The sequence below is a fragment of the Podarcis raffonei genome, chromosome 10, assembly GCF_027172205.1.
Source record: "Podarcis raffonei isolate rPodRaf1 chromosome 10, rPodRaf1.pri, whole genome shotgun sequence".
Classification (NCBI taxonomy): Eukaryota; Metazoa; Chordata; class Lepidosauria; order Squamata; family Lacertidae; genus Podarcis; species Podarcis raffonei.
Genome location: NC_070611.1, coordinates 10,651,162 through 10,795,340, shown reverse-complemented (window position 1 = coordinate 10,795,340; position 144,179 = coordinate 10,651,162). Strand labels below are relative to the sequence as shown.

At 43.7% G+C, this 144,179-nt stretch overlaps 2 protein-coding genes across 7 annotated transcripts; one reads left to right on the top strand and one right to left on the bottom strand.

Moving 5' to 3' along the window:
* Positions 1 to 55,479: 55,479 nt before the first annotated feature.
* Positions 55,480 to 129,685, bottom strand: ABCD2 (ATP binding cassette subfamily D member 2). 2 transcript variants are annotated; one of them, XM_053406141.1, is made up of 10 exons: positions 129,394 to 129,685; positions 98,105 to 98,285; positions 93,794 to 93,915; positions 83,998 to 84,166; positions 79,660 to 79,754; positions 73,946 to 74,091; positions 61,670 to 61,815; positions 60,330 to 60,414; positions 58,974 to 59,099; positions 55,480 to 55,704 (listed from the first exon to the last, which is right to left on the bottom strand). In XM_053406141.1, the coding sequence occupies exons 2-10, from the start codon at positions 98,277 to 98,279 to the stop codon at positions 55,494 to 55,496; spliced, it is 1,275 nt and encodes a 424-aa protein (XP_053262116.1). In that variant the 5' UTR covers positions 98,280 to 98,285; positions 129,394 to 129,685; the 3' UTR covers positions 55,480 to 55,493. The 2 variants fall into 2 exon arrangements, with proteins under 2 accessions (XP_053262116.1, XP_053262115.1); XM_053406140.1 differs by lacking the exon at positions 129,394 to 129,685 and adding an exon at positions 103,393 to 104,545.
* On the top strand, positions 114,788 to 132,013 carry C10H12orf40 (chromosome 10 C12orf40 homolog). Of its 5 annotated transcripts, none has more exons than XM_053406158.1 (12): positions 114,788 to 115,300; positions 116,794 to 116,833; positions 117,369 to 117,504; positions 117,842 to 117,974; positions 119,501 to 119,567; positions 120,038 to 120,153; positions 121,530 to 122,047; positions 123,386 to 123,452; positions 126,804 to 126,864; positions 130,179 to 130,227; positions 130,620 to 130,702; positions 130,950 to 132,013. In XM_053406158.1, the coding sequence occupies exons 1-12, from the start codon at positions 115,278 to 115,280 to the stop codon at positions 131,400 to 131,402; spliced, it is 1,746 nt and encodes a 581-aa protein (XP_053262133.1). In that variant the 5' UTR covers positions 114,788 to 115,277; the 3' UTR covers positions 131,403 to 132,013. The 5 variants fall into 5 exon arrangements, with proteins under 5 accessions (XP_053262133.1, XP_053262132.1, XP_053262131.1 ...); XM_053406157.1 differs by having other exon boundaries at positions 120,020 to 120,153; positions 126,807 to 126,864; XM_053406156.1 differs by having other exon boundaries at positions 120,020 to 120,153.
* Positions 132,014 to 144,179: the final 12,166 nt, after the last annotated feature.

The window sequence follows — 144,179 nt, the reverse complement described above, 5'->3', positions numbered from 1 at the left end:
CTTCATCCTGGCCCAGATCTCACAACACCAGGGGGTATAGAGGTAGAACTGGGACCCTCACAGGCACCTTTCCCTGGGTGTAAGAAACCAAGCACCTCCCCACGTACCTCACCAGTGTACTAGAGCAGGGAGCACACGCGGCAGAAGATCAGGAAGGACAGAAGAAGCGTCTGTCTGCAGGATTGAGAGTTGGCCCCTTAAGGGCTGTAGTTCTCACAAAAGGTGTGGAGCAGAAGGACAGTGGTCTGGAGGCCTCATTCCATCACTAGCCATTGTTGGGTCAGGTTGCGCACTCTGTGGTGCTAAAGCATGCGACTGCCCACAGACTTATTTGCTAGGACAGGACATTGAAGTTGTAGACCTTTGCTGACAGCCATGACAGAGCTCAGTGGAGGGAGTCTCAGGGGCGGTACTTGCCTGGAGGCAAAGGTTCAGTCCAGTCCTAAGGTCAGTAATATCTCAGTTCACGTAGTCAGACGACCCAGGGTGGGTCAAGAAAGCTGAGGGTCCAAGGGCACAAGCAGCAGAAAGGCCTCGACAGGAATAACAAATGTTTCCAGCAACTGGCTGAGGCTGGAGCCAGCTGGTTCTCATCAGGAGCAAGAAGGCTGATCAGCAGCAGGTAAAGTCACTTCGACTTCTGTTCCTTCAGGCTGCTGCTCAGCAGGTGAAGTCAACTCCTGGCCCATGACAATTTAGGTCTCCTCCACTTAGCCAGGTCAGAAACCAGCCCGAAAAGGGTTGAAGAAGGATCTACCACTCATGAACCCCAGGAGTTGCAGCGTATGTTACCACCCTTCCTTAGAAGAGAAGACCTAACACTAGCTTATTTTATTTTATAAGTGACTGAATCACTGCAGTCTTTAAGGAGGACAGAATTCTCAAACTTTGACTTTTAGGTCAAAGTTGGGCAAAACTCAAAACTAAATGTGATAGCCTTCAAAGTGCGAAATAACTTGTTGACATTTTCAAGAGAGATTAGGCTTCATTGCCACAAGCAATCCCCAAACCTGGTGATTAAATCTTAAATACTTAGGATATTGATGTAAGTTATTGCTGCATGCATTCTGACAGGTCCTACTTGTAAAATAAATCTCCTTATGCAGTTCAATCCAGAGCAGTAGTAGGTGGACGTGTCGATGATTCAAACCTCAATAATGTTAAAACAACTTGGTGACCGAGTATATTGTGGAACACACTAATTTTCAGAATTGAGAAACTTCAGGCTTTGACCTTTGGGAAAGAACAATGCAGCGCTTAAAAGCAACAGAGAAACAGGTGTATCCTGTAGTCTTCATTAGCCATTTCTGAGCAGCAGTTTATATCATATAAATTAGTCATCCTAGTCATCATACAATGACTCAATGTAATCCTTTTAGAGCTGATCACCACAAAACCAGTGCTCGCTCCAGGATATAATAAGAGTTAAAGTTGGCAATGCAAGGCAAATTATTTCAAGCTGGTAAAGTCTCATTTTCAACTATGTAGCATACATATATATAATCTTTAAGATGATAACAATGACAGAAATATGCTACTCAGTAACTTTTCAGCTTTAAGTGAGGATACCATGAATCCCAAGGGCATGATCATGATATTTATAAATAAAATATTTTTTAAAATGTTCCTGAGGAAATGGACTATTACTTCTTTGCATTAAAGAAAAAGTTGAATGACTGAGAATACTTCAAAATGATACTTCCATGCTTAAATCCTGATCTAGTTCCCAATAAATTTGAAATTTATTCCTAATCCTAGCTGTAACCACTAAACTAACAAATTACCTAAATTTACTTTGGATACTGATTCTGAAATCAGAAGGCTGTGGGGGTTTTTTTTACTACGGTTCACATGGAACCGTAAAGTTACTTGTACTTTATAGACTTCTAATTAAATGATTTGAGGGTTTTGATCTATGTTTATTTACCTATAAACCTCTTCTGCATTTTTACAGCTACGGTTACCATCCCTGAGCTCAGCAGCTTTTCTTGGCATGTAAACAAATGGGGAAAGCTTTAGTTCTGTTTTTTTTAAAAAAAAGATATTTATTGAGATTTTCCACCTTAATACATTAAAAAATCAAAAAAGAAAAAACAAAAAGTTAAAAACACATAAAGTTTACAATCCGTATTTTCAATAACATATTTCCCTGACTTCCCCTTCTTATATTCCAATTCAAATTGTTAGTTCAACAAGTTCTTATCCCCAATTTTTGACCTTTTTATATTTAATTCATTTTAGAAAAACCAATTTTAACTTATAAACATCAATATTTGTACATCAGTGCTCATTCTTAAAACTTTTTTCTAAAGTCGACCCAAATTCCCTTCCACGAATTCCCCAATTTTCATACTAATAACAAAACAAAATAAAAAAGCAGATTATAATTATACACCCTTTGGATTCCCAAACCCCACCCCACCTTTTCCCGGTTTCAATCCCCAACAAATGTCCATCAGTCTTAGTCTACTATCAGCCTGGAGACCTCACGTCCGAGGCTCTTAATTCTCTCTCAATTTCTCTCTGCCGGTTTTTTTGGTAGTCCTTAGTATTAAACACCAGATCTCGGAGAAGCTCTGTCCCAATAGGGTCCATGTTTCTTCCAGCCAGACCTCCATACTTAAAAGTGGAGCCCGAATCTTGTTTCTTACACCTTTTAAGTCCAAATGTCCCGAAAGCTCCAACTTCCACCTTAATCAAATTTGTAATCATTCAGTACTTATTTTCCTTTGTAACCATCATGTCAGGCCTCTGGCTCTCCTTTGTCATCTGCAACATTACATCTCCTCCTTCCTTTTCCTCAGAAACAACATGTATCTCTTTCTCCACACTCTCAAATCTCTCAAGTTTCTCTTCTTGTCCAGCTGCATGAACTTCCTGAGTCAAATCCTTATCAAATTCAATGAATTTGTTTACTGTTAAGTCCAGAGTTGCAACATTGGTAGCCAAAACATCAATTTGGCCTTGTAACTTTCCCAAGAGAAGAAAAACTCTGTCCAATTTAGCTTGAATTTTTCCTCCTTCAGCCATTCTTGTAATGTCCCAAAAACCCCTCTAGAGGGATTTTGGTTACTTAATCTTCCTTCCAGTTCAAATCCAAAAATCAAGTTAGTTTATATCAGTTCTTCCTTGTTTTCAACAAAATATAACCAAATTGTAACAAATATATCCAGCAGAGACAGCAGAAACAAAGTTCTCTTTTTCCTTCTTGACAGCTAATTTGACAGCTGTCAAACTCTTCTATATCTCCTCAACAGGCTCTCTCGCGGATCACTCCCGGGTCCGGGGGGGTGGCACTTCAGCTCTCAAAATTAGCTCTTATCCTCCAGTAAAATTACTTATACTGCCAAATCGTGAAATTAATGTCTTTTACCCAATAAAGAAGAAGAAATTCTCTCTACCTTAGTTAACTAGTCCTTGCTTTAAATTATTTACAAGACGGGGAGACGGACTTCCTGTTTGCGCCTTCCCCGATCGTGCCTAATTCAAAAAAAAAATTTCTTTGCAAATCCAATTTCCGTACTACTCACGGGTTGTTGCTTTTAAAGTCCAATTGTTCACAAGAAGAAGTCAGCGCTCTCCGACCATGGCATGCGGCTTCACTCCGCAGGAGAAGCAGTCGACTCTCAGCACCGCGCCGCTCGCCCCGTCCCCCGTTCCAAAGCCTTTAAAAAGGCTCCTTCGCGGGTCGGGGGGGCGCAAATGGTGCCTGCCGAGTCACCAGGTTCACAGGCTTCAGCACCTGTGATTTCTGAGGGTCCCCGCGTCGCCGCAGCGGCAAGACCCAAATCCTGCGGAGCCGATTCCCTCCGGAGCTCGGAGGGAATCCGCCATTAGTCGATGGCGCTAACCCGGAAGTCCGGAAAAGCTTTAGTTCTGATTAAAACCTGCACATTGGGTTGTTAGTTTTTAAAGGCACAGGAGAAAAATCTCGGTTCTCTTTGATTGGTCCTATTCACAGAAGTCAGAGTTGCAGAACATGAATCTAAGCCGTACTATTTTAAGAAGTGTGCGCAAAGGGCGGAGGCCTAATAAATAAGTGTTTGTAAAGCACTGTGAGAACTTCACACAGAAAGCGTTATGTAAGATCTGCAGTACTGAACACATTAACTTTGGCTACAAGCCTAAATGCACTTGTTCCAGCAAAGCCGTACTGACTTAATGTATTTAGGCACTTAAGAGTTTTCTTAAGGACAATATAATACATTGTATTTGGAAAGAATGCATGCCATTATGAAACACCGTTTCTAAACTGGGGAAGAAATTATGAAGTTTGAGGGCTCTTCTATACAGAAAGTAAATTGCACAAATTTCAAATAATCTGTTTTTCACAGGCACCGCATTTGCTTATCACTTGTTGTATGCAGACCGCATATTATCTCAGGCTCAGGTGCATGCCTTTGTTTGCAGAAAAATCACATTTTTAGCACTCAAATGTTTGATGCTGTGAAAAACACATGTGGCAAATCTAAGAACTGGATGTGTTTGTCAGGAACATTTATGCATGACAATATCCCGGCAGTACCAGCTCCCCCTCTGGTGTAATGCAAGTAGGACTTCATATGTTAAATGGAAAAATGCCCATTTTTGCCGCAACAGAATGACCTGGCTACCCTTCTGGAACATGTTTCTGGCTATATTTCTAAACACAAATATTCTTGTGACGCCGTAACAGCAACCACAGAAAGGCCTGAATTAAACAGGGACCATGTCATTGGGGAAAGTGTTCAACTGAGTTTGCTCCCAGATTAGTATGCAAAGAAGATAGAGTCTCAAGAGGAGTTGAAAACATTGGCAGCATTAAGATAAATTCAACAGTGTAAATAAGTTTTGATGGAATACTGAATGGTTTAGTTTATGTAAAATATGCAGGGATTTATGGTATGCAAAATGAACCATGGAAAGAGAAGAAGGGAAGTTTAAATGAGTATTCAAAACTGTAAAACAGAAAACTTAATAATAAAGTGTGTGTGTGTGTGTGTGTGTATGCCTCAAAAGGAGTAATCTTAGGCCTGCAGCCACTTTGAGAGGAGGACTGCAGAAAGCACAGTGATTTGCTTTCATTAAAAATAAAATGATTTTTATAAATTGCTTACTATTTTTTAAATGCATTAAATAGTAAGAAAAAGCATAGAGACAGTATTTTCCCTTGCTCAGTAAAAAAAAAAAGACAAAAAAAAATGGATTGTAAAGTGAACAAAGACATGCATTGGCCCCAAAGACAATTACCACAAAAAATGATGTAATTTTTGAATTGTGGCACAGGTTTCATTATATATTGTTGTGGCACACTTCAAATATACTATGGAATAGTTTTGCAATAACCTTAGCTCTGTGTTATTTCTCATAGGAATTGGCCAGCGGCAGCTGTTACATCCATAATTTTAAAAGGCTGTAAAAATCAGCGCGGTGCTTCTCCAACTTTTTTCATTGCAGAATAACAGTAGTCACACCCTCTGTGATGCTTGTGAAGATATCGGTACACACCATGTTAGGGCTACACATAAACTTAACCTGGACAAGAGAGGAGTCCTGTTAATGAAAAATGTTGATTCTGGGGTAGAGAGATAACATGTTTTGGACAGAGTTGCATTCTCCTTGAAGGCCAACACTTTTACTCTCCAGTAGTCCTTAGTCTTGTTTGCCAACTGGTTTTCTTCCTAGAAAGGTATTACCTCGCCGCAGTAATTCATGCTCAAATCACTAGATTGCTGTAACATGCTTTATTTGGTGCTGCCTTTGAAGTGTTATTCCAATTTACAATTGGTAAAGGACCCCTGGACAGTTAAGTCCAATCAAAGGCGATTATGGGGTTACGGCGCTCATTTTGCTTTTCAGGCCGAGGGAGCCGGCATTTGTCCCCAGACAGCTTTCCGGGTCATGTGGTAGCATGACTAAACCACTTCTGGCACAATGGGACACCGTGACAGAAACCAGAGCGCACAGAAACGCCATTTACCTTCCTGCCACAGCGGTACCTATTTATCTACTTGTACTGGTGTGCTTTCGAACTGCTAGGTTGTCAGGAGCTGAGCAGTGGGAGATCACCCCATTGTGGGCATTCGAACCGCCAACCTTCCAGTTGGCAAGCCCAAGAGGTTCAGTGGTTTAGACCACAGCGCCACCCACTTCCCCTACAACTGGTATACCATGCTGTTTCCTGATGGTTAACTAGGGCGAGAACATACAGCAGCAATCTAAAACAACAACCCCATTGGCGCCCTGTTGGTTTCTAGGCCCAGTTCAGAATGATGGTGTTGACCCATTCCTTGGAGGTATCCAAAAGACTGCTTCCATTCGTATACACCTGCACATTACACCAGACCAGATTTATACCCAACACCTGGGTAATGGAAGATTATACAGCAGGGGTGGGGAATCTGTTTCAGCCTGAAGGCCACATTATGTTCTGGGCAACTTTCCAGGGATAACATGCATTTCTTCCTGTCAATAATCCTGTCCTGTTAAGTCCCTCCCACCGCCTTCCTGCACCAGTGTTGGTTTCATAATATATAGAGTTCCGCCCATGCTCATTAGTAAAATGTGCTGTATTCCTCTCACTATCTCCGTCTAATCTACCTCACAGAGCTGTTCTGCGGATAAAGTTGCAAAGGGTGTCATGAACACAGATGATCTCTTAGAAGGGTGGACTATAAATGTAACGAATAAAATAACAAATTATTCAGTTCCACCTGTAGCCGAGGGACCATCAACACACAGAAATAACTACCTGAGGACCACTCTGTTAACTGTTGAATAACTGAAACTGACCAGAATAACCTCTTTATTTCACCATATTGAATTGCACCATATTGATTTCTGGGTGTCCCAGCAGTTGCACAACCCAAAGTTTGCCTTGAGTGTGCTCTTAACCAACACAGAGAAGTTTTTGCAAAACCCTTGCCTATACCACAAACACCTTTGTTCGTCTCCACCCATTGTAGGGTGTGGTTTTTAAAAAATGGCTGGTAAATTCCATATATTTGCAGAGTACCGGGTGATTCCAGAATGCTAGGCTTCATTAGACTAGCATATAAAATGCCAACCTACTTCTGTACATAGAGCAATCCACTGTATCTTGTGTGATGGAGCCAGCTTTCCCAATATTCTGCTGATTAAACACTTCCAGATTTCTAAAAGTCTTGCCATCAGATAAAAGTAAAAAATGTCTTCATTCCCTGATGTTGTATTTGAAACATCAGTCTGAAATACAGCTGGTAATATCTATAGATTTTTTTCAAAATCCACCTCAACCAAGATGCAAATCCTTGTATTATACAAGGTTAGAAAATTCCCTCACAGTTTGGAATCAAATGAGATATTTTTGTTGAGGTGAGTTCGAACACTTAAGTAGGTCTGGCCCTACCATTGGTCAGAATGAAGTGGAGATCTATCAACTCTAAGCCAATCTGCTGCCCTCATGAGGCCAGTGTTCTGATAAAAAGGTAAAGGTAAAGGACCCCTGACAGTTAAGTCCAGTCGCGAACAACTCTGGGGTTGCGGCGCTCATTTCGCTTTACTGGCCGAGGGAGCAGACGTTTGTCCGCAGTTTTTCCGGGTCATGTGGCCAGCAGACTAAGCTGCTTCTGGTGAAAACAGAGCAGCGCATAGAAATGCCGTTTACCTTCCCACCACCAGAGCGGTACCTATTTATCTACTTGCAGTTTGACGTGCTTTTGAACTGTTAGGTTGGCAGGAGCTGGGACCGAGCAACGGGAGCTCACCCCGTCGTGGGGATTCAAACTGCCAACCTTCCGAATGGCAAGCCCTAGGCTCAGTGGTTTAGATCACAGCGCTACCCGCGTCCCTGAGTGTTCTATTACCAATGTAAAAATAAGATTCAACTGCCAATCTAATCAGCTTCTGCATATGAAATGGGGGGGGGGATTTTGTCCTCTGCCTTGGGCAGCAAGATGTCAAATGTCCATTTGTTTCAGTGCATAAGATTGCAGGCTTAAATGGTTTGCAGCTCAAGTCTGTGCATGTTTACTCTGAAGTCACATTGTGTTCAACAGGATTTATTCCTAATGTAAATATGCAGAGGATTGTGGCCTCTCAGAGCAACTGCAGCAATCAAGCTTTGCCTCACATTCTAGCTGTGAACCGCTTCCAATAAGCTTGGAATCAAAGCCAGAAATGGTTCGCAAGTCCACTGTTTGCTATTGCACGGATACACATCCATTGTTTCACCTATGCTGCAATGCTACAAGATCAGAAACACAATGCTACAAGATCAGAAACACAGAGCAGTGCATAAGTTAGCTGGTAACTCTTAGCTATGAGTTCCCTTCATTGGTGTTTTATCTGTGGCCTTTACAAAATGTTCTTGCCTGTTTCCCATTTGTCTATCTCTAACCTGTCACTCTGCATGTCTATCTTGTCTGGTAAACACTTCGGATGGGTATTGTCTCTGTAGCTGTTCATTAGCCAATTGGTCCCAGTCCCCTGCTTGGAAATCACAGATGTCTCTGCAATATAAACCATTTTCCAAAAGGCACTCTTCTGCAGGTGGGAAACCGCAGTGTAAACAATCAACCATCAGTGATAAGGGAGCCTGGGGCAGGTAAAAATCTGTATCTAGCCAAACAATCCCAACTGCTTTTAAAAATAACATAAACATTTCACAAGGGAATAGCAGAAGCACATGTATTTACAGGCCATGAAGAGCCTAATGACAACTCGCTCCTAAATGTTTGATCAATGTTGTACACATCGGCCCATGAATTAAATACTTTCTGTAGGATCCAAACAATGAAGGGCAGGGATGAGTGAAACAGAGAGGTGTCTACTGGGTGGCCGAAAAGATCAGTCTTCTTTTTATTAAGTGGAGCTATCTATGGTAAGGAGGCATGTGAAAAGCACATGCTACTAAAATGCAGATTGTATTAAACTGGGTGGAGTTGCAATGTTCAATACAAAACAAAGGGGCAATTTGACAGAGTAGCAAGGGGGACTTAGAAAGTGTAAGACATTTGCTATAATAATGCATAGCATCACATTGTTCATTAAGACAGTGTTATGTCACATTTCTTGATGGAATGGAGACTGAAGCCATGGCAGGCAGGTCCTGGGGTGAAGTGGTTGTTATCCTGGCGGGGAGAGTGGGGGGCTTTTTCTTGCAATATAAGAACCAGAGCAGGGACGCGGGTGGTGCTGTGGGTTAAACCACAGAGCCTAGGACTTGCCGAGCAAAAGGTCGGCAGTTCGAATCCCCGCGACGGGGTGAGCTCCCGTTGCTTGGTCCCTGCTCCTGCCAACCTAGCAGTTCGAAAGCACGTCAAAGTGCAAGTAGATAAATAGGTGCCGCTCCGGTGGGAAGGTAAACAGCGTTTCTGTGCGCTGCTCTTGTTTCGCCAGAAGCCGCTTAGTCATGCTGGACACATGACCCGGAAGCTGTATGCTGGCTCCCTCAGCCAGTAAAGCAAGATGAGTGCTGCAACCCCAGAGTCGTCCGCAACTGGACCTAATGGTCAGGGGTCCCTTTACCTAAGAACCAGAGCAATGCCAAGTAAATGGTGGAAAAAACATTTGCAAAAGCACCTCCATCTCCAAGCTGAAAACAAAGCCTCTATCTGCAGCATGCAGGACCTGAGTCATGCCAAGTAAACCATCAGTGATGGGCAGAAATTAAATTCAGTTCACATGAACTTGTCTAATTCACTTTCAGAAATAATATGCAAACCTAAAAACCTGTGCTTTGAAAAACTCACTTCTCTGAATTTTGCAGTGCAGTCCTCCAGCCATGTGTACAAAAATGCGTAGGCTAGGGTAAGATGCACATAAAACGCATGTATTAGTGAAAATAACATACAAAGCTGCATTGTATATGGGGAAATTGCTTTGCAAAAATGTGTATGTTCTAGAGTAAATTGCACTAAAATGCTAACGAATCTTCGTGAGGACATTAAAAAAAAATTCACATACTTATGTGAACTGAACTTAAAACTGGAGAAATTAGAAGCGGATAGAAGCCAAAAACCATCCCTATAAACAATAAGAAGAAAAAGAAGACATTGGCACATAGTTATAAAGTTTACAATGTTACAGCAGAAATGGAAGATGGAAGGAAAACTTAGGAAGACAGGATCAAAACTTAGTTTCAAAATTTAGTTTCAAAGAAAGCACACTTTTCCAAGTTGCTTGATCTTCAAGGCAAATATATGTATTTGCACACATTTAAATAATGTTGGTTTTTTAAATAATAATAATAATTATAATAATGTTGGTTTTTGACAAGTGCAGTGCTTAGTGTAATAATATAATAAGACACATTAAAAAATCTGGAGCATTAGGAAGACTGCAGTACCAAAAGCAAGTGTTATGTTTACCAGAGCAACCTCCTTCCACAACAGCAAAGTTAGCAACACACGTAATCCTGAGCTTTGCAGGAAAACATGCACTGATGTGTTTGGCAGTTAAGGAAGAGAGATATTTCCTCATATTACACCCCCTAGAGCCATTTCCCCAAGATAGCAAATTGGCAAACGTTGGCATCTTCTGTATGTGCTGGATCTGACAGAGACCCAAGATTCTATCTGATTGGGCAGTTTCCCCCCCCCCCCCACCTGTCAATCACCACCCCTTCTGAAACACAACATAAAAATGGGTAGGTTTGAGCTTGTCTTCCTTTCTATTTCCTGAAGCCATTTGCTTGTTCACTCCAACCTCAGTGGGTCCTATGCATCTTATCTGCTATATATTTTAGAAAGCGGCTTGTCTGTCTGGATGCCTCTTAAGGCCTCATAACCAAATTTTGCAGGATGTTTCCTGACACTGAGGAGTAGGTTTTCATTTGGATACAGCATTTTGAATCAAACTTTCACAACTGCACTGATTGTTTTTGGTTTCTTAGAATTCCCAAGCAATTCTGGTGTCAGAAATGAGTTTTTCTCTAGTCAAACATACCAACTTTATCTCCAGTCATTTAATATCCTTAAGGTGTAGGTGTCTGAACTGGGCTCCACATGCTGAAAGGTTAATAACATTTTATTTGTATTTTATTTCTACATTTTTCAACATGTTTTCAGCTCTGCCGTGGCAAACATACCCCCTTTTAAAAATCAATTGTTAGGTGATGCCAAGATCTATCCCTTATGATACATACCAAAAGGAAAAAGAAAAACAAACAAGCGTTCTTAAAACATAAATAAGATTCATTCATATATGAATCAATTAATCAATCTTCCACAAAAGCAAAACAGACTCCCTCACCATAATTATATAATAAATTCATCACATAATCACCATCATCTGGCATCTATAATAACATCAATATCCTAAAGCATTTCCAAAATTAAATTCCTTTCTTTAGGAGGTTGAATACGTACTGTATTTACTCTTTAAAATTATAAATTTCAATGGAAAGCCAGTTAAGAGCATGCACTTTCTAAGCATTTCAGAGGACAGGTCTGATTATATACAGATTGCTGAATTTTACCCTATTCCTAATTTAGATTTTTATCTACTATGGTCCAGTACAGACATAAGGTCCCCTTGCCTGCTCTTTTATTAATGTGTAATACAAAGTGTGACTGGAATGTTCGGTGAATGGTTACAGAAATCAGACAGCGAGAAATATTCTAACATACAATCAGCATCGGAAACCCATGAAATGCTCACAATTGTGTATGGAGATGAGGCTGTAACATTCATTGGGCCAAAGACTTTGGGTATAATATACAGTTGAGTGATTGGATAAAATTATGGAAAGAAGGTTTAAAATATACTGCATGTAATGCGCTAAAAGAAAATGTGATGAAAATGATGTATAGATGGTACATTACACCAGTAAAGTTAGCAAAAATGTATAAAGTAAGTAATAAATGTTGGAAATGTTAGGAAAAAGAGGGAATATTTTATCACATGTGGTGGGAGTGTAAAAAGGCGAAATGCTTCTGGGAGATGATATATAATGAATTGAAAAAAATGTTGAAATATACATTTATAAAAAATCCAGAAGCATTTCTCTTAGGTATTGTTGGAAACGACATAAATAAAAAGGAATGTAAGTTTTTTTTATATGCAGTAACAGCAGCAAGAATATTATTGGCCCAAAAATGGAAGCAAGAAGATTTACCAACAATGGAAGAATGGAGGATGAAATTAATGGACTATGCAGAACTTGATAAACTAACGGGAAGGATCCGAAACTGGCGGGACCAGAAGTTTACCGAGGACTGGAGTAAATTTACGGATTATTTGAAAAGTATTTGCGATGACCAGACGATGTCTGTAGGTTTGCAAGAAGCTCGGTGAGGAATAATATTAGAAATATTGCAAAAATGAAGAAGGAGATGGGATATGTTAAAAATGTAAAGGCAATATTAAGTTAGGAAATGCGTAAGAAGTGAACAAGATGGAGGATTATCAGAGGTGCTGATGGAAGTCCAATAAGAATGTATTTGTGATAAATTGTGTGGTATGTTTTGTAATTTTGTATTTGAAAACTAATTATATATATAAGCTGTGACTCGAAAGACAATGTATGAGTGGTTTAAGAGTTTCCGTGAAGGGTGGCTAACTATCAAAAATGACCCTCAATCTGGCAGGCCGTCAACAAGCAGAACGGCGGCAAATGTTGACAGAGTTTGTGAGTTATTGATGCGGGATCGGCGTTTGTCCAACTGAATGATGGTGGAAGAATTGCCTATTCCACGTGAAATTGTTACTGAGGTTACTGAGTTGTCCCACCCTCCATATTCTCTCTATCTGGCCCCGCCAGATTTCTTTCTTTTTCCAAAACTGAAATCAGCCCTGAAAGGGCACAGATTGTCCAACATTTCGCACGTCCAAGCTGCTGTGACGAGGGAACTGAAAGCAGTGCGAAAAGAGGACTACTCCATAAGTTTCCAGCAGTTCTACGAACGTTGTCAACGGTGCATTGTATCAGAGGGGGCCTACTCTGAAGGCCTGTAAGGTTGTATGTTTGAATATTTCTCTCTGTCCAATTTCTGTGACCATTCACCGAACTTTCCGGTCACACCTTGTAGATTTAGCATGTAGTCGTAGCTGGATCCTAAGAACCGTGAACGGAAGGAAAGGATGTCTTGGCTCTGTTTTTCATTACCTCTTGCTTAAGTGCTGGAAGAAGTCTTTGTACAACTCAGGGCAGCAATGAGTCAGGGGCTGTGTTACAGTATGAAAAGGATGAATAAAAGAAAGTGCAAGCTGTAACACACTGGGCCACATAAAGGTCTTGTGCAAAGCCTCCATCAAGAATCTGCACAAACGGAGGAGCTTTTCTCCCTCCCACAGCACTCTTATCCAAGTAAAAGGGCACTTCTTCTAATGGAAACACATATTTGGACCCAACCCATTGATAACATAAAGAGCTGAAACTACTTCCAATGTACTTCCTCACCGGTAACCCTTTCAACAGTACTGTAGGGCAGATCGATATTATAAGTCTTGCATTTCAAGAGAGGAGACTGCAAAACAGGGGCACAGACGTTGACCTTGCCATTTAAGCAGACGCACTGCAGACATTCTGCAGAGCTGAAAATGATATGGCCTTGAAATGTAATTTGAAAGCTGCATTATAGAAATATCAGTCAATCAAATGTTCATTTAAAGAAGCATCATTAAAGAAAGTGCAAAACATAAAATCATACAAAACTACTGTCTCAGAAGAACCAGCTAGGGAAGGTGACAACTTAGGAATTAACAATTGTAACAGGTCTAAAAGATACTACAGCATTCAGATTATTATTATTATTATTATTATTATTATTATTATTATTATTAGTATACCACCCTATACTTGCAGATTGCAGGGTAGTTCATAACACAAAACTACAATATAAAGAACACAAAAATACATAATAAAAACAACAACAAAACCAAATCAATAATCCCCCTTTCCACAGCACATTTAAAAGGACATTGGATGTCAGTCAGCCAAAGGCCTGGTTAAAGAGGAACATCTTCACTTGGTGCCTGAAGGTGTATAATGAAGGTGCCAGGCGAACTTCCCTGGGAGAGCATTCCACAGACGGGGAGCCACTGCAGAGAAGGCCCGTTCTCATGTTACCACCCTCTGAACCTCTTGTGGAGAAGGCACACAAAGAAAGGCCTCAGAAGATGATCTCAGGATCTAGGTAAGTTCGTGTGGAGTTACATTGCTACCTGCTTAGTACCATATTTATTAGACCCCCTCAAGGAAGATATTTAAAGGGTTCTCTAAGGATCAAACAGGAAACTATCTCATAAGGGGACAAATTATGCATTCTCTAACCCAGGCTTCCTCAACCTTGGCCCTCCAGATGTTTTTGGCCTACAACTCCCATGATCCCTAGCTAGCAGGACCAGTGGTCAGGGATGATAGGAATTGTAGTCTCAAAACATCTGGAGGGCCGAGGTTGAGGAAGCCTGCTCTAACCCCTTGACAAAATATGGAGTCGAAAAACACATGGGAGGCTGTTTCAAGCTCTACATCGGGAGAGAGAGGGCAGACCTGTAGACCTCAAAGTGTTCTTGGACTCCACCTCCCATCTGCCCTGGCCAGTATGGCTAATAGTTAGGGATGGTAGGAGTTGTAGTCCAACAACATAGGGAGAACCAGAGTTTCCCCAATCTTGCTCTTGTTGTTGTTTAGTCGTTCAGTCGTGTCCAACCCTTCGTGACCCCATGGACCAAAGCACGCCAGGCACTTCTGTCTTCCACTGCCTCCCACAGTTTGGTCAAACTCATGCTGGAGGTGATGGGCCCAGCGGCCATGATCTTCGTTTTTTTGATGTTGAGCTTCAAACCATATTTTGCGCTCTCCTCTTTCACCCTCATTAAAAGGTTCTTTAATTCCTCCTCACTTTCTGCCATCAAGGTTGTGTCATCTGCATATCTGAGGTTGTTGATATTTCTTCCAGCAATCTTAATTCCGGCTAGGGATTCATCCAGCCCAGCCTTTCGCATGATGAATTCTGCATATAAGTTAAATAAGCAGGGAGACAATATACAGCCTTGTTGTACTCCTTTCCCAATTTTGAACCAATCAGTTGTTCCATATCCAGTTCTAACTGTAGCTTCTTGTCCCACATAGAGATTCATGGTTCGAGGACCCGTACCCCGTGCAGTGGAATGAAACACAAGGACATGTGATATAAGGTTAATGGGCAAGAAAAGGCCACAACTTTATTGATTACAGCAAGTGAAAAGGTATTGGCTTAGGCATTGGATTACGTCAGCTGACTCCACCCCATCAGAGAGGGGTGAGTCTGAAACAAGGGGGGTTTATTCACCAGTAGGTGGATCCTGTTGATGCTAATCCAATGATGTCACCGGGGGTCGTGCCATGGCCTCCCGCCAAGCAGGCATCGGACAGAATACACGACCGCCAGATTCCTTTAACGGAATACCCAAAAATTGAAGGCATAGGCGATGGCCACACCTAGCCCTTCGACACCACAACACATTATTCCAATGCCTAACCGCCACCCGAGCCCAAAAGGGGCTCGCCGCCAATACCCTCACAGCTGTAACCAATCCCTGATGCTGCTGCTGATGCTAGTTAACCAAATGTCATTCCCTTGGTCTGAAAGATGAACCCCATCATTCCGGTACAAGGCTTGGTCACCAATCCGGATACAGTCATGAGAGATGACTCGGCCATACATAAAGCGCACCCAATGGGCTATTGCACGATTTAAGAGTTTCCTGGATTTTTCAATGGCCATACAGTTCTGCGCACCATGCCACACAATTCTCTTCAGGAAGGAGGACCAGAACACCGTTGTTCCGGGACACAAGGCAGCAATCTCATCCAAATCTCTTTTTATGTGTCACGACAAGTCCACACTTCTTCTGCTAACAAGGTCATTTTCCCCTAATTGATGAGGTGATGAGGCACTCCCATTTCTTTAAGAACTTGCCATAGTTTGCTGTGGTCGACACAGTCAAAGGCTTTTGCATAGTCAATGAAGCAGAAGTAGATGTCTTTCTGGAATTCTCTAGCTTTCTCCATAATCCAGCGCATGTTTGCAATTTGGTCCCTGGTTCCTCTGCCCCTTCGAAATCCAGCTTGCACATCTGGGAGTTCTCGGTCCACATACTGCTTGAGCCTTCCTTGTAGAATTTTAAGCATAACCTTGCTAGCGTGTGAAATGAGTGCTTGCTCTAAATAGTTGCAAAGGCAGCACCTATCATTGTAGAGAACTTCAGCCAATCTGCTGTCTAGGATCTTGTAGGTAAACTACAAACACTTAAAAACCCAACCAAGAATTGTAGACAAAATGGGAACATATCTGAAAGCAAATTACAGGTTCCCTCCTTTTTTTACTTTTTATTTTTAAAGGCTCACAATTCGAGCAATTTTTTATTATTTTTTATGAAGGAGCAGACAGTACTGCGGATAATTTTTAAGGAGCCATATTGCAGTTGCCAAACTCTGCCAGAGAGGTTTGTGAGCCATTTCTCAGGGATGTCTCTTTTTGTACTAAGTTTTATGAAACACTTTATTCATGCCTGAGGAGAAGCCCTATTGACAAACAACAAGGGAGTTCACAGAAGGCCACGAGGGAGGCAACCTTGCAAGGCTGATGAATGGATCAGTCAACAAGCAGACTCGGCAAGGATGATGGATGGTTATGTGGGGGAAGAAAACAAAATCCTAAGTAAACACACATAACTTGGCTAAGAAACAAATTAAGCAGATTGTGACAGATGCCTAGAAATATTTGGATGGTGAAAACAAGGCTGGAGGTAAATTATTTAGGGTGGAGGTTATGGTATAATTATAACTAATAGGACAAAAGGAAAAGGGGGGGTGGAATTACTAAACACCACTAAAAAGATTCTCAATCATGAGTAGCACGTGAAAAGGCTGTCTTTTGGGAGGCATTTAGAGCAATAAGGAAAGTCTGCAGCTAGTTGGCACTTGGGAATAATCAACTAATGCTGGAGTAGGGATAGCAGAGTCACATGCAAGAGAAAACTGTGCTCCTGAACCTTTTATAGTTGTATTGGAAAGGGAGTTTCAGCAAAGGCAGTTTGCATGGCAAATGCCCTCTTCTAGGCAAAATCCCCCAGGCCCCTCTTCTACACATGATGATGATGATGATGATGATAATGATAATAATAATAATAATAATAATAATAATAATAATAATAATAATTTATTATTTGTACCCCGCCCATCTGGCTGGGTTCCCCAGCCACTCTGGGCGGCTTCCAACAAAGATGAAAAATAAACTAAAATGTCACATATTAAAAACTTCCCTGTCAGGTAGTTGTTTATTGCTTTGACATCTGATGGGAGGGCGTTCCACAGGGCGGGCGCCACTACCAAGAAGGCCCTCTGCCTGGTTCCCTGTAACTTGGCCTCTCGCATTGAGGGAACCACCAGAAGGCCCACAGCTTTTAAAGGAGCAGGACTCAATTTGCCATCTAGTTTAGAGATGATTAACCCTAAAAGGGGAGAACAGGAGCCTTGAAGGGACCCATTACCTGGTCAGCAGGCAGGTTACCTGGCCACAAACTATGGTGAGATGTATTGTGCATATACTATGTTTGCATCTATAGCTACAAATTGGCAATCTGTGTCTGCTTTTTTGATGATGCGTTGTTTACATGCATGACGTGGACACGTTGAATGGCGTGCACACATTGCCACGGGATATTGAGGGAGGACAGCCCCCTCCTTGAAAATTTAAGGGGGGGCCACAGCCCCTTGCCCCCATTGGCACCCCTCAACCTGTGGCAGATGAGTTTGACCAAACTGCGGGAGGCAGTGGAAGACAGGAGTGCCTGGCGTGGTCTGGTCCATGGAATCACGAAGAGTCGGATACGACTAGACGACTAAACAACAACAATCTGAAAGACAATAGGGGCAGCAGCAATATCATGATTGCTGTGTTGCATTCAGTGCAGGGCTTTGCAGCAGAGGTCCGGGGCCTTGTTCAGCAAAATGAACAGGTGGACAACCAGTGTAGCAGTGCTGATTTAAACACACACACCCCTAAATAGTGTGGCAATATATATAGGTAACGGTAAAGGGACCCCTGACCGTTAGGTCCAGTCGTGACTGACTCTAGGGTTGCGGCGCTCATCTCGCCTTACTGGCCGAGGGAGCTTGCGTTTGTCCACAGACAGTTTTTCCGGCTCATGTGGCCAGCATGACTAAGGCGCTTCTGGCAAAACCAGAGCAGCGCACAGAAACGCTGTTTACCTTCCTGCCGGAGCGGTACCTATTTATCTACTTGCACTTTGACATGCTTTGGAACTGCTAGGTGGGCAGGAGCAGGGACCGAGCAACGGGAGCTCACCTCGTCGTGGGGATTCGAACCGCCGACCTTCTGATCGGCAAGCCCTAGGCTCTGTGATTTAGACCACAGCAGATGCATAATTACAGCAAAGCCCAGGTATAGGTAAGGAGAAGGATTTATTGGGAAACACAAGGCCATCTAAAGAAACCTCCCTTCCCAAAAGTATGGAGTCTAAAATAGCAACTTGCAGCCTTTTCTGCATATTAAAGACCATGGCAGCTTCCTTCCTTTAGCTGCCCTGTTTATGGAGCATTTTTCCTGACTTGCTTGCATAAAACTGACATCGAGGTTAGACTATGCCCACTCCTTCAACTAGTTATACCATGATAAACATTTACCCCCCATTTCTATGTGCAGTGTTTATACGCCTTCCCATTAATCCTTCCTCTATCCTACACCTTTCAAGACATTTTCCCATCCCTTTTCTAACTGCGAAAGTCCATTTTTAAAAAAACTTTAAAAAGTTGGGTTTTTTTGTGCTAGGGCACCACAGTTCTTTTAACTGCGCAAACCTACATTTCTCAAATGCATTCAAGTCCGTCCCTCAATATACTGACAGTCTGGAGGCAACTTAGGAAACTGGCAACTCTTGTTCACCTAGGACTTTCAGAAATTTTGGTAGGTGTGGACCTCTCCTCTGATAAATAAAGGAGCAGTTAGTGCCTCTGCATGTTTGGAACGCAGCAAGGAGAACTGCAAGTACTCAATTTGGCCATGTGAAATCCCCACAAATTAGGGATTCTGGAGAATTTATGGGAAACTATTTTGCTTGGAGAAATCCTTCTACTGTCAACTGACCAGAATTTCATGCCATTCGGCACCTCTCTCCAGAGAAGCTCCACCATTGCCCGGTAAAGCAAGAAATTGTGCCGCAAGCTGGTGTTTCGCAGAATCGTGCATTATCTTCATATTTGTACTCTAACATAGGTTATAAATTGCAGCTCTCTTAACTGAGAGGCATGCAGCCTCTGGTCCCTTGCAATACTAGTTTAAATGCTCTAGGTGAAAAAGGTGCATGGATGGAACATGGGTGTGTCTGCGTGGAAATGGGTGGAAGCAATTTTCCCAGGCAAGCAGGCATTCTCTTCCTGCATCTTACTTTGCCACTGTGTACAAGCAAGCTGGCTTCAATACAGTAGCTCTGTCATTGACTCACATTCCTGCAGAACTCTCTGTTAATATTTCCCATTGGCCTAACAGACATAATAATAATAATAATTTATTATTTGTTTCCCGCCCATCTGGCTGAGTTTCCCCAGCCACTCTGGGCGGCTTGCAATCAAGTGTTAAAAACAATACAGCATTAAATATTAAAAACTTCCCTAAACAGGGCTGCCTTCAGATGTCTTTTAAAAAGAAGATAGCTGCTTATTTCCTTCACATCTGAAGGAATGTGTTCCACAGGGCGGGCGCCACTACCGAGAAGGCCCTCTGGCTGGTTCCCTGTAACCTCACTTCTCGCAATGAGGGAACCGCCAGAAGGCCCTCGGCGCTGGATCTCAGTGTCCGGGCTGAACGATGGGGGCGGAGATGCTCCTTCAGGTATACAGGACCAAGGCCGTTTAGGGCTTTAAAGGTCAGCACCAACACTTTGAATTGTGCTCGGAAACGTACTGGGAGCCAATACAGATCTCTCAGGACCGGTGTTATGTGGTCCCGGCGGCCACTCCCAGTCACCAGTCTAGCTGCCGTATTCTGGATTAGTTGCAGTTTCTGGGTCACCTTCAAAGGTAGCCCCACGGAGAGCGCATTGCAGTAGTCCAAGCAGGAGATAACTAGAGCATGCACCACTCTGGTGAGACAGTCTGCAGGCAGGCAGGGTCTCAGCTTGCGTACCAGATGGAGCTGGTAGACAGCCGCCTTGGACACAGAATTAACCTGCACCTCCATGGACAGCTGTGAGTCTAAAATGACTCCCAGGCTGCGCACCTGGTCCTACTATGCAATATTTTCCCCGCAACTTATTCTTTACCCTTTCAGACCTGTCCATTTTGAATTGTTCCAGCCACCATCCTTTTGTGTGCAGCCTGCTTTCTAGATCCCATCTCAGAATCAAGATTATGTTCATTGCTCTCAGGTTTTCACTGTTTCAGATAGAATTTTCATGTCCTGCTAGCAATATCCAAAGTCCAGCCACGTTACAATGCGCGCAGTCCTCCCGTATCAAGTTGACAATCATGAGAAGCAGTCGCTATCTCCTTTCTAGTAACTTGCATGCATTTTTTAGACGTAGTTGAGAGCACCATCTAGTGCTAACATGAGTTTGTTGAGCCATAAACAAAGTGCATCCACCACATTGTTTATCGTTTTCCTGAAACCTATTTACTTAACCAGACAATCTTTTTTGGGGACAATGAGAACGCATTATTCCATCTGTGCCAGATAATGGTGAACATGATTCTCAAATTGACTCTGACGCATACATCAAGGATGGTGAACATAATACCTTCCAGATGTTGCTGGACTAAAACTCCCATCTACCCCCACCAGGTAGCTATGTTGACCTCAGGAGACAGGAGTTGTAGTCCACAACATCTGGAGGGCACCTAAGCCCGGCAACCCCTGGCTTAAGACTAACCCTGTAAGAACAACAACAAAAAGTGAAGAATATTCAAGACTTTGTTAAAGGATAGAAAATTGTTGGTTTTTTTGAATTTTATTTATGCTTTTCAGGTCTATACATTTCACTAATTTTACAATCATTTTAACATTTCAAAACTTGACTTCTTTCCCCCTCTTTCTGTGGTTCCTTAAGTTTATTTTTAATATCTTCTGCATATACAAATTAACTTAATTTGCTCATTTATCCATCTACTTTAAATATATACTCTTATCAAACTGCAGGTTATTACAATAATCCTGCCAATGTTCTTATTTATCTGTAAATATTCAATAAACCATTTCCATTCTTTTATAAAAAAAGTTTGTTATCTTGATTTCTTATTCTTCCAGTAAGTTTTGCCATTTCTGCATATTCCATAAGTTTTTGTATCCATTCTTCCTTTGCTGGGACTTGTGCTTCTTTCCATTTTGGGGTGAGTAACATTCTTGCCGCTGTAGTGACATACATGAATAAGTTTCTATACAGAGGTTGACGGAAGTCCTAGGCTGTGATAGCCAAAGGTTTATTATATTGTATAAGATGGGATGTTATCTCTGGAAAACATGTGCAAAAGCCAATAAAAAATTTGTGTGTGTGTGTGTGTGTGTGTGTGTGTGTGTGTTTCTCTATACAGTTTTGGTAGTTCTGTCCCTATAATTCCCAAAAGAAAAGCCTCCTCTTTTCTTTTTTTACAAAAGTTATTTTAAACATCCTTTTCAATTCATTACATATCATTTCCGAGTAAGCTTTAACTTTACTACAAGACCACCACATATGGAAAAAAGACCCTTCTTTCTCTTTACATTTCCAACACTTATTTGATTTAGATTTATACATTTTTGCCAAATTTACTCGGTGTTAGGTACCATCCAGATTTCATTTTCATATAATTTTCTCTTAGACCATAACATGCTGAAAATTATTAACGACAAAATTCATTAAATAAACTGAGACCAATACAGGCTAGACGGAGGTGCTGGTAGGTGAGTGATGCTCAACCCATCACACACCCCTGAAAGGAAGGCATTGCACTCCTCCCAAAGGATCAGGTCTGTATCTGTGGTTGCTTATTGATCCAACACTTATCATTACAGGAGCGAGTGGCCTCTGTGGCTTAAAGCCCCTCCATGGCTTGAAGTTGTAACCATACATGAATGGCTATAGCTTGGCTACCATTACTCTTACTCTGGAAACCTACCAGGGATGGGGAATCTGTGGTACTCCCCATGTCGCTGGACCATAAATCCCATTGTCCCTGACCATTGACCATGTTGGCTGGGGCTGCTGGGAGTGGGAGTCCAACCCAATCCGGAGGGGCACCAGTCCTCCACCTCTGGCTTAGACCATTGCACTACATTCTGTGTAGGGTTGCCTTTTAAAAGCAGCCCAGAAATTGCACTTTGTCCACTATTTTGTTGTTGTTTAGTCGTTTAGTTGTGTCCGACTCTTCGTGACCCCCTGGACCAGAGCACGCCAGGCACTCCTGTCTTCCACTGCCTCCCGCAGCTTGGTCAAACTCATGCTGGTAGCTTCGAGAACACTGTCCCACCATCTCGTCCTCTGTCGTCCCCTTCTCCTTGTGCCCTCCAACTTTCCCAACATCAGGGTCTTTTCCAGGGAGTCTTCTCTTCTCATGAGGTGGCCAAAGTATTGGAGCCTCAGCTTCAGGATCTGTCCTTCCAGTGAGCACTCAGGGCTGATTTCCTTCAGAATGGAGAGGTTTGATCTTCTTGCAGTCCATGGGACTCTCAAGAGTCTCCTCCAGCACCATAATTCAAAAGCATCAATTCTTCGGCAATCAGCCTTCTTTATGGTCCAGCTCTCACTTCCATACATCACTACTGGGAAAACCAGAGCTTTGTTGGCAAGGTGATGTCTCTACTTTTTAATATGCTGTCTAGGTTTGTCATTGCTTTTCTCCCAAGAAGCAGGCGTCTTTTAATTTCGTGGCTGCTGTCACCATCTGCAGTGATCATGGAGCCCAAGAAAGTAAAATCTCTCACTGCCTCCATTGTCCACTATAGGGCCAGAAGATTGCTAATTGAGACTGGGCGATTCTTATCACATTACATCTGTGCTTCAAGAGCCACACTGGCTCCCAGTCCATTTCTGGGACCAAATTAAAGTGTTGCTGTTAAACTTTAAAGTCCTTACTGGCTTGAGTTACCCCAAAGCTTGCCTTCTTCCATATGTAGCTTTCTAAGACGTTCTTCAGAAGCCCTGTTCCAAATGCCTCCATGTATTCCATGGGTGTCCATTCAAATTTATCTACCTTTCCTGAATATAAATACTATCCTATTTAGGTCATGTTCTGTTAACGCTTCCTCGTGTGCTTCTATCAGCTCAAACCTGGTGGCCTCAGGTGTTCAGTTGACTGGAGATATAGACTAAAATTTCTTGAGGGCACTGGGTTGGGGAAAGTTGATTTGAATCTACTGAATAAAGAAAATTAGAGAAGTGACAAGTGTTTCTAGCACACTGTTGCTAACTTATTCAGCAGTGCAGTGGCCAGAAGCCAGATATGATGGAAACCATCCTTTGCCTCCTACTGCTTTCCCAGAAAATCTTGTTTATGCTTTGGGAAATCATGCTTTTCTTTCCTTCCTTCATTTCCTTTCATTTTCCTGCTTAGGAAAAAAAAACCTGTAAAAAGCACAGCACGCAGGAAAAAAATGTGGGAAAGTGCTGGATGCCTAACAGCTATTATTGAGTATTCTGTTCTATTATATGCAACTGGATCTTGTGTGAATTCAGGGCTAGGTGTTTTAGAAGGAAGCTGAGGAAATGCTCTGTGCTATTCCTTCTCACCCCCACTTCTAGAGATCTTGGCTGGGAGCTAATTGAAGATAACCAGGGCTGCAACCCTTCACTTTCAGTCCAAATGCTTGCAACATCTGCCCAAAGAACCAATCATAGCAGGCCAAAGGTCTGAACTCTTCTGCACTCAGGTAGCACACCAGTCAAGATACTGGACTTGGGGTAGCAGTCTTTGTATTGCAGGAACTATAAGAAGAACCCTGGTGGATGAGACAAAAGGCCATCAAGTCTATAATTCCTGAAGATGTCTCTGGGGAAGCCATGGTTAGTGTATCTCATGGGTAGGCAAACTAAGGCCCGGGGGCCGGATCTGGCCCAATCACCTTCTAAATCCAGCCTGCGGACAGTCCAGGAATCAGCGTGTTTAATAATAATAATAATAATAATAATAATAATAATAATAATAATAATTTATGATTTATACCCCGCCCATCTGACTGGGTCTCCCCAGCCATCCTGGGCGGCTTCCAACAAAGTATTAAAATACGGTGGACTGTTAAACATTAAAAGCTTCCCTAAACAGGGCTGCCTTCAGATGTCTTCTAAAAGTCTGGTAGTTGTTCTTCTCTTTGACATCTGGTGGGAGCGAGTTCCATAGGGCAGGTGCCACTACCGAGAAGGCCCTCTGCCTGGTTCCCTGTAACTTGGCTTCTTGCAGTGAGGGAACCACCAGAAGGCCCTCAGCGCTGGACCTCAGTGTCTGGGCAGAACGATGGGGGTGGAGACGCTCCTTCAGGTATACTAGACCGAGGCCGCTTAGGGCTTTAAAGGTCAGCATCCACACTTTGAATTGTGCTCAGAAACGTACATGAGTAGAATGTGTGCTTTTATTTAAAATGCATCTCTGGGTTATTTGTGGGGCATAGGAATTCGTTTATTTATTTTTCTTTTCAAAATATAGTCCGGCCCCCCACAAGGTCTGAGGGACAGTGGACCGGCCCCCTGCTGAAAAAGTTCGCTGACCCCTGGTGCATCTACTTGTCTGTATTGTCTGCCTGAAAGGCTTCAAGGGTTTCAGATAGGAGTCTTCCACAGCTGTACTTGGAGATGTCAGTGGCTGAACCTGCAAATTTTCAGCGCAAACCAGATGTTCTACTGCTGAACCCTCCCCAATATGCCTCTCCACAAACATGTGGAAATACGTATTTGGCAATAAACTGAACAGAAAAGCGAAATCTCATGAGAAATCTTTGCTCAAAGATCTTATCAGTCTCCTTTTTCAGGGAGGGGCAGTTGAGAAATCCATAAAGCAGGGGAAACATAAAGCCAACTGTTCTCCTTGTAAAAGGTGGTTTACTGGACACTTAAGATGGGAGAAAATGCATTGAGTGTCCTGGGAAAGGGTTGCTGCTGCTGTTCCCCAAACCATCAGACCCTTTCGTGCCTTTCCATGTGGACCAGCCAGGGCTGGGGAACCTGCGTTCCTCGGCTTAGTTTGTTGGGGATCTCAATCTAATTTTATGTGAAGAGAAGGGAGGTGGGAAGGGAGAAAATAGGAGAAGGGAAAACAGATTGGACAACAGAAAGTAGGGGGAGGAGAGGGGGGTGTCAGGCAGAGAGAGTGAAAAGGGTGTGGCCCGGATAGGGATGGGTGAGTCTGCCAAGTTTGGTTTTTCTCAGTTTCTCATTTTTCTACTCTCTCTCTCTAATTTTTTATTTCCAAAACAGAAAAAAGAAAAATTACAAACATCAAATTCAACATCCGTATTCATTTTCTAACATAAACCTATTACATAATTAATTAAAATATACCGTATTTTTCGCTCTATAACACGCACCCGACCATAACACGCACGTAGTTTTTAGAGGAGGAAAATCCGTAGGCATGCCACCCGTAGGCATTCCCTCCATAACACGCACAGACATTTCCCCTTACTTTCTAGGAGGAAAAAAGTGAGTGTTATGGTGCAAAAAATACGGTACCTAATTACTCTAAACTTCTCTTTGCTGTATACAAATATAACACAGTTAGAAATTTCATATTAAGGCTTTTATATTATAATATTTCAAATTCCCCTATACCGCCCCCCCCGTTCCCCTTCACCCATGTGTGAGCTCTTTTTTCCCCCTTTTCTTCTTCTTCCGTCTTCTTGTGTTGTTATAATTTAACAATTGTTCAGCTGATTCTTTTATTATTTCTTTGCTTACTCCTGCACGTTTTACACACTATTAATATTCCAGTTCTGGAACCATATTTTTTCATATATTCCTTCACTCCCTCCCACTGTTTAATTATTCTCTGATTTGAATGGTCTCTAATAGTTGCCGTCATTTTTGCCATTTTTCTACTCTCAAGTTCACCTTGTGATGTTCGTTTGCATTTTAGCGCAATTTTCTCCTGATATATACATGGTATGTATGCAATTCTGTCTAATATACACATGTTTGCACTAATATGGGCATTTTTATACACACCTGACCATAGTATTTGCATTTTTGTACACACTTGGCTAAAGGTAAAGGTAAAGGTAAAGGTAAAGGTACCCCTGCCCGTACGGGCCAGTCTTGACAGACTCTGGGGTTGTGCGCCCATCTCACTCAAGAGGCCGGGGGCCAGCGCTGTCCGCAGACACTTCCGGGTCACGTGGCCAGCGTGACAAAGCTGCATCTGGCGAGCCAGCGCAGCACACGGAACGCCGTTTACCTTCCCGCTGGTAAGCGGTCCCTATTTATCTACTTGCACCCGGGGGTGCTTTCAAACTGCTAGGTTGGCAGGCGCTGGGACCGAGCAGCGGGAGCGCACCCCGCCGCGGGGATTCAAACCGCCGACCTTTCGATCGGCAAGCCCTAGGTGCTGAGGCTTTTACCCACAACTCCCTTGGGAGTTGGCTAAAGGACTGTACTGTAAATTCTGAGAAGTGAGAATTTAAAAGGATGGCTGGGTTAAGATTTGTCTATTGCTTTAAGAAACTGCAAATTTTGTAGGTTTGCCTTTAAATGCAAACTGAATTTGATGCGCCACCCCATCCCTAGTCCCTGCCCAATTGGGGCTGTGGCCCTCCCCACTGTGGGTACAAACCCCCCAGCTGATTATCCCAGGCAATTATAGACTATAAAGTCATATTGTCAGCACTCTGGGATAAGCCACTTTTGTCCATGCAAGGAAACATATTAATAGATCCAGAGTTTTGGATTGGATTGAAAGGCCAGAAATAATTTCTTTGTTTATTGAGCTAGGCGGGGGGATAAAAATTGTTGTCTTCTCCTCATTTGAGCCACACTACAACCCCTTGTGTGAATCTTAGGTTGTGTCAGTTTGCATTTCTTAGTGCAGAAAGTATTGATCTGGTGTGTAGAGGTCTTTCCTATTCTAATTAATTCAAGAGGGTTCTGGAAGCTTCTGGAAGCTTCTCTGTGTGAGAGAAACAAGCAGAAAGTACATGATGTTTGGGTTATTCCTTCAGAGAAGCTGAGTACAGCTAGTTTAAACCAGTTCTGTTATCTCTTCTTCAAGCTCATGCTGACTATAATAAGAGGCCAGAAGGAGCCTGGGTTTCTCTTTCTATCTCTTTTCCTTCTGGTGTGGTGTTCTGTACATAGCATGCTTAGTGCCAAAGTTTAGACTTATTATAAGTTATTGTAAGTTTAAGTCTGCTGCAACTGGATTTCTTATGGACAGTGCCAATCCTGAATGTATTGGATTTGCGTGGACAGGCAAAGTCCCCCCAGCCCCAGGCGACCCCCAGGTGGAATAATGACTCAGGACACTGTGTTATGGGATTAAAATTGGCCACAACTTTATTAAAACTTCAGATGTAGGGAGACCTTGACTTAGACATTGAGCGTTTATCCCTCCCAGTCCCTGGCCGGGGAGCTGGGGAACATCAGGGTTATCTAGATTGAGTGGGGATTGGGCTGGCTCTGGAGAACATATGTTCAAGCAGAGAGCCCGCCCCCCCCCCGTTTTGCCACCATCACAGGGGAGAGCAATGACAACCTCTCGGCGTATGGCCAATGCCCCCCCTCAAACAACCCCTTTAACAGGGAACCCTGGGATCGCAGCCGTGAAGAGGAGGGGGCGTGGGTCACCGCTTCAGGGCCTGCCCCCCAGTTAGGGAAGATAGACTAAAGGATTCCACCCAAAGCCTGAAACTGCCAAAGTTGTGCCGTTTTGCTACGGGGAAGGCAAAACCTGCCAATGCAGGGGAATTCCTTTCCGGCCCTTCAACAGCGACCGTGACGTAGCAGAACCCTTGTACCTGTGAAGAAGAGGTTCACCTGCATAAGAAAGCTTAACTGAGGGAGGGAAGGGTGGGAGAAGCTCTGGAGCCAACTGAGGATTCCCAGGTAAGTTCCGCCCTCTATTGTGTGGGCAGGTCGGTCCCTCCCCTTACCTGGCCAAATCTCCTGGATAACTGGCAGAGGTAGGCGGAGACCTCCAGGTGTCCGGCTGGGGGGGGCGAAGCCAGGCTGTACTGCCAGAAGCCGCATAGGTCCGGGGGGGGGGAGCTGCGTATGACCACGCAAGGCACCCCCCCATTTGATGTGGGGAGTGGTCATTGTGACCATTGTACTCATTTGCCTTCAGTAGCAGTGAAGCTCTGCTGGATGAAATACAATTGCCTCTGAACTATTTCTGGGGAATTCTGCAACGTGTGGAGCCAGTGTGGTGTAGTGGTTAAGAGCGGTAGTCTCGTAATCTGGGGGACCGGGTTCGCGTCTCCGCCCCTCCACATGCAGCTGCTGGGTGACCTTGGGCTAGTCACACTTCTCTGAAGTCTCTCAGCCTCACTCCCCTCACAGAGTGTTTGTTGTGGGGGAGGAAGGGAAAGGAGAATGTTAGCCACTTTGAGACTCCTTCGGGTAGTGATAAAGCGGGATATCAAATCCAAACTCCTCCTCCTCCTCCTCCTCTTCAAGTTTTTACTCTGTTAACTATGCAATGGAATCTGCTCTGGATCAATATTGAGTAGAATTTCAATGACAGTAAGATAGTGACTGAACCAACAAAACCCAAGAGCTTCATAGCTGAATGTCAGGTCCTAATCACACACTCTGACCACTTGACCACACTGCCTCACATTCCTATAGCAGCAGCAGCACAAACCAAATGACATAGACCAAGCCATATGCCATTCCTCATTCACGCAAAGAAAAGCATCACACGTACCACTGAAGCCTTACCCATTATGATCTGTAGGCAAAGGTCTGCTCTGCTTGCCACAAATACATGAAGTAAAACCCATAATTTATAGAGCTGCAACATTTACTCTGTTAGTTGATTAAGGATTAAAAATCTTTTGATAGAAAGAGGGGGCATGATTATTAAGCATCCAAAATAATGTGATAAGAGAATAAAAGAGGTGTTCATGGTGAGTTCTGGCACCCGTTTTTCTAGAAAAATAGCTCTGCTAATAAATGATAACTATAAAAGGGTGGGGAAGAGTAAAGAAAAAATGAAAGAAAGAAATCAGGGATAAAATGGATAGTAAAAAAACAAACAAAAACCCCCAGGAATAAATATAATTTTAAGAGGGAACTCCACAGAGAATTTGAACAAAAGAAAACATTCACAAATGGGACACAAGGTTTTATGGAGCAAACAAGGAACTAAGGAATGAAGAGATCATAGAAAGATATTTATGCAAAGAGGCCACTTTCATAGGAAAGATATGAGGAAACCACGCAACTGACCGTCTTAAAAGCTAATAAAGCATCTTGAACTAAAGGGTAAGGAATCTGTGAAAATAAATCATGGAAAGAGTCACATGATCAAAAATAATAAATCAATGAGTCAAAGAATGAAAAGGAAAAATAATTGCCCTGGGATGAGAGACGGGAAAACCAATAAGCAAGTAATTAAGATAATCCAAGGGTGGCAGTGAAAGAAAGAAAAGGAGAAGTCTTAGAAGGATAAAGGAGCAAAAGAATCAAAAGTAGCTACTAGAGCAGAATTAAAAGAGAAAGCTGCAGCAACATGAGCAGACATTGCAGAAACAGAAGACAGATATTGCATTAGGTGAGCTGAAAAAAAAGTTTAGATTGATGGCTTTGGTTGGCATTTTTGGAGCTAACGTCTTACTGCTTTATTGAGGTTTTATTTGTTTGAATAATTCATTTTATGATGTTTATACTGTTCTGGTGATTGATTTTATAAAGTAGCTTAATAGACACTCATAAACTCGAAATTATGGCTAGGCTGCAATCACCACAGTAGAAGACAGGGGAATGCATATGGTATACTTCTTGGCAGTGGAGCCCACCCAATGGAACGCCCTCCCATCAGATGTCAAAGAAATAAACAACTATCAGACTTTTAGAAGACATCTGAAGGCAGCCTTGTTTAGGGATGTTTTTAATGTTTGAAGTTTTATTCAGTTTTTAATGCTCCGTTGAAAGCCGCCCAGAGTGGCTGGGGAAATCCAGCCAGATGGGCGGGATATAAATAATAAACTATTTATTATTATTATTATTCCTTCTACTACTACTGGGAACTTCGTTCTACTAGCTCCTACCACATACACAAACTGGTTCCTTAACCAAGAAAGGCACAGAAGCTAGCTAAACAAGTATAGGACAGCAACTACCAACATCACAATTTTGTCCCTGGGATTCTAGGAAACAACGAAGTAGATAACACAAGGCTGGCGTCTTCTAACCGTCGAAACAAAATTAAAAAAATTCCTTCCAGTAGCACCTTAGAGACCAACTAAGTTTGTTATTGGTATGAGCTTTCGTGTGCATGTACACTTCTTCAGATACAGTGGTACCTCGCAAGATGAATGCCTCGCAAGACGAAAAACTCGCAAGACAAAAGGGTTTTTGGTTTTTTGAGTTGCTTCGCAAGACGAATTTCCCTATGGGCTTGCTTCGCAAGACGAAAACGTCTTGCAAGTTTGTTTCCTTTTTCTTAAAACCGTTAATACAGTTGCGACTTGACTTCGAGGAGCAACCCATAGCACGCGGTGTAGTAGCCTTTTTTGATGTTTTTGAAGACTTTGGTGATTTTTGAAGCTTTTCCAAAACTTTTCCGAAACCGTGCTTCGCAAGACGAAAAATTCGCAAGACGAAAAAACTCGCGGAATGAATTAATTTCGTCTTGCGAGGCACCACTGTACACTGAAACAGAAGTCACCAGACCCTTATATATAGTGAGAGGGTGGGCAGGGGTATTACTCAGAAGGGTGGTGGGAATGGGTGATTGGCTGATAGGTGTGGTAAACCTGTTGACGACTGTTAACAACTGCAATTGGTCTTACAGGAAAAAGCAAGGGGTGAGATGGCTAAAAATAGCTTTATCATGTATAATGAGGTGAGAATCCAATGTCTCTATTCAGACCAGGTCTCTCCCTGGTTTTAAGTTTGGTAATAAGTTGCAATTCAGCAACTTCTCCTTTCAGTCTATTTCTGAAATTCTTTTGGAGTAAGACAGGTACTTTGAGATCTCTTCCAACCGTGGTACACCATTTAAGCATTGAAAAAAATTGTTAAAACAGGGTGCCTGTTTTGTAAGCCAGCCAACACGCTAAAAGGGGTGAGGTTTCTCTTCATCCGCCTTTGAAATGTCCTAGTGCAGTTGGTACTCCAGGCTTCCCATTAGACAAATGGGGCATATTCCTGGAATGCATCCATTATAAGGAATGTTACAGAAAGGTAGCCGTGTTGGTCTGCCATAGTCAAAACAATTTTTTTTTTCCTTCCAGTAGCACCTTAAAGACCAACTAAGTTAGTTCTTGGTATGAGCTTTCGTGTGCTTCAGTGTATCTGAAGAAGTGTGCATGCACACGAAAGCTCATACCAAGAACTAACTTAGTTGGTCTTTAAGGTGCTACTGGAAGGAAAAAAAAATTTTGTTTTGATTATAAGGAATGTCAGCTAGCCGCTGCCTGCTATTGCTGTCTCTCCCAGCAGTGAGAAGACAGAGGAAAGAAACCACTCCTTCACACAGTGCATAAACTATGCACTGTTTTTTCCCACAGAAGGCAGTGATGGCCAGCAACCTCGATGGATTAGATAAATTAATGGAGGAGAAAACTATCAATGGCTATTGGCCACAATGGATTTGCTCTGCCTACCCCATTGGATGAAGCCAGGCTTCTGGAACCACATGAAGGGAGAGTGCAATGAGGCTGAGGGTACGTTCTGTCAGATGTAGTGGACTTGTAAAAGGGTAAGAGAGTACAGTGGTACCTCGGGTTACATACGCTTCAGGTTAGAGACTCCGCTAACCCAGAAATAGTACTTCAGGTTAAGAACTTTGCTTCAGGATGAGAACAGAAATCGTGTTCCGGCGGTGTGGCGGCAGCAGGAGGCCCCATTAGCTAAAGTGGTGCTTCAGGTTAAGGACAGTTTCAGGTTAAGAATGGTCCTCCAGAACGAATTAAGTACTTAACCTGAGGTACCACTGTATTGGGAAATAATTTATAATGAATTGGGGGGGGATGTTTAAAAGTACTTTAACACACACACACACACACACACACACACACGAGTCCTTTTTGTTGGGGATAATTCAGGTGGAAATTCCCAGGTGTCAAAAAAGGTTATGTATGCCACTACTGCGGTCCATGTTTTGTTAGCCCCAAAATGGAAAATGAGCAAGGTCCCAACAAAAGAAGAATGGCAACTTAAGCTGATGGAATATGTTCAGCTTGCAGACCTAACATACAGAATAAGAGAACAAGAAGAACATACGTTTAGAGAAGATTGGAAATGTTTATTGGATATATCGGTGAAAATTGTGTACAGCTGAAAACGCTGGCAGCATTAAGATTAATTCAACAGCGTAAATAAGTTCTGATGGATGTAATAGTGGAATACTGGACGGTTTCGTTTATGTAAAACATGCAGGGATTTGTGTTATGTAAAAATGAACCCATGGAAAGAGAAGAAGGGAAGCCACTGACATTTTAAGGTTGTTTAAATGAATATTCTAAAATGTAAAATAGAAAAACGTAATAAAAAAATTATATATAAAAAAGAAGGGAGAGTGTTTTTGTGCTCAGTCCTGCTTGCAGAGTTTCCACAGGCATCTGGTTGGGCCATTATGTTCTTATGACACACGTGTGCAACAACTAAATGGGACCGGGGTGGACTTTGGTAATATGGTGCCCTGAGGGACGACAAAATTTGCCACCCCACAACTTTGAGTAGGCACCCATATACATAAACATATAAGTTGTTGTTGTTGCTGTTGTTGTTTTGCTCCCCGTCAGCTTGGTGCCCTGTGTGGGGGAACCGCCTGTACCATCCTAATTCTGGTGCAGACCAGGTAATGACTGGTGCAGAAGAAATGATATGCTGAGTTGTTCATGGTTAGCCCTACATAAAATTACCTTTGGTACCGATAGGTCCTCTCAGGTCTCCACCTGGAAACTGCCAGGAACCAAACACACAGTAAATAAGTTTTAAGGCAGGGCAGCTGTAGAACAAGTAAAGCTCCATTGTGGTTTCAACATCTGCCAAGATGTGCGCGATCAAGTAAGGAGGGTGGAGAAAGTAAGCAGAAGAGCAGATAAACTAGAAATATAAATAGCTCCACTGAAGCCACAGATAAGTGCAAGTATGCTCAAGGCATCTGTACACATGAGGTGCCAAGGTCAGAGATGTCTCAAACCAAGACTTCCAGCAACCAGTTGTGTACCTCGTTTGTTAATAGTGCTCTGTTTCTACGGCCAGGTGGATAGCCTGAGCTCTGGTCTCCAGGAGGGCCAGCAAGGCTCCAGTATGAGCTTGCCTGAATGCTCAGTCTGCTGACTCCAGTGGCCAAACCCTGTCCACCAGACCCTATAAAGCAGGGGCCATCAACCTGGCAGCCATGAAGGCTTCTGGTGGTGCCCCAGACTCCGAACTTTCATCTAAAGTACAGTGGTACCTCGAGTTACAGATGCTTCAGGTTACAGACTCTGCTAACCCAGAAATAGTACCTCGGGTTAAGAACTTTGCTTCAGGATGAGAACAGAAATCGCACGGTGGCGGTGCAGCAGCAGTGGGAGACCCCATTAGCTAAAGTGGTACCTCAGGTTAAGAACAGTTTCAGGTTAAGAACGGACCTCCAGGACGAATTAAGTTCTTAACCCGAGGTACCACTGTAAGTCTCTAGCCCTCCTAGAAAGAAAGTTACAGGACAAAATGTGCAGGTACTTTCTAAGTGATTTAAGTGAAAAGACAGTGATGTGGCACCTTGTATAGTATCCTTATACTGCAGAATGCAGAACTAGACAGCAATAGTTTGTTTGCATATGACACACACACACACACAGAGAGAGAGAGAGAGAGAGAGAGAGAGAGAGAGAGAGAGAGAGAGAGAAAATCAGGACCAGCAGGACATAGCTGACTTTCCATGGTAAACATAAGGTTGTTGAGGCTGGTTGTCTCTCTCATTTTGTGTTATGACACACTCCCTCCTTGGCAGCCATTTTGTGACTGGCACACCAGCACACTCTCAAAAGTCAAAATGTGCCCACTTGTTCAGAAAGGTTGATGAAGCCTGCTATAAACTTTGAATCTCAGAACCTATCCTCAAGTAGTTTGTCTCCTATTTTAGAAGTATCTGCATACCCATCTCTACAAAAGGAAAACCAGATGCAACTAAAACAAACAGAGCTATTCCGAGATGAAAACACGCGTCTGAAAAATAAATTAGCCGATATGGATAGCCGCCAAGAAAGAGAAAGCATGGAAGCAAGAATTAAACTAGCAGACCTTGAAGATCACAGAAGACGCTGAAATATCTGCTTCCACAATTTCCCTGAGAAAATGGAGGACAAAAACTCAGTCAATCTCATCATACGCTGGCTAAAAACCACAATCCCAAAATTGAAACTCGTAGATGGTCTGGAAAGGGTACAAAGAGCTCTAAGACTCATGCCAAAACCCAACGCCCCTCCGCAACACATTGTTGTGTGCTTTGCCCACTACAAAAATAAAGACGACATATGGAACAATCTCAGAAACTCAACCAACCTGCAATATGGCCATCCTGGCCTTTTAGAATTTATTGCAAGAGACCCTAAACCAAAGAAAAAACCTATGCCCATTTATCCAACGTCTTCAACAAGCAGGAATCAAGTACCGATGGGGCTTCCTCTTTTGCCTCATTGTAACAACTGACACAACACAGCACACGGCCACCGACATACCTGAAGCCCTGCAACTACCGGAGAACCTCGGACTTAACCCTCCACCAGAATGGCAACCATCAGACCCACCGAACGACAACCAAGACGGAAATACAGTGAACGATTGGAGGACAGTTAACATCGAGAAAGAAGAAACAACAGAAACGACATGACAATGCAAACCAAGACAGTCAAGTACCACTCACAGAACAGCCCCGCCGAACACACAACAAAAGACTACAAACCAACCAACCAGGCAGAGGGCCTTCTCGGTAGTGGTGCCCGCCCTGTTGAACGCCCTCCCATCAGATGTCAAGGAAATAAACAACTATCTCACTTTTAGAAGACATCTGAAGACAACCCTGTATCAGGAAGTTTTAAACGTCTAATGTTTTAACATTTTTATGTGCTGTAAGCCACTCAGAGTGGCTGGGGAAACCCAGCCAGATGGTCGGGGTATAAATAATAAAATTATTATTATTATTATTATTACTATTATTATTATTTATTATCATCAACCTCAGCTAATGTCATGGTCTGGTCTACGGGTGATTGAAGTCCTGGCTGAAGACGTCGGAACCAGGGGCAAGATGGGAGCAGGAACAAGAGTCTAGAAGCCAAGGGTCCAAGGGTCAGGAAGCAGGGAGTCACAAGGTCAAGGGTCCGAGGGTCAAGAAGCAAGGAGTCAAGAAGCCGAGGTCTGAGAAGCAAGAAGCCAAACGCAGCAAGGCAGGAAATGAGTTGCTGTGGCAAAGAGCCGAAGGGAAATGCTGACCTTATATCCCTTCCCGGCTCTTGCCACCAGGTGCTGTGAGTTACCAATCAGCTTCACTTGTGCGGTCGCGCCTTGCCTCTCCAGAACAAACTTAGGAAAGCCCCAGTCCTGCGACACCCTACTGGTCACAGGGCCTGGCTCCAGTCATGCACTCCTGACAGCTAAACCCACACACCACAGACTGACAATCCTGCAACAACAACCACTGCTAAATGAAGCAACCAGAAACCACCTTGAACCAATGGACTGGTGAACTGGCCCTCCCCCCCCTTTCCTCTCTCCCCATGCTATCCACAGAGACCCCTCCCATACCAACACCAACCCAGATGACACTCACCATTGCCACCCTTCCCACCCCACCCCTCCACAGGTCAGCCCAGATGACAGTCCTCCATTGTCTCCAACTCCACCCACCCAGCCCCTAATATGGTTCCGTTGTTGAGACATTTCTATCTGGCTCCTAGAAGGAGGAAGGAGGCTAAGACGTTTGAATAAAGTTTTAGGGTGTGTTATGTGTGTGTGTTCCATTTTGTGCTTGTAAATAAAAATGCTTCTAAAGATTCTGAGATATTCCACACACTGTTATCTCTCTGTGTGTGTTTCATATAACTTACATTGTATTGCCACTGAATTAACCTCTCACTGATCACATTCACCTGGTGCCTTCAAAACATATACAGTGGTACCTCTGGTTAAGAACTTAATTTGTTCCAGAGGTCCGTTCTTAACCTGAAACTGTTCTTAACCTGAGACACCACTTTAGCTAATGGGGCCTCCCGCTGCCGCCACACCGCCGGAGCACGATTTCTGTTCTCATCCTGAAACAAAGTTCTTAACCCGAGGTACTATTTCTGGGTTAGCGGAGTCTGTAACCTGAAGCGTCTGTAACCTGAGGTACCACTGTATTTAGGCATTTCTTCTCCCAGGCCTTTGGCTAATTATATTATTATTATTATTATTATTATTATTATTATTATTATTATACCCCGCCCATCTGGCTGGGGTGCTGTTGTTATATTAACATTTATGTACTAACCTTTGTTTGTTACTATGTTACGCATTTTTGCTTTTTTATATTGTCAACCGCCCTGTGATCCTTCGGTGAAGAGCAGTATAGAAATTTTATTAATAAGTAGCAATAAATAGTAAATACCGTATTTTTTGCTCTATAAGACTCACTTTTTCCCTCCTAAAAAGTAAGGAGAAATGTGTGTGCGTCTTATGGAGCGAATGCAGGCTGCACAGCTATCCCAGAAGCCAGAACAGCAAGAGGGATTGCTGCTTTCACTGTGTAGCGATCCTTCTTGCTGTTCTGGCTTCTGAGATTCAGAATATTTTTTTTCTTGTTTTCCTCCTCCAAAAACTAGGTGCGTCTTGTGGTCTGGTGCGTCTTATAGAGCGAAAAATACAGTACTTTTGATGAGCTGAGGCAAGTTTCTTGACCAGTGCTTTGTCACTGGGAGTGGGGGAAAAAATAATCCTCACGGTCAGCTCTGTTTATTATTAAACGGTTCCCTCTCCGTTAGGCCCGTCCCATTAATCCAGTCAGTCTAGTCAGATTTGGCCTGTGTTCCAGAACACGAGGGTAGGAATACTAGCATAAATGGTAATGTTCACAGAAGACGTAATTTGTTGATCAGCCTGTGCCACTTTTGTCCACTGTGACACAAATTAAGAATCTCCTAATAAACCTAGAGGGCCCTGCAACTTGCCATATGGCACCCATATAAATGAAGATTAGACACGAGTAGAATTCGCTGTAATATGATTATGGTATATAAATAGGAGCAGCAGAGACCAGGATAGCACCTCCCCATTCATTTTGCACTATCCTGGGATGCACAACCTTTTAACAAGCTCGCTCAGTATATACAGATTTGTTTAAAAGTCGCAGCTATGACAGAAAGTCCACCCTCTGCCAGGGCCAATATACTTGCTGTTATTCCCAAAAGATCCTCTATTTAGCAACCTATTTAGTGCAGTTCTTTTGATCAAACCCTCCCCTCCCCGAGCCTGAGGATTAAAGAAAGCTCAGATGAACGTTACCGTTTCAATTACCGTGCCGTATTTATGTATGTGATAAAAACACTCCATCTTTCTGCCCCACCTCGCCGTAGTTCAAGGCAGTTTACAACAAATCCCATCTACAAGCAACAAAAGATAACAGAAGTTAATAAGAACACAAGGACGCAATCCATAAAAAATGATCTCAGTGGGGGAAATGAAAGCACCTCTCCAGTTTCTCCATTGAAATAAATAGGTATTAAAATGCATTAAAAGTGGCTGGATTGTGCCTATGACAATTTTAAAAAATATAACTAAAATAACAGCTGCATGGGGGGGAATCATCTAGCCTACCTTACTGGTTCTACGACATACCACACCTTCAGTCATTATTCAAAGGCCTTGAGGAACAGGTGTGTTCTGTGCTCTGTGGAAACCACAAACGTCATCTGTCGTTCCACAGCCTCAGGGCCAACACAGTAAAAGCCCTGCTCCTAGCAGATATTATTCTAACTTCACACTGCAAGAACAAAACCCTACCTAGTTCAAAGATTGCACTTAGCAGAGGAGTTTATATGGGCCAGGCTCTGAGTGAAGGGGGGGGTCTATCCTTGTGCAAGGTTTTAAAGGTAAGGATAAGGATATGTTCAATTTCACAGTAGGAATGAACTGCTTTCAAGAAGTTAGTAGGGTAGATTTTTAAGGCTGCAAGCACACCATACATTTAATGCGCGCACACACACACACACACACACACACACACACCGGAATCATGGAAACTGTCATGTGTTAAAATAAATTAAAAAATTGTCCAGTAGCACCTTAGAGACATGCACATGTTGTTGTTTAGTCGTTTAGTCATGTCCGACTCTTCGTGACCCAATGGGCCAGAGCACGCCAGGCCCTCCTGTCTTCCACTGCCTCCCGCAGTTTGGTCAAACTCATGCTGGTAGCTTCGAGAACACTGTCCAACCATCTCGTCCTCTGTCGTCCCCTTCTCCTTGTGCCCTCCAACTTTCCCAACGTCAGGGTCTTTTCCAGGGAGTCTTCTCTTCTCATGAGGTGGCCAAAGTATTGGAGCCTCAGCTTCACGATCTGTCCTTCCAGTGAGCACTCAGGGCTGATTTCCTTCAGAATGGAGAGGTTTGAACTTCTTGCAGTCCATGGAACTCTCAAGAGTCTCGTCCAGCACCATAATTCAAAAGCATCAATTCTTTGGCGATCAGCCTTCTTTATGGTCCAGCTCTCACTTCCATACATCACTACTGGGAAAACCACAGCTTTAACTATACGGACCTTTGTCGGAAAGGTGATGTCTCTGCTTTTTAAGATGCTATCTAGGTTTGTCATTGCTTTTCTCCCAAGAAGCAGGCATCTTTTAATTTCATGACTGCTGTCACCATCTGCAGTGATCATGGAGCCCAAGAAAGTAAAATCTCTCACTGCCTCCATTTTTTCCCTTTCTATTTGCCAGGAGGTGATGGGCCCAGTGGCCATGATCTTCGTTTTTTTGATGTTGAGCCTCAGACCATATTTTGCACTCTCCTCTTTCACCCTCATTAAAAGGTTCTTTAATTCCTCCTCACTTTCTGCCATCAAGGTTGTGTCATCTGCATATCTGAGGTTGTTGACATTTCTTCCAGCAATCTTAATTCCGGCTTGGGATTCATCTAGCCCAGCCTTTCACATGATGAATTCGGCATATAAGTTAAATAAGCACATACCCAGAACAAACTTAGCTGGTCTCTAAGGTGCTACTGGACAATTTTTTAATTTATTTTGACTGCGTCAGACCAACACGGCTGCCTACCTGAATCTAGTGTCATGTGTTAAGTGTGCTGGGAATTATAGCTCTGTGAGGGCTAGGACACAGTTCCCAGGATACTTTGGAAGTTAATAATCTGCATTAAATGTATGGTTGTGTATGCAGTGTAAGAGCGGATTATGACAAAACTTATGGCAGATGTTGGGTAGAGTTGAAAGCAAATGCTCCATTCGTTACGTTAGGTGGGTAAAATCTGAGCTTCTCCTGTTGGTGATTTTCTTCATGGCCTTCAAATAAAAGAGAAGTCAAAAAGTTGCTATGAAAGAACCTTGGAAGGTGAGCACTGGATGAGGTCTGCAGACGAGGTTGTATTAATACATTCTTGTTTCTGGACATGCTCTTTGATGGGTATTAGTAAGAGGATATAGTAATTGCAACTGATCCTCCACAGACTCACATGTGTGGGTTAACACAAAGAAAAGTGGCTTGTTTTTGAAATTCAGGGCTTACACATAAAGAGCCCAGTAGCAGAATTTAAATCCCATCATTAGGCAGATTAAACGGAACATAGGAATACATTTTTCAACCTTCTTTTTAATACGTTCCGGCTCCTTAAGGAAGCTGGCACCCTCTTCCCTCTTTCTCAATAAGACAGACCACAGACTGCAAGGTAAGTTTAAAAATGCTTTACTTACAGTTACTATACCCCAGACTTGCAGTTTCCTTAGTAGCAACGATAACATGCAGGTTGAAAAATGTACAGCAGGGGTGGCCAACTCCCAAGAGACTGCGGTCTACTCACAGAGTTAAAAACTGGCAGTGATCTACCCCCTTTTTTGGGGTTCGGGTCAAAGTTGTTTATTTTTTTCAGGGAGCTTTTTCAGAGGAGCCACAGTTGTTCAGCTTCTTTGGGGGGAACCAATGATCTACCAGTGATCTACTGCAGACGTCCAGTGATCTACCGGTAGATCACGATCTACCTGTTGGACATGCCTGATATACGGCAAAGCAGCCTCAGATCTAAGTCAGAGAGCTATGTTAAGGCATGTCTTTTTCTGTCCTCAGTGGGAGCTGGGGGAGGATAGGTAACAAGCTTTACATCACAGAGCCTACTCTAGGAATTTAGAACTCTGTGATTCTTAACCCCTTCACATACTAACTAGCATTGTTAGATTTGACTGCAAATCTCCCACACTCTTCACATGACAGATATGGTTGTTTATGAAGCGGTAACTTATCACCATGTGCATGTAACCAACTGCTAAGCTGGTCCTCAGTAATGTTCTGCTAAGTGTCATGGAGGACGACATCACTCTTAGCTTCCCGGGATTTCCAACCCAGTTTGAATGTACCAAGAAGTTTGTTCTTTCTGACCACCTCACAAAATGGTTGCACACACATCACCTCAAGGTACCCTGCAGTGAACAGTAATCTGTATTCACTGCCCATTGCCTGCAGCTAAGATGCATTCCATATGGACAAAGAACCATTGCATGATCCAGCAGCCCAAGTCACATGCAAATAGAATGCATGGGACTCACACTGGAGCCGAAACAAATGGCTCCCCAAAATTCAATTAGCCCTGCAAATGCTATGCATATTAAAAGAGATTGCAATTGTGGTTCTCCAGTTTATGACAGATTACCACAGCGTGTCTGAGTGTTGAAACACCTTGTCCCTGGTTTGGGATGTGGGTTTGAGCATAAGAGACAACTTTGATTGAAGTCCCTTTTGCAGCCCAGCCTTGTTTGATTATCATTTTAAGCACATAACACCACTGCTCAGGAACACTGAACAGCAGCAGTTTTCCTTACAGCTGCTTTAATACTGAAAAGGCAAAAAAATAGGTTTTAATCTTTGTTGCCTCGGGGAACCGTGTTGCAGCACAAGGGGCATGCGCATAGCGGGGGGGGGGTGTCTCTCATTAGAAAGCGCAGCTTTGGTTTCAAATTAATAATTTTGTGACTACAGAACTGAGCTCGTTAATATCCTTTGATGTGTGAGCAAAGAGGCAGCTCTATCCCTTAGAGGCTCAGTTCATAAGCAGCTTAGACTTGTTACAGCAGATATATAATCCAAGGGGCAACACAGGGCTGTCCCTACTTCTGACACTGAAAAGTGTGGCTTAGGAAAACACTTACATAAAAGTGTCCCCTAAGTACGGCCAAAACCAAGGCGAGTGACTAGTTCATGTCTAACACAGAAAAAGAAGTGCAACAGGTCATCTCCTCTGTTCAGCAGATTGCATCACAACATGTGAGCCAGGCCAAACCACAGCCCCAAATTGACTTGAGCATTAACTCAGAGCTTCCGGGGAGTCGTGGCTCAACCAGTCCTACAACTTCAGGATTTCAGATTTAATGTTCTTGTATCAACCTTGATTCAAATGGCAGGATTAAACTGATAAGTGCTTAGCATGTATGATTAGGAGGAGGCTGAATATTTTACTTACCGTATTTTTCACTCTATAACACGCACCCGACCATAACACGCACGTAGTTTTTAGAGGAGGAAAATCTGTAGGCATGCCACCCGTAGGCATTCCCTCCATAACACGCACAGACATTTCCCCTTACTTTCTAGGAGGAAAAAAGTGAGTATTATGGTGCAAAAAATATGGTACCTACTGAACTTGGATGCCAGAGTTCACACAGAGCTGTTGCCAAGTATTTTGGTTTGCTGATCAGTTTGTTCAGCATCAGTATTTCTGCCTCAGGTTCAGTATCAGTTTGTTGTTCAACGGACACAGAAATCTAAGCCAGGTGGTTTAATATTTTTCTCCTATTGACCTTGCACACGTATCCCCTCTTGCCTGCCCATAAAACCTACCAACCTTTTTCACTGCCCCATCAAAACCCAGTATGGCCTTCTGTTGATCTGCCCAAATCTTAGCACTCTTCTTTGACCTGCTTAAAAATGTGAAAATTCACCTTCTCACTTTCCAAAATTATATTAGCCTTCACCTGTTCAGAACCCAACAATCCATTGTCCGCTGATCAGGTACTTTTACAATCACCGATTGGCAGGCCTAGGACCACACAGAACCACTTATTGACACATTTGCAATTAAATTTCCTTCTTTTTTTATTTCCAAAAATCTTCACCAAGCACAAACCAGAAAACACACACACTTACAACAAAAGAAAACACAAAAGAAAAAGAAAATACACATAACCAAGGGGGAAAAACTAGAGAATATTTTGTCTCTTTTCATATTCACAGTTCTCTATACCTCCCTAAAATGCCATTCACAATAAAGCAGTGAAATGAAAGATAAGACATCAGAAAAAAAGAAAAAAAGAACAAAGAAAAAATAAAGAAGAAAAAGAAAAAGATCATAGGTGAAAATTTTCAAAAGCAGACAAGCACTCACAATACACAGCCATTTCCCATCTACATCCACATTCAACTGTATAATTCCACCTTGTCCCTATCTACCCCAAATAAAGTGGTGGTTTTTTTTTTAATCCTTCTAGATTATGGGAAGCTGCTATTGGTTTCCTGAGACTGTCGTGGCTACATTTGGTACATTTAAAACGGGGGCCAGAATTGTTTATGGCTCTATGCTGAGAGGGGAGGTTTAGTGACTGTGGACCTCTGAGGTAGTTTTTGGAAGGCAGGCCTATCCAGGATGGAGCTATGTCAGGCCTTACAAAATAGACAACCTGCGACTCTCCAGATATCACTGTACTGTATTGCATCCCTGATCATCAGACATGCTGGAGTCTGGCAACACTTAGAGATATACAGGTTCCCCTGAACAGGTTAGGTTTTTTTTGTTTGTCTTTGTTTTTAACCTGCTAAGAGGATTATATCCAACTAATCAAGATTGGAAACAAGTACATTGCAGGGAAAGAGCTTTAGGTATTATTCATTATTTTTATGATTTTATTTTATTATATCCCTGCCTTCCTCCCAAACCCCTCAGTTAACTGTACCATTATACAATACAATTTGCAATATTAAAGTACCATAGTAGAGCACTTGCTTTGTTTTTGTGGTTTTTATTCTATATGAAGGTCAATTGCGTTATACTTTTTTTTATTTATTAGTTTACTGTGAATACCACCTTTATCCAAAGGTCACAGGACAGCTTGCAACATTAAAAAGACAAAATATTTTAAACATATTTTTGCAACCCGGCCTGGGATCATTTGGTGATTCAGAGAATCTGGCATTTGGTTTTCTGTATACTTGGATTTTTGTTTTAAAATATGGATGAACACTTGTTTGGCAGATGGGAAAATATATGGCTTAAATGTTTTGGTTTGTTGTTGTTTTTTGCAAAATTAGGTAAGATATATGTACCTAAAATAAAAATATTTGGGCCAATTTCTAGTGACCCAAGGAACTTACTTCCCAATTAGGTTGGCCAGATGCAAAAGAGGACAGGGCACGTGAACCTTGAAAAACTGTAAAGAGTGGATTTCAGGAGGTACACCTGCTGAAATTGCCCCTTCTCCATGACCATCAAAGGTATGGAAGCACTATTGTCTCCTGTTGCGTGTAAACATATTCTGTCCACATGAACAGTTGTACCAAAACAAAGTTTGGGATGCTTGCTTCAATCTCCATTCCATTTAAAGTAGTGCAGTGTAGATATATCCCACTTACTATTCTTACTGACTTAACTTGAGGAGGAAACCTTACTCATGGGTAGGGATTGGGGAAAAAATTGATTCAGGTCTCATTTGAAGCTGAGTCTATAAAATTTGCAATTTCCAAAACAATATGTGAACTGAGGCACAGGTATTCTTTGCTATGCACTGACTATGCCAACCAAACCATGCTTACAAAAATGAATCCACTGGGGGAAAGTATGCACAAAAATGAATATATTGATGACAATAATGCACAAAAATGCATTATGTTAGGGGAAAATGTGTACATGAAAAATGTGCTTATTAGCAGAAATTCACACTATAAGGCTGGTGAATTTTCATGATGATTTTTTTTTTTTAAGAATGCAAATTGCTGCCAAATGTAGAGAACTAAATTTAATTTTAGTGAAATTGTTATGTACTGAAGTTCTCACCCTGGGCCAGCAGGCTGATACTGTAGATAGTTATGCAAATGAAGGATCGAAAAGTGACGTTCAGTGATTGGATAGTTTTAGAAAATGGCAACAGTTACATTGTTCTGGAGCTCTATATAAGCAGGCTGACAGAGCCCCTCAGCTTAGTTCTGTTCTGGCATCTGAATAAACAAGAGCTGTTTGAAGAATCGCTGTGTCGTCTGATATGTTTGCCCACAACTTAACAGAAATGAGAACCAAAACAGACAAGGTCTTCCATTCAGGGCTGGATTAAGACCTTTAAAGGCCCCCAAGCACTTAAAAGAATTGGGTGCCCCCAAATATATCTACCGGTAATTCAAAATACAAACAATAATAAACCATAAAATAAAACTTTATTTTTCTAAACCAAACCTACAGTAAGATGGAAAATAATGTTTGTTTTTGTAGATTTGTATAAAAAATGTTTATTTTTGTTCAGCTGCACAATGGTAAATCCAGCAATGGGACATTTCTGTGGTGCCCCCCTTGATGTGCTTATATTGCTTAATGGTTACTCCAGCGCAGCTTCCATCCCTACTTATGAGTAATTGCTATGTAGCATGAATGTGACCTGTTGGATCAGGCCTTTTGCAACTGGAGCTATGTTTCCTCTAAACTGGTTCTGTTGTTTAAATAAACTGGCTGCCACACACCTGTTTGTGCAGGCCCACTGAGAAGTTTGTTTCCAGAGAGGCATACCTGCTGTAATCTCCACACTTTGCAAACTGTATTTGCAGCATCCATCTTAGGAAGGGCAGAATTGGCGTGAACACCTGGCTCCCGACAAGCCTCTACAAGAAGCAGCAGATTTATTTTCTGCGTCTAATGAGGCATCGTAAGCACCTGCTCTGAAAGTGCATTTCCTGAAGACAGCTTTGTGTAGCATCAGCCTGTCAGAGTATCTTTTTGCAATGGTTTATTTCTGGGCGTGCCGCTATTAAGCATTGGACACAGCAAACCCAGCAGGGCTTTTAAAAATGTGCCAGTCACAAAATAAACAGTTCTAAGGGGGGAAATGTGCACTTCTAAAAGAACATTTACGCAGTTCAAAAATGCAAAGTTGCATTTTCTTTGGTGGCGTAACAACTGAACGATAACAATTTTAAAAAAGGAAAGTGACCACAGACACTAATCACAAGGCATTTTTCTCCCCTTGCCAAAGACTTTCCTGGTGGACTGTGTTTTTATGCCCCATAGCACGTCCACCATGTTTGAAAGACGAAGGAAATCATTTTAGAACAAGGGGAGCCCTTTTCTGACAAGTTGTGTGACGTTGCCGATGTCATGAAAAGGGTCAGAAAATATCCAATATGTGTCAAAGCAGGAATCTGGAACAGGCCAGCAATAACGAGGTGCCAGTAAACTCTTTATTCAAAGGGGAAAAACAGCTTAGGTCTAGGGATCACAGCCACCCTTCGCAGTAGGCCTTGCCCCAGTGAGGCAGTTGTGAGGACTGAAGGTCCCCGTCTTCCCACTGCTCTCTAAGACTCCTCCTCCCCCAGGTCCTTCCCAAGCAACATGAGACTTCTTCACCTTGTCTGTCTTTGCTCTACCCTCTTCATGCCTCTTCAGGTTCTGGGGACCAGCAGGGGAGCTGGTCGCAGCAGGAGGGGAAGACTCCCTGGCTTCTTCAGCAAAGGGCCTTCTCGGTAGTGGCACCCACCCTGTGGAACGCCCTCCCATATGTCAAAGAAATAAACAACTATCTGACTTTTAGATGACATCTGAAGGCAGCCCTGAGTAGGGAAGCTTTTAATATTTGACAAATTATTGTATTTTGATATTTTGCTGGAAGCTGCCCAGAGTTTCTGGGGAAACCCAGCCAGATGGTCGGGGTATAAATAAATTGTTGTTGTTGTTGTTGTTGTTGTTGTTGTTGTTGTTGTTGTTGTTGTTGTTGTTGTTACCTGCTTCATCTGTCTCCTGCTCTCACCTCCTCTCCTGCCTCTGGTTCTGGACTGCTCTCTCCCAGTGTTTTCCTGCTCACTGAACCCACCGCCAATCCCTTGGCTCTCAGTGTTTTCACTGGGGAGGGGTGTTCCTTAGGGGCTCCCCAGCATTCGTTTGCATCATCAGTCCACAGAATCACAGAGTTGGAAGGGAACACAAGAGTCACCTAGTTCAGCCCCCTGCAACACAGGGTGTAGGGATATCGCGGAGTGGGCAGTGGGGTCCGGAGGGAGCACACTCCCCACCAGCAGGCAGCCACAGTCTGCCTGCACGCATGACCCTGGGGTGCAGGGCACATTCCCCCCCCCAGACAAGCCACAGCTGTCTGTACATTGTTCCCTCTGTCTGACCTTTTGTGGTCTCAGCAGTCTGCGGTGTCCTGTCTGTAACCTTTGTCTCTGAGACCTTTTGTCTCCTTCGTCATTCACTGTGCAAGGGGGAAATGACGCTGTGGAAACAGGTGCCAAAATAACTTTGTACTACCCCTCGATCTCAGGATGGAAGATGTGTAAAGGCCACAGCCCAAAATGTATTTGCCTGGCTTGCATATTTGTCTCAATAAAAAGAGGCTCCACAGGACTAGCGAGCAGCTTGCTTCAGCTCACCTGTGCGCAGCTCACTGATGATCACCCCGTCTTGTGCCGTTCCTTCAACAGGGATATTTTGCCCAACTTGTGTCTCGCGCTCTACCAACTGAGCTACGAACGCATCCAATAGATATAATGTTCTTAACAAGAACCTCAGCTATACTGTACAAAAGATTTGTGGCTGAAAATTGGGGGTGAGCGACGTCTGGCTTTCAACATCGTGATATATCACTAGCTAAACAACATGAAATACCGATATAGCATGGCGACTGACATAAGGATGTAACTTTGTAGAGGCGAACCGGGTAATGTCCAGGAAACTGCTACTAATTAGGGATCTAAACTAATAATAAAATAATAATAATTTATTATTTATACCCTGCCCATCTGGCTGAGTTTACCCAGCCAATCTCGGTAGCTCCCAATCAAGTGTTAAAAACAATACAGCATTAAATATTAAAAACTTCCCGAAACAGGGCTGCCTTAAGATGTCTTTTAAAAACAGGATAGCTGCTTATTTCCTTCACATCTGATGGGAGGGCATTCCACAGGGTGGGCGCCACTACCGAGAAGGCCCTCTGTCTGGATACATTTTTACCTTTAACATATTGTTACAACTATTATTTTATAGTACAGTCGAATGGAATCCGTTCCGGAAGTCCGTTTGACTTCCAAAACGTTCGGAAACCAAAGCACGGCTTCTGACTGGCAGCAGGAGCTTGCAGGAGCAATCAGAAGCTGCAGAAGCCCCATCGGGCATTCCGCTTCCAAAAAACGTTCGCAAACCGGAACACTCACTTCCGGGTTTGTTACTTTCAGGAGCCGATTTGTTCGACAACCAAGGCGTTTGACTACCATTGTACAGAGCAACAGGGAGAAGGAATCATGAGAGAAGCAATGACTGGCTTCACAGTTTTCTCATACTGCAATTTTTTTGCATAACACACACACACACATAGTGATTTGCGATATATCACCACGTTGATTTCAGTAAAGAGGACTTAACTGCTGTCTCTGTGCAATTCTTGGCTAGGGGTCAATAAAAAGCTACCTTTCCACAGTCCACTCAAAAAGTGTACTAGGGCTAAACTTACCTTTTCAGTTTCAAAAACTGTGAACGGATTCATATTTCTTCAGGATTACAGAGTAGGGCGAGCCGAGGTGCTTCTCCTGTATCATTGATCACTCCTCACCAAAAACGAGTAGCCTTTATCATGCTTTATCCTGGTGATTAATAAACACTGTAGCATCAAAGTAAATACAGCAGAGTTTATTTAATGCTGGATTGAACTACAGCTGTAACAAAGCAAATTTCCAAACCGGTCTCCTTTTCAAAACTTGAACAAAAACAGGACAAGGCCAAAACGTGATGTTTTAATTAATTCATCAAACCTTCAGACACAGGCACATGTACAAGAGTAATTTAATTTGATGTCATACAGCTCGTAAATTTTAGGAAGCTTCTAACACATCCACTATGATAGCTCAGATTTCTTCAAAGCTCTAATGTATCTTTAACCAGGGAAAATTTCCTCAATGTAATCCATTTGCTGTCCTGATTATTTAGATGCTATTCTAACTGGTTTTAATGAGGTCAGTGAAGTAGGACCACCCCTGAAGAGAATTTTGGAAAGTCTCAAAACATACTGGTTTTATTTGCTGAGGGAAAATATTTTAGTAAATGAATTTTAATTGTCCCAAGGAATAAATGCCTTCGTTTTGTTTTAAGCTCCTATTAAAAAATCACATCGGTCTCTGCATTTTGCATCCTGCCACCTTCAACATGGTTCACAACAGTTTTCCATTAGCACTCTTCTTTTTAAAATAATAATAATAATAATAATAATAATAATCCACTGCTGTGGCAAACCCAGTGCTCCAACCTGCCAACATTTGTAGGATAGGCTATTTATTCACAATGGCCCCATTAAAGGTAAAGGGACCCCTGAACATTAGGTCCAGTCGTGACCGACTCTGGGGTTGCGGCGCTCATCTCGCTTTATTGGCCGAGGGAGCCGGCGTACAGCTTCCGGGTCATGTGGCCAGCATGACTAAGCCGCTTCTGGCAAACCAGAGCAGCACACGGAAATGCCGTTTACCTTCTTGCCAGAGCGGTCCCTATTTATCTACTTGCACTTTGAGGTGCTTTCGAACTGCTAGGTTGGCAGGAGCAGGGACTGAGCAACGGGAGCTCACCCCGTCATGGGGATTCGAACCGCCAACCTTCTGATCGGCAAGTCCTAGGCTCTGTGGTTTAACCCACAGCGCCACCCGCGTCCCTAATGGCCCCATTACCAGTCAACAAATAAATGTTGCAAGTAGGACCCATGAACAGCTTCTCTAAGTCTTGAATGCACAAACAACAACAGCCAAGCAGTTGTCAACATTGACTTGAATCTAACAGTGCCCTATGTAAAATTCAGGTGCATAGCAGGTTTACCATGCAAAACATCTCAGTCCAATTCCTGGCATCTAGACATCCACCTTCAAACTCTAGAAAGGACTGTCAGTCAGTGCAAACCAGGGATGGGGAACTTGTGGTCCTCTAGATGTTGTTGGACTTTAACTGCCATCAGCCCCAGCCAGCATGGCCAATAGTGAGGGATGATGGGACCTGGAGTCCAACAAAATCCGGAAGGCCACGAGTTCCCCATCCTTTGTGTAGATATATTGGACTAGATGGGCCAAAGGCCCAGTCTGGGAAAATATAGTTTCCATTACTGCTGAGAGGGGTGTGGGATCTCCAATTGCCAACAGTTCCCACTCACACAGCTGCAATCCCCCCCCCCGCCACGTCAAACATCATTCCAGATGGTTTCCCAACCTTCAGAGGCAAGCAAAGAAAAGACAAAGCAGAAAAGCTCCATTCCAAGAGTGGAACTTTGCTTGCAGTTATTAGAATCCTGGCTACCATGTTTATAGATGCCAGAGAAGTAGCATGCATGATATGAACGCATGCATCCCAAGTCGTTGTGAAAATGCTGGGAGCAATATGAATCAGCATCCCACATCGCACTGCAAAGGATCCTAGAGCATACCACAGTCTTGCCTTCGTAATGGACCAAGGTCATGTTAAAAACTAGGCTGTGGGACATAGATCGCCAAGAACTAATCTCAGCTGCGGAAAAAACATGTTCCCCTCTTTATTTTCGACTCTCTTGGGTGCAGGAATTTAACCTTAATTATTAACAATATTTGTTTAACCCGCAAGAAAGAAGGGCTTTTTCGCTGGCTAGGTTCAATTGTAATCCTTCTAACCTCCTTTGGGGTAGGTTCGCCGCTTTGGCAGAAGGGGACAGGATCTGCCCATGCGATGCCCACCTAGTGGAATCTCTAGCTCACATGGTCCTTAAATGTAAAATGTACAACATCGGGATATGCAGGTCAATGGAATGCAGTTATAATGCTCACTCTTGACATATGCTGTGATCCAGCATATGTCAACTTATTTGTCCTGTGTAACTACATCGCATCATCCTAGACTGTGATGACAAGAGCTGAACCATCCAATCAAAACTGTAAGAGCATACCCATCTGCCTTCATACCTGCACAAAGCGTAGAAGACTTAAAAGGTGTCTTGAGAAGAGAGCCATTTGCTAGCAAAATTTTAAAAAATATCCTAGACTTCAGTGCAATAAAGCGCTTGGTCATGATACTGTTAGATCGTAAGGGGTGCAACCATCTAAAAGTTAAGTTTTTCTGGCTGCAGATTTTGAAAGCCAGTACTGCTACCAGTCTGTTTTCATTAAACAAAATCCTGCTCAATGTAAAATGTATAATGATCTCTGTCAACAATTCTTAGACCAGCTATGTATCCCAATAAGGAAACCAGAGACAGAGGTCATACGCTTCTTATTACAGGGGAGAGACCAGGAACTCACCAAGACAGTAGCTAAGTTCCTCTATTTGATTTTTTGCCACCGAAGTACGCTACAGGATCCTGCCCTTGCTGGAGTCCCACAGAGGTGAAATAGATTGCTCGCCTCTTCTTCCCTTTGGCAAATGACTGTACTGTTGAAATGTTAACAAGATCACACTGGCCTATTTATTCTGAATGTTTGTATGTGATGCCAATAAAGGTTTGATGATGATGGTGGTGGTGGTAATGGACTGGATGAGAGCCAAAAAACCAAAGCTCAGTCCTGTTAAGGCTGAGGCACTCCTAGTGGGTGGTTCCCCAAACTGGAAGGGTGGGAGGTTGCTTGCTCTTGATGAGGTCAAACTCCCCCTAAAGGAACGAATATGTAGCTTGGGAGCCCATCTGGGTCTTTTGCCAGTAGCACCCACCCTGTGGAACACCCTCCCTTCAGATGTGAAGGAAAAAGCAGCTATCCTATCTTTAAAAGACATCTGAAGGCAGACCAGTTCAGGGAAGTTTTTAATATTTAATGCTGAATTGTTTTTAACACTTGATTGGAAGCCGCCCAGAGTGGCTGGGGAAACTCAGCCAGATGGGTGGAGTATAAATAAATTATTATTATTATTATTATTATTATTATTATTATTATTATTATTTTGCCGCCACTTGAAACTCAGGTAGCCTCAGTGACATGGAGTGCCTTCCATCAGCTTTGGAATATGTTAGCTAAAACTTGCTGTCGAATTTTGAGAAAAGCAAAATTAAAGGAGAAAGTGGGGCTCCTGCTGAGGCAAAGAGGAAGTAAAAAAAATACAATCAAGGAAAAAATATTAGTTTGATTTTACACAACAGGCATCACAGCTTAGTAGCACCCCCATTTTTGGGGGGGTCACACTTTAACTCTCTTTAGTGGTAAGGCAGGGCTGTCAGGCTACCTGATCACTAAACCATGGTTTGTTGATTGGGAGCACCCTATAAGCTCACACATTCCCCCCAATTTCTTGCATGTACCTTCCTTGGTTAGTGTTAGCCATGGTTCAACATTATATCTGAACCATAAAGAGTTACTGCTTGCTGAAGTTTGCTTTTAGAGTAGAAACTGACCCGAGCTAACTTCAACCACTAGTTAAAAGGCAAACTACAATTCGCTCTAGATTTTTGTTGTTGTTGTTATTTTACTTTTCGTGTTTAACTTCTTTATTTGATTTGAGCCATTTATATCCCCATTCCAAAAAATTCAAAGGTGAAGACAAAAGGAAATACAACAGATAAAAAAAGCACAATCGAGATATGACAAAACGCTAAAGTATCATTACTTAGAAGAAACAGAGCAGCAAAAACCTTAAGAACAGTGGCAAAAAGTTCACCAAAATCATTAAGAAGATCGTCAAGGAAAGGTCAAGAAAAGGGGGAGACAACTCTCTCTGGGCAGGAATTCCAAAGTCTGGGTGTGGCCCCTGCAAAGGCCCTGTCTCTTATTTCCCATCACACAGCACACCGGGCCTTCAGTAAGCTTAAGAGAGAAAAGTATTTTTTTTAAAAAAATTTTTATAAACAATTAAAACTATGGTTAAATCCTTTGAAATATAACTCTGAGCCAATTTATGCTATCCATAAGTTGTGACTTCTGAACAGGGCTCAATAATGCCATTAACTAAAAGCTGGTTGCTGAATTCTTATTATGAAACACTTGCTGGTCTGCGACTACATATCAAAATTAGCCTTATGATCTTAGGTTTCTCCCAGACAGCCTGTTTATTCAGCATTCACCCTGATTTGTTTGCAGGGAGGTTAGATGATAACATGTCAAGCAATTGTTACCCCACATTTTCCAGAGTGCATTTTCTCATCGCATTCCTTCCCACCGAGAGCCTGTTGAATCCTACTCAAAAATAGTGACAGTCTGGAAGTGCCTTTTCTTATCTTTTCTCTTTTCTCCCATATTAGTTTATTAAGAAATTCCGTTATCAAAGAAAAACAAGCAATTACTTTTCAATTGCTGGGATTTGGACATTGTTAAGTACTCTGTCTACTCCAATACAGCAGGGTTAGAATCAGATCATCCGCTTCTGCACTAAGACGCACAGTAATAATTTTAACATGCAGGAGGGAGCAAGGGCCAATGGCTGGACACATGCTTGGCATGCAAAAGGTCCCAAATTCAATCCCTGGCACCTCCAACCAAAAGCATGAGGTAGCAGGTAATGCGAAATACGTTTGCCTGAGACTCTAGTAGACAGCTGCTGCGAGTCAGTGTAGACAATATGGGTCTGAATGGACACACAGTCTAACCTGATAGAAGGCAAATTCCTATACCTTGTCGGTGGAAGAACCAACAAGCAATGGGCATTCAAGTCAGGTGCCTGGAATTTGGAAACGGGATCAAGGAATGGACCCTAGGAAGCCACAGAACCCAATTGAAAATAACCTGGCATTTTCCAAGGATAGACCATTCTCTCCAAAATGGCAGGTTACTTTCAAGGATAGACCATTCTTTCCAAAATGCAAAAGGGAATCAGACCTTGCTAAAAGAGCACCCAGTGAACCTTGAATTGGCGTATAGGCTAACTTTCTGTGCATGTGGCTGGCACACCCCAAACAGCCCATTGTAGGAACCGCCAGCCACCTTGAAACAGTTCAGAACGGTCTCCCTCTATTGCTATTACAGTGATAACTACAATAGGAGCAACAAGGGAAGCAGCGTACAGTTTTGTGAAAGTAAATGGAATAAACTCGTAGTATATCACCTTGAATTACTTTAAGTGAGACGTAGATACAAGTGCCCATTGCGTTACAGAGCGCAGATGCATGCCTCCCAGTGTAAGAGTAGAAAACAGCCTCCAGATTTCTTCTTTGAGATGTACTTGCCGTTTCGTGCACAGAATGAAAAGGCCAGGGCCACCCCCTTATCTTCTAAGCTGCCTGTCATTTTGTTGCTTCCTAGGAAAGCACAGCTGCTGACATGCATGTGTTATTATCTGCAAATATCATTTTCACAGGTTTTTTAAAATAAAAAATGATCCCCCCTCCATATATGTTATATTCCGCCTCCCGCTGTCCCCCATGCACCTGAATACTCACCAGGCCCTGCCCTTCTGTCGCTCCATGCCTGCATAACACACCAGGCATATCATACGCACAGGGCAGAAGGATGGTGGGAGATCATATTCTACCTCCTGGCTTTGAAGCAAGAATCTGTCAGGGTAATCCAACCACACAAGGAGCTTCCCAGGAGCGCCGTGAGCTTGGAAGGTGTAACGATTGATATATACACTGCGTTTCTCGATAATTTTCTGGGGTTCAAACTAGTGCCGAGCTGAAAAGGAGGAACGTGTTTTGCAAACAGTTCTCTCACACCACACACCACCGTGACACAAGCCCTACTATTCCAGTGAATTTTCTGCACCTTTTTGCAAAGAAATGTCAGTGCTCCCGTGGTGGTGGGAAATAGGGTCTTCCGAGTGCTCTTTTTCTAGAAAAAGAGGTGCCAGAACCCACCGCGAACACCTCCCTTGTTCTCTTATATAATGGTAATGGCGCCAGAAATGAGTTCAGGTGAGTTCTGGATGGGGAAAAAATCCTGGATCTTCCCCTGATCCAGATCTGTGGGCTCAGATTCACTTGGGGGCTCCTTAGAGAATCTACTAGGCCCCATACCATGGTTGACCATGTTCTGGGCTCTAAAATAATAATCCAAGAACAGTCCAGGTGGTGGATGCTATCCCTGTTTCCAACCATGTCCTGGAAACAGAGGTTTTCTGGGGCATTTGGGCTCTTTGTTGCCTCCAGCCACCCATGTACACCCCCCCAGAAATGTTAGGGGGGCACCATGGCAAAGGAGTGCTCGCACAACAGCACTTTGCCCAAAGCCCACTCAGCCCAGGAGCCAGTCCTTTATGAATAGAAAGATAGCTGAATACATCGTTAGGACATAATGTGGGCAGCCATTTGGATACACATGCGCACCCATTGCAAAATGGATGGATGGCATCCAAAATTTATATGCGCAGCTAATGCACATCCAAATGTAGACTTTCATCCATTAGATCTGCATCTGGATGTACATATTCAGCATGCCTACATTCTCATTCTGTCCCAAACTGTCAAGCGTCAGAATGCACAACATGAACTAGCTGGCAGCAAACAACTTGCCATACAGCAAGAAATCTAGAGAATACAAGACCCTGCCCCACATCGAGTCAGAGCATTGGTCCATATAGCTCAATATTGCCTACACTGACTGGATGTGGGTCTTCAGGGCTAGGTCTCTACCAGGAGATGCTGGGGACTGAACATAGGAGGTTGACATGCAACCCATGTGCTCCCGCACTGTGTCACAACCCTTCTCTGAACTGGGAGTTAAATCCAGTTGCCTCTTTTGCCCCCAAAACTCAGAGCATGTTGTCACATCTTCAAATCTGATTTGCTCTGTGGTGCTGTGCCTGAAACCAGTCCTAAAACAAAGCCCTAAAAATTGCATCAAACCAGGAGCATATTAGGAAGGTAGAAGATTTTGCAAGAGCCTTCTCAGAACGGTTTTCCCCCACACTGAAAACCAGAACTCACTAAAATTCAGGACAGCCTTAGTTTGAACCACTTTCTTCCTTCACATTAGAAAGCTGACAGTTATCTGAAGCATTGAGTTTGTGGCCAATTCCTTACAGTCTACACTAATCAGGTGCATGCAAACCACTGTGTCTCAGAAATCAAAGTGCATCGTTAACTTTTTAAAAAATGGGGGTGGGGAAATGAACTAAAAACATTTATTCTTCTTTGTCCATTGTTTTAAGCACGGAATCTTCCCCTAAGATTTTGCAAAGTTCGTTCAGTCTCTGCTGCATTTTTGGCATTCCTGCAAGCTGGGATTCTAGTCTTTGTTTCTCCTCACTGAGGGTTAAGCGGATAGCATTGTCCAACTGCTCAAAGCGCCAGTGTCCTTCCCCATCAAACTGTAGCAAATGTGTATGGTACTTCCTGCAGGAGAAGAAAAGAGACACTCAGAAATCCAGCAACAAAACCTCAAACATTCACAGGAGCACCATGATGAGCAGGCAGACTCTCAGGAAGACACCAGAAATGCAACAAGTTCCCTAGGGTTCATTTAGAAGAGCATTTGCGAAAGCTTGGAAGCTGCAAGAATTACAGCTTTCAGAAACTAGTGCTATGTCTGCAGAGAGCAACCTCCATTGGCTTCAACGGTTAAGAAGACGGTTTCTGCACGTGTTGTAGAGGGAAGTGAGGGCAGATGGGGCTTGTCAACCTGGGAAGGGAGCCCATCTAGGAGAAGGAAAACTCTGATCCTAACCATTCACTGCCTTTTTTGATAAATATAAATATATATATAGCTAGATAGATATGGGACGCGGGTGGTGCTGTGGGCTTGGCAATCGGAAGGTCAGCGGTTCAAATCCCCGCGACAGAGTGAGCTCCCATTGCTCTGTCCCAGCTCCTGCCAACCTAGCAGTTTGAAAGCCCGTCAAAGTGCAAATAGATAAATAGGTACCACTCCAGCGGGAAGGTAAACGGCGTTTCCGTGCGCAGCTCTGGTTAGCTAGAAGTGGCTTAGTCATGCTGGCCACATGACCCGGAAGCTGTACGCTGGCTCCCTTGGCCAATAAAGCGAGATGAGCACCGCAACCCCAGAGTCATCTGCGACTGGACCTAATGGTCAGGGGTCCCTTTACCTTTACCTTCCTTTAGATAGATAGAGATTTTCCAATATTGTTCCAATAACAGCCTCATTATAACAATGCCAATTTTATCCAATTAATACAATTATTAAAACCAATTATTTATATACTGAATTATGCAGTTCAGTTAAAGTGACCTCCTCACCTGCTAGTTTTGATGGGTTCCTCTTTGTTTCGTTTTATTTTCTGCATTCCAAAATCTTAATAATTTCAATTGCATTCCCTTCAAGATAGTAATCCCTTATACAACAGCTACAATCTTATGGTTTCAGTTTGTGTTAATATATTAAGTAATTTATAAAGTTTCAAGTGAGGTACTCAAGTCTGTAATCATTGTTCTTTCCTATGTGTGGTTATTTCCCCCCTGCCCCATGTTGTCCCAATCATATATGGTGTCATGTTCTTCATTCATCCAGCTGTTGATATTTCCTATCATGACTTGGAGTAAGTTGTTGTCTCACAGTTTTCCAAAAGCCTCTACATCACTTCATCCCGTGATTGTAAGCTTGTAAGAGACTCCTCTGTTTCAACAAATAAACCGTCCTCACTATTCCCCCCGCCCCCAACCTAGGAAGAGAAGTCCAATTCCAAACTGCCAGAAAACCTCTGACCTTCGAGCTGGCAAGCTCCTCTCCTCCTTTAAACTGAAAAAAATTATAGTCGGTCATCTTTCCAGTTAGATTACATTCAAAATTGTCTCAGCGTCCTTCACAATCCTTTGAAAATAACAGAGAGTGGGGGTGGTTTCATTCTATATTCCAACATAGTCCTTTTAAAGGGTGAAACTCCCCCCTTTTTTTCTCTCTCTCCATCCCATTCCTCTCACACATGCAGTTCCAGTTTGATGTTAAATTTCATGTTATTAATACAGCTTCTTCAGCCTTCACTTTCTATATTATATTTTAACCTTGAATTCCGAGGAGGGTTGCCAAATCAGAAACGTAGAAGAAAATCTTTGAAAAACAGTCTGTGGCACCGAATGAAACCTTATCTCAATTTCAACCTTTAAATCCTTGTGGCCGAGATGTTCCGCAGTTTGTTGTCTCATCGCCAACATGCCTTTACTTCAGCTAAAGCCCAATCAGCAAGATATCCTCTGCTTCTGGGACCGGATCGGGGGTGTGTGTGTCACGATAGTCACATTGAACCCAGTGCTTTTGCTTGCCCTCACATTCCATAGGGAAGTGAGTGCCAGACCGCAGGGCAATCTGCAGGTGAGAGCCTGTTCCTCTCCCACCCAGAGAGGAATTCAAAGAAAGAGTTTTCCCCATCATTTTTTGTTTGTCTCCGTCTGTCTCTCCCTGCGGTGTCGAGGGAGACCTCCATTCCTGGCACAGGCAGAAAGCCACTTCCGACATCAGGAGGAGGTGGCGTTGCGGGCTCACGCCCCCAACACGCACGTGGAGGCTGGTTTCCAGCCCTGCACGATCAGGGGAATCCTCGGGCCGCGTCATTCCCTGAGCCAGCCAATCAGCTGGCTCAGGGGGTGTAGCTTGCCTCAATTAAGGCAAGCGCGGCCCCGGGATCTCCCTCTTTGTCCCGCGCAGCTGTTGTGGTTTCCCTTCTGACCTTGCTATGGACCTTGATTGGTCGCCGTTAAGGGGCCTGGTAGGAATTTTTTCCACTTGGCAAATTGGCACTGGCCATTTGGTTTTTCACCTACCTCGTGGAAAATCGTCACAACTCCTTGGCTTTGGCGGTTAGGCATTGGTAGGGGTGTTGTTATGTAGATGTGTTGGGGGGAGGAGTGCCATCACCTCCCCCAAATATTGAAGGGTAGTCCGGTAAAGGTTTCCGGGGGGCGTTGTCTCGTCCGAAGCCTATGGAGGCCAGGGCCTAAAGCGCGCCCCCGATCGGTGACCCCGGGGGAGTGCCTAGTTGATGTACATCACAGGGCTCCCCCTGCTGATGTTAACCCTATCTGGTTTTCTAGCAAACAGGCTGAAGCTGGATAGTCTGATAGGACTAATGCCTAAGCCAATACCGCTCTTACCTGTAACCAATAAAGTTGTGGCCAATTTTAGCCCATTAACCTTAAATAATTGTGTCCTGTGTCTTTATTCCTACTGGGGGGAGGCGGGAACTCGCCACGCAAACAGGAAGCCCTAACCCTCCACTGCCTTATAGGATATCTTCGGGAGAGGAAAGGCTAAGGAGCAAACCCTACACAAATCTGGAGTGGCGTCTCTAAGACGGTTGGATGGTGTCTTGTGCGCCTCCTTCTGGCAGCTCCTGTAGCCCACCTGGTGCCAAACATACGGCTCTGCTTTCCTTTGGTGTCTGGGTAGCCCAGGACCTCCAGACACTCTGCCCAGGCTTGCACCTCAGGGAGGTCATTTCAGTGCTGCTAACACGGTGGTTTGACTTCACACCTGGAGGTGCACTTCATAGTCTCTTGAGACAGACAGATGCCAACAATATGTGCTGTTTGCTTCAATATGTGCTGTGATTGGGAATGCCACATAATCGTGAGGTGAATACAGTACCTGATGAAACCTACATACATTATCTGGCAACAAGGTTTTTTTAAAAAGGTCCTACATAAAGACTCACCAAAGAGATGGTCTGTGTGTTATAGAAAGCAGGGATATGCCAGCCCCCTTAGCAGCCTGAAATATCTTTCCTTCGACGTCAATGCTGACAGCACTTGTACACTCATCCAGCAACGCATATTTGGGCCTTGTAAAGCAGGAAAACAAATAGTTATTCATTCACTTTTTGAAACAACTAGGAGGCATGGTTTAGGCGAACAAAGATGCACATTCTCGTGCGAATCACACTTGCATTCAAGTATGCACTGGATTCCCCCCACATGCGCTGAAATTTTGGATTCAGAGCAATCATCTTAGCTATATACCGAATGCAATTCCCCCCTTTTCATGTGGAAGGCTGCCCAAGATAACTTCTGCAAGCTAAATGAAAAGTTACATCAGACACCCGCATATTAGAAATTCAAGGCAGCTCAAGGTGTGTGCACCCATGAGAACGATCCACATTTGAACTTGAAACAGACTTAATTGACGTGAAATGCAATTTGCTCTCATGATCACTATGAGCAAAGCAAATGGGGATCCTTCAGACTGTAAAACTGATTTCAGCAATCCTCTCCAAAAAAGTTGAAGATGATCTTCCAAAATGATACCAAGGACAACATGGAGTATGGAAAGGCAGAGGTCTTTTTCTTGATGCCCCCAGTGACATAGGGAACAGCTGGTGCAGAGATCTCTTCAACCCAAACAATGTCTCTTCTAAGTTTTTCTCTGGAAATGGGAGTCCATGCTGTTTCCCCCACCATGTGCTTGACCAGGCAGAGGCAAACTCGGCCCTCCAGATGTTTTGGGACTACAACTCCCATCATCCCTATCTAACAGGACCAGTGGTCAGGGATGCTGGGAGTTGTAGTCCCAAAACATCTGGAGGGCCGAGTTTGCCTGTCCCTGTGCTTGGACTGTCCCTTAATTTCAAAGCAACCTGGACCACCTGCCACAAGTAAACATACTTAAATGCAGCTTCTGTCAGCTTGGCAAGACAAGTTGCTGGACCTACTCTTAAGAAAATGGTTTTTAATTTTTTTTGTTTTGTTTTTCAGCATGACCAGGTTCTTGTTTGTACAGACTATAAATGCGCACAGAGCAACTCGGGAACAACTAAAGTCTCGTGTTGCCACCCTCCAAACCTTTCAGGGAAGGGGGACATAGAAAAGGGCCTCTAGTGACGAATGCAAGGTCCAGGTTAGTTTGTATGGAGACAGACGGCTCTTAAGGTCTTGGGGCTTTATAGGTCAATACCAGCACTTTGAATTGGGCCCTCTACAGCACCATGTGCTTTATTCTGCCTTGAACATCCTGAGCAATACCAATGCAATCTACCTATGCCCATCCTATCCATACTTGGAAAAAATTGACTTACTTGTGGTAGAACATCCGAGCCATCCCCATTCTCTGCTTTTCTCCTCCGGACAGGACATCCTTCCAGTCTGTAACAGCGTCCCACCCTTCAAAGCACCCAAAGAGAACAGGTAGGTTTTACTCTCCGATTTAAACTTCCTTTTCTTCCTTTTCTCCATTTTTGCCTTTAAAAGGTCAGCTTTAGAGTACAATCTTAACCATGTCTACTCAGAAGAGAGTCCAGCTGAATTCTAAGAAGATTATTTCCAGGTAACTGGAGTTCAGAGGGCAGCTTTAAGTAACAAATGGACGCTTACTATACTGTACTGTACTTTTGGTATTTTTATAAATTTGGATTATAAACATATGCACAGCTGCACAAAGGCTGCAGGCTGCTTAAAAGTTGAAAGCAGACTAAGCTTAAAAGGCTCAGTCTGCTTTCAACTACAGTGGTACCTCGGATTACAAACGCTTCGGGTTACAAACTCCGCTAACCCGGAAGTAGTTGCTCCAGGTTGTGAATTTTGCCCCAGGATGAGAACGGAAATTGTGCAGCGGCGGCAGCAGGAGGCCACACTGGTGAAAGCACGCCTCAGGTTAAGAACAGCTTCGGGTTAAGAATGGACCTCCGGAATGAATTAAGTTCATAACCCGAGGTACCACGGTACAGCAAGTTCCTACAGATAGTTCCTTGGAGCTATCTGTGGTCCTGCAGCATCTGCTCTGCCACCTTCTCTGGGGGATCTGGCAATGGCGCTGAGCAGGGCATCAGATTGGGAAAAACCCCAGCAACAAATATATTGCTGTTAATTGCTTGCAAAGTCAGAAACCTTTCCAGACTCAAGGCAGATCCTGAGTTCTCCCAACAGACCCCTTCCTCCTCCCCTCTAAGTGGGCAGGTAGTGTCTGACATTACTGGGACGCAGGTGGCGCTGTGGTCTAAACCACCAAGCCTCTTGGGCTTGCCGATTGGAAGGTCGGCGGTTCAAATCCCTGCAATGGGGTGAGCTCCCGTTGCTCGGTCCCAGCTCCTGCCGACCTAGCAGTTCGAAAGTACGCCAGTGCAAGAAGATAAATAGGCACTGCTGCGGCGGGAAGGTAAACGGCATTTCCGTGTGCTTTGGTTTCCGTTACGGTGTCCCATTGCGCCAGAAGCAGTTTAGTCCTGCTGGCCACATGACTTGGAAAGCTGTCTGTGGACAAACGCCGGGTCCCTCGCCTGAAAGCGAGATGAGCGCTGCAACCCCCAGTCCCCTTTGACTAGACTTATCTGTCCAGGGGTCCTTTACCTTTTTACCTGAACATTATTGGGGCAGCCCTGACCTTTGCTCGATTTGAAATAGGAGACCTCAAAGTGTTTACCTCCTTCTCTTTGCACTATGTGATTCAAATGAACTATCTGCAGGATGCATTCCAGATCCTGGTCTTGGTAGCCCTTCTCGCGCATGTCGTCCACAGAGTCAGGATAGATCACTTGATCCCGCAGCGTTCCAATGGACATGTAAGGTCTGTAAAGCAGCAGAGAGAAGATTAGCCGCCTCCCGGGGAGTCACATCTCAACCCTGCTGTTTAGGGTTCTTTGAGCAGCGCATAATGCTTTAAATGTGGTGTTTCTAAATACTGTAATTATTTGAGGGTGACTGTTTTAGTAAACACACTCTAGAGAACAATGCCTTGTTTGCAGAACAGACTGCAGTGCAGCGACATGGATCACTGTGGCTCAAGAGCAGCCCGCCTGATAAAGAAGAACCGCACATCATCCTTCGCACAAAAGTCACCTTGCCTGAGCACACAATAGCATAAATCAAAGTAGGAATGCATTTTCCTCTTCAGTTTCTTCCAGGTACACCGTGGAACTCTCATTTTTGAGCCTCGGTTATTCAAAAGCTGCAATTTTTCGAAATTAACGTTGCCCACATCTAACAGTGAGTAGAATGCCCCACACCCCATTTTCCAAGACAACGGATTATTTGTACACATTTATCAGGAGCTCCCAGGACTTAAGCAGGGAATTTTCAGCTCTTTGCTGCTCTCTATGGTGAGCTACTAGGATTGCAGTTTGCAGCATATTTTTTTAAGGGATGTATTAGTTCTCAGGACGCGGGTGGCGATGTGGGTAAAAGCCTCAGCGCCTAGGGCTTGCCGATCGAAAGGTCGGCGGTTCGAATCCCTGCGGCGGGGTGCGCTCCCGTCGTTCGGTCCCAGCGCCTGCCAACCTAGCAGTTCGAAAGCACCCCCGGGTGCAAGTAGATAAATAGGGGCCGCTTACCAGCGGGAAGGTAAACGGCGTTCCGTGTGCTGCGCTGGCTCACCAGATGCAGCTTGTCACGCTGGCCACGTGACCTGGAAGTGTCTGCGGACAGCGCTGGCTCCCGGCCTCTTAAGTGAGATGAGCGCACAACCCTAGAGTCTGGCAAGACTGGCCCGTACGGGCAGGGGTACCTTTACCTTTTACCTTTAGTTCTCAGGTGCTCGACTGGTCCTATCCACCCCGGCTGGCCACCAAATCCTCCTAAACAGGAAGAACTACAAAAGCCTTCCTCCTCCCAGGTGTCAAAAATGATTATTTATGTATGCTTCTACTGCGGCCCGTGGTTTGTTAGCCCAAAAATGGAAAACGAGTGAGATCCCAACCAAAGAAGAATGGCAACTAGAGCTGACAGAATATGCACAGCTTACAGACTCAACATGTAGAATAAGAGAACAAGAAGAACATACGTTTAGAGGAGACTGGAAAATGTTTATTGAATATATTGGCGAAAATTGTGTACAGCTGAAAACGCTGGCAGCATTAAGATTAATTCAACAGTGTAAATAAGTTTTGATGGATGTAAAAGTGGAATACTGAATGGTTTAGTTTTTGTAAAATATGCAGGGATTTATGATAAGCAAAATGAACCATGGAAAGGGAAGAAGGGAAGTCAATGATATTTTAAGGATGTTTAAATGAGTATTTTATATTGTAAAACAGAAAATATATACCTACACAAACACAGCCTTCCTCCTTGGGCTAGAACAGGCACAGGCAACTTCAGCCCTCCAGCTGTTTTGGGACTACAATTCCCATCATCCCTGACCACTGGTCCTGTTAGCTAGGGATCATGGGAGTTGTAGTCCCAAAAGACTGGAGGGCCGAGGTTGCCTAGAACTTGCCTGGGCAGCAAAAGCCTTCTTAGCTCTGGCACATTTTGGATTTACTCTTTCAAGCTTTCACTCCTAGCCTTGTTCCTCAGTATTGACTCCTGACTGGACTTCCCAGCTCTGACCTCCTGGCACAACTTTCTGGTTTCCAGCTTCACTCTGACAGGTGCTCAGCCTTGAGAATGTCCTCTGGCACATTCAGATAATGGCAGACACAGAAAAGTGGGCAGCCTGCCGGACTCTAAAACTGTCTGTGCCACAAACAAGCAAAAACAGCAACATTTCACCAGGTTTACATGCAAAGAATCTACAAATATTTACGACCAGGGTACATGAGAACTAGACGTAAGATTCAATATTCGTTCTCTGCAAATGGAGCATACCTGGATGCCTACAAAGAATTATTTCATTTGGGCTTATGGATGGTATCATTTTTGTAATGACAAAACAAACAAAATTTCCAGGGCAATTTGCCAAGCTAGATTCTCCTATAGATAAGCACACAGGCAGCCTAGAGTGCTCCAGTTGGAGAACAGCCTTTACCAAATGTGTCATGGGCTTTGAAGGCACTCAAACTCAGGACGCAAGGGAGAAATGTTCTAAGAGGAAGGTACGCTTGGCAAATCCACACCGTGACCAATTTCCGCCCAGAAACCAATGTCCCCACTGTGGAAGGACGTGCGGATCCAGAATTGGCCTCCACAGTCACTTACGGACTCATTGTTAAAACCGTGTTTATGGAATACAATCTTACTCCGCTACGAGTGATCGCCAAAGAAAGAATATTTTTGAGCAGAAAGAGTAATTGCTTTGTTGTTGTTTTATGACAGGTTGAAGGTTCATCCTAAACACCTTGTGGGAATTTTTGGTTTACAGTTCCACAATGTTTGTTTTCACATGAAAACTTAGTCTACTTTTATAGAAGTAGATACTAGAAAAACATTTTCACGGAATCAGATGCAATACCTACATAAACATGATATTAACTGTAACTCCAAGGCTTGTGTTTCAGATCATCTGTGACATATCAGGACAGAGCACCAGTGAATATTTGCTTGACATTATATGATGGCTACCCAGAAATAAGAAAGCAAATATTACAATGTATTTGGACAGAGGCTATATAATATTATAAGCCATTTGAGCAAAGGACTCTGTTTTATGTGTGAGAATCCCCAGAATCTCTGTTTTACTTGCTTTTATACACTTGCATATGTTTTGAGGTTGTTTTATTGGTTTTTTGTTATATTATTTGTTTTGATGGATATCGTTTTTATACCAGAGATAGTGTACACCACTTAGGAGTTTTTAAAGGGCTAAAAGGTTTAGAAATTCCTTTAAATAAATAACTAAATAATGAAATATATGATGAGCACAGCAGTTGTCGGAGGATTCAGGATCAATATGCGCATGGGAAATGAGCTTAAGGCGGAACTGCGGTCTTTTGTTGTGGCTTACTAAAGGAATTCATTTGCTCTGGGCATTAAAAAAAAACACCTGCATTCACTGAATACTGGCACCCAGTGCTCCAAAAAAATGCTTCCTTTTTGTGTTACATGGACACATGTCACATGAATGTTACATGTGACAAATGACATTGACTCAGTACGAAATCAGAGTCCAGATGTGGCATGACCAAAAAATGTTACATTCTTAAGGGTTTTCCAGCTTGGTTTTTTGCTTTCTACTAATGCATATGTACATATTACCCATATTTTTACTCACACGGTGAACACATATGATACTATGTGTCCCCATGTCAGAAAGCTGTAATAATATTACCTGAATTTATTACTGATAATTTTACCCGATGCTGAAAATGAATGTGATCAGAGGACTTTGTCCCTTCCTTCCTTCCTTCCTTCCTTCCTTCCTTCCTTCCTTCCTTCCTTCCTTTCCAAAGAAACTGGCCTATATTGCATTTCACAAGGGTATTTGTCTTCACAGCAGTGGGAAGAGAGACAGTGTGGTGGTTACAGTGCTGGACTAGGACCAAGGAGACCTAGGCTCAAATTCCCACTCAACCACAAAGCTCAATGAGGGACCTTAGGCCAGTCATGCTCTCTCAGCCTAACCTACTTCAGAGGGGGTGTTGTGGGGATTAAATGGGGAAGGGGGATCAAGTCACCTCGAGCTCCTTGGAAGCAAGGTGCGATATAATTGCAATAATAATAAGTGCTACGTCATAAATAGAAAGCAAATCTCTGACTGAGAGGTGTCTGTCTCCGGTTCTCACATGCAATGGGCATCGCTGTAGCGAAATCTATGAGCAGATAGTCAGTTCAATCCACAATTCCTCACACACCATTTGCACGCGATGCAATTCCACAGGCATATTATTTCGATGATGGTCCATGTTTCTAGAATGAACAGCCCTTTAACATGCTTAATAGAATGCACTTTATTTCAGACATTGTAGGTGTCCCAGCTTTTTGAAGCACGTAGCCACTTATTTGAACCCACTGTCTTGCCTCCTTATGAGAATCTCTGCAGCAACGACTGATGTCTACAGCAATGTGAACGGAATCTGGCTCAGCAGGACCACAAACACGCTGGTCTGGCAAAGGACCACCACTGAACCTGGAAAATGTGGGGTTCCATAAAATTCCACCAATGGGCTCACTAGATTAAGGTGAGGGGGACTAAAATAGCATTCCTTTGCTTCTATTCTCTCTTCATAAACTAGAAATAATTCTGCTGAGTCATGAAGATAGTTAATATGGCCCTTTTAATGTGAAAACGCTTTAGAGTCCATGATCTATGTATAAATAGGGGACTGGATCATCTGAAAAGTGATTTAAAAACACAGAATCAGAACTGAGACAAACAACTGGGCAGTGAGAGCTAGTAAAGGTAAAGGGACCCCTGACCATTAGGTCCAGTCGTGACCGACTCTGGGGTTGCGGCGCTCATCTCGCTTTATTGGCTGAGGGAGCTGGCGTACAGCTTCAGGGTCATGTGGCCAGCATGACTAAGCTGCTTCTGGCAAACCAGAGCAGCGCATGGAAACACCGTTTACCTTCCCGCCGGAGTGGTACCTACTTATCTACTTGCACTTTGACGTGCTTTCGAACTGCTAGGTGGGCAGGAGCAGGGACCCAGCAACGGGAGCTCACCCCGTCACAGGGATTCAAACCATAGAATCATAGAATCATAGAGTTGGAAGAGACCACAAGGGCCATCGAGTCCAACCCCCTGCCAAGCAGGAAACACCATCAGAGCACTCCTGACATATGGTTGTCAAGCCTCTGCTTAAAGACCTCCAAAGAAGGAGACTCCACCACACTCCTTGGCAGCAAATTCCACTGTCGAACAGCTCTTACTGTCAGGAAGTTCTTCCTAATGTTTAGGTGGAATCTTCTTTCCTGCAGTTTGGATCCATTGCTCCGTGTCCGCTTCTCTGGAGCAGCAGAAAACAACCTTTCTCCCTCCTCTATGTGACATCCTTTTATATATTTGAACAGGGCTATCATATCACCCCTTAACCTCCTTTTCTCCAGGCTAAACATGCCCAGCTCCCTTAGCCGTTCCTCATAAGGCATCGTTTCCAGGCCTTTGACCATTTTGGTTGCCCTCCTCTGGACACGTTCCAGTTTGTCAGTGTCCTTCTTGAACTGTGGCGCCCAGAACTGGACACAGTACTCCAGGTGAGGTCTGACCAGAGCAGAATACAGTGGCACTATTACTTCCCTTGATCTAGATGCTATACTCCTATTGATGCAGCCCATCAGCAAGTCCTAGGCTCTGTGGTTTAACCCACAGCGCCACCCGCGTCCCTCATGTGAGAGCTAGTATTGGTGGCAATTTCTTAAGGCCTCTCGACTGATTTTATTTTGTTGTTCCTGGGAGAACTACCCCTCCAAAGCTTAGGAATTAGGCTGATATGGGCGCTGGGCTGACACAGCAGTCTTTCAAAAGCTGCATCTTACAGATGTGCAATGAACATTTGCTGGAATTCTCAAGGCTAATGGATAGGGGGGAAAAAACCAAAGAAAAAATGATCTACAGAACACAACGGAAGGCTTTTACAGAACATAAAAACTAAGGGCATTTCTTATACTGAAGACTTTGGTGGGTTAAATACCCAATTCCCCATCTCCCGGGAACTTTGGGAACTGTAGCTCTGTAACAGCTTGGTCTTTAACCAAGAATCCTCAACACCTTTAACAAACTGCGATTCTGATGATGCACTGTAAATTTGTACTAAGGGCAGCCTCAATGGTTTTTATGTATGTGACTACAGCGGCAAGGATTCTAAAAGAACAAAAATGGAAGACGTGAACACCCTTAAGGGAAGAATGGTTGATAAAAATCTTTGTAATATGCAGAGATGGCATATTACAAAACTGACAGCACTGATAAAACATACAACTTTAGAATCTTTTAAAGAAGACTGGGAACCCTTTCTGGTCTATAGAAAAAGTTATTTCCCATATGCGAAGATCACAGTGGGGTCTGAAGTGCAAGAAAATAGCAGAACATATTAGGAAACATGTTAGAGAGGATGAAATTAGATGACGGAACTTTAAAACGCAATTGTATGTAAAGGTAAAGGTAAAGGGACCCCTGACCATTAGGTCCAGTTGTGACTGACTCTGGGGTTGCGGCGCTCATCTCGCTTTATTGGCCGAGGGAGCCGGCGTACAGCTTCTGGGTCATGTGGCCAGCATGACTAAGCCGCTTCTGGCGAACCAGAGCAGCTCACGGAAACGCCGTTTACCTTCCCGCTGGAGCGGTACCTATTTATCTACTTGCACTTTGACGTGCTTTCGAACTGCTAGGTTGGCAGGAGCAGGATTGAGCAACGGGAGCTCACCCCGTCGCGGGGATTCGAACCGCCGACCTTCTGATCAGCAAGTCCTAGGCTCTGTGGTTTAACCCACAGCTTGGGTTATAAACATCGATGTTGGATGAGAAGGAAGTCACTAGTTCTGTTGAATTGGAATATGATTGTTGAGTATCAAATGTAACTTTCTATATGGAATAAAGAATAAAATATTTATTGTAATAAAATAAAATAAAAAATATATAAAAATGTACCATAGAATTGCCCTGTTGGAAGTTAAGTTCTTCTGTTACATACATTTGCTCATAATGACGATGGATGTGGAGGAACTGCTAAAATATGCACGTCTGGTGGCATCTTCTCTCTATAGCATTCTCCCACTCCATTGAAATAAGTTCAAGGGTGTTTTAGGGCAAGCTGCAGTTTCCACAACTCTCTCCAGACATAAATAATTGATTTGAGCCCAAAATAGCCAACCGTAAGCTTTCCTCTCCAGTATCCAAGAGCGCCTGCTAAATATTTCAAGGAGCTCAATTACCAAGCCTGAGCATAATTACCTTACACCCGCTAACATAGTTTACGGGGCACGGATCATAGAGCTTTCCCAGCACGATGCGTAATTAGAAGCTGCTGTCACAGGCAGAAATATATTATTGCACAATAAACAACCGAACCGCAGAAAGAGCACAAATCCTTAATCTGGAAAGGAAGCCGTGCGATTGAATGATAAGCCAGGTTAAGCAACGCTCCTTGATTTCATGAAATTTTTATCGGCTCCCTTGCAGCCGCGCAAATCAGAAACTGCCTCCGTCAGGGATTCAGAACCACTGGGGAGACGCAGCAGGGAGCTGGCTGTCAATCACGATAAAGTCAGCGCTGTGGAATCTCAAGCAGCTGTTGGGACATTTCCTGCCCTTTATGACACTTCCTTTGTAAGGCTCAGGTGCCAAACGGAGGAGCCGTAGAGTTGGGGGAAAGATTACAAGAACACATGGCCTGAACGTAATACATGACCGTGACATCAGCAAGTAAAAAAGGCAGTCAGCTTTCTTGTTACATCACCGCTATGGAGCACACTGATGAAGAGCTGCTAATGACATGATCGTTATTGCTATTATTATTTACATCCAAGCCAGTACAAGTATTTGAACAACTGCCACCCTAACAAATAGATGTCAGTATCTGTTTCAAGCTGGGAGGCACATTGGGGAAACTGGCCAAATCTATAGTAAGACAGAAGCACTTACCGTGTTGGCCTGAATATAAGCCTCACTTTTCCCCCAAATTCCGACCGTGAAAAGTTAAAGAGGGGCTTAAATTCGTGACCTTACAAAAATGGGCTTTTACGATATTGCTGCTGAAACAGATATACAGTAAAACGGAATGGGTGTGAGTGCCTGTGGAATTTTAAGGGAGCGGCTTATATTCAGGTATTGTCCCGTCCCCCCCGAATTTCAAAGGTGCGGCTTATTCTGGTGCGGCTTATATTTGGGCCAATACGGTATGTGAAAACCTTCTAAACTACATGCAGAACTGAGATGGGATAGGTTGACATGACAAAACTATGCAAATATTTGCAACCAAAGGCCTACAAAAAGAAGGTGGGAAAGGAGTACCATGTTCCTAAGATATGGCGACCGGGGAAAAAGTATTCAGTGGGCAGACGCAAGACATTTAGGATTTTTGAAATGGGGTGTGGGTAGCTGAATCAGTTTACAGTGGTAGCTCTGGATGCGAACGGATCCATTCCAGAGCCCTGTTCGCATCCTGAAATGAACGCAACCCGCGTCTGCGTGTGCTGCGATTCGCCGCTTCTGCACATGCGCGTGACGTCATTTTGAGCATCTGCGCATGCGCGAGCGGCAAAACCTGGAAGTAATGTGTTCTGTTACTTCCGGGTCACCGTGGAGCGCAACCCGAAAACGCTCAACATGAAGCTACTTCAACCCGAAGTATGACTGTATAGTTATGTTTCCTGCTAAGCATATGAAGACAGAATTCAGAGTCAGGGAACTCTTAAGAAAGGGCTGTGCATAAAGAATTGAAATATCCTACTGCACCATACACCAATGGAGGCAGTGAGAGATTTTACTTTCTTGGACTCCATGATCACTGCAGATGGTGACAGCAGTCACGAAATTAAAAGACGCCTGCTCCTTGGGAGAAAGGCGATGGCAAACCTAGACAGCGTCTTAAAAAGCAGAGACATCACCTTGCCAACAAAGGTCCGTATAGTTAAAGCTATGGTTTTCCCAGTAGTGATGTATGGAAGTGAGAGCTGGACCATAAAGAAGGCTGGTCGCTGAAGAATTGATGCTTTTGAATTATGGTGCTGGAGGAGACTCTTGAGAGTCCCATGGACTGCAAGAAGATCAAACCTATCCATTCTGAAGGAAATCAGCCCTGAGTGCTCACTGGAAGGACAGATCGTGAAGCTGAGGCTCCAATACTTTGGCCACCTCTTGAGAATAGAAGACTCCCTGGAAAAGACCCTGATGCTGGGAAAGATGGAGGGCACAAGGAGAAGGGGATGACAGAGGACGAGATGGTTGGACAGTGTTCTCGAAGCTACCAGCATGAGTTTGACCAAACTGCGGGAGACAGTGGAGGACAGAGGTGCCTGGTGTGCTCTGGTCCATGGGGTCACGAAGAGTCGGACACGACTAAACGACTAAACAACAACAACTGCATCATACAACCCAGTAGGGAGGAATGGTTAGAGTGGAGGGCACCCATCAGGCCCAGGGTCAGTGAAAATGGAAGCTAGGTTCAAAAAGCTCTGGGGTGTGTGTGTGTGTCATATTGCTAGCTCTGGGTCTGAGTACTGGATATTCAAATCTGCAATCCATGCAGGAAGCTCCTTGGGCCAGTGATCCTATCACAGTTTAACCTACCACACTGGGCTGATCTTTATCTATAACGGGGGAGAGGAAGGACCCTGAACCCCCCGCTTGAGCTTCTTGAAGAACAGCAGAAGCAGCTGGGAAGAGAGGAGTCCGGGGATATTTAAAAATAATAATTTTATTAAGCTGCGCGTTCTTCATTCTCAATTCCATCCTTTTATTTTGTATGGTTTGTGGCATTTTATGCACTGTGACTCGCCGTTGCTTTTATCAATTGTAGTTTAGTAATTCTTTATTGTAATTGACAAGTGTAAGTTGTTTAAAATTAAATGTCAGCAAATAATACTGTTTACTATTAGATTCCATTGGATTGTTGAATCTTGCTTGATTTGATATAAGTTGTTTATTTTAAAGTTACTGTTAGTTTTTTTGTATTGGGTCAGACTGTTGTTATTAATGTTTGATGTTTTATTATGTTTTTATATGTGTTGGAAGCCGTCCAGAGTTGCTGGGGCAACCCAGCCAGATGGGCAGGGTATATTATTATTATTATTATTATTATTATTATTATTATTATTATTATTAGATAAGATGGTGAATGCAATAAGTAATAGCAACCAGTATTAAAATAATCTGCAATACCAATTAAATGAAGAAAACAAAATTATGTAAAAAATGTTTGCTTTGGATGTAATCTACATAGTTTTCATTATTCTAAAAAAAGGTTTTAAAAAAGTTATTACGTGACATTTACACACACCTTAGGACGCAAGTGTAAATATGTGTTCCTTAACTTTGACCAAATCCTCCGTCATTCAAAACCTCCCAGGCAAGGGGCATTATAAATATCAACTTTGACGTTGTGCAAAGTATTTTAGGAAATATAATCCCTGTCTGGGATTTCTCTAACTCTAAGCCCTGCTTCTAATTAGCAGACGGCCAGAATGCCTGGGACGCTAGGGGAGAAAATGACAGTTAATCTCTAAAGCTAATATTCCCTCCTGGAGACTTGCCCAGGATACTCCTATACATTTTATAATGGTAAATTGTATTGTCACATTTCTGGGCCGTATCCCATGCTATATCGGTAGGCACAATGATACAAAAACAATTCCTCAGGCTATCTGTGTATTCACTTATAAATGGAGAGTTCTTACGGACGAAGGCAAGCAAAATTCTCAATTAAACCATATGGAATCAAGACAATCCCTGTCTGAGCAGATTCAGCTAGGGCTACATTTAATTAGGAAGGCAACACAGCATGTTGCCTTAAAGGGCTAGTCTACTAATTCAGAGAAATCCAATACAAATAGTGGCATTTGCAAACTTTGCTGAGTAAGATTCAAGCAGACAATGGCTGCAATGTCTCCTTCATTATTGACTTTCGGGAGAAGTTTAAAAACATTCCTGTTTACCCAGGCATTTGATGGCTAAAAGATACAGGCCAGGACAACCTGAAACCAGTAAGCTTTTAGATATTCTCTTTTTTTAAATGTTCTTAGGTGGGTTCAAAATGTTTTAAATAGGTTTTTATTACATTGAAAAATGTATTATTTTGACGTTTTTGATGTTGGCTGCCCTGGGCGACTTTGGGAAGAAAGATGGCATAAATAATGACATAAATCCATAGATGTTTTCCTGCACATGCCCAGTTGTGGTGAGCCCTTAGCCCTCCAGATGTCGCTGAACTACAACTCCCATCACTCCTGGCCACTGACCACGCTTGTTGGGGCTCATGGGAGTTGTAGTCAGGAACACCTGAAGGTCCAAAAGTTCCCCACACACCACCTGTAGCCCCATTCTCTTGAAATATACTCACACAGAAAAGCCCTCTGGTGGTTTAAGCTTATTGTCCCCACTTCAGTTGAGAGTTATTCACGCCCAAATTTAACGGAAAGCAACAATACCAGCTCTTCCATTGCTTTCAGCAGCTAGGTAAGAGCTAATGTGCTTTTCATGTTAGGAGGGGGCAGTTTTTAATCAAGCTATTGCACAAGATCCAAACATCATTCAAAGTCCCACTTGCTTTTGTCAAGATAGAGCAATATTCTGCTGTTGGACCACCCTAATTACTCTTCAAATTGGTGCTTACCTGTGTCTGTATCTGGCGATGAGTAAGTCCCCTCTTTTCCTATATCCTCCCACCTACCACGCCAATGTGAAAATTTCAATAATCCTCCTTTTGATTTTTCCTGTTTAGAGATTGCAAAGCATCCCTAGTGCCACTCTAGGGGAAGCTAAAGGTAAAGGTACCCCTGCCCGTACGGGCCAGTCGTGTCCGACTCTGGGGTTGCGTGCTCATCTCGCTCTAGAGGCCGTGAGCCGGCGCCATCCGAAGACACTTCCGGGTCACGTGGCCAGCGTGACGAAGCTGCTCTGGCAAGCCAGCGCAGCACACGGAACGCCGTTTACCTTCCCGCTATAAAGCGGTACCTATTTATCTACTTGCACTTAGGGGTGCTTTCGAACTGCTAGGTGGGCAGGAGCTGGGACCGAACGACGGGAGCTCACCCCGCCGCGGGGATTCGAACAACTGACCATACGATCGGCACGTCCTAGGCACTGAGGTTTTACCCACAGCGCCACCCGCGTCCCATAGTGGAAGCTAGTGTAGCCTTTTAAAAAGTCTGTCAACAATTGTTGACTATGGCCTTTCTCTCATTTTTCTAAAATCAATACCTGCCCCAATCCAAGAAATCAAAGAGCTGAGACTCGTAGACCTCTGATAATCTTATATTGGTTAATTGTTTTTAATTGTTTTGTTCCTTTGCGTTGCCTTGAGCACTATATGTTCAAAAAGCAGGAAACACTTGTAATTTATAAAAAATATATCGTTTTGTGAAAACAAATAGAAGTCAAATCACAAACCTCTGAGGAATGTAGAACATATGCTGAGGAGGTGGTTTGTAAAGAACTCCTTCATAGACAGGCCACAAACCACTTAGAATCCTGAAGAGAGAACTCTTCCCACAACCATTAGGTCCAGTGATTAGAAGATGCATACCTTCTTCCACCTACATGTTATGAGAAACACAATAACCTTTGAGAAAGCAATTATTTCCATCAACAATCTAACAACAGGACTGACTTGGATGCAACGTTACCAAAGCTTAGAGTTATGACAATGCGTCTCAACGAACTATGGTTTTCTGTCTGAACTTCAAACTACAGCTTAAGAAGTAGGCTTGTTTCAAGCAACCATAGTTATGACAAACCACAGTTTAGGGGTTAGGCAACATGCTAAACTGTGGTTAATCTAACATGGAAACGGAAGCTTCCCATCTCTTTCTTGTTGCTGCGGCGAAAGAGGCGAGGCGGGAGGGCGATGCAAGCTGGAATGTTAAACCACAGTTAAGCATTAAGTGCAAACTGGGCACAGAGTACCACACACCACAAATAAAGGCACTGCAGCATTCTTCTTCATTGCCGTCCTGATGCAATTTCCCCCCAAATATAATATTAAAAATGTCAATTGTGTGGATCGCTGAGAATCATGTGCATAAAAAACACTCTTAGACCAGTCTTCTGTGCTCCCACTGTGGCTTGGGCAGGAAAAAAGCAATCGAAGCATAAATGTGGAGTCCCATTTACCATAACCAAGAACAGTGGCTTCATATATATAGTTCATAGCTTGTGTTTTATTCCCGTGTGCTTCCTCTATTGGCTATAAACTAACTGCAGTTTTTTTTTTTTTACTAAGTAGGAACATTTGGCTTCTGCAAAAATAGGTGTGTGAAAAACACGCCCATGCAACATGTGCCATAATCAATGAGAGTCCCAATATTTCTTGGACTGAGCCTATAGTTTTAGGACAAAACCTTTCCTCAGGTGACTTGACCACACTAAGGTCAAAATTGTAACATTTGCTTTCCACAATGTGTTGAGTTTTGCGGTTTTTATGCAGTGAGATTAATATGGGAAATCTAGGATCTCATTCTATGTCAGCAATTTGCATATGATTATATTTAGATCTAAATCAATATCAGAGCGGAGGAAGTAAAGCTATATATAAGCATGGTACTGTAATTTTTCGCCAGAATTTTTACCCCTTCTGCACTTAGAAAGTGTCTCTTTTTAAAGATACCAAGTATCATTACAACAATCATAAACGTTATAGTGCTAATAAAGTATGAGACACCCACCTCTCCCCCCAAAAACTAATTACATACACACACACACACACACACACACACACACACACACACAGAAGTGGGAACTGATACCCTATGCCACCATCTCATACCATTATGTGTAAAACATTATCATTGTGTGGTACTGCCAATTGCTTGGGTTATTCCCACCTGATACATATTCCCCTACTACTGCCAAATGAGGAATAGCACAGTCAGTAGAGCAGGAGACTCTTAATCTCAAGGTTGTGGGTTTGAGCCCCACATTGGCTGAAAGATTCCTGTATTGTAAGGGGTTGGGCTGGCTGATCCTTGTGGTCCCTTCCAACTCTGCAATTCCACAAATCTATGATTCCTAGGGAAGTGCTGATCAGGTGAGAAAGACCCATGTGATCAGCCCTGGCCACATGGTTGCAATATTAGCACTCATTCCCTACTGGGAATTCCCCACTAAGATGTTCTGTGGGTTCGCCTCTCCCGGTATGCCCCACAGAGAGCCTCAAGGTCCATAAATAGCGACACCCTAGTGGTCCCGGGCCCTACGGAAGTTAGATTAGCCTCAACCAGAGCCAGGGCCTTTTCAACACTGGCTCCGGCCTGGTGGAACGCTCTGCCTGCAGGATCTGATTTCTTTCCGCAGGGCCTGTAAGACAGAGTTGTTCCGCCTGGCCTTTGGCTTGGAGCCAATTTGATTCCCTCCCTCTTTCTTTTTTCTTTTCCTTTATCCTCCTGCGATGAGGCTACATTTTAATATTTTAATGTTTCATTATTTTAATGTTGTGTTTTAATTTTGTTTTTAAGTTGTAATCATTCAACTTGTTTTTATTATTGCTTGTTAGCCGCCCTGAGCCCGGCCTTGGCTGGGGAGGGCGGGGTATAAATAAAAATTAGTAGTAGTAGTAGTAGTACTGAAAGTTCTAGGAATAAAGATGTACCTACTAATTCGCCAGGTATAAAGCGCCGTATTTTTTGCTCTATAAGTCATACTTTTTCCCTCCTAAAAAGTAAGGGGAAATGTGTGTGCGTCTTATGGAGCGAATGCAGGCTGCGCGGCCATCGCTGAAGCCAGGAGAGCAAGAGGGATCAGTGCACACCGATCCTTCTTGCTCTCCTGGCTTCAGGGATAGTCACGCAAAGCCTCTTGAGCACAGCAGGAGCACTCCTCCCTCTTCGCTCAAGAGGCTTTGCGTTGCTTGTTTCTTGTTTTCCTCCTCTAAAAACTAGATGTGTCTTATTGAGCGAAAAATACGGTATTGCTGGCATCTACATGATCAGCTCTCAGCCAATTAATGTGGCTGAAAAAGTTTATCACATCAATGGGCCAGCAGCTGATTTGCATATGAAGCCATGCAATGCTATCCACTTGGTGAAGTAGTGGGTTCACCATCATCATCATCATCATCATCATCATCATCATTATTATTATCACCATCATCATCACGTATGACTCACCCCACCACCCAATGAGGAAGCAGCGTGGAACAATGATATCACATGCTATGCATATGTAGGGAGAGAGGTTATATGCTTCTATTCTTTACTGTGGAGGAAGCCCCTAAAAGGATCCTCTAGGAAAAATTATGGGCTATCTGGAAAATCACATAGTCCAATTCCATTGCTGATACTCTGCCATTTACGGTGTCCTCTGCTCAGGTGGGTCCTGCTTCATCTCAGCAGATGGAACTACACAACACGCAGAAATTAATGCATGCAGATGATGTATTAAAATGAATGGGAAAGCCAGAGAAACTCTTGGGTACATACTGTATTTTTCGCCCTATAGGACGCACTTTTCCCCCTCCAAAAATGAAGGGGAAATGTGTGTGCGTCCTATGGGGCGAATGCAGGCTTTCGCTGAAGCCTGGAGAGCGAGAGGGGTCGCTCTCCAGGCTTTTTTTCCCCCTTTATTTCCCCCCAAAAAAACTAGGTGTGCCTTATGGTACGGTGCGTCCTATAGGGCGAAAAATACGGTATCTGTGCTGAAGCACTTATGTGTCAGGATCAGGAAATAGTATCAAGAACACAGACGGACCAAGATAAATTCCCTCCCTACTGGCCACGTCCTAATTTAATAATTTTTTTTAGATTCTGCTCTGGAGTTTGCAATTCCATAGCCTGCACATTTGCTTAGTTCCTTAAAACTCAAGGTCCGTTTGAGAGCTTCGGCTGGAAATGAGCCATCCTTCAAATCCTGAAGGCTCCTACCGACTTTTAAAAGGAACAGGATCAGTTTACTGATATACATTCCTTGTTTACAGACTGCAAAAAGACAGATCGTGAATCTCAGGGCCCAGTCTCCTTAGATGCGCTACGCTATTAACCAAAGGTCACTAACCTAAGATCTGGGGCCGGATCAGGCCCAATCGCCTTCTCAATCCGGCCCGCAAACTGTCCGGGAATCAGCGTGTTTTTACATGAGTAGAATGTGTCCTTTTATTTAAAATGCATCTCTGGGTTATTTGTGGGGCCTGCCTGGTGATTTTACATGAGTAGAATAAAGTAAAGGTCAAGTTGTGACCGACTCTGGGGCTGCAGCGCTCATCTCGCTTTATTGGCCGGGTCATGTGGCCAGCTTCCGGGTCATGTGGCCAGCATGACTAAGCCGCTTCTGGCGAACCAGAGCAGTGCACAGAAACGCCCTTTACCTTCCCACTGGAGCGGTACCCATTTATCTACTTGCACTTTGATGTGCTTTCAAACTGCTAGGTTGGCAGGAGCAGGGACTGAGCAACGGGAGCTCACCCTGTCACGGGGATTCGAACCGCCGACCTTCTGATCAACAAGTCCTAGGCTCTGTGGTTTAACCCACAGCGCCACTGGCGTCCCATGAGTAGATTATGTGCTTTTATTTAAAATGCATCTCTGGGTTATTTGTGGGGCATAGGAATTTGTTCATTTCCCCCCCCCCCCCTTCAAAATATAGTCTGGCCCCCCACATGGTCTGAGGGACGGTAGACCGGCCCACGGCTAAAAAAGGTTGCTGACCCCTGCTATTAACACTTTTGGTGAAGTGAGAATTTCAGAACACATTTCTTTTCCCACAGTATATGGGGGAAATCCCCATAGTGTTTTGTTTTTTGCAATTACTGAGTAAAGTAGAGGCTGACACCTTGCCTTATGTAGAATCTGGCCATTTGCCTTCTAGGTAGTGGCGCCCATCCTGTGGAACGCCCTCCCATCAGATGTCAAGGAGATAAGTAACTATACAACCTTTAGAAGACATCTGAAGGCAGCCCTGTATGGGGAAGTTTTTAAATGTTTAATGTTTTATTACGTTTTTATATATGTTGGAAGCTGGGGCAACTCAGTCAGATGGACAGGGTACAAATACTATTTAATAATAATAATAATAATAATAATAATAATAATAATAATAATAAAATAATTCTCAGTAAAGGTGTCTGGATGAAAGTGAAGAAAAACTAACTTCTTACTGTAGTTATCAAGCACACCACATGCCCACCTGAATCCTGGGAATTCTAGTTCACCCCTCAACAGAGCTACAATTCCCGGCACAAACAATCCTTCCACAGATTCTTTGGGGGAATCTGTGTGCTTTAAGTGTGCTGAGAAATAATATATGTATGGAATGTATGCTATCATCCGGCCCAGAAGGATGGGATAGATTAAAGAAGTATACACAAGCTAGTTAAAATTCTTTTCAGTAACTAAAAAACCAAAACCAAACCCAGCAGGTTCTGTGAATACTTCCAGCCTTCTATCAAGCATGCTTTCCCATCTTCCTGGCCCTCAGCATCATGGATTCTGAAGTCTCAAGGTTGTCTCAGCAGTAGAGCACTCACCCAATTTTAATATTCTTTTCTTGATAATGTTTTTAAGGCAAGAAGCAGCACTGCTTGTCTACTTAGGAAGCAAAGAAAGGACATCTAACGGTAGCAATGGAACCCAAGAGTAGCTCTTAGGTGCTCTGAGCGTTCCAGCTGTCGTTATTAACCTGGAAATGGCATGAAAATGGAAAAAGGCCATCCTCACTGTCTACTGGGTGGAACAAGAAAAAGGACTGTATTTACATAGGGCCTGTATACATGGCCAGGGCTCCTTACTACAAGTACTGTTCCTAGATGTGTAATAGTTTACATGCATGTATAGTCTTTTCTCATGATCTCTGCAATGGACAGGGGCAAAGACCAATAGATGCCTGTTTTCCTCTGCACCTTTACTGAGAATTATTTATTATTATTATTTTTCCTCTGCACATTGATTCAATGTGTGGGCCACAGCATGAGAAGGGGAATCCTGTTTCCCTGTTTACTAAAGTCAGAGAAACTGTAAGCATCTGCTTCTAGCGTTGAGTCACTATGTCTGCTTTGCTTGATTCCCCCTCTTTTCTATATCGTTGTCCAATTAAGTAACAGAAGGTACATGAACTGCATGCTGCATTTGTGCTAACTGTGGTGGCCACGGTCAGAAGATTCTTGCACATTGTCTTACTTTGAAGTTTAGCCTTGACGCCACCACGTCGCCATTCGGGGTAATGATAGGAACGTTTTCACAGATAATTCCATGATCAACATCTATTACTCTTCCTACAAGTAAAACAAACAAACAAAAATTACAACATGTTAGTGAAGCACACACATGTACAGGAAGACAGACAAAAAGCTGTCAGTCTTGGGAGGGCTTATTCATGCAACGGACCCCTGACCGTTAGGGTCCAGTCGCGAACGACTCTGGGGGTTGCGGCGCTCATCTCACTTTACTGACCGAGGGAGCTGGCGTACAGCTTCCAGGTCATGTGGCCAACATGACTAAGCCGCTTCTGGTGAACCAGAGCAGGGTACGGAAATGCCGTTTACCTTCCCGCCAGAGCGGTACCTATTTATCTACTTGCACTTTGATGTGCTTTCGAACTGATAAATTGGCAGGAGCAGGGACCGAGCAACAGGAGCTCACCCCGTCGCCGGGATTCGAACCGCCGACCTTCTGATCGGCAAGCCCTAGGCAACAGCACAACTTCTGAACCCACCCTTCTCCTTTCAGGATCTTCTAAGTCTGCAAAGCACTCCTTGGCTTCACCTTCACTTAGCATTAGGGAGAATGAATGGTATTAGGGGTGATTAAACAGCATTAAAGCACACTGCATGGTTATTTCTTTTAAGTCCCAGCAGATGGAGCAGGAACGCTCTTTCCAGCCATTAGCTGGAATACGGTGTTGTGTGTTGGGCCACAGAAAGGTTAGCCTGTCTCCTTTTGGCTGGATGTGAAGGGCACTGCCTTACCTAATGCTAAACAGGAGTCTCACAGCTGTTTCTCTCTGTGAATCTGATCTTAAACATTTCACTGAAACCAGCCTCTAGCTTCTGAATTCACTGGTTTAGCATCATATTTCGATATCCAAAGCACGCTTCGCTACAGATGAGCAGAAACTGTTCAGAAAGTAATAAGAAAGGCAGAGACACTTGACTTTTTTTTAAACTTACCGTATTTTTTGCTCTATAAGACTCACTTTTTCCCTCCTAAAAAGTAAGGGGAAATGTGTGTGCGTCTTATGGAGCGAATGCAGGCTTCGTAGCTATCACAGAAGCCAGAACAGCAAGAGGGATTGCTGCTTTCACTGCGAAGCAATCCCTCTTGCTGTTCTGGCTTCTGGGATTCAGAATTTTTTTTCTTCTTGTTTTCCTCCACCAAAAACTAGGTGCGTCTTGTGGTCTGGTGCGTCTTATAGAGCGAAAAATACGGTATATGAATCCACATGTCTAACCTAAATACTGAAACCCTTCTTCATCGCAAGAATGTATCACTGAATGAATGAAATACCTTTTCTCAAAGACTTAAAACTGTTCCAAATAGCTGAAAACTATTCAACTATTGTTCCTAATGTAAAATAAACAATAGATTCATTATAAAGTCTGGCAGCATTTTTCTGAAGATTAACAAGAGTTCAGATATGCTTTTAAATAATCCAGATTTGTAACCAGGGAACGACTAAAGCAGTAGCAGCATACTATAGCCACACTTTTGACAATGTATTTATAGAATGACCTTCCCTAACCCCCATTGTTGTATGCCACTATAATTGTAAAGGTAAAGGTAAAGGTACCCCTGCCCGTACGGGCCAGTCTTGACAGACTCTAGGGTTGTGCGCCCATCTCACTCAAGAGGCCGGGGGCCAGCGTTGTCCGCAGACACTTCTGGGTCACGTGGCCAGCGTGACAAGCTGCATCTGGCGAGCCAGCGCAGCACACGGAAACGCCGTTTACCTTCCCGCTGGTAAGCGGTCCCTATTTATCTACTTGCACCCAGGGGTGCTTTCGAACTGCTAGGTTGGCAGGCGCTGGGACTGAGCAGCGGGAGCGCACCCCGCCGCGGGGATTCGAACCGCCGACCTTTCGATCGGCAAGCCCTAGGCGCTGAGGCTTTTACCCACAGCGCCACCCGCGTCCCTCTACTATAATTGTAGATTACAATAAATACAGTAGTGGGCTATATAACTGATTTATTATACACTTTTGATCATGAGAAGTGAAGGAGACATAATGGTATAGGGGAAAATACATATCCGAGAAGTAGTTAGAAATATCTAAAGTCGAGATTGTCTCCTTTACAGTCTCCATGCTACATAAAAAGGTTGTAATTTTCAACTCATGGACTTTGAAAGAGAGCTGGGGGTACTATCCTCAGAACACAAAACTTAACCAGAAAATGTGGTTACAATTTAGAAAAGTACACACGATTTGAAACCTCACTGCAGAACCAGAAATTACTTTTCAGTAAGTTCTCTTAAAGAACCACTTAATGAGGGTAAAAGAGGAGAGCGCAAAATATGGTCTGAAGCTCAACATCAAAAAAACGAAGATCATGGCCACTGGTCCCATCACCTCCTGGCAAATAGAAGGGGAAGAAGTGGAGGCAGTGAGAGATTTTACTTTCTTGGGCTCCATGATCACCGCAGATGGTGACAGCAGTCATGAAATTAAAAGACGCCTGCTTCTTGGAAGAAAAGTGATGACAAACCTAGATAGCATTTTAAAACGCAGAGAGATCACCTTGCCAACAAAGGTCCGTATAGTTAAAGCCATGGTTTTCCCAGTAGTGATGTATGGAAGTGAGAGCTGGACCATAAAGAAGGCTGATCGCCAAAGAATTGATGCTTTTGAATTATGCCGCTGGAGGAGACTCTTGAAAGTCCCATGGACTGCAAGAAGATCAAACCTATCCATTCTGAAGGAAATCAGCCCTGAGTGCTCACTGGAAGGACAGATCCTGAAGCTGAGGCTCCAATACTTTGGCCACCTCATTAGAAGAGAAGACTCCCTGGAAAAGACCCTGATGTTGGGAAAGATGGAGGGCACAAGGAGAAGGGGACGACAGAGGACGAGATGGTTGGACGGTGTTCTCGAGGCTACCAGCATGAGTATGACCAAACTGTGGGAGGCAGTGGAAGACAGGAGTGCCTGGCATGCTCTGGTCCATGGGGTCACGAAGAGTCGGAAACGACTAAACGACTAAACAACAACAACAACAAGTTCTCTTACTTTGAGTAAGTCCTCCAATCCTAGCCTATTTCACAACATGCTAGCATGCTGTGGAATTCAATACATATTTAAGGCAGCACCTTAAAAGCCATCATTTAACAATCCTGCAAGCAAGATGACCCCCAAAATAATATACATGTTAATAGACAGAATGAGGGGCGGTCAAAAATCAGCTGGGGGGGGAGATTATGCATTGGAAGCAATGAACAAGGAAAGAGTATTTACTAAGGTTTGTTAAAGAGAAGGGAGATAATGGGGAGGGAAGTTTTCTGGATAAGCCAGGAAATAAAATAAGTATTAGATGAAGAGTTACAAAAATTTCTTTAGAGAGGGCTACTGGAGGGCAAGCAGCATGGCGTATCATGAGAAGTAAGAAGCATGAAGAGGAAAGCAGAGAAAGGGAGAGCTGAATGAAAATATTGGAATTCCATTAGCAGAAGTAAAAGGTAAAGGGACCCCTGACCATTAGGTCCAGTCGTGGCTGACTCTGGGGTTGCGGCGCTCATCTCGCTTTATTGGCCGAGGGAGCCGGTGTGCAGCTTCCGGGTCATGTGGCCAGCAGGACTAAGCCGCTTCTGGCAAACCAGAGCAGCACACGGAAACGCCGTTTACCTTCCCGCTGAAGCGGTACCTATTTATCTACTTGCACTTTGACATGCTTTCAAACTGCTAGGTTGGCAGGAGCAGGGACTGAGCAATGGGAGCTCACCCCGTCGCGGGGATTTGAACCCCCGACCTTCTGATTGGCAAGTCCTAGGCTCTGTGTTTTAACCCACAGGGCCACCCGCGTCCCTTATTAGCAGAAGAGCTGCATGCAAATTTACAGATACAATTCCTGGGATTGCACCAAGGTGGAAAAGTGAAAGTTTGTAATGCACTGCCACATTTTTCATTCCATCATGGAGAATACTAAACTAGAATTATCTTCCTGACATCCTATGTTTCCATGTGCAGGGGGATTTTGAAGTGGTGGAGTATTCAGGTATGTCATCTTCCATCTGAAATGGTGCAGCCACAGGAACCAGGTATCATGTTGCTTTTACTATTATTATGATTATTATTAAATGTACAGATCAGCCTTTAGCATCTCACAGAAAACAGTTTATAAAAGTCAAGAGTTGGATGTGGAATATGCATAGCTGGGACCAGAAGATACCAGGATCTATTATTCTAGGCAAAGGAAATGAATTAAGTGGATAGTTTTGTTTAAATAGCTGTCCCAGGGTTTCAATTTCAAATTGCAAGCTGTTAAAGAGGAATCTTTAAAAAAAATAAAAAATGCATCATTCATTACCCTTGATTTCCAATGGGCCGTCTATATGTTGCTCTGTTTTATCTCTTTTCTTATTGTTGCTTTCACATTCTTGAGAAACAGCTGTCCTTTTGTAAATGCCCCTCTTCACTTCATCAAAGACTGAAAACATGTTGTACACACGAGCTGTGTAGCCTGCTAACTCTGTGACCTGCAAAACGATAAACGGTTGCAAAGATTAAAAACAGAACTGTGCCGATGAATTACTGTAGCACGTGCTTTTACTCTGCCAAGTATACCACCGGGTAATGTGCATTGTGTTCTGTTATTCCAGGGGAACAAGATGATTCCATGAAAGCAATGAATCCAATTTTGATGGGCATTCAGATATTTCTTCCTAAAGATAGGAGCTTCCTATAGAAATCCAGCTTCTTAGCGTAGTGTATGATGATGACATCACCACCTGAAAATCACTGGATGGCAGGGGCAGGAGAAACTTCAGCAGCTTTAAGCTGTCTGTAAGTGATTTGTGGACCAATAAATAACAACCTCAAGGAAAGAATACAGTGGTGCCCCGCAAGACGAACGCCTCGCAAGACGGAAAACCCGCTAGACGAAAGGGTTTTCCGTTTTGGAGGCGCTTCGCAAAATGAATTTCCCTATGGGCTTCCTTCGCAAGATGAAAGCCCATAGGGAAATCTCCGGGACAGCGGGGAAGCGCAGCGCGTCTTCCCCACTGTCCTCGGACCTCCTCCGAAGGCTGGCGGTGGGGCGGAGAGAGCTCCTCCCCCCGCCAGCCATCGGAAGGCTGCTCCGAAGGCTGGCAGTGGGGCAGAGAGACCTCCTCCCGCCGCCAGCCTTCGGAAGGCTGCTCTGAAGGCTGGCGGTGGGGCGGAGAGACCTCCTCCCGCCGCCAGGCTTCGGATGGCTGTCCTGAAGACTTGCGGTGGGAGGAGGGTTTTCCTTCCCACCGCCAACATTCAGAATGCTGTTCTGAATGTTGGCGGTGGGGAGGAAAAACCCTCCTCCCACCGCAAGCCCCGGGAACGGAGGAGAAGCGCTGCGCGGCTTCCCCTCTGTTCCCGTACCTGTCCTGAAGGCTTGCGGTGGGGAGAAAAGCCCTTCTCCGCACCGCCAGCCTGGCAAGCGGTCTCCATAGGAACGCATTAATTGATTTTCAATGCATTCCTATGGGAAACCGTGCTTCGCAAGACGAAAAACTCGCAAGAAGAAAAAACTTGCGGAACGAATTAATTTCGTCTTGCGAGGCACCACTGTAAGTACTTCTCTTTTTCATTTCTGCTGCCAACTTCTTAGAGAAAGGCAACACCGTTCACTTGGCTTCAACCAGCATCTGGTGACTGATACAGAAAGCAACTCTAGGCCTAATGCACTCCTGCTTGCCTGTCAAAGACACACTTTCAGATGCACTCGTAAACATTAAATGCTAGGCAAGTGTCAGGACACCCCACTGTTTGATTTAAAAGTAGGGTTGATGCCTGTTTACCAATTTATTCCCCCCCTTCCATCCCAGAAACATTTACTTGAGATGCTATTTGAAAGAGGAATTTTGCATGTGAACGAAAACTGGATTAATGGTCTGTTGTGGACTCCCCAATTCATCTACATCATGGGTAGGCAAATGAAGGCCCGGGAGCTGGATCCGGCCCAATCGCCTTCTAAATCCGGCCTGCGGACAGTCTGGGAATCAGCGTGTTTTTACGTTTGTAGAATATGTCCTTTTATTTAAAATGCATCTCTGGGTTATTTGTAGGGCATAGGAATTCATTCATATGTTTTTTTCAAAATATAGTCCGGCCCCCCACAAGGTCTGAGGGACAGTGGACCAGACCGCTGCTGAAAAAGTTTGTTGACTCCTGATCTACGTGCATGTGTGCATGCATGCATGCATGCTCACATATCAGGTCAAACACAACAACATTCAGACAACTATTTCACACACTTTCAAGCATACTGTGATTTTTTTATGTCTACATCCTGCAATGTTCTGGACATGCCATTGCTGCTGTAGGTGCAGCCAGATTCAGCACAGCGTGCATCCACTGTAACCATTTTACATCCCTGCTTTTATTTTGCAATCGATCATTAAATATGGCTGTAGGATTTTTCTGGCTTTAAAAGAAAACGAAGAGAGATGTCCAGCGCTACAAAAACATGCTGCTCTAATCCTATACTGCTGCACAACACAAATTCCATAGCGCTATGATCTTACACATCTCTCTTTAACTAGAAAAGCATTTGAGCGATAACTGAAAGATTGACTTTAACAAAACAAAAATGGGGTCATAAAATGGTACCCACCACAAGGGTTATAATGAATGGGTGTTAAGAGGAGATAAATTCCCTTCCTGATCTGTTCCTGCCCATGTCTAAACCCCACTATTTCAAAAAGATTGACAAGTAGTGCTACAGGCATCTACATTGTGAAAACAGTGATATTCCTCCATTCTCTTTTTAAAGCACTGCTTTTTGCAGTCTGAGAAGAGACAGAAGCTCCTCAAGTGAAATAAATAATAACAATTAATTAATTAATTAATTAATTAATAATAATAATTGTATTTATGTACAACCTTTCCGGGACGTGGATGGCACTGTGGGTGCCCACCCAAAGAGCCTAGGAGTTGCCGATCAGAGGTCGGCGGTTTGAATCCCCGCGACGGGGTGAGCTCCCGTTGCTCGGTCCCTGCTCCTGCCAACCTAGCAGTACGAAAGGACATCAAGTGCAAGTAGATAAATAGGTACCACTCTGGCGGGAAGGTAAACGGCGTTTCCGTGCATTGCTCTGGTTCGCCAGAGGCAGCTTAGTCATGCCGGCCACATGACCCAGAAGCTCCCACTGCCAATAAAGCGAGATGAGCGCCGCAACCTTTACAACCTTTCTGCCAAAGGCATCCAAGTCAATTTACAATTTTTATGGACTAAAACAAATGAGATAACATTTAAAGTTGGCTGTGGGAAGGGAACAGAGCAGGCTCTGTTGGCGTCCGTGTCTGCTTCCTGCACATCCTTCCTCCTCCTCGCACTGTCCCAATGGATTACCATCTGCCCAAGAGAGACAGGAGCAGTCTGGCTGGAGCAGGCCTGGTGTTCTCTGCGCCTCCTTCCCTCGGCCTCTTATTTCTCCTCACAGGGCAGATGGTGAATGACAAGGATTAGATGACAGTGTTGCGTGAAAACCTCATGAAACACGAGTGAACCAAACCTGCGGATTCAACGCTGAACATCTATGTGGAAGCACTCACACACACACACACCAATTTTACAACAGAATCATTCAGTTGTGTCTTGACCCCAATGAAAGATGATGCCATGGAAGTTGCCTGGATTTTTGTGTGTAGGGAAATGTTTGAATGCAAATCCCATCCACCCTCACCGGAATAATGTTGGCTCATTCTACTCAGGCCCTCACTCCCTAATCTGATTCTTTCGCGATGCCTCTGTTATAGATGGCGGCTGAAATTATTCCTTTGCCTTTGGCCTTGGCTCAGCCTGTCTTCCAAAAACGTAGGAAACCAGACCCAAATTTCTGGGGTGTGCGATGGGGAGAGATTCTGAAAGCTGGCGAGTTCCCAATCCACAAATTATGACAACCCCAAGCCGTAATGTGCCGTCTCCATCTGCTGGCAGAAAGGAAGTTGGACCAGCAAGATGGATGAAGGCAAAAATCCATTTAGGCCAGAACTCACTTTCCTACAGTGGCCAACCAGATGCCACCAGGAAGCCCACACAGGCCTGAAGCAATACTTGTCTCCTATTTCTGCTCCCACCAACTGGCATTCAAAGGTACAGTGGTCCCTCAGGTTACATACGCTTCAGGTTACAGACTCCACTAACCCAGAATTATTACCTCAGGTTAAGAACTTTGCTTCAGGATGAGAACAGAAATCGCCCGGTGGCGGCAGCGGGAGGCCCCATTAGCTAAAGTGGTACCTCAGGTTAAGAACAGTTTCAGGTTAAGAACAGACCTCCAGAACAAATTAGGTTCTTAACCCGAGGTACCACTCTATAGTGTATCTGAACCCAGAGGTCACAGCTAGCTATCACCGTCTCCCCTCCCACTTTCCAAAGCCATATAAGCTTATGGGCATCAGCAGGTCTTCTCAGAGCAAATTCCATAAATTAACTGAGGGCTGGCAGAAGTTTTGGGCTTCATCACTGGTACTGAGCTCTCTGTGCCCTGAAACGGTGCTGGTAACCTGTGTGTGTGTGTGTGTGTGTGTGTGTGTGTGTGTGTCCAAAGTGGTTTGCCAGTTTGGGTGGGAGCCGGGGTGTTTAACTGTCTCGCCAGAGTGGTACATGCTCTGGTTATCTCCTGCTTGGACTACTGCAATGCGCTCTACGTGGGGCTACCTTTGAGGGGGACACGGAAACTACAATTAATCCAGAATGCAGCAGCTGGACTGGTGATTGGGAGCAGCCACCGGGGCCATATATAGCACCGGGCCTAAAGGCTCTACACTGGTTCCCAGTATGTTTCCAAGCAGAATTCAAAGTGTTGGAGCTGACCTTTAAGCCCCTAAACAGCCTTTGCTCCTGAAGGAGCATCTCCACCACTGTCATTCAGCCTGGACACTGAGGTCCAGCTCTGAGGGCCTTCTGGCAGCTCCCTCACTAGAAGAACTGAAGTTGCAGAGAACCAGGCGGGGGGGGGGGGCGCCTTCTCAGCAGTGACGTCCTCCCATCAGATGTCAAGGAGGTAAAGAGCAACTTTTAGAAGACATCTGAAGGCAGCCCTTTATCAGGTGGTTTTTAATGTTCGAATATAAGCCGCAGCTTTAAAATTCAGTGGGGGCGGGGAGAGAATACCCGAATATAAGCCGATCCCTTAAAATTCCGCAGTCACCCACACCCATTCCGTTTTACCGTATGTCTGTTTCAGCAGTGATATTGTAAAAGCCAATTTTTGTAAGGCCGCAAATTTAAGCCGCACTTTAACTTTTCATAGTCGGAATTCGGGGAAAAAGTGAGGCTTATATTCCGGCCAATATGATTTGTTCTTATTTGTGATGGAAGCTGTCCAGGGTGGGTGGGACAACCCAGCCAGATGGGCAGGATAAGAATGATGATGATGATGATGATGATGATGATGATGATTAATAATAATAATAATAATAAGAAGAAGAAGAAGAAGAAGAAGAAGAAGTGGCCAGAAGCAACAGCGTCTTAAAAAGCGACACACATATTTAAAATGCCACCTTTTGTGAGGGCACCAGTAGGTTTCCTGTCCTGTTCTCCCCATGGTGCTTTCTATTAAAGCAGCAGGGGCTGGGTTGAATTGGATCCAAAATGCAGCAGTCTGATTGGTCCTAGAACAATGCAGCAGTCTGATTGGTCCTAGAACAATGCAGCAGTATGATTGGTCTGCAGGAGCCACCCAATCCAGCTCCAGATGGAAGTGAATCCACAACCTGATTGGCCTACAGGAGAATTCCGGAATTAGCCAATCACATGCAGCCCATTGTGTAAATAATGTATATAAAGCAGATACTTTGGGGGGACTTCCATTCCTCCTCACCACTATGAGCTGAATAAAGAGCATGAAATCCACTCTCGACTCCGAGTATATTTCAAAAACATTACAGAAAGGTCCTGCCACAGACACTCTGCTAAGATAATAAGATATCAGCAGATAGGCGGTGACTTCAAGCTTGCAGCCCTTCTGAGATTCCCAGCCAATCTCAGCCGATCTCAGTGGAAAGTGAAGCCTGAAGTTGGTGCTGATCAAGCTTTAAAGCAGGGGCCAGCAAACTTTTTTAGCAGAGGGCCAGTCCACTGTCCCTCAGACCTTGTGGGGGGCCAGACTATATTTTGGAAAAGCAAAAGAAAGGAAGAATTCCTATGCCCCACAAATAACCCAGAGATGCATTTTAAATAAAAGGACACATTCTACTCATGTAAAAACATGCTGATTCCTGGACCATCCGCAGGCCGGATTTAGAAGGCGATTGGGCCGGATCCGGCCCCCGGGCCTTAGTTTGCCTACCCATGCTTTAAAGCCTGGATATGCTCAGGTGGTTAGAGCATGGTGCTGATAACACCAAGGCTGCAGGTTCAATCCCTGTATGTGACTGCTACATATTCCTGTCTTGCAGGGGCTTGGCTTAGATTATCCTCAAAGTCCCATCCAGGTCTACAATTTGAGGATTCTTTTTTTAAAAAAAATTTAAAATTTATTAAATGTTACAAAAAAATAAAAATAAAAACAATAGAAACAATACATAACCGTACATAAAAACATGTATCTATACATTTTTCCAGAATGCAGACTAGAAAAGAAGAAAGACGAAAAATAAAAGAAACAAAAAAATGAAGAAAAATAATACTTTTCATAATCAATAATTCCAAATTCATACTTCAAACATTACAATATATAAATCCTAGTTAAAATATTATAAAAGACTTCCACCGCATTCACCACACGTCCCTCTTGGTTATCTTTTTTTTTTCCCCCGCCATTGCCCGAGACAAAATGGCGGCCGGGACGCTTCGCTGAGGCGAACGCCAAGAGGGCAAAAAACAAAACAAAAACACACACAAACGAACAAACAAACAAACAAAAACCTCTTGGTTATCTAATTCACCTCACAATTTGAGGATTCTATGTCTGAGCAGTAGCTTCAAGGCCTGCTGAGCTGTACTAGGATTTTCCATTCTAGCACAGCCCACCACACTGGAAAGGAAAAATGAGTCACCTGATATCATAGCGTTATCAGGTGTCTATAATGTCCCTGCTTGCTCACCTGTCTTCTGAACTATATAACCCTACCCTGCACAGTTCTTAATGAAATGTGCATTCCAATGTACACTTGGATGAACACCCGGAGACATCCTGGTGGAAAAAAGTCACATATAACTCTTTATTTGAAGGCTCAACCAGACTGAGTAGGTGTTGGCATTTGTTTGAAAAGTTTGTACTGAATATTAAGATTATTATTATTTATTACATTTTCATCTTGCCTCTCCTTCCAGAAGGAGCCCAGAGTGCCCATTTAAACAATGAATAAAGACAGTTTAAAAATCATGACAGCTAGCCATCTCAAACATGTCAGAAATGATGACAGTTCGAGATGCAGGTTTGAGTTGTCTTTTAGCCCAAGCAACCCGGGTTCAAAAACAGTCCTGGCAAAAAACGAGGACCTTGGTGTTGGAACTTTCTACACAATTCAACAGATTTGTACTTGTAAACCTGCATGTGTAGCTCTAGGATTACATTGCATAGTATTGGTTTCATCATGAATAAATAATAAATAATAATAATAATGTGGACATCTATTTCACAGCAAGAACTTGCAGAAATGTAAAGCAACTTGGGAAATAAGCACACAGTTTTTAACCGTCTCTGGCGCTTAAGTTTGGACTTGTAGATTGCAAATCTTAATTTATATTAAAACGTTGCCTGTATAGAGTAAGGTTGAGCCAAATTCTCCATTCTCTCCACAGAAACACCTGGGGTGACCCAGTGCACTAGTGGAAGCCACTACAAGAACTCTCACTGGCGCAATGGATTTCAGTGTTTCAATGTTTGATCTAGGGAAGGGTTTGTACCAACACCTGACCAATGAGGAATTTGTCAGCAAATGGCAGAAAACCATGGCTAAAAAAGCCACCTCTATTGGTCTGTCACCCCCCCAAGTGTATTACCTGCATTATGAAGGCGCCCAAAAGATGTTAAAGCAAAGATTATGGGATAATGAACACAGTGACTTGCGATCTCAATCACACACAGTCTGTAGTCCGCTGGCAGAAGGAGTACAATATGGGCATGTCTTTAAGTTAACATCTTACATTAAAAACCTGACAGTACCAAACTACCAAAGGCTTTTCACCAAAGCCAGACTAAACATCTTTCCTTCTGCAGTGTTGGATGGCAGGTTGAGAGGAGTTCCTTACCAGGACAGACTTTGCTCGTGTGCTCAAGACATTGATTTCATAAAACATATTTTGTTGCACTGTGCAAAATATGAGCAAGCCAGGGCTGAACTGATACTACCCTTGCTGGTACCTTTCCCAGGAAAATCAGAGGCTCACTATGTCAGGCTCCTATTGGAAGACCGGACAAACGCTAGAACATTAGCAGTGGCAAAGTTTTTATCGGTGGTCGCAAGAACCAATGATCCCTATATCCGGAACAAAATACTTGTTTAACCTGGAGGTAAGCTGTATGAATTGTGTATTGCTTTGTAACGATTTGTTGGGTCTCTGGACCGTAATAAAGATTGATGATGAATATACTGATGTTGCTAAATCTGAAGTGCATGTACAGTCAGGGGCATAGCATAGGGAGGTGTGTGTGCCGGGGGGGGGCATGGCCCCAGGCACACAATTTTTGAGGGGGCGTGAACCAGGTGCCCCCACACAAGCGATCCCAGAGCAGCCTGGCTTGGTGCTCCTCTCCACCTGTCAAGGGCTGTGTCGGCCGGCTGGGCTCCCCCTGGGCAGGTGGCGCAGCACGGCCCCACTTTGCTCTGGTGGGGATGGGGTCACTCCGGTGGCATGGGATGGGCTGACGCCCTCTCTGCCCAACACCCGCCTGCACCCACCCACCCTGGCCATCAGCAACAGATGCTACACCACTGTGTACAGTGGCTGTGGTGGCAACTCACCCTTCCCCCGATGATAATCTCTATAATTTGTAATTGCATGTACAAAGCAGTTTTCAGGGAACTGCCATCAGTGCCGGAGGGAGAGAGCAAAATCCGGAGGGATCCCAGAGAGCGTCCCGGGATGGGGAGAGGCAGCCCATCTTCTGGGGAAGAGAATCAGCGTGGCACCAGTGGAGAAGGGGGGCAGATGGGGGAAGCGGCGAGGCGGTCCCATGACTCCTTGCCGGGGACCAGCGGGGAGAGTGAAGGTCCTCCGTTGCCTACGCCCTCCTTGCGCAGAAGGCTTCCGCGCAGGGAGAGTAGGAGGAGACTAGGCGTCAAAGAGCTTCTTTGCTGGAAGAAGTTTAAGAAACTCCCACTGACGGATTCTGCCAGCGATTGAGTGGCTGTCCGGACAGAAAAGGTTCACTCAGGCAACCCAGCCAGGTGTTTGCACTGGCTTACGCACGAGCAACCCCTAGAACCATTACAGCAGTATTTAAAAAACTCCAGGCAGCATACATCCCCCAAACCCCAAGCTATTTACATTCACTTAACAGGAGTTCCCTATTTCCCCTGCTAGTGGTGGCTGGATGGATTGGGGAATTCTTGAGAATGGTGTGAAATATCCTGCAGGAAGCTGCTAATGAAGGAGGAAGTTGGTGAAAATCACTTTATGCGAATAGAGGAGCAACTTGGGATTCAAGTCTATTTATTCCTTAGGAAGACTTGCATCTGTGGTCATTATAAGAAATATAGTCGTACCTTGGAAGTCGAACGGAATCCGTTCCGGAAGTCCGTTCGACTTCCAAAACGTTCGGAAACCAAATTGTGGCTTCTGATTGGCTGCAGGAAGCTGCTGCAGCCAATCAGAAGCCACGGAAGCCCCGCCGGACGTTTGGGTTCCAAAAGAACGTTCGCAAACCGGAACAATCACTTCCGGGTTTGCGGCGTTTGGGAGCCAAAACGTACGAGTTCCAGGGCGTTTGGGATCCAAGACACAACTGTATTCAAAAGTAGACACAACAAATGCTCTTTAAAAAAACACCTTGGGATTTAATAGTGACTATATCAAGGAACTTTTGAAGCTTCCTGTGAATCTTGTCCGGATTTCCTCTTCCCACCCTCCCTCAGATGGGTATACACAATTCCATTTTAGACTACGTTTACGACCCCCCCCCCAAAAAAAACCCAGTTGTTATTATTTCTGCTGTCAAGCGTATTTCATCCAGTACCTCTTTGTAAGAAGACATAATCCTTTCAATGGCATCTGCTCCAGAGGCCAGTAAATTTCTTGAAGTGGTGAAGGTTTCTGTCCTCTCGCTGACCATCGCTTGTTTCTGACCATCTTCTAATTCTAAAGGAAATAAAGAAAGCTTAATTAGAGCAAACCTACTTGAAGCATATTCTAACTCCACTAAAGAGAAACTTCTCTAGAAGGAAAGGAGGTGTGGGCAAAATTTGTGTAGTTAAATCAGAATCAGTCAAACGCAGTTGCCAAATCCTGACTCAAAGAACGGTCCTGTGGCAGCAGCAGTGTGTCAAGGAGACCTTGACAAATATTCCTTCTCTTGCCAGCACACTCAAGGAAAGGAAACTGCAGCATCTGCCTAAAGTCTCCCCACTATGCAGTCATCAAAAACACAAGAGCATTTGAGTAATTCCGGTTTTGGAAGAACAGTTTTGGAGAGACTGCGGCAACTCGATTTCATATTTGCATCTCAGCATAATTCAAAGCACCGGTAGCTACATTTAAAACCCTATAATCAGGTGGCAAATGCGTAGTCTGATACGGCCCCTGAAAACCCCTGGTAGTTTGGCGGCAGCAGCTGCAAAAACAAATGCAGCCCTACCGAACTCATTTGGGTCACATGGTGAAGTACCTGGCATAGATTTCTGCTGCAGTTGGCAGGGGGAAAGGATGTGGGGGAAATTGTGTGCGGTCAAAATTGTGCTACGATTTCCATCTAGGGCCAAGGATCCAAATTCCACAGCCCATCATGGTGTGTGTGCGCGCACTCTGGTATACATACGTGTGTGCGAGGGCACTTTTTTTACTACACACATTTTGGGGGGCATTGACATGTAGCCATTGTGGTGTGGTGGTTAAGAGCGGTGGACTCGTAATCTGGGGAACCGGGTTCGCGTCTCTGCTCCTCCACATGCAGCTGCTGGGTGACCTTGGGCTAGTCACACTTCTCTGAAGTCTCTCAGCCTCACTCACCTCACAGAGTGTTTGTTGTGGGGGAGGAAGGGAAAGGAGAATGTTAGCCGCTTTGAGACTCCTTCGGGTAGTGATAAAGCGGGATATCAAATCCGAACTCTTTCTCTTCTTCTTCTTCCTTGGAGGACCATGTAACTATAGGGTCCTAAAGCTTTGACCCAAAGGCCTCGGATCCAAAATACCCAAAGGAATACATTCTGCTATATCAATTTACCTGCTCCCTCCACTCCTCTTAGCGTGGAGCACAACTGATTGTGGCAAGAGATAGGGGTTTTGAGGTGCACCAAAAACCATGCACCATGCAGGGGTAAAAAAGCCACTCTCTAGTTGTCATGTGCTGGTTGGTAAGGATGCAATTGGCCTCCAGCGTCACTTACGGACTCATTGTTAAAACCGTGTTTATGGAAGAAGGAGAAGAAAAGAAGGTGAAGACTTTTTATAAAGTTTGGCAAGCTTTTTCTTTGCTAAGCACCTAATATTTTATTTCAAAGGTGTGGTTCATGTCTCTGCTTCTGTTTTCACTGAACTTTAATTGAATTATTTATTATTATTATTACTATTATTATTATTATTATTTATTAAGTTTCTATACAGCTCTTCATCCAAGGATCACAGGGCATTTTACAATATAAAACTGAAATTTCAGGAACATGTGTTGCTTTTAAAGGACAGTACGGTTTTAAATTGTTGCAAGCCACCCTGAGTACCGCAATAGGGACCAGAAGGGTGGGACAAAATTTTTTATATAAAAATAAATACAAATAGTATAACATGAGCAAACAAATGGCAACAATTGCCTTTGTCTTTGCCATTACCCAGTGGTTTGTCACCCAGTGCCCCAGGGTTCCTGATTGTACGTCTTAAAAATATTTCACTCATTCGTTTGTTCATTCTGTCCCTGTTTTCATCAAACAAAATGATCCCAGAAGGGAATACAATCATTTATCATTAAAATAAAACATAATCCATAGTGCAATTGACTGAAGGCAAATTCTATTATGTGTGTGTTAAAAAAACAAACCAACCTGTCATCAAAGTAGAATTTAGGAAGCCTTAGAAAGTCAAAGAATTTAGGAAGCTAAGGCTTCATTCTTGTACACACTGTATATATCTAGTTATAATATTTATAAGCTGCCCTTCCCAAGGTGACACAGAAGTTTACTTTTATTTATATTGCATATTGATTATTCAAAAACATAATGCTAAAAATGAAGAACAAATAACACTAGCGACATTTAAAAGCAATAAAACACATCTAAGTCACATGGGCAGCCATATTGTTCACCACTGGAAGGTTCCAAATTATCTTTAAAAGGCAGCCAAATACAGAGCATCACCTCCCTTGGAGAAGCAGATGGAAACAAAATTTTCACTCACAGAGTGATGACACTTCAGCCAAAACCTCTGCGTTACAGTGGAACCTTGGTTCTCGAACACACTCCATTCCAGGAGTCCATTTGATTCCCGAAACTGTTCCAAAACCAAGACGCAACTTCCGTTGGCTGCAGGAGCTTCCTGCACTCAAGCGAAGGCTGCGTTAGATGTTTGGCTTCCGAAAAACATTCAAAAACCGGAACACTTACATCCGGGTTTTCGGCATTCGGGAGTCAAAACGTACGAGTACCAAGGCATTCGAGAACCAAGATACGACTGTACTTCCCTCGATTTTTTCATGCAGATGTTAAAATGCACAGGGCACACAATGGAATCTTGTGGCACACCATAAGTCAATGGCCAACCCAGCAGAATGCTCCAGAAAGATACCATGGTTGATGATATGGAAAGTTACTTAGAGGTTCAGGAGAACCAATCCGACTGAACTTCCTCATCCAGCCCTCAGTGTAATTCGTCCAACAAGACAAACATGGCTGTGTCTATCCCATAGCCAGGCCTGAAATTGGGAAAGCAAGCTCCACTGAGCTCAGGGGCGGATTAGAATCACATAGGATTTGTACTGTAAAACCTGAATAATTTCTTCACCTCTACCATTAATCACGGATCATTACTAGAACTCTTAACAACTTGTTTCATTAGGGAAGTTTTTAACGACTGACATTTTAATGTATTTTTAATCTTTTGTTGGAAGCCGCCCAGAGTGGCTGGGGAAACCCAGCCAGATGCGCGGGGTAGAAATAATAAATTATTATTATATTATTATCATTTATATTCACTATATTTTTTCCACAGAATTCAAGGCGGTGTTCCCAGGCACTGGCAAAGAACTAATTACTTTCAGCAAAGTCCCTGTGTTATGTCCCTTCAGAGCATGTGCCGAGAGAACAAATTCCTCTCAAGGCTCGACTTTCATTTGCTTGTTTTGACTAGAACAGCTATTAAATGTGTTCTTGTTATTTTAGAAAACAACCCCCCCCCCATTTGAGAATATTACAATAATGCATAAATGAATAAAGAAATGCACTTTGTGGGGAATCATTTTTTTTTTGTCACTAGGGCATTATGTTTGCGTTGTGAGGGGGGGAAACCTTAATTTTTTAAAAAAACCCAAACTGGCATGGAAAGGTGGAGAAGTCTGGGAAAATGACAAAAGGGAATGAAACTGAAATTCTGAGATTTATGCATCCCAAGTCAAGCCTCTTTTGAGGCATGGGGTGGGGAGGAAAGAGGGAGAATAATTTCCTGGAATATCCTGACATGTCAGGCTGCCCATTCAATGGTTTGTTTCAGACCCCATTTGCATATATCCACTGCTGCAGAGGGACAGGCGATAACTAAATGCTGAATATAATAAATAGTGTTTGCACAAGTCAGTTTAATATATTGATTACACGGTATGAACTGGCTAGAATTCATCTCATTTTCTCTTTCTTTCTGAGACTGCTTGCAAGTACAGAAAAGGTCTTGCATGATGCGCTAAAATAGTTATCAGAAACAATTAAGAAAAGAACAAAAATTGCATGTGTGTAATAGCAATAGCTGGACCCGCCTTTATTTAAAGGGCAACAAATCTGTAGTTCTTTCTTTTAGTATTATTGTACGTTTACTGCCAAGAAGATGTGCTGGGGGATTTTCTGCCTCAGGCACCAAGGTAATTTGACCTACCTTGGGCACTAAGCACATTGACTTGAGCCTGGGGGCACCATTTACTATTCCGCCCAAGGCAACAAAAGGTTTTTGGGTAGGACAGCTGTTTTTATAACTTAGTTTTTCCTAGAGTTGTTCCAGCTAGCCACACAATGCTGGGCAGACACAGGGCTGCTGGAGCTGAGAATATGTAGACACCTTCCTGACCGACTCCTCCAGATAATCCCACAGGGACGAAACCGCCACACAAAACGTTTCACGTTCAATCAAATGTTATTACCGCCATCAGCAAATCCCGTCGCAGTGATGATGGGTACGGCCACCATAATCAAGCCGCTGCTGCTCCAGACATACTTCATCAGGAACTGCTCCAGCATGATGTACCATAAGCGTTTGGACAAAATGAGGTTCATTTGGTCTGCTAGAGCTTTGTAGCTTTTCTGTAGCTGGTTCATTTCTACCTGCAGTTTAAAAATGCAAATATTGATAAGAGCATGGTACATGTGATTATGTATGCACTTTAAACAGATAAGCCTAAACAAGTGAATATATATCTGTCCAGAGACAGACAGAAACCAACAACACCAGGTGACCAGAAAGTAAACTCATATTCTTACCTGGCTTTTAGTACACCATTAACACCGGTCCTGAAAGACCTACATTGGCTCCCAGTACGTTTCCGAGCACAATTCAGAGTGTTGGCCCTTTAAACCCCTAAACGGCCTCAGCCCAGTATACCTGAAGGAACGTCTCCACTCCCATCGTTCTGCCCGGACACTGAGGTCCAGCGCCGAGGGCCTTCTGGCAGTTCCCTCCCTGCGAGAAGTAAGGTTACAGGGAACCAGGCAAAGGGCCTTTTCGGGAGTGGTGCCTGCCCTGTGGAACGCCCTCCCGTCAGATGACAAGGAAATAAACAACTATTTGACTTTTAGAAGACATCTGAAGGTGCTCATCTCGCTTTATTGGCCAGGGGAGCCGGCGTACAGCTTCCGGGTCATGTGGCCAGCATGACTAAGCTGCTTCTGGCAAACCAGAGCAGTGCACGGAAACACCATTTACCTTCCCGCCGGCGCGGTACCTATTTATCTACTTGCACTTTGACGTGCTTTCGAACTGCTAGGTTGGCAGGAGCAGGGACTGAGCAGAGGCGTAGCGTGGGGGGTGCCAGGGGTGCCGGCCGCACCGGGCACAACATCTGGGGGGGCGCGAGTCCAGAGGGAAGGGACAAGTTCCTTCCTCCGCCGGGCTCCCCGCCGCCACCGCCAGCCTTGCGCCCTAGCGTGCCCCCCGCCACCGCTGCGGCTGCGCTCCACTCACTGCTCGCAGGAGGAGCAGCCGCTGCAGCAGCGCCGACGCCGCCACCGACGCCTGGCCGGGCACGGGCAGCCTCTGCACCCCGACGCCAACGCTGCCATCCCCTCGGCCCAGCCACAGGCGACGGCTGCTTCTGCCGACTGGAAGGGAGGAGAGCTCCGAGGGGCCTCGACACGCCCTGCCCTCCCCAAAACCCTCCGAGACAAAGCCGGCGGGCGGGCGAGGGTCTCCCGGCGGAAGGGGCGCCGCTGGCTCCGGCTCTCAGCGCAAGTCTCAGCCGCGGGGGGGGGGGGGGGCGAGGACGGAGCGCGGCTGGAAGCCCCCGGACCCGGCCGGGAGGAGGAGAGGCGCTGGCCAAGCCCGGATCTGGAGCGCCTCGGAGCGCGGGCTCCACCTACAGCCCAAGGAGAGGGGGGGCGGGGAGGCACCCGAGAGGAGGGGGCTTCGGCTGCCTCGGCCCGCGGGGGCTCCGCAAATAATAAATTTAATAAATTCCTGCTGAGCCTTTGGGGGGGTGTCCTTGGCTCCTTTGCTCGCCCCCAGCCCCAGTGGCGTAGCGTGGGGGGTGCAGGGGGGGCCGGCCGCACCGGCCGCAACATATGGGGGGCGCGCTCGCACTCGAGTGCTAAAATCCACGGGTTAGGGGGCGCAAATTACTTGCCTTGCCCCGGGTGCTGACAACCCACGCTACGCCACTGGGACTGAGCAATGGGAGCTCACCCCATTGTGGGGATTCGAACCGCCGACCTTCTGATTGGCAAGTCCTAGGCTCTGTGGTTTAACCCACAGTGCCACCTGCGTCCCGTTTCACATATTACGTAGCAGCAAATCAAGGTGTGTACACCCAACAGCACCCTTCAACCTACCCCAGTTCCATGAGGGCTGTACCTATAGCCCAAATACTGCTTACTCTGATGGGCAGAAGCCTTCAGGGTATTAGACAGAAGTACATCTCAGCCCTGCTTCCATATCTATATAGAAATGTGAGAGGGTTGAACGTGGGACACCATATATGTTCTACCACTAAGCTCCATCTCCTCAGTCACAGAAAATGGTGACTCATTACAACTCTACCCATTCTACAGCTTCTCCATCAAGTTCAGTGTAGATCTTTGCACTATCCTATGGCATCCTTTCAAGCTGTAATGTTATGGAACAAGGTACACCCTCTGGCTCCTATGGGACACTGCTACTTTGGAATAAGAGCTAATCCTTTAAACATCCTGCAACCCTCTTCATTTTGCTTGGCTAAGGAATCTCTACCAACATATACCAGCTGAACATCCGGCCAGTTAATGCTAGCATCAACTCAATCACTTACAGCATGGATGATGATGATAATACTTTTATAACGAGTACAGATATTTATGAATCAGAATTGCTGTTTGCAAATGAATGGTGATTTTAGCAAATACCCATCTTCAAATTAAAACGAAACATTGCGTCGTTATTTTTAACTCCATCAAAATACAAACCAGGAGCCAAGGCAAGGATAAATAACTTAAAAGCAAATTATAACTTAATGGCTTTGGTGCTGCTTTTAGACTCAGACCTGCAAGTCTTACTTAGGTCAGAGAATTCTAGGAGCTTTGATTCAGTCAAACTTGATTATAAAAATTGCTTTTAATAATGTTTGTGTGCTTCTGCCTGGAGCTGTGATCTTTGAAGCATGGTGAAACATCAGTTGCTGGACATCCTCAGGAATTCTCAACTCTGTTTTTGTGGGGAATGCTCTATTTAAGTGCATTACTGATATAGGCTTAGGTATACCTGACAGATGCTGAACGTGAAAATGAGCAGTCCGTTATTTTTCAGAGAATTGACCCTTCTATAGGTTCTGTTATACACTCAGATAAAAATATTCCTTTGGTCAACTTTCCTTTCTGTTTTCCTCTGAATAAGCCTGAGACTTGATTCAGACTCCCATTGGCCCACATGCAATCCCTTGTGAGGCTGCATGGGTTCTTCATCGGCTTGTGTGGATACTCTGACCTTATGAACTACTGCCTCCATATGAGGCCAACACACACAATCACTGTAAGTTGCAAGAGGACTGCTAAAACTGGTACAAACTGTGATGGCTGCATATATGAGTGCCACATCAAAGCACTTATCGCCAGCAGTGCCTCATTTCCCCATGCCAAGCAGTTGAGTGGGCACCACCAAGCACACGCCCAAGTGCTGCAAGTCAACTGCGAATTCCTCAAACGCTGACAGCTAAACTTGCCCATGGCTGCACATCAATTATTTCCTGCATAGCCTTAAAGGATTAGGAAGGCTATAGCCAGAAAACTTCTATTCTAGATAGTAGGGTAAAGGTAAAGGGACCCCTGACCATTAGGTCAAGTCATGGCCGACTCTGGGGTTGCGGCGCTCATCTTGCTTTACTGGCCGAGGGAGCCGGCGTACAGCTTCCGGGTCATGTGGCCAGCAGGACTAAGCCACTTCTGCAAACCAGAGTAGTGCACGGAAACGCCGTTTACCTTCCCGCCGGAGTGGTACCTATTTATCTACTTGCACTTTGATGTGCTTTCGAACTGCTAGGTTGGCAGGAGAAGGGACCGAGCAACGGGAGCTCACCCCGTCGCGGGGATTCGAACCACCGACCTTCTGATCGGCAAGTCCTAGGCTCTGTGGTTTAACCCACAGTGCCACCCGCATCCCCAGATAGTAGGGTAGGAGAGCTGAAAAGAATGCAATATATTTCACATCTGGCAAGCAATGTGCCCCTTTGGTTTCAGATGGTACATGGGTAGATGAGTCTAAAAGCCTGGGACACAAATTTTCACAGCCTTCCAGCGTCTATGGTGGTTCATTTACCAGAAGTGATGTATTCAGCATTAAGTATGGAAGTGTTTACTCAATTCTGAGCAAACTAAGCTTCTTGATGTATTATTTTGTTCTAGGAGGCTTAGTTTGTTCTGGGTTTTCTAGTCTCGTTTACCCATGTACTATCTGAAACCAAAGGGGCACATTGGTTGCCAGATTTTATTTTATTTTCAGCTCTCCTAACCCACCAAGAGCAATGTTTTGGGGGAAGTTGGAGATACAGCTGGTATGACTCAGGCCTGCATTGTTCTTGTACCAGCTCTCAGTCTAGGCTAGTTCCTCATTCATCACACAGCCATGATGGTGATGGGAAACTCTCCTTGTATTGCACCGAGGAAGACAACTTCTTCTCCTTCCACCTGTGCTAAAGGCCAATGTGACACCATAAGAAGCTCTGGTGCAAGCAGGACCCAAGTCCAGGTTAGTGACATAAGAAGAGCCTGTTTTTAAGGTGGAAAACTCTGTCCCCACATTAAAACAAATTTTTAAAATGTGCATTGAATATATTTGCCACCTTGATTTTTAAAAAACACTCATTCGTTTTATGTAACTAGTTGTTAAAGCACCCACAACACTTTGGCCTGAGCTATTTAAAGACTTTGCAGCGCTGCATCTCTGCTCAGCTACACAGATCAATGGCAAAGGTTGTATTTGCTGTCCACATTGAAACAGCAAAGTTTTCCCCAGGCTGCCAAGTGAAAGTGCTGCATTGATCAGGGTGGGACAGGAGGGGGAGGGAAAATGATTTCTTGCAACCAGCACATTTGAAAGAATAGGAAGAACAATCTGTAAGAAATGAATGAAAACAAAGCCCACTTTATGTTCAGCCCTCACAAGTGTTTTCTGAGGAGTGAGTCCCTCCAAGTTCAATGGCGCTTACTCACCAGTAAGGGTTTAGGGATTGCAGCCTTTGGCATTCTTACACAGAAGTAAGCCCTAGAATATGATGGATTTACTTGAGTTAGGCATGCATAGGCCTGCACTATCAGTCATGCAAACAGCTGGGAGAGAAAGAGGGGTTCACATGGGAGTGTGTAGATAAGTCCGTGGCCTTTTTATTCTGTATTAATTAATCCCAAACCTCAGGTTCTGCAGCCACTGTGGCTGCAACAGAAGGGAAATTCACCCTTTTGTAGGAAGAAAAGAGTGCTTAGCACCTATTAAAGGGAGAGAGCTAATGATTGTTAAGCTACTACTGCTGGCACTTGCTCTGGCCTTTTCCAGAAAAACAAGGCTCCTTTACTAAGCCTGCAGGAACCTATATTGTAAACAGGTCTGGGTGTCTTAGGAATTCAACTCTCCCAGGGATGAGGGCAGCAGCAGCAGCAGGAGGAGGGATTGCCAAGTACTACAGCTGAGAGGTCTCCCCTGTCTCCGATGTCACCCAGCTCCTATGTCTCCTCCTCCTCCTCCTCCTCTTCTTACCTTGTGGCCCCTGTAGAAGGCTATCTCCTCCACGTTGGCGATGATCCGAGAGTGGACGTAGCGCAGGTAGCCCTTGCGCTGGGCCTCCTCGGCCACCAGCTTGCCAAACCTGGGCGAGCAGGCTTTGAGCACCTTGGCGGTGGCGTAGACCACCAGCCCGGCCAGGAGCGTGGGCCCGATGGGGCTGGCCCCCCTAGACCTGGCCGTCTGGATGAGGGTGTAGGAGGTGAGCACCACGTCGAGGATGGGCTTGGTCAGGTTGGAGTAGAGGTGCGCCACCGACTGCGAGAACATGGCCATGTCCTCGGTGAGCGACTGGTCCGGGTTGGCCAGCCGGCTGTCCATGTTGATCACCTTGTAGTAGGTCTGGTCGGCGAAGTAGGTCTGGTAGGCGTGATCCACCAGGCGGGTGCGGAAAGCCAGCGCCAGCTTGCCCTCCAGGTAGCGGATGGCGCTGTTGACGAAGGTGGCCGGGATGGCGATGGCCAGCCACTTGATCAGCTTCCAGGCGAAGCTGCGCGGCCGCTTCTCCACGATGCTCTTGACGATCTTGCCGTCCAGGCCGGCCACGTAGATGGAGAGGAAGGTCCGCGACACCAGCGCCGCCGAGTGCAGGCACAGCCAGCCGCTCTCCGCGCTCACCGCCCGCGGGAAGAGGATCTTGCGCAGCGCCAGCAGCTGGCGGAAAAATTCCGCATTGGCCGCCGGAGACGCTCGGCCGGCGGCGGGGAGACCCGGGCAAGGCAGCAGCTGCAGCTCCGGAGGAAGATCCGCGCCGTCAGCCCGGCTCTGCCTCTGCTGCGGGTCCTTCTTGCAGCCCGCCTGCCGGAGCCGCCTGCGGACCAGCGGGCACAGGATCTTCAGCCCGTACACCGCAGCCAGCAAGCACGCCGCCCTCTTCGCGGCGCCCGAGCGGCTCCATTTCTCGCGCCCGGGGGGCATTTTCCCGGGGATCCTCCTCCCGCCTGGCTTATCTATTCCACCCGCCCAGAGGGAGGGGCGCAGGGACGGCAGCCGCTCATCCAGGCCTGGGGAGACCCATCTTCACGTGGCCCCCTTCCCCCCGCGCCGCCGATCGCGCCCGCGACCCAGGCGGAATGACTCCGGGTCCGCCGGCAGCCGAGCCTTTTTCCCTGCCACCACCGGCGAATCATGGCCCACCCCGCCGCGGCAAGCCACGCCCCCGCCGCCCGCTCATTGGTCGCCGAGGCCTGGGAAATCCTCGGCCGGCGAGCGGCGTCGCTTTCCTTCTGGTCCTCCACAGCGCTCTCGGTTAAAAAGTGGGATTCCGAAGCCGAGCAGCGGAAATCCTTTCCGCTGCCGGGTTGGTGTAGCGTCGAAAGCATCTGCTGTCATCTCTCTCTCTCTCTCTCTCTCTCTCTCTCTCTCTCTCTCTCTCACATAGCTGTCAGTTTACAGATTTGAAAATAAGGGACCAGCGGCCTCGAAAATAAGGGATCAGCAGCCAAAATAAGGGATTTTGCTTAGCTTATTACAGTGGTACCTCGGGTTACATACGCTTCAGGTTACACACTCCGTTAACCCAGAAATAGTGCTTCAGGTTAAGAACTTTGCTTCAGGATAAGAACAGAAATCGGGCTCCGGGGGTGCGGCGCCAGCAGGAGGCCCCATTAGCTAAAGTGGTGCTTCAGGTTAAGAACAGTTTTAGGTTAAGAACGGACCTCCGGAACGAATTAAGTACTTAACCCGAGGTACCACTGTACATCAATCTGGCACTGATGGAGCCATGCTGCTTTGGCTGCGACTGACTGTGTTTTGCAGGGGGTTGGACTAGATCACGGGTGTCCAACACAAGGCCCGCGGGCCGAATCCAGCCTGCCAGACCTCGTCATGTGGCCCGTGTAGCCGCCGCTGGCCGCCAGCCTTCACCTTTTATTCTCGCTTCTTCTTTTTTTGACACAAGAAAGCCGCCTCTTCAGCGCATGCGCGGCAGCCTACAAGCCAGAGAACGTCTGCCCTCTAGCGGCGCCGGCCGTTCTACACAGGAAACCTCCACTTTACATGCATTCAGGAAACCTCCACTTGTTTTCATATTGAGCGCATGCCATCCTGTGATGTGACAGATCCAACGGCTGCCTGAACCCTTCTCTCCTGTACTGTAAGTCCTACAGATACAACTGGCCCTTTGAGGGTGACCAAACTGCTGATGCGGCCCCCGATGAATTTGAGTTAGACATCCCTGGACTAGATGATCCTAAGGGTCTACAACTCCGACCAAAGAAGAGTGGCAGACAAAACTGATGAACAGCGTTGAGATGGCAAAGCTTACAGGCAGAATTAGAAACCAGGAAGAGGACCTCTTTAATAAAGAATGGGGAATGTTTATAATTTATTTGAAGAGCTATTGTAAAGAGTTACATACATTGGTAGGATTGACAGAAAACTTGTAGTAAAAATTTGAACTATGGATGGACAAATGATTTATAAAAAGAGAGTTATGAAAGGGATGCAGAGGGGGAAATCACTACATTAAGATGCTGCACTGGTTGGAGGGGATGCTAAGCAGCACGTCGGAGCTGCCGTCATCCTGGCGCGAGGAGTTCCATCGGCCCTTCCCCACCCGAGAGAGAGGGAGGGAGGGAGACTCTCACTCACGCTACTCGCGAGCCCAGCATGAGGCGGTTGCGGCGCCGCTGCGGCCGCTGAAGCGCCACCCTTCTGCGTCCCTCCCCATCCCCTCCTCTTCCTCCTCCCTCAGGCCGCCTCCTCAGCCGCCGCCGCTGCCGCCTCCAGCTTCCCCTGGCAGTGCGGCAGAAGTCTCGCAAGAGAGGGGCTGCCTGCCCGCCACCAGTCTCCTCACGACGTGCCCCTGAGGGGGAAAAAGGAGAGACGGAGACGCGACAGCTCGTGCACGTGCTCTCTCGCGCGGCGGAGGACCCCGAGCCGCTGCTTCCCTCCCGAGCCGGGCAAGCATGAAACCCGGGAAATTTAAGGGACCTCATCAATCCGGGACAGCAGCGGGAAATGGCACCGGGATAAGGGAGTTTCCCGCTGTTATGTACTGAATTGAATAGGATCCAAACTGCAGCAGTCTGATTGGTCCTAGAACAATAGGATTCAGAATGCAGCAGTCTGATTGGTCCTAGAACAATAGGATTCAGAATGCAGCAGTCTGATTGGTCCTAGAACAATGCAGCAGTATGATTGGTTGGCAGGAACTACCCAATCATGCTCCAGATAGAAGTGAATCCACAACCTGATTGGCTTACAGTAGAATTCCGGAATTAGCCAATCATGTGCAGCCCATTGTGTAAATAATGTATATAAAGCAGATACTTTGAGGGGACTTTCATTCCTCCTCACCACTATGAGCTGAATAAAGAGCATGAAATCACTTTGCGACTCTGAGTATATTTCACCCGCCAAATAAGGGACAGTTGATGGCTATGCTCTCTCTTCTCCCAGTGGTGGCATGCGGTGATCTCAGTGCATTCCCTTTCGGGATCTGCTGCCCCGCACATGCTCCTGTCCTGGGGAAAGGTGTGGAACAGAGGGGTGGAAGGAGGGGGTTCCGCCCATCACAGGCTTTCCGAGATCGATCTGTAGCCTAGTCTGCAAAAACTTGCCCCTCTCTCCCCCCCGCCGTTGCTTCTGCAGCCCAGTTGCAGCCTTCCCAAAAGGGTTGCATTGCGAGCCAAGGCAGTGGAAGTTGAGAAATTGTCCCTGCTTACATCCAGGGATTTAAAAAGGAGGGGTTTGCACATGCAAGTTCCCCGCGCATAGTGCTGCCTTGCGTATTTGAATGAGCCTTGCAATCAGAGATGCAAACTTTGGAATCAACTTTAAAAAAACCAAAATGAAGTTATCCCTGGAATGGGGACTCGTCAGGAGACTTGAGAATTCCGTGAATGAATCTACATGTGCAAACTATTCTTAGTCACATCAAAATATTGTTGTTGTTGTTGTTGTTGTTTAGTTGTGTCTGACTCTTCGTGACCCCCTGGACCAGAGCACACCAGGCACTCCTGTCTTCCACTGCCTCCCGCAGTTTGGTCAAACTCATGCTGGTAGCTTCGAGACCACTGTCCAACCATCTCATCCTCTGTCGTCCCCTTCTCCTTGTGCCCTCCATCTTTCCCAACATCAGGGTCTTTTCCAGGGAGTCTTCTCTTCTCATGAGGTGGCCAAAGTATTGGAGCCTTAGCTTCAGGAATTTTCCTTCCAGTGAGTATCAAAATATTATTATTGCTATTATTAATAACCCACACTTCACCCTAAGGTCCAAAGGCTGATTACAGCGATTAAAACACATTGTTAAAAGCAGTTTTAAATAATTTTCAATCAGAAATAATGTGGGTCCTAAAAATATACATCTCAGGTGTCAAAAGCCAGGTTAAAGAGGTGTCTTCAGCATCTTCTGAAAGCTGTATAATGTAGATGCCAGACACACCTCTGTGCAAAGGGAGTTCCACAATTTAAAGGCTACCACAGAGAATTCCCTCTCCTGGGCTGTCAACCCCCCAAGATTCAGAAAGTGATGGAACAACCTCTGCTGATCTTAACACCTAAGGGGGGTTCTGTAGGGAAGAAGGCAGTTTTTCGGATGGCCTACTAAGGAGAAGAACTCTCTCGTCATTTCTTTACCATTCTCAGACAAACCCTTGACCAATGGAAAATAGGCTTGCTGCTTTGGAGATGAGGGGGACATGGCCTTGGTACCATATTGATGCAATTGCATGTTGAGAAAAGTTTTGTTTTCTGCTTCTGCTAAAGGCACAGATGCCACGTCAGAAAAATGGTGGTGACCTCAAAAGGATGTTAGGGCTCTCTGACAGCACTCCATTGATAGCAGAACTTGGCTAGCAGAACCTTCCTTATGCGCTAAGTGCTGAACTGAAAGACAAAGTGCTAAGAAGACCACAGCACAGTAATTATCATCTGAAAAAACCCTGTGTGGTTATTGCTGCCCTCATCCTGACATTGATTCAAATAACGTACAGTACATATATAAACATCTATTCTCGTTTGTGAGCTAGCAAGAATACAGTTTAAGGCTTGAGGTTTTCACTCTCTGCAAGCCCAACATTTTTATGGCACTGTTTTGATGCTGACTTGTCTCATGAAGGCTGTGATCCTAACCACATCCATCGTGGAACTTTCACTACTTTTTAGTATTTTAGGTTGCAACCCAATGGGCTGCCAAAACATGGTGCCCGTGTCAACTGCAGTTCTCTTTTCCATGGACTTTTTCTTTCTGCTGCTGGCTTGGCCGACTGTGGAATTTGGCCCCTAAGTTACATACAAGGAAAACATCCAGTACACCATTTTAACATGCTTTAAACAATTTCTTAATTAAAATACTTGTAAGCACCAAAACAACAACATTTTGCAACAAGAGGCTTGAAACGTCTTTTTCTTTTACAATGTGACTAATAGCCATTCATGTCCTATCTAGTTTTCTTCCTTTGAGGACCAATGCATACCAGGAAGCAGCTGAAATACTGCTCATGTTTCATGGCCTAGGTTTTGGTCAATGCTGTACACTTTTCTGCAGACCTATGACTGAGAGGTCATCACGTATGCATGCCATCTTGCCAGGTTCACCCCGAAATATGGCAGCAATCATTTTCACATCCCTGTAATTAAGGGGCAGGTGTACACATTGCAGATAAAGGTAAAGGTAAAGGTACCCCTGCCCGTACGGGCCAGTCTTGACAGACTCTAGGGTTGTGCGCCCATCTCACTTAAGAGGCCGGGAGCCAGCACTGTCCGCAGACACTTCCGGGTCACGTGGCCAGCGTGACAAGCTGCATCTGGCGAGCCAGCACAGCACACGGAAACGCCGTTTACCTTCCCGCTAGTAAGCGGTCCCTATTTATCTACTTGCACCCAGGGGTGCTTTCGAACTGCTAGGTTGGCAGGCGCTGGGACTGAGCAACGGGAGCACACCCCGCCGCAGGAATTCGAACCACCGACCTGACGATTGGCAAGTCCTAGGCGCTGAGGTTTTACTCACAGCGCCACACATTGCAGATACACACACACAAACACACAAGAAATGTGGCCATCATTTCTCATAAACAATGTAGTGCATATGAGTGTGATTTGAAAGCTCATGCAGCCCCTTTAAAAATGGCTTCTGGTTGGTAACTCTGGTTTATCTGTCTGTGTTGAGTGGCCCCAAAGCGTCAAATGAAATGAATGAAATTTATGCAGACAGGTTGTTAACAGTTTATGGAGATCACTATGATCTAATTTCACTGTTACCGACACATAAACATCCAGAAATATACATATACACACGTGTGTGTGCGTGTGTTTTAAAAGTACAGTTTGGTTGTTTTAATTGTAACTGTTTTAAAATAAATGATATGGTTCAGAATGGAACAGCCATTTAATGGGGAGGGCATGGATGGTTTTTGGAGGCAAAGCATGTGGACCAAATAATGTGGTATTTGGAATATTTCTGGAGCACTGCCATTACAGTAGCAAGAGGGCAAGTTGGAGAACTAACTGAAAGCAGAGTTCTGCAATGAGTCAGGAAGCCCAAAGTTAGATGTAACTGCAAACCAAAGTGAAGCCCGATGGAACACAGTCTGCGCAGCAAGCTTAGTTTATTCAGCTTTTTTATTTAACCATTTATATTCCACTTCTCTAACAACTTGAGGCAGCATGCAGTATTCTGAAATCACGTCAAATATCACCACCCATATATAATAATAATAATAAGATGAACAGTTTGGATTTGATATCCCGCCTTTCACTCCTTTTTAAGGAGTCTCAAAGTGGCTAACATTCTCCTTTCCCTTCCTCCCCCACAACAAACACTCTGTGAGGTGAGTGGGGCTGAGAGACTTCAGAGAAGTGTGACTGGCCCAAGGTCACCCAGCAGCTGCATGTGGAGGAGCGGAGACGCGAACCCGGTTCCCCAGATTACAAGACTACCGCTCTTAACCACTACACCACACTGGCTCTCAGCAGGATATGCAACATCTCTCAGCTTGCAGTATTTTAAAATCACACCAAGTGAATTAGCACCCATATCTAATTATATATAAATACATAGCGCTATAATTATAACACATTGCACAAAACATAGCACGTTAACCAAGCATGAAATATATATTTACTTTTTTTAAAAAAATTATTTTTCTTGATTTTCTTTCTTGCAACAAATATCCATAATCTAAACATTCATTTTCCAATTTCCCCCCTCCCTGTTGACTTCCCTCAACCTCCATTTCTGGTTTGTTACATCAAATGGTACAATCTACTGTTTATATATGATACTATGTTTTCCCATTTTTATATTTCTTGTTCTCTGTAAATAAAATTGTAAATCCTGCCAGTGAGTCCATGTTTTTTTGTTTCTGCAAATATGTTGTAAAGGGTTCCCATTCTTTTTCAAAGTCACTATTGTCCTTTTCATGCAACTTGTCCGTTAATTTTGCTAACTCTACATAGTTCATCAACTTTTCTTGCCATTGTTCTTTGGATGGTACTTCTCTGGTCTTCCAATTTTGTGCTATTAACATTCTTGCTGCTGTTGTAGTATACATAAATAATGTCCGTTTTTCTTTTGGCAACTCTTGTCCCAAAATACCCAACAGAAAAGCTTCTGGTTTCTTAACAAATGTTATTTTAAACATTGTTTTTCAATTCATTGTACATTATTTCCCATTTTTAAAAAATAATCTTGCAGTCCCACCACATATGGTAAAATGTACCTTCCCTATGAAATATATATTTACTGATCAACCAAATGGATGGCTTTAATGGCCCTTTTTAAGGACTAGAAGGGAATATACCTGACCAAGGCTGCAATCCTATACACATGACAGGACAATGAGGTCATATTTAGATGCTTTCCCCCACAATCTGAGGTTAGGTGGTGACCAGATGCCAAGCAAATATGATCCCTGGCTCCTCTCATTTTAGAAACTGAACACAGGAAAGGGGGTAATTAGGGAAACTTTTCCAAAAAAAAAGTATTTGCAAGGCTTGAAGGGCAAAACTGGATGTGTGACTGGCATGCATCTGATACCAAAGCTTGGAGGAAGGGAAAGAAAATCTTAATACATAAAGCAAATAAATAGGCTACCCAGAATAAAAGAGAATGGAATCTCATGTATAGCTCCCCAAATATGTTTCCATCCTTGCTGTGCTCAACCTTTTAAAAGCAAATCTGCTACAAGTGTTTGAACAGAAACCTGTTGCTGCTTTTACAGTGTTCAGTAAAGGCTTTGGGCTCATCTGCAGATACAGTTTTAATTGAGGACCCAAGGGCAATGAGCTGGGTTGCTAAGGAAAGGCACCTGCAAATGATATGACAGCAAAAGCAATAGAGCTAACTAAGGTGCATGGGGAAAACAATGCTTTCAGTACCAAATATTCCACACCATATACACAAGATCACATCCTTGTCTGTATTCTGCTTTGTTCCAGAATTAACACCTTTCTGGTTTCACACCCAACAGCAGAGAAATAATTCCTACTGTGACCATGACATGGCGGTTTAAGGTTGTTAAAGGGTAACTAATCCAAATGTGGAACATGCAACCCTCAAGTTATGAACCATCTTTTCTGCCGACAAGCTGATTTTAAACCTGCCAACTTCAAAGGAGTTGTGACTTTGTGTTTGTGTTTAACTTTCTACAACCTTTGGGGAGACCAAATCCCTGAGAATAAGACAACATTATACATAGCTGTCAACCTTCCCCTTTTTTTTGCAGGAAATTCCCGTATTCCAGCGCCGTTTCCCCCTGCTATCCCGGATTGTTAGATATCCCGTAGACTGTCCCCGGGACAGGTGAGGCTGCTGATCCCTTATTTTCGAGGCTGCTGATCCCTTATTTTCAAATCTGAAAATTGACAGCTATGCATTATAGCCCTCGGCAGCCTTGAGAAAACAGAGGATCATAGCTCAAAAGACCACAGTAGGGTGACACCAGACTGCTAAATTATTCCTCTACAAATATGATCTGCGGTAGGTTAATTTCATGTCCTCCAACGAAAATAGGGACGACAAGAAGAAGAAGAAGAAGAAGAAGTGCTATTTTTCTAGAAAAAGTGCTGGAACTCACCAGAAACGCCTTCCTTGTTCTTTTGTAATGGCAATAGCACCCAACTGAGAGATGTCGGGACTGAGTTCCGGTGAGTTCCAGCTGGAAAAAAGCCCTGATGTTGATGATGATGATGATGATGATAATAATAATAATAATGTTATTATTTATACCCCAGCCATCTGACTGGGTTGCTCCAGCCACTCTAGAAGGCTTCCAACATATATCAAAACATAATAAAAAATAAAAAAGACAGCCTTCAGATGTCTTCTAAAGTTACTTGTATCTCGCATAACTCCAAATGCTGGGGTGAAAATTGGTGGAGATTCTCAGGGACTTCCAGGTTAGCGCCATCGACTAATGGCGGATTCCCTCTGAGCTCCGGAGGGAATCGGCTCTGCAGGATCGGGTCTTGCCGCTGCGGCGACGCGGGGACCCATAAAAATCACAGGGGGTGAAGCCTGTGAACCTGGTGACTCGGCGGGCACCATTTGCGCCCCCCCGACCCGCGAAGGAGCCTTTTTAAAGGCTTCAGAACGGGGGACGGGGTGAGCGGCACGGTGCGGAGAGTCGACTGCTTCTCCTGCAGAGTGAAGCCGCATTGCCATGGTCGGAGAGCGCTGACTTCTTCTTTTGAACAATTGGACTCTAAAAGTAACAACCCGTGAGTACTACGGAAATTGGTACTGTAAAGAAAATTTTGCTTTTAAGAATTAGGCACGATCGGGGAAGGTGTAAAAAGGAAGTCTGCCTCCCCGTCTTGTAAACAAGTTAAAGCAAAGACCTGCTAACTAAGGTCGAGAGAACCTTTTCTTCTTTCCTTCTTTGGTAAAAGACTTTAATTTCACGATTTGGCAGTATAAGAAATTTTGCTGGAGGATAAAGAGCTAATTTTGGGAACCGAAGTGCCACCCTCCCGGACCCGGGAGTGTTCCGCGAGAGAGCCTGTCGATGAGGTACGGAAGAGTTTGACAGCTGTCAAAGTAGCTGTCAAAACGGAAAAAGAGAACTTTGTTTTTGTTGCTTCTGCTGGTTATATATGTTACAATTTTTGTTATAATTTGTTGAAAACAAGGAAGAACTGATACAAACTAGCTGGATTTTTGGACTTGGAGTGGAATAAACACTAAGAAACCAAAATCCCTCTAGAGGGGGATTTGGGACATTACAAGAATGGCTGGAGAAGGGAGAATTCAGGCTGAATTGGACAGAGTCTTTGTTCTCTTGGGAAAGTTACAAGGCCAAATTGATGTTTTGGCTATAAATGTTACAACTCTGGACTCAACTGTAAACAATATCATTGAAACTGATAAGGAGTTGAATCTGGAAGTTTATTCAACTGAACAGAAAGAGAAACTTGACAACTTTGAGAATTTGGAGAAGGAGACATATGTTGTCCCTGAAGAGCTGCAGATGATGAAGGAGGACTTGAGGCCTGACATGATGGTAATGAAGGAAAATAAGAATTTGATGTGGAAAATCTGGCCTGAATTGGAGATTGAAGAAAGGAAAGATCTCCTTATGTGGAGATCCGAAGACCTAAGGATTATAAATTTGCTCAAGGTGAAGGTTGGAGCCTCGGGGACATTTGGACTTGAAAGGAGTAAGAAACAAGATTTGGGTTCCACCTTTAAGTATGGAGGACTGGTTGAAAGAAACATGGATCCTGAAGGGCCAGAGCTTCTCCGAGAGTTGGTGTTTAATTTTAAGGACTATCAAAAAAACCAGCAGAGAGGAATTGAGAGAGAATTAAGAGCCTCGGATGTGAGATCTCCAGGCTAAATAGTAGATTAAGACTGATGGACATTTGTTGGGGACTGGAACCGGGAAAGGGGTGGGGTGGGGTTTGGGAATCCAAAGGGTACATAAGTATAATGTGTTTTGCTTTTATTTTTGTTTTTGTAATGTTTATGAAATTTGGGGAATTCGTGGAAGGGAATTTGGGTCGACTTTAGAAAGAATGTTTTAAGAATATGTATTGATGTATAAGTATTGATGTTTAAGTTTGGATAAGGTAAAAAAAATGAACTAAATTAAAGGAAAATAAGGTTAGCAAAAATAAATTGAGGAAATGGATGAAAGAGTAAAAGTAAAATAATAACATGTTAATTTATTAGGTTAAGAATTATGGTTAAGGATTTGCTGAATCAATAATTTGAATTGGAATACAAAAAGGGGAGGTATGAGGAGGTCGGGAAAATATGTCAATGAAAGTAAATTTTGGTGAACTTAATGTGTTTTTAATTTTTATGTATATTTTTTTCTGGTTTTTCGTATTTTTTTTCCTTTTCCTTTTTGACTTTTTATATTCTTACTGTATTAATTTTTGAAAATTTTAATAAATATATTTTTTTAAAAAAAGAAAATTGGTGGAGATTCTATATCTTTCACACAGTACAAGCTCCACCCCCAACATGTTTAAATCATGTATGGCCATGAGCACACATGCAGAGACGAGAGAGGGGGGAAACGCAATGTTCTGTGTGGATGTTAAATCAGATGGGATAAGAACTTCGGCCATTGTCTAATTCTACCCCAGCTCCTCAAGCCTTTCGATCTGCACCCTTATCTGCCCCCTACTTTTTTAAAAATATATATATATTTCTGGTTTCTATTCCTTATTTAACTGCTGGAGAAAAGCTGCCTCTGCCTTTACTCCTTCCAAGAGCTCCGGGGAGGCCTTGATGGTCCCTGAGGGGAAGACGGACGCAGAGGAGTCCGGCCTTCGTGCCGCATTCACTCCTGGGGGGCTCATTGCAAGAGCCAGTTGCCTTCCTGCAAGGCCTACCTAGAAGGGTGGTTTTTTAAATATATAAAATAAATAAATCATCCATAGGCCGCTCTATTTTCTTGGGAGAGAAAATGAACTGGGTTGGTGGCTCTCGGTGAGTGCAGCCAAAAGGGCCTCATAACTGCTTGCCGCAGAAATGAAGGCCTCTGACCTCAGGCAAAGGTTTTGTGAAAGAATTGCTGCAAGACAGCTGGGAGCATATTAAGTTCCTCAAATGCAGATTTGCAAATGTAGATTTCCTTAAATCATTATGTTACGCTTCCTCAAATGTAGGTTTAGGTTTCTTTCAGTCGTTACATTGCACTTATTGTGGTTCTGGGGGCTGTAGGGCCACCAAAGCAGTACCACAATAGATAAACAACGAAGCGTTTATTTTTGCAAAGGGAGGGCTTTGAATTTTTGCCTGCTGTTTGAGGAGAAGATGGCAGCCATGTTGGAACTGATCAGGGCAGGCTGGGTGCAAAAGGACAGCATCGCTCCCTACTTGATTTTTAAAAGTGCTTTCCAATGAGCGTTGTTTGCCAGTTCAAAAAGTTATACTGTTTATAATTCACAATCGGGCATTTGATAATGTGTGCCCAATTCATTCTGTGACCCAATTTTCCCAGAACCTCCATCTTTGTGGTCCTAGAACCACACAGGCCTTGACTAAGGCCTAGTTTTAATTCAGGTGATAAAAGCTGCCTCAGGGCTTCTCCGCTTCAGGTCAAGGCTCACATGACTGAGGGTGAAGAGAGAGAGAGATAAAGAGTAATATTCTAATTGTGGTAGAAGTTTTTGCTACATGCATATTCCTGCATGGTCGGGGGTTGGTCTAGATGACCCGCAGGATCCCTTCCAATTCTTCTGTGATTCTATGTAGAGGCATCTGTATTCTGGGAATAGGAAATAATTACTATTTTCACCACACTTCAACCATGGGGTAGACTGCCCTCCGCATATAACACCACACACCAACGCACTTTTTTGTTGTGAGAAGACCCCACGCTTCTTTATACGTGCATTGGAAAGTATAAACATGCTTGACTTTCTCATGTTTGGAATGTTTCTCCAAATATACATTCCTTCTGCATCCAAGACTGGATATTGGGAAGAAGGGTTCTTGCCTAGACCCTTGTCACACTGATTTTTCATGTCAGGGATTTTTTTTTCATATTTTTTTAAGAAGAATTATTGACTCAGATGAGGCCCTAGGGTTAGACAAATCCACAGACTAGCAATGGCTATATTCTGCCTCCACTGTTGAAATGTCAAGTCACTGGGAAGCACAAGTAGACAGAGCGCTGTTGTGCTCAAGTCCTTTGATCAAAATGTAGAATTTAAGTATTTTTCTTTATTTTATTGGTTTTCCCTCCAGTGGAGAGAAGTCTGTTACTGGCTAGTTGGCTTTAAAACTTTGAATTAACAGGCATTTAAGAACTGAAGCATTCAATTGATTAGTGCAGATTAGCTTTAGCTGATGACCTGGTGAATAGAAGAGTATTAAACATGCAGTATGTAAATGTCTCCTAAATGTCTGCAATCATTTATTATTTCTGTATATTACTAATGTCATTACAAATTCATGTTTCTTTTAAATCTTTCAAGTAAAAGAATCATGCTCAGCAAGGAGAAAAGAAAGCAGAAGGTAAGGAGGAATTACACTGAATTAGGAGGCAGGTGCAAATGTGATTTCTGCTTGCCAGAAATCAACAACAGAGAAGAGAGTATTTGCATCGTTGAAGTCTGGAAACAGATTAATTTTTCCAGAGAGGTAGATGTGATATTATGAAGCCATTCACAGTGTTCAAACACTCCAATTTTTCTGCTTGTAGACAGAAATGTCCCGTGATTGGAAATGAGGAATTAAAAACCCATGCAAGTCAGCCATTCCCAAATCACGTTTTTTCGGTTCATATTGTCAGTGTCCTTTTCAAGGTTCTACTTTCAGGCTGAATTATTTCACAACTGCTAACTCTTCTCTTTTGCTGCCAATGGCACTAGCTGTTTTGAGGATCTTGGTGGAATGATCGAGGGAAATTTCCTTTTTTTTTTTAAAGGCAGTTTGTAATTGTTTGTCACCTTGAGCCTTGAGGTGGGATATATGTATGACTAAGAGCCTGTTTCTTTAGCAAGGAAGTGTACATTGTTATGACATTTTCCTGTAATTCTTAATATAACAGGACTTTTTCGAAAAAGAAAAGCTTAAATCAAAGATGAAGCTGTTGGGAATTTCTCCCCTTAAAAGCTCAGCTGTCAGCTTAGATCTCCTCAATCTGTGTGTTGTTAATCAGATATCTACCAAGAAAGATTGTTCTGGTGAGTTTAACTGCAAACTTAATTGTCAAAGTTTTACCATTAAAAGCATGACCGTAAGAAAAATGTGGCTAAGTTCTCCAACATTCACTCCATCAAATTTACTCCTACTTCATCAAATCTGAACCACAACCTTTTTGTGTTCATTGAATGTCCTGCTAACTAAAAATGAAAACAGAATGCTGAAAAAGTTGTAACCTACAATGAACATATCAGCAATAATTAATACTGTATAGCACTGTTTAAAAAGTGTTTTGGTCCTGCAGTCTTACCAAAACATTGGATGTCCCTCTTTAATTCACTCAAAGGACTGTTAATCTTTTGAGTACTTTCATTACAGAAAATGTTCGAAAAGCAGTTCATGTGGATATTAACAGAGGAGTAAAATTCCCACTGAGAAGACACAATGTAGAACTTCCTGAGTCACCACAACATAGGCAGTCTAAACCATACCAAGATGACACTGAGCACAGGTACATCCCAATATAATTTTCTGAATTGTAATATTTTGATTCGTTGTATCTGTCTACCTACCGACGTACCTACCTACCTACCTATCATAGACTACATTGGCATGCAGGTGCAGCTATGTGAAGAGTTATAGGTTCTAGCTGAAATGAAGACATCCCAGGCAAATGTTGTAATAATATCTGCACATCACAGATTCCTAGCTCTTTTTCTTATGTATGCCACAATCTCTCTCACATTAAAGTGAAAATGTAAGTATCCTGTAAGAATGCTATGGAATTTTCTGATCCCTTATGAAAATAAATCGCCATGAGATGCTACCGTTTCTTTCTGAAGTCAGAGGATCCCAACAAGACAAGCTGAGAAAAGTTTTAACATTATGAAAGAATGGTGACGTTGACAGTGGTTGCATACAGCTTGAGCTCCTGCTTTAAACCGATTAATATATCTTCCTGTTGGTATAAAACTGTGAATTTTTTTACATTTAAAAGAGGTGTTCCATGTAGAGAGGTGTTTGGGAGCCGACACAGCAGAAAGCCCTCTTTAGTGCCCCTAGTAAAGCTATTGGGCTCAGAATCAACATTATTTATTCAAATAATAAAACATGACTTATTTATTTGGGCTCTGCATAATAAAGTGACACACCTTATTATCTTTTGCTTGGCTTGGCCTTTTGGTCTTATAATTACTATCCTTTGTTCTCCATTTGACAAAGTGGAGTCTGGGACATGAAAGTTTATGCCACAATATACAAGTTAGCTTTGACTCAAGGTCCTTGAGGAGACCACAGCCTCCTTTTGCCGCTATACACCTGAAGTTCGTCACCAAGGCCATGCGTAGAGAGGCATAGGATTACATTGTAAGAGTTTTAATTTTGCCCGAGTGGGCATCAAGAAAACCTAAGAATACCAAATGCCTTCTACTTAGTCTGATAAAGATGCAAATCTCAGTACCTCTGAAAATATGAAAACTTTTCCTCAAACAATAACACCTTGGAGGTCCCAGGCCTCAAGGAGGTTAGACTGGCCTCGACCAGAGCCAGGGCCTTTTCAGCTCTGGCCCCGGCCTGGTGGAACGCTTTTTTGCAAGAGACCAGGGCCCTGCGGGATTTGACATCTTTCCGCAAAGCCTGCAAGATGGAGCTGTTCCGCCAGGTCTTTGGCTGGGGTCCAGCCTGACCCCTTCTTCTTCTTTTTTATAAGACCCTGTATGCAAGTGGCCTCCCTAGCCCTTTCCACTGGCTCATATAAGACGAGCACAAACATTTGGGCCTGGTGAGCACTCAATACTCCCAACCCCTATAGTTATAACCCGTGGGTTGACATCTGATTTTATTCTGCTCCTGATTTTAAGCTGTATTTTAATCGATTGTTTGATTTATGCTTTTAATGTATCATATAATTTGATGTTAGCCGCCCTGCTGAGCCTGGTCCTGGCCATGGAGGACATGGTATAAATAAATTATTATTATTATTATTATTATTATTATTATTATTATTATTATTATTATTAAATTTCCTTGTCATAATAGGATACAACAGGAGGTATTAGAAAACAGAAGAAAATATCTATCAGAAAAGCAGAACATTCAGTCCCAAGTAAGCTATGCTTATAACATGCCTACCAAGCTTTTTATGTTACACTCAGTTGTGTTGTGTTACACTCAGTTGTGTCACTGTTGGCTCCATGCTAGTTACAGCATAATATTTTGCATCCCCCAAATGGCTCTTGCTACAATTCCTGTGAGATCTTGTACAATAAAAGTTTGTGCCCTAGTGATTTACATTTATTGCATAGTTTTGGTTAATAGTTGCCTTTCCCAAAATAGTGTTAGTGGTGGCATATAAACCCATAATCAATCATCAAAATACTATTTTAAAATAAGATTCATAAGCATAAGTAAATCAGTGTATGCTAGTAGAAAGTCTCAAGGCTCATTTGATTGTCTATCAGGAAAAAAAATCAGATTTCCCAGGGTTTTAGAAGTTAAGCAAGTGTCCAAGGACATACTGCATCTGCTACAAAGTGTTCTTATATAATCTGTTGACAGTGCCTACAGTCTTCTCAGCCAGCAAATACTGTGTGTGAAGAACCTTGGTTTTCAAAGGCTGCCTGCAGGCGAAGGAATTTCAGTAACCCAGATGTAGACACAGCTTCTGGTCTATATTTCCAGCAGTTGAATAGGTAGGGACAGGCTTTATATTGCAAATAAAATATAATGCAGAGTGGATTTTTATCTGCTTAAAAATATAATGGCTTCTGAAGTGCATAATTATATTACTTTTTGTGTTTTCTGCATCTTGAAGATAAAACTTGTGCTAAGATATTACTGTACTGGCCTTCCTGTGCTTTTTGTTTTTCATATACAGAGAATTCAGTTCTTTGTTGTTCTGAGAATTCAGATTCTAGAGTTGTTTTCACAACATATATTGTGGTATTGCTGGAGCTTTGTGCAGACATTGGAGACTAGGCGTGGTGAGCATATCAGAATCATGTTTCCCCTCACACACAACTCCAGTCGTAGCATCACATGATGTATTGTCATATTTGCAGAGGGGCCTACGCTCATAGAGCCCATTGCCTGCAGGGTGCAGCTGCCCAATCTATACATTCTAATTTTGTCATGTACAGATTGCATGGCTGGGGCCTTGACATTTTTGACTACAAACGTAAGCCCATATGCAAAAGGATGATCCAATATAAGATCATTACAACATGGGTGGGTAGACACATCAGATAAGCAACCAAACATCACAATTGTGATCCCCGCACCATGCATATCAAACATCTACAGGACGCTTCGGTTTAATGTAAATTTCTTCTGCCAGTTCTTGCATTAATCACTGTGCTTAATTTAATAATTTGCTTATGACGAAAGAGGATCAGAACGCTCTCATAAATTACATAAACAGAACAGGGAACAAAGCCAAATGAACTATTGAAATGACACAGTGTGACAATTATTAGCTTCTTTTGTCTCATTAAACCATACTTGCACAAATGGGATCGTAGACAACTGATGCTCTCAGCAAACACACGGCCTATTTTTAACAATACATTTAAAATGTATTGTTAAGTATGGCATGATAGCATTCCGAGAGGGATTATGGATCCGAACATGCTTTCAGAATTCTATCACAGTATACATGATAGCCCATTAGGTGTTGCATATTACTAACATCTTTCCCTGTGCTTTTCATGCAAAAGTGCTTTATGCCTCTCCTCCTGCTACTGTCAAGTTTACTGCAGTGGAGCTGCAGTGACATACAGTGGTTGAACAAGTTAGTCACAACTGCTTAAAATAAGATGTTTCGTACGATTCTGAAAAAGACTAAAACAAGGTCCCAGTTTCCCTTCATAATCGAGATATAACATGCTTAAAGTATTTGGAATTCTAAAAAATTGGGTAATTTCAAAGAGAGAGAGAGAGAGAAAGAGAGATCATATTGAAGAGAAGAACATGCATGTTTATACTAGTAATATAATATTTCAGCAGATTATATGTTGCTTAGCTGTTTAACTGCTCACCTTTTCATTTCCCCCACCCCATCCCCACAAAGTCCAGACTATAGTAACCCACTTGGCAAGTCTCCCAAGGTCAGTGATGACACAAATTTCAGAAGCCATCGCAATGAAGAGCCATTGTTTGGGTTTGTGAATAACATATTAGAGGCTACCGCTGGTGAAAGCTCTCGACCCATTGCAGCTTTCTTTGAAGAGGAGAAACAGCAGTTTCCAACTGCTCCTTCTTCCGATTCCAGCCATTCTTTCGGTAACAAAAGCATCATCGACCAGCTGTTTACCGATTCAGCTAATGCAAATGAAATATCCAGAATGCCTAGTCCTTATGATATGGAAGAAATGCACCAGATGTCAAGTTGTGCTCACAGGTGCCCTGCTGAGAGAGACCTCAGAGGCATTTTCACAGCTCCAGAGCAGATTCTCTTCCCAAACAGCCAGAGCTTAAATGCAAGCACCCAGGAGTCCATTAATCAGCCAAGAGATTACTGTATTCAAGAACGAAAGCCTGTAATGTTTTCTGAACAGCAAGAGAATGCTAAAAACTTTGGAAATACAGGTAAATGTAAAAGTAAAGTAATTACAATGTAGAGGTCTTCTCATATTTAAGGAGCCCAATAATACAATTAGCAAAATGTCCTTTTGTTAATATAAGTGCTTCATAAAGTAAAGGTAAAGGGACCCCTGACCATTAGGTCCAGTCGTGACCGACTCTGGGGTTGCAGCGCTCATCTCGCTTTATTGGCCGAGGGAGCTGGCGTACAGCTTCTGGGTCATGTGGCCAGCATGACTAAGCTGCCTCTGGTAAACCAGAGCAGTGCACAGAAACGCCGTTGAACTTCCCGCCGGAGCAGTACGTATTTATCTACTTGCACTTTGACATGCTTTCGAACTGCTAGGTTGGCAGGAGCAGGGACCGAGCAATGGGAGCTCACCCCGTCGCGGGGATTCGAACCGCCGACTTTCTGATCGGCAAGTCCTAGGCTCTGTGGTTTAACCCAGAGCACCACCAGCATCCCTTAAGTGCTTCATATGAGGACCTATATATCAAAGGGACCTCTTGAGGTCCTATATATTGAAGGGGATACACACAGATGCACTGCACTCACCATAGGGTGCTATTGGTAGAGACAATGTCTCTTACACACTGCTTTCTTTTTCTCCATGTAAGGGAATGGCAGCCATTCACTTGTCTGGGAGAAATTAGAGGGAAGGGTTGGGTGCATCTTACTAGGCCCAGAATCCCAACTGAGGAACAATATTTGCTTTCTCTCTAATGTATTTGCACTGCATCCCACTTAACTTTATCCCATATTACTGCATGGATTCCATCAAGAAAGAGGACAGAGCCAACCTCTGCAAAGCCCCACTTGTGCACTTGCACGTCTTTGTACAGAATACTTCTTGGCTTTTAAGCTTATTACCAATACCCTTGTCTTTTAAAATAAGTTACCAATATCATCATTATATGTGCAGTGCATTGGCTTCCTGCCAAATTTGGAAGTGGATTAACAGCATACCTAACTCTTCATGGAGCTATGGGGAGATGCAGCAACAATTATCACTGCTGGTTATCTGGTTGCATTTTAGAATTAGATTACAGAGAGACATATTGATCCAGAATTCTATGTGTGTATATGAAGCTTCTATACAAGTGGTGTTTCCCATTCATTTCCATGGAGGAAGTCAGTGGGCGAATGGCTTCCCATTAAAATTAATGGAGAAATTGTTCCAGGGAAAGTGTTCATTAAGATTCTCCACACCTAAAACACAACACATCACATATGTGTGGTGCATACGTGGTTGTTGTTTTTTTTGTTTTGTTTTTTAAATAGCTTTAATAAATGGTTATTATGGGCGTATCTGAAGTTATAGTTTATAACTTTTTTATTTTCAGTGGGATTTGAAAGCCAAAAGAGAAATATCAAGGTAGCAGACAGCATGCAAAATTGCTTAGAGAAAAGGTAAGTCTTTGAAGCATTTGTGCTTCATTTAACCCAGGGGTCGGCAAGTTTTACCTTGCCTGGACCAGTTCACTCCCGCAGAGATCATTCTGTGGATCAGATCGCGTCTGCGCAGATGTGATTTCCAGCGTCTGCACAGACATGATTTCTGGTGCTGCGGAAGCAAGTCCCCGCTCTGCGCTTCGCTGGTTTAGCGCAGCATGTGGGGACTCACCGAGTGGGCAGCTCAGTTCGGGGGTGGCTCGGGGGCCATTTAAATGACCCCCATGGGTCACATGACCCCTGATTTAGCCTTTAAAGTAGTGATATGGTGCCTGGTCCTCAAACACTCTGCACTTCAATAGGGAGAAAGCCGCACTCGCAGAGCTCATGTGATGCTGAATTTCGGCATCAATGTTGGCCCTTGTGGAAAGATAACTGTCCAGGTAGGAGAAGTGATCAACATTTTCCAACGTTACACCATTGAGTTGTATTTGTGCTGCTGCAGAGGGGTTATTCTGTACTTGTTGGTGCAGCACTTTGGTTTTTCGGATGTTGAGTGATAGGCCAAGCTTTTTGTAAAGCTTCTGCAAAGATATTTAGGATGGTTGGAGGTCATCCTCTGAGCGTGCACACACTACATTGTCAGCATGCTGAAGACAGGCGAAGTGGTATCAGTGTACTGGAAGAAGCAAAGATCACCAGTGTAGAAGCAATGGTTCTTCAACATCAACTTCGTTGGACTGGTCATGTTGTGCGGATGCCTGATGATCGTCTTCCAAAACAACTACTCTATTCTGAACTTAAAAATGGAAAGTGTAATGCTGGTGGTCAACAAAAGAGGTTTAAAGACTCTCTCAAGGCAAATCTAAAAAAATGTAGTAAAAACACTGACAACTGGGAAACACTGGCCTGTGAGTGCTCCAGTTGGAGAACAGCCTTTACCAAAGGTGTCATGGGCTTTGAAGACATTCAAACTCAGGACGCAAGGGAGAAACATGCTAAGAGGAAGGCACGCTTGGCAAATCCACACCGTGATCAACTCCCACCCAGAAACCTATGTCCCCACTGTGGAAGGACGTGTGGATTTAGAATTGGCCTCCACAGTCACTTACGGACTCATTGTTAAAACCATGTTTATGGAAGACAATCTTACTCCGCTACGAGCGATCGCCAAAGAAGAAGAATGGTGCCTGGTGCATATATGCAAGTATTTTATTTGTGACAATCTCTATGGCACTCTGGCTCTCCAGTTTCCGTGTCCAATTCAATGTGTGCATTTTTAAAAGCCATTTGATAAAGCCACCGTGGCCAGAAAATAGTTTTATGATCACATCTGTCAGCTTGCACACCACAGGTTAGCGGTAACCAACATGGTCCCCTCCATATCTGGTGGACTACAAGCACCATAATCATTGACTCTTGGCCATGCTGCTTGGGACCGATGGAAGCTGAAGTCCGACAATGTCTGGAGGGCAACATGTTGGTTACCCCTGCCAAAGTCTGAGGTAAAGGGTATAATCCATTTGTTGTTGTTTAGTCGTTTAGTCGTGTCCGACTCTTCGTGACCCCATGGACCAGAGCACGCCAGGCACCTCTGTCCTCCACTACCTCCCGCAGTTTGGTCAAACTCATGCTGGTAATCTCGAAAACACTATCCAACCATCTCGTCCTCTGTCGCCCCCTTCTCCTTGTGCCCTCCATCTTTCCCAGCATCAGTGTCTTCTCCAGGGAGTCTTCTCTTCTCATGAGGTGGCCAAAGTACTGGAGCCTCAGCTTCACGATCTGTCCTTCCAGTGAGCACTCAGGGCTGATTTCATTAAGAATGGATGCGTTTGATCTTCTTGCAGTCCATGGAACTCTCAAGAGTCTCCTCCAGCACCATAATCAGTTGTTCCATATCCAGTTCTAACTGTAGCTTCTTGTCCCACATAGAGATTTCTCAGGAGACAGATGAGGTGATCAGGCACTCCCGTTTCTTTAAGAACTTGCCACAGTTTGCCGTGGTCAACACAGTCAAAGGCTTTTGCACAGTCAATGAAACAGAAGTAGATGTCTTTCTGGAACTCTCTAGCTTTCTCCATAATCCAGCGCATGTTTGCAATTTGGTCTCTGGTTCCTCTGCCTCTTCTAAATCCAGCTTGCACTTCTGGGAGTTCTCAATCCACATACTGCTTGAGCCTTCCTTGTAGAATTTTAAGCATAACCTTGCTAGCGTGTGAAATGAGTGCAATTGTGCGGTAGTTGGAGCATTCTTTGGCACTGCCCTTCTTTGGGATTGGGATGTAGACTGATCTTCTCTATCATGGTATAACCCATGATAGCAGTTAATTAGTGATAGCTGCTGTTCAGCAAAGTATCATAGATATTTACGTACTTACTGCAGTTTCTCAAAGTAAGTCACTGTGCAGTGGCCCAAAGGCCTAAGAGTTTTTAATTGATCTGCATCCTCCCATTGGATGACAAAAGGACATACCAGCACATCACACTGAAGGTTAGGCTGGTGTTGGTGTTACATCAGAAGATCCCATGCTACCACTCCATTTCAGGTTGCAAGATACCTGACACTCCTTCCCCAACTTTGTTTCCTAACAAAAATGGTTGCGTTGGGAAATACAGCGATACCTGTTGAATGTTTAGCAGTTATGATTGAGCAAGGAAACCTACTGCCTATTGTATGCAGTTATTTTTGAACAAAGATCAAGGCTGAGCATATGCCTTATTTTAGAATTACAGTCTTTGGCCCCATTAGGCTAATGTTTTAAATGATAATGCATCTTATTCCTCTTCTACTGTTACAGTGTGGCATAGAGCAGGCGCTTTCAGATCAGGAGCCCAGTGTTAGATCTTCACTATTCAAAAGGGACGCGGGTGGCGCTGTGGGTAAAAGCCTCAGTGCCTAGGGCTTGCCGATCGAAAGGTCGGCAGTTCGAATCCCCGCGGTGGGGTGTGCTCCCGCTGCTTGGTCCCAGCGCCTGCCAACCTAGCAGTTCGAAAGCACCCCCGGGTGCAAGTAGATAAATAGGGACCGCTTACCAGCGGGAAGGTAAACGGTGTTCCGTGTGCTGCGCTGGCTCGCCAGATGCAGCTTTGTCACGCTGGCCACGTGACCCGGAAGTGTCTCCGGACAGCACTGGCCCCCGGCCTCTTGAGTGAGATGGGCGCACAACCCCAGAGTCTGTCAAGACTGGCCCATACGGGCAGGGGTACCTTTACCTTTTATTCAAAAGGGTATAAACTATTCGGTTAACACTATAGTTTAATTATAGCTACCCTAACATACCAAAACACCACTAGCAATGTTAGTTTTAGTTTGGTGATCAGGGACTGAAACTGCAATGAAAGTGACTCCCCTCTCCCGATATTTTGCGGCAGGAAGGCTGGATGGGCAGAACATAATCTGAGTAACTTGCAGATATTTGGACTTGAACAGGTAAAAGCTCTGTATGATTTTCATTGTGTGTAAAGGGAAGCAGCTCGAGTAGAATATGGCATGTTTTCAGTGCTACTTATGATCTGAACATAGAATTATTTTATGCCGTGTGCCCTCTGGTGCTGAAACCTGGCATCTTGAGCACTTTTCTCATTATATGAGGAAAGGAAGTCTCTTCCAATGAGCTTAGGTTGGGCTCTTGACTATTCCTTAATTGTCTGAATATTGGTTGGTGGGGTACACCAAATTGCAAGCAAAATTCTTTAGGGGTACCGTATTTTTCGCTCTACAAGACGCACCAGACCACAAGACGCACCTAGTTTTTGGAGGAGGAAAACAAGAAAAAAAATATTCTGAATCCCAGAAGCCAGAATAGCAAGAGGGATCGCTGCGCAGTGAAAGCAGCAATCCCTTTTGCTGTTCTGGCTTCTGGGATAGCTGCACAGCCTGCATTCGCTCCATAGGACGCACACACATTTCCCCTTACTTTTTAGGAGGGAAGAAGTGAGTCTTATAGTGCAAAAAATACGGTATGTTTTGAAGAGTAAATTTTCAAAAATGCTCCAGGTTAGCAGTGCTACTTAGAGGAGCACGACTCACGTTTGTTTCAAACACTGCATTTCATGCCACTGTACTGAGAGTATGTGCAGACATGATGCGAACTAAACTGGGAATCAGAATCGATTGTGGGTGGAGCTGAGGAGAATGCAATAAAGGAAGGAGGGACAAAGTGATGGAATATTACAGCTGAGAATGTAGGTGGCAATACAGTGGTACCTCGGGTTAAGTACTTAATTCGTTCCGAAGGTCCGTTCTTAACCTGAAACTGTACTTAACCTGAAGCACCACTTTAGCTAATGGGGCCTCCTGCTGCCGCCGTGCCACCGGAGCACGATTTCTGTTCTCATCCTGAAGCAAAGTTCTTAACCCGAGGTACTATTTCTGGGTTAGCAGAGTCTGTAACCTGAAGCGTATGTAACCTGAAGCGTATGTAACCCGAGGTACCACTGTATAGGTAGCAGGCAAGCAGGTAGATACTATGGAACTCCAGGACAGGATAGCATCATGCAGGTTGTTCCCCCAGCTGGCATCCACAATGCCTCTGTGGGCATGGTGAACAGAGTAACTCGCTGTAGGGTTTCCATTTTTGTTGGCCAACCCACATTCGTTGTCACAACTAGATCAGCCTATAGAACCAGCCCTTAAGAACTCCGTGGGAGCAAAAGGCTGAGGAGTGAACAAGAGAGATGAGTATTTCCTATGCTGGGATAGCTCACTCGGTAGAGCATGAGACTCTTAATCTCACAGTCATGGGTTTGGGCTCCATGTTGGGCAAAATATTCTTGCATTGCAGGGGTTGGATTTGATGGCCCCCATGCGCACTTCCAACTATATGATTCCATGGCAGCTCTTTGCTCCTTCTTTTCTAGCTCTGCTATAACGTCAAAACAATTATTAAAGTTAGTATAATTTGAAATTAGTATGACAAATGCCATTATTAGTATGTGTAGCTTTTACTTGGATTACCTTGGAGTGGATTTTTGATTATTTTTTTTCAAGTATAAAATTGACAGCCCTTTCTATAGATGACCTGATATGGCAAGCATCAAGTCCTTGACATTTTAGTTGTTTTCTCAAACTCAGTATGACAAAATGTTAGGTTCTGTATAGAGAATAGCATTAGTATGTTGGCAACTGACTTGTTTTTGAGAGTATGATTCAGCTGTTAAGGGGGAGTTAATTATGAAGTGGGAAACTATTACTAACCCAAAGAGGACTGGCTAATTGCCACTCATCACTCCTGTGGAAAGTGGGCAAATTCCCAAGGATTTATATCAGATATGAAGGTTGTGATGAGGAGAAACAGTATTTGATTTTCCTGAAGTGTTTTTTAAATAAATTTGTCTGTTTTATTTATTCATTAAATAATTATCGCACCCTTCCTCCCAAAGGGGCCCATACTTTCTAGGTCATCTTTCAGGGTTACCCCTTCTAAGCCAGCTTCCAACATATTGAAACAAAGCGCATTACAAGAACAAAAGCATAGTGTAAAACACCACATGGCTCATCTCAAATGTGTGTGACAGGAGCCTATGTGCTGCACATGATACACTCGAGTGTTACCCTTCCCTATCAGTTCAACGCTTATTTCTCTTGTGTGTGTGTGATTGTGATAATGGAAAAGCTGAAATATTAGAGACTGTTCTCATTCTGCAGTGGTCCAGTTGCCTGCCATTCCCCCAAACTGCTCTCAGCAAATCTGAGGGCCACACCCCTAGAGTACATATGGAGAAAAGAGCTGGATAACTGTAGCAGCAGAACTTGGGAAGATCAGATCAACTTGGTTCAGGCAGTGGAGCTGCACAGATGAAGGGCGAGATGATTCTCCTAATCATACTCTCCATTTTTAATAGCATCAGATGTTGAATAAACCCATTTGTCTCATCTGGTGGTGAAAAGATAACTTACCTGGTTCAGACCAGGACAGAGGAACAGCCTAGAATGATGGAGATGCAGGAGAAAACTCACCAGACTTGCCAATGGCAGCACTCAAGAGGATGGGGGAACAAACTCCTGCAAAGAAGAGCCTCACTTTCCCCATTTCATTTCAGCAAGCTGTGTTTGTGCATGAACGAGAAGCTACAATGCTTTTGTCTCAGGGTGCAATCTGGGGGATGCCTATAGTCCAGCCCTCTACAAACAGTAGTTGTAGCAATAACAATGAAGCACAACTCCCCACCTGCAGCTTCAGGTGAGGGAAGGTCCTTAGGTCAACTTGGCTTGATAGGTGTCGCCTTTTACTCTTCCTTCCCACCACTTAGCAATAGCAGAAATTCAGTCCTACATCCATGGTCAGCCTCTAGTCTTTTCCACTTAATCTGTGTCTCAGTAAGGATTGTGAAGCCTATGAAGAAAGTGTAGGAGGCCTGGTTCCTTATACTGAATGACCTCTTCTATGTAGAGTCAGTGTTGTGCAGCAGTCCCATGAGTGAATATCTACACCTTGTCAAGTCATTTAGCAAAGGTCCAGTGGTCCAGTTGCTATGAAGACAGATAATGACCTAGTAATCTTTATTTATGTAAAAGGCAAGTTATGTCCATTTTCCTGGGTTAACTTCGAAGCTTATGGTTTGAGCTCGTGGTAGAAATAGGAGAATGTGAGCTGCTTAGTGCAATATTATTGGAATGACTGGTCAACAATTTATGGGATTTGCCTGAAACAGAATTGAGGAACCCAAAGTAAAATGTACAGTAAATGAAGTTAGGCTAACATCATCTTTAATTTTCTTTAAAAAACCAACAACCCGAGAAAGGAAGCCTGCAGTTACTATGATCAGCATTCAAAGCATGGAAAACAAAAAGGTTAGTACTAATTTCAGATTCCTTAGTTTTCTTAATGGTCAAGAAGAACAGAACACATGTTCTTTAAGTCTGAGTTTCTCACCTAATGAGTTGTTATGTAGCTTTAACTCTTCTTAAATAGGTAAACCACTGGGTGGAACAAGCCTATGAGGGTGAGGAGCGAGAATCTATGGTGGAAGATATCCCCCAGTCCAAAGCCATATGGGGCTCTTGACAACAGAGCAAAATGGGTGGTCTTTAATCCCCCCCCCCCACTGTCCCTTGCCACTTAGTCATTTTCATCTTTTAAAAAATGTTTCCCTCCCATTGGTTCTAAAAGATGGGGAAATTAGACAACATTCTTTTTGAAAAGTTTGTTAGTGCTTAGAATTTTGAGATATATATTGTTTCAGATGAAGAATCTCAGCTAAGCAACCAGTCACCTAGTTATTCTCCAAACCGAACAGAGAGCTATGCCACTACTACATCTGCTGAGGTAAAGCCAGGCAAATATTGCCATAACTGAGTTTACACAAGCTTATCCAAGTGTCTGGGAATAAGCAGGGGTGCCAATGTTTTTTTGTTTTATTTTTTTAGCCCAGTAGAGTGTATATATTTATGAGCAGGGTTGAATGCAGCAGGGTCACATAAACACCAAAAACCATTCCTATATGACATTAACTAGAATGGTGATTCACTGGACCCACATGTGCACGATTAAACTGATAATTCTGTTTCAACAGTCTGAAGAGGAAGAGCAGGATGGAAGAGCATTGTCTTCCTTTGAGAACTCTTTTGCAAGAAATGATGGCAATCCACTTCCAGTTTCAGGAAATCAAAAGCTGCAGTGCAGTTGCCAGTCAGTGGCCATGTATTCCATTTTCCTCGACAAGAAAACAACTGACATTCACCCCCAGGCAAAACCAGCCAGGCCTCTGAAGGAAGATATGTTGCGCAGAGCTCAAACGCACAGATCATGTGAAAAGAAGCATGCTAATTTCAAGGCACAGCTCAACGCTTGGTCACAAACAGAGACACGTGCTGAAGAAATAGAAAAATCTGACGCAGCCGTGCAATGCAATATAATGCAGGCTTGCAGCTGTAATAACGTGCCATCCTCTGTCCATAGTGCTGAAATCACCACTTCCGCCAGCAAGACCACTGGAGGGCAGAACATTCCTGCAGATGAAAGCTGAAGCGCTGCTCTGAGCAGCACCCATTCGTTGAGAGTTAAGAGTTTGTCTCTTGAAACAGTACATGGCAAAATAGACTTAGGCATTCTGGATTACAGTAATAAAGGGGAGGCGTGTGATTAAATAAAGAAGTCATATCAAATCAATCTATATGCTTATTAGCTGTTTAATAAATATGGCAGATTTGACCGATTTATTCTTTTTAAAGAACGTGGACACACATATTTGTCCTGCTCACAGTTAAATCCCTTGGCCATGATCAAACATAGGGTTAAATGTACACTACAGTGATTGTAACAGGCTTAAGCATGGTTAATTTAGTGTTAATTGGAGCCAGTTTATATAAGGTGTGTTGCGTTGGGTGGCGACCTCTTTTGCACAGCTGTTTGCTCCTCCCCCCCCAAAAAATTCAGTATATCCTTCTGTAGTATACACAACTGATAAGAACATATGGTAAAAGAAATGTCTCTATTTTAATTCTGCCTTTTTCTTCCCGAAGGCAATGGACCAATTCAGAGGTAACAAGTTGCTTGGACAAACCATGGTTTGTTGGTAGATGAACAAGCTTGAACAAGCCCTCCTCTACCCCATCCCTCAATCTCCTCCATGTGGTATAAGCACTGACTACAACCAGAATTACTTTGCAGTGCTGGTTGGGGGGCAGCACTTAAAACACAGTTTCTGGGTTTATATTCAAAAACTGTGTTTTATAAAACTGGGTTTCCTCTGCAGCTGACTGTGCAAAAGGAATGGAAAGGGACAGGATAGGGCAAGCTTGTTGCTTCTTCATGTGCCAAGAAACTGATGGCTTGGAAAAGGCCTCTTACATCTGAATAGGATCGTGGAAAAGGGAGTCTTTATATAGAACCAATTGTTTCCACCTCTGTTGTCAACACACAAAATACTCTTTTCATTATCTGCATTAGAAATTGCTGAACAGGAACATAGAAATTCATTGTGCAATTAGAACTGTTAACCAAAGTTACTTCATTGTAATCTGCTATTGCATAAACATTACGAATGGTAGTATATAAAATAAAAAACATATTCCAAAACATCATTTCTCAGCCATTTAACTTAATTTAACCACCATTGGCTTTTACTTTGTTTGGATGATTTTCTTGAGCCAGAAAGGTTGATATTTACTCTTATTTTATTCAGTAGCTATGTGATCTGCAATCTGAAATAAAATTGTTTTCTTTTACTCTCTGTTCTTTGAAACGTAACTCTGCTAAGACACCCAAATCCTCTATTGGCTGCTGACTGTATTCCCTGCTTCAGAACGGCCACATCAGTGTCAGTCAGCCCTGACAAGCTGTGGTTGAACAGAACCTCCACTTTTATTTTAAACTCTGGCCTTCTGATTATTTCCCACGATCCCATTTTGTTAGGAAATGTTTTGGGTCAGAAGAGAGACATTAACTGTTGTTCTTTCAGTACTGCAAGAAAGGCAAGGATTATCTGAAGGTTAATATGCTGTGCCTTTTTCCTTCTCAGTGAGCATTGTTGAAAGATTTGCTGACCCTGCTTCAGCTGGGTCCTTCTGGTAGCACATTCTCATTCAGGAGACGTTGTCATGTAAAAGGTGTGTGCGTGTGTGTTCTCTGGCATTCAAACTGTGTTTTAAATCACCAGAAGCAGATCCACACATAAAACAACAACAATAACAACAATTTTCCTTGACAGGCAACACACAAACCAGTAGACTTTGGCCAAGTAGGAGTTTGTACTGCAGGACGCTCCAGGGTGCTATAATTCCTACATGACTAAAAACCTGCAAGAGCTTTTAGAATCTACAGCAACCTGCTGGCAGAGGAAGAATCCAGAACAAACTTTACTTGGTCCTTTCCATCTTCTGCAGGCAAGCTTTAAGTGTCCATTCTGGGCTTACCAATCTCATCAAACTGTCTTGCACTCAACATTTTTGGGAAAGGCAATATATACAAACAGATTAGCAGAACTAGCACACGTTGTTGTTGTTTAGTCGTTTAGTCGTGTCCGACTCTTCGTGACCCCATGGACCAGAGCACGCCAGGCACTTCTGTCTTCCACTGCCTCCCGCAGTTTGGTCAAACTCATGCTGGTAGCTTCGAGAACACTGTCCAACCATCTTGTCCTCTGTCGTCCCCTTCTCCTTGTGCCCTCCATCTTTCCCAACATCAGGGTCTTTTCCAGGGAGTCTTTTCTTCTCATGAGGTGGCCAAAGTACTGGAGCCTCAGCTTCACAATCTGTCCTTCCAGTGAGCACTCAGGGCTGATTTCCTTCAGAATGGAGAGGTTTGATCTTCTTGCAGTCCACGGGACTCTCAAGAGTCTCCTCCAGCACCATAATTCAAAAGCATCAATTCTTCGGCGATCAGCCTTCTTTATAGTCCAGCTCTCACTTCCATACATCACTACTGGGAAAACCATAGCTTTAACTATAGGGACCTTTGTTGGCAAGGTGATGTCTCTGCTTTTTAAGATGCTGTCTAGCACACATACAGCACCAATATTTCAACCAGTTCAAATGTCCTTTATGTAATAAAAATCAATTCAATAAACACATTTCAGCAAAGCAAGCAAAAAGAAGAGTATCAATTATGCATCAGAAGAGTGTATATATTATATATAAACTGGGATGTATGTGATAACTCTAATTACTGAAGTTAAGAATACTGTTTCCAAAAGTTGTGAGCTGAAAGTCTTTCCTTTTACTAATAAACGTGCAACATTTTTGTTCTTGCCCACTTGCTGAGCTTACATGGACAAAGCCATCTCTTCAAATACAAAACTAAGGAGTGGTTTGCACTGCCTCTCTCGTCTGAGCAACCAGCAGCCTTATAATCAAGGGATTCAAGTTCCTTGTTGGAATAGTTGTTTGGCTGCAGTGCCGCAAGGAAAAGGTAGGGTTTTCCGGTCCACATGCACAGTATGGGAGCAAAGATATTCTAAGCTAGCATTTCTCAAAGTCACTGTGCCTTTGGGTGGTGAATGATAAGTAAGATGATGATGATGATGATGATGATGATGATAATGATAATAATAATAATAATAATAATAATAATAATAATAAAATTATTTATACCCCGCCCATCTGGCTGAGTTTCCCCAGCCACTCTGGGCGGCTCCCAATCAAGTGTTAAAAACAGTACAGCGTTAAATATTATAAAACTTCCCTGAACAGGGCTGCCTTAAGATGTCTTCTGAATGTCAGGTAGTTGTTTATCTCTTTGATATCTGGTGGGAGGGCGTTCCACAGGGCGGGCGCCACTACCGAGAAGGCTCTCTGTCTGGTTCCCTGTAGCCTCACTTCTCACAATGAGGGAACCGCCAGAAGGCCCTCGGCGCTGGATCTCAGTGTCCGGGCTAAACGATGGGGGTGGAGACGCTCCTTCAGGTATACAGGACCGAGGCCGTTTAGGGCTTTAAAGGTCAGCACCAACACTATGAATCGTGCTCGGAAACGTACTGGGAGCCAATGCAGATCTCTCAGAACCGGTGTTATGTGGTCCTGGTGGCCACTCCCAGTCACCAGTCTAGCTGCCGCATTCTGGATTAATTGCAGTTTCCGGGTCACCTTCAAAGGTAGCCCCACGTAGAGCGCATTGAGGTAGTCCAAGCGAGAGATAACCAGAGCACGCACCACTCTGGCGAGACAGTTCGCGGGCAGGTAGGGTCTCAGCCTGCGTACCAGATGGAGCTGGTAAACAGCTGCCCTGGACACAGAATTAACCTGCACCTCCATGGACAGCTGTGAGTCCAAAATGACTCCCAGGCTGCGCACCTGGTCCTTCAGGGGCACAGTTACCCGATTCAGGACCAGGGAATCCCCCACACCCACCCGCTCCCTGTCCCCCAAGAAAATGAAGTGTTTGCCATCCTGTAAGTGCAACATGAGATGCTGTACCTGTGTATTCTCTTCCTGCCATGCAAATGTTACAGAATACAAGGTATTCCATGGTGGCACTAGCTGAAGCTGCATAAAACAGATGCAGGAAGAGGAAAGCCTTTTTAGATTGGTTGTGTATGTTTGTGCAGTCTTTGAATTCACCTCGGGGCACTGGGACATGGATTCACTGCTGTTGCTCATCCATTCTCTTCTCAGCCTCGACATAAATCAAAACACATTTTCATCAGGGCACAGTCCCCACATAGCTAAGTCATTTCAAGAGTGCTTTGGCAGTTCATCATGGAAAATATTTAGGAATGCACCCCCTGCAAAACAGTTAACAGGTTCCCCCACAGGCTCTCAGTCCCAAAAGAACATTTCCATTGAACGTCTCACTTGGTTGAAGGAGGGCACATAGAACATGCCCTTATAAATCACACTACCTATACTTTATAATGTATAATGTGCATCAATCGCTACCTACTTTGATCTTTTCACTCTGTTGGAGTGCATGCTAAAAGAACTTGAAAACTTAACGTGTAAATCATTTGAAATCCAATTTCAAAAGGCCCCATGGACTGAAGACTAGTAAACATTCTACGCTGTATTTGTCTCACCCTTGTGGGATTTAGAGGTTGGAAGATAAGTTCAGCCCAGAGTAAGTTTCACATGTGAAACCTTTCAAGCATAGTTCTAATTAGCGCAGCTGATTTCTGATAGGAGATCATGCATCTTCATTGACCATATGTTATCTCATATACACACACACACACACACACACATATATATATATATACACACATATATATATATATACACATACTTTAGTCAGCGCTAAGCTATCAAGCTGGTTATATATGGGCAAGGCTAAGGCTCAAGGAAATCCTAATCACATGATCTCATTTGCATTTTGGCTGTACTATTGTAGTCATGGTTACCAGGAGCCAGAGCAAGTTTCTTAATGTGGAGGAGCATACCTGCCAAGCTGGCTTTCTGGTCATAGAAATGAATTTATCAACTAGGCACCATGAATTTATCAACTAGCCACCATGAAATTCCATATGCAGGGTAACAGCTGTTTGGCCCAGCAGAAGGATACCTCACAAGAATAAATGTTTCCTTTTAGAAACCTGTGATCCTAGGCTTGTTTGTGCTGTTTGTAGTTTCAATTAGGTACCTGTTCTCTGAATTCTGCACTGCATGGTTTTAATGGAAAAACTCTTTTCATCGGTCTTCAGCTGCTTATATCTCACTATGATTTCTTTTATAAAAAAATATTTATTTGGTTTTTCAAATTAGATTTTTACATTCACATATCCAACATACAAGCTTCCAAAGAATATCCAGGACTTCCCTCCTCCCCTTTGTGGGTCCTATTATTAATCATTTCCTCCTGCATCTTTTATAATAATCCAAATCTTTTTTTGGGATGGAAAGAAAGGGCCAAATGGAATATGGAAAAATGGAATGATTATGTTTTTGAATATGTACAATCAGAAATATTTGCACAGATAGTGGTAGAGGATAGATGGGAAGAAGAAGAAGAAGAAGAAGAGTTTGGATTTGATATCCCGCCTTTCACTCCCCTTCAGGAGTCTCAAAGCGGCTAACAATCTCCTTTCCCTTCCTCCCCCACAACAAACACTGTGAGGTGAGTGGGGCTGAGAGACTTCAGAGAAGTGTGACCGGCCCAAGGTCACCCAGCAGCTGCATGTGGAGGGGCGGAGACGCGAACCCGGTCCCCCAGATTACGAGACTACCGCTCTTAACCACTACACCACACTGGCTCTCTGAAAACAAATGCCAAAGAATCACAAATAAATGGGCATTTTACAGGAACTGGATAGAAAGGGGGGAAGCCAGCCCTAACATACAAGCTTGAATGAACAGACTGTGTACATGGATAAAGATATGAAGAAGGAAGGCCTGACAGGGGGCGGGGAGGGGAGGGTTGGAGTGGGGAAGGAGGGGGGGAAAGAAAAAAAGAAGAAAAGTTAAACCGGATGGTATTTTGAATGGATTTTGTTATGTAAACCCTTTTTCAGAAACCATATATATTAATGCTATGTAGGTATGCATTGTAGTATGAATGAATTGTGTTTTCTATTCTTTGTTTATAGAATATATATAATAATGTTACGTTACTAAGCAAATTTAATAAAACAGTTAAAAAAATAAAATACAAAATAATCCAAATCTTTTACATCTCCATTATATCCAAAATTCACCATTAAACTACAAGTGTTAGTCCAATCCTACTAATGATTTTAACTGTTTACAATGGTTTTTAAGGTAAATTATAAATTTTCCCTATTCCTTATTTAAATTTTGGTCTTCCTGATTTCTGACTCTTCCGGTCATTTTTGCCATTTTGGCATAGTCCATCAACTTAATCTGCTATTCTTTGTCCTCTTTCCATCTCTTGGCCAATAACATCTGCACAGCTGTGGTTGCATACATAAATAGGATTTTCTGCTCTTTGGGGATTTTGATATCTCACTATGAAATCTAATGCATTTGGAAAGGGCAAGGTCCAGTTGTGCAGATACATACACTGATTCTCCAGCAGGAAGCTATCTAACTAAATAACCATTTCCAAAACTCAATTTGCTTGCAAGAGGATTTGATTTCCAGGCTGCATTCCACACAGGCTCCTTTGTCAGCTACATCCGTCACCTCAAAAAAGGGCCTTCAAACCTTTGCCAAAAAGGAGTCAGTTCCAACAGAATTAATAGTACTGCCAAGCAAATATGGCCACATGGTCCCGAATCAACATCCAACCTTTAATAGTTATTCTTTCCCAGTAATGTTTCATAAAGTGGTCCCATCACAGATAACTTCAAAAATCCATCTGCTCATATAAAGGGCTAGCAATCTTATGAAGGGTTTTAGCATAGCCTTTCGTGCAATCCTAAGCACGTTTACTCAGGAGTAAGTCCTCCTGAGTTCAACGAGGCATTCTCCCTAGTAAGTGCGTTTAGGATTGCAGACCAAGATTGTAAATTGCTTGAGGCAGGGATTTTTGCTGTGCCGTAGACAATGCTATTTATACAACAATTATTTCAAAATGTATGCAAGGCACCATTGGAGTAAAAGCGACCAGTGCTCGGTTACGTTGTTCCATATTTAAATACTACTTTTCTTCACTGGGAAGCAGTTTGAAGTTGTATGTATTACACTGGCTAATAATATTAATAATAACAATAATAGCAAGAATTCATTTATATGCCACCCATCTGACTGGGCTGTCCCTGGGCAGCCTCCAGCAAATTAAAACATCAAATGCAGTAAGACGTCTAACATTAGAAACTTCCCTCTACAGGGTTGCCTTCAGATGCCTTCTAAAAGTCAGAGAGTTGTTTATTTCCGGACATCTGATGGGAAGGCGTTCCACAGACCAGGCGCCACCACTGAGAAGGCCCTCCGCACATTTCCATATTCCAAGGAACTGTGATTAGCAGTGCGTCTCTGCTAGATAAATATGCTCACGTTGGATAATATGCGAAGTAGCCGTACAAACACTGCCAGAAGGGTAGACCTCAGTGACCTCATAAGGTCACCCTTGATCAATGTTCTCACCAGTGATGCACATTGCAGAGAAAAAAGGCTGATTGTCACATGGAATCTGGCGTCTGTGACCACGCCGTACATGGCACCGCGTAACCGAAGTCACCAACCCGCTTCATTCATATGTTATTGATGCACGCCCATCCACAAGGAGACATCAACTGTAGAGCCTATATGAAGGCAACGGAAATTCCAGCTGCTGTTTCCTAGGATACCTGAGTTTCCTGACTCTGCATCCCCTTGTCCAGATTAATCTGAATTTTGTGGCAGCAGCTGCATTCTGCTGAGATGCCTGCTTGCTCACCATAAGCATATGTAAATAGCAAAAATCTAAAAAATCTTGCCAATATAGAATGCAGCCAGTGGAGCAGAATCGTTGCAGACAATCACTCTTTGGGCTCTCCATCTCCAGATCTAAAGCTTTCGCGTTTTCCCAATGAATCAGATAGGTAGTAATGATTTCTGACCCCACAGGGAAGTTTTATTTAAAAGCTATCAAGCAGGGGGCATAAGCCATCTTCCTCTCTAGCTCATAAGAAAATTGCTTACTCCGTTGCGGCTACTTTTATGTTATCTCTGACGACTCCCGTCTTTTCCAAGTAATAAGCAAGCAGTAGGTGCTGCTGACTTGTGACTTTGCTTTGATGCCACTACACAGCACACAACATACCCCCCCACCTCTCCCCGGCAAATTCATTAGGCAGGATTGCGTCAAAGCACCAGGGAATAGCAGGAGGGGAAGCGGTACTCGCGCCCACGCAGAAAAAGGTTTCGCTGTCATCTTGCATCGGTGGCATTCAGGGAAGATGCAAAATCATCAGGTCTACTGCGTTTAGACTGCAGATCCGCAGGACGGGCAGTTATTATCTTTAAGTTGAGGCCTGGATCCAAAGAGCTGTGCAACCACTTTCCGCACACCCAGAAAGCTTTGGATCTCAAGTTCTTCATGCCATAGGTGCCAAGTGTCCCTTATTTGAAGGGACAGTCCCTTATTCCAGCGCCATGCCCAGCTGCTGTCCCTTATTGATGGATGTCCCTCAAATGATGTCCCTTAAATTTCAAAGGAAGCAGCTCCTCTCCCTCCCTCCCTGCCGGCCAGGGAGGAGGGAGGCTCCAACTGTGTTGCTTGGCTGTGTTGCTCACCCAATAAGAAGTCTAAGAACGACTGGGGGTGGAGCTTGCATGCCTTGTGTGTGGCTAGTTAATGCAAGCTGAGGGGGTTTTTGAATGCTGGACGCCATTTTGTTGCATGTGCTGCTGCAAACTTTGCAGTGCAAAGCCAGGCTGGGGAGCCATCTTAAGTTGAGGCTGCATAGGCCTTGTGGTGCATGTGATTCAGATTCTATTCAGTTGAACCTCTGGCTACAAAGTTGGTTGGACAGTGTTCTCTAAGCTACCAGCATGAGTTTGACCAGACTGCAGGAGACAGGAAGACTGGAGTGCCTGGAACAGGTGAGGCTGCAGGTCCCTTATTTTGGCTGCTGGTCCCTTATTTTCAAATCTGTAAGTTGACAGCTATGCTTCGTGCAGATCTTCTTCATGGCAAACCTTGAAAAGCAGTCTGCATGGCACGACCTCCCCGGCAGATCAAAATAAAAATCATCGTCATGGCCAAACCCTCAGCCTTTGGATCTCGACACTATTAAGAAGGATCGCTTCTCAGCAATATCTTCATGCAGTTTTCACATAGGTATTTTAGTTCCACTTGTGCTCACTTTACGGTATGCCTTGAGAAACAAGGGGGAGGCCTAATGTTTTACCATATGACAACATTAAAACTTGCTGCCTTCTGGGTAAAGATCTGAGGATTATATGAGAAATGCCATTTCTTGTCCAAATTAGCAAGCACAGCTGTAGGCCTCAGATACCCATTTGCAATTTTAAAGTTTTGCTGCCAGGTCTAGGTGGGTGTCTGAGTAGAGAAAACTTCCTAGCTAAGGCGGTTGTTAAAAAATAAATAAATAGACATTCGAATTCTATACCAGCTGCCTTAAAAAGCAGAGTATTTTGCTTTTCACAGTCACAATTTGTGGGTGGTTTTAATCGAAGCATAGTGTTAACTTTTGACACTAAAGGCAGCCTTTAATAGGTCAAAGTTAACAAATGACCAAATGCTACATAGATCACTATGGATTTTATGACGTCTCTTGACATTTATCAGTTTAATTGCCATAAAATCAAAAAGTGCTTCAAAAGTGACCTTTTCACATGAAAAGGGGTCTCTTTTTCGGGGTTGTTTTGGAGCAGAGAAAAAGTTAGTTTCAGACCATAGCTAAGTTACCTTGGGCTCTAAAGTTAAGGGTGTTCACTGAAGGAAAGTTCACAACTCAAGGAGCCCATAGCACCATTTTCCTGGGTATGACTGTTTAAAGCTTGCTGAATGAAGGCAAAATCTGAGACTGGTTGACATCATATTGGAATTAGAACTTTTATGCAGCATCATTCAGCAAGACTTCAGGAGTTTAGCCTCCTATGAATTTTACTACCACTTAGGAGAGGCAGGTGTCATTTTGCAAAATATATTCACACAATTCCTTATTAGGTTCTCTCACAGCAGTTTCTTGACAGTGTTCTTTCAAACTCTGTCAAGTACAAATAAAACCCCAAGAAAGGTTTTGTAATCAAGTGCCTCACCTTTATTTTTGTTCATTTACAATTGTCAGACAATTCTTTAATAAAGATATTTATTCTTATGTAGAGAGACACTGAACTTTCAGGAGGGTAATTTGAACATAAAAACATTCAGCTGTGTAGCACTACATTGTCATAAAATTTACACCACTTTTTATACATTATAGGCTTGGTTGGTTGAGCAACAAAACGGCATTATGTTGAATGTGGAGGGAGGGGAGGATGACTGATTCAATACATGCCTTTCTGATGTGACAGGCAGAATACCTCACGTGTTATTTCACCACCCAAATTTCACACGGCGAGGTGTTTGCCTAAAAATCACCTGCATGTGAAAACAAATGCTTGTGATGAGGCATAACTGCTTTTGGACAACGCCACTTCAGACTTGGGCGGCGGATCGGTGGAGAGATATGGGAGAAATATGACTGAATATTCTGCAGCAGGAGAGGTGAGACAAATGTATAACTAAATTTTCTTCCATAAAAAGAAAATCCCTGACATCTAGCTTTCTAAGTGCCGGGAACTTTACAAAACAAACATAAAACAATACAGTCCAGTACCAATCATGTACTTAAACATGTTCCAGGACAGAGGCTCTAATACAGATTTTTTTCTCTTTTATATCAATCCATGTGACCCTTGAAGTAGAAAACATCTACTTCCCTTCTTTGGTATGTTACATAAAATAAAATAAAATGTCAACATCCATTTGGAAAAGACCCAAAGAATATATGTACTCCAACATTATATATTTATATGTAAAGCTTTATAGTTACACATGCCCAGTTCCTGAATGTAATATAGTTTATATTTATTACATACAAAAATTTATAGAAACTAGTTTCTTACACTAATTTTAACTGCTTTGATTTCAAGAGATGCAAGTCAGATTAGGAAATATGTTTTCATATTGTACTAACAAATCTGTTGGCTAAAATATTTTCATATACAGTACTTGGAACAACATTAGCACTTTGTTACAAAACACCACAGTGATTATTATTGGCACATTAAAAACCTTTCTCTATATGAAAATACACAAAATAAATAACTTCCCAATATTTTTCTTATTTTTAAATCTATGTAATTACCTTTAAATAATTTACTCTCCAATACTGGAGCCATTTTTACTGAGAAGAATATACTTTGCTGACTTCTTACCTTGAAAACATTATTTCAACTGAAACCATTCTAGGTTACACCAAATGGTAGCTGTACACAAGGCTATTTATAGAAAACAACAATTTTGCAAGAAAAAAAAAAGTGACTTGTTTAAATCCAAAGAATAATTCAGGATTATTTTGTCATCAGTAGCTACATTTAAGCTGTCAAAGTTACCCGCAATAACACACGTTTTAAATAAAAAAACCAAACCCATAAAACACATATTGTAGCCTCACTGCTTCTGGCCTGATGCACATCCAGAAAAGAGGCAAAAGAAAGAAAAACGCACAAATCAATTGATTAAAGTGCTACTCAGATAATTTATCTTCACATTAATTTTTCAAATACTGATTTCATTGCAGCTTCTCTCACGTTTCTAGAAGTTTTAAGGACTACCGGGAAACAAATTTTACATTTAGCGATAACCACGGGCACAGTCCACTGGGAGCTTCTCCTATGAAGGGCCATCAAGTCAAACAGAAGATGTACAATAACATCCATGGGCTCATATCTATAGAATGCAACCAAAGTTGCAGTAACTTCTGAATCACTCATTTTGAGCTAGTACTGGGTACCTTGTTGCCCTGGACCTAGCTCAAAAACAAATCTAGCCTTTCGAAGTCCAAGCTGGGGTTGGTGGACAGTTCAGCTTTTAGGTCCCCGTGACTACTGGTGACACAATGGACACTCATCATCCCCCTCTACTGCCGCTGAGAATTAATTTTAATTCCTCCAATCTGAATTGAGTGAGCTGAGAAGAAGTCAAAATAAAAACTCACAGATCCAGAAGCAACGGATCCAGAAGCATGCTCATTAGGTACATCCAATTCTGAAATGTGATGCCACCCCTAGTTTAAGCCAACACAGTTCTTCTTGGTGCACGATGCTGACTCATTGCTTGGCATGTATGTTGGCTATATGCTTATATGCAGTTTGTAAATTTCTCAACCAGGAGCCACCAAGCTTTCTGGGCCAGTGGGCATTCTTGGAGTTTTGAGAAGGTGCCATGGGCAAGCAGGCACAAATGGCTACCGTGGGGACATGGCATAATGGATGCCACATCTCTGAGACGTGGGACCAGAAAATGGTGAGGGCATTCAATGGTGAAAAGGGGATCTGCATCAGCTACTACTGCACTCACTCGCAAAGAATTTGTACACCATTTCTGTTCTGAACAGATGGGAGAGTGGGTTGTCCTGGCATCCATTGAAACGTGGGCATGTTTACAGGACCATGTTTAAAGGGGCATGTTCAATATAGGAGGGGCAGAGCCAGTGCAAACAGGAACAGAGCAAAAACAGCCAACAGTTTCTGGTGTCTTGTGGATTTCTGAGGTCACCATAGGAAGTACTGGAGGATGAACTGGTACCTACTTGCACTAAGTTGGCAACTCTTTCCCAATGCCTGCTTTGAGATCCCTCTTTTTGGTCCTATATAGGCGAGCTGCTCTATGTCTGAGATGGCACACATCCTTGTACAAAGCCTTCTATGTTGAATGGGACAGAGTCTACTAGTTTGGTATATTTACTGAATACATTCCAAAC

Excerpts from the sequence above, each read along its gene's own strand:
- C10H12orf40 (XM_053406156.1), top strand. The coding sequence starts at position 115,278 with ATGAACTGGGTTGGTGGCTCTCG. Across the intron at positions 119,568-120,019 it reads AGCAGAACATTCAGTCCCAA|TGCCTACAGTCTTCTCAGCC; the intron begins GTAAGCTATGCT and ends ATCTGTTGACAG. Across the intron at positions 120,154-121,529 it reads TATTTCCAGCAGTTGAATAG|TCCAGACTATAGTAACCCAC; the intron begins GTAGGGACAGGC and ends ATCCCCACAAAG.
- ABCD2 (XM_053406140.1), bottom strand. The coding sequence starts at position 104,334 with ATGCCCCCCGGGCGCGAGAAATGGAGCCGCTCGGGCGCCGCGAAGAGG. Across the intron at positions 84,167-93,793 it reads TTATGTCTTCTTACAAAGAG|GTCACAGAGTTAGCAGGCTA; the intron begins GTACTGGATGAA and ends ATCGTTTTGCAG. Across the intron at positions 74,092-79,659 it reads CGTCAAGGCTAAACTTCAAA|GTGGAAGAAGGTATGCATCT; the intron begins GTAAGACAATGT and ends CATAACATGTAG.